The following is a 143,081-nucleotide window of genomic DNA, read 5'->3' on the forward strand; positions in this document are numbered from 1 at the left end:
GGCGCGGGTCGAATATACCCGTTCCATTTATCATTTGGCTGATCCGACCGGCACCTTGCGGGTCAGCCATTTTCTGATCCTTATCCGCCCTGCATATCAGCGGGTACTCTATAATCGGGTACCCGCTGAGATAGGGTCGGGTCAACGGGTACCCGTCTCGCCCCATTTATCATTTAATTTTTTTTTAAAAAATGATTTATACCAATTTAATTTTATATTTTACACATTCATCTAAGATTTAATAAATTTTTTTTTCTAAAAAAAGGTTTCCCACCAAGAAACAAGCATGTGAAGAGAATATAAGATAAAAGAAAAAAATTAAAAGAATTCAAAATCAATAAAAGTTTGAAATAAGTAGTACAATTTTTAATATATATGTTCCGCATTAATTAAACTTTTTTCTATAAAATATAAGATCATAGCCTATACAAATGAATCTTGTAAATAAACTATAGTCTCTCATATTTGTAATGCAATTTGTTCAATAAAATTACTTATTTAGTTCTAATTTATTATTTTATAGTGTGTGTATAAAAATAAAAATATATATATGCGGGGCGAATCGGGTACCCGTGGATTTTTAATTATGCGATCCTAACCCACACCGTATCTTAGCGGATACCCGACCCTCTTTTGACCCGATCAAATAATAAAAATCGGATATCCTAATTTTCGGATCGAATCGGATCAGATATGACGGGTTTTCTGGTTAGCGGATAATTTTGCCCACCCCTAACTTTGACACCAGAATCAAGCAACAAGTGTAACTCAGCACAGCAGAACTAAATTGATCAATGCAAACCAACAAATAACAGCAGAGGCGAAGTTTAACCTTTTTTTTTCTGTTCTTTGTCTCTTGGCCCCAACTAAGCCATACTTCAGTCTTTTTTTCATTTCTAGATGGAATCACTTACACCTTAACTACACCAATAATTATTTAGTCATTTATTTATAATTCAAATTAAGAGAACCATTATTCATTTTTTTTATATTAGTCTGATTGATACAGTTTATGGTTTTCATTTATCATGTTAGTCTGATTGATCTAAAAAATTTCGTAATCATGTATACGTTGCTTTTTGTATAGAAATTTGCACTAGTTTCAATATTTCTATTGTTACTAGTAAAAGTACTCCTAATTAAAACACAATAAAATCAAGTTTATTTTTTGTCTTTTTGATGTAATAGTTATGCTTACTGGAAATTTAGTAATCCACTCTTACGATGCCTAGTTTCTTCTAAAAGTACTAAAATTTGTGTAAATAAATTGGAATAATTTGGTAAAAGATTTTATACTTTTTCACTAAAATAATCAAGAGAATTTTGCACCTTTAAAACATAAATAGAAAGAAAGGACAATGGCATGAGTATAAAGGTGACCAAATGCAATACATATTACATCATGAGTTTAGGTATGATTTATTTACCTAATCAATAATTTAGTTCGAGTCAATATAATTTAATAATGATGCATTAATAGAACTCGTAGTTTGAACACAATCAATTGAGCATCTATTTCCATTTTTTAAGTAACTATTATTTATTTTGTTACTTAGGTTAAATATTTACATATAAAATAATAGCAATAGAATGCCAATTCTCAAACGAATGGAACTTCAATTATTGTTAATAAAACTAATTTTACATTGAAAAAAAGTAGTCTAGAAAATGAAAAGTCAAAACCCCTTCCATAAACCCTCCTCATCAATACCTTTCATCCCGACCTATTCCCAAAACCCCTTCCATAAACACCTCCTCATCAAATCCACTTTTCAAACCTCATAAAATATTAACTAAATTTCATAAAGATCTCCAAATCAAACCATTAACCCAATTAGAAAAATGAATAGCCAAAATAGAATAATCCTTTTCTACCCCAATATCCAAACAAGGATCAAACAACCAAGGATCCGCAAGTGTTATCCAATCAGCCTGCACAATAACCAAAGAAGAATTCCAAGAATCTTTGACTATAAACAAACTACATCAACCCTCTTCTTCACAAAATCAAATTACCAATTGAAAAAATTTACAAAAATTATACTATTCCAGAGTTACCTATCTAGATGTCCTTCTAGAAGAGAAACCCAACATCTTGCAAAATTCATATAATGCAAACAACATATATGAATGGAGCATGGATAGAGTTTTCGAATACAATATTCTTACAATCCTTCAACAAATGATAATGATGCCAACAGCCTATCGAACATCACACGACTTTACTGGGCAACTTAAAGGTTGGTGGGATGAATACCTCACCACAGAAGACGAAGACAACATTCTCAATGCAGTCAAAATTGATGTCAATGGTGAACCAATTCTTCAAGATGGAGACACCATCTCAGATGTAGTGGCAATATTAATATTCACGATTGCAAAGACGTTAGTTGGTGATCTAGGAATATTCAGAGAAAAATCATCAGAACTATTAAACAATCTCAAATGCAAAAGCCGCTCAGACTTCAGAAGGTACAAAGACATATTCTTAACCAAATTATATGCAAGATCAGACGGCAACAAAGCTTATTGGAAAAAATCCTTGATAGCCTTTCCAAATCACTACGAGACCTAGTTCGAGGAAAATTCAGGACTCAATATAACGAGACTGTACCATGGGAAACAATAACCTATGGATAGTTAACCAGTCAAATTCAACAAATCGCACTCAAAGTATGCAGACAAGACAAGATGCTCAGACAACTTGCAAAGGATTGAGCCCAAAAGAGAAAAGACCTTGGATCCTTCTGTGAACAGTTTGGGTTACCTAACTGTTACAAAAAACCTCATAAACGGTCCAAACTCACAAAACATCTCGAAAAATCCTCCTACTACAAAAAGAGATAACAGGCCAATAAACAACGACCTCAAATCACCGGACCAACTCCATCTCCAATCATTTGTCACAAATGCCACAAACTTGGACATATAGTCCGATATTATAAATTCAACCAAAAAAATCAATACCTTAAGTCTAGAAGACCAAATCAAAACGCAAACATCAAATCTTCTAATTGAATCAAATACTGATGATTCTGAACGAGAAGAAAATTATATCAATCAATTAGTGGATGATATTTCAACATCTTCTTCTCTGGGTATTATTGGGTAATCCATTTATACTCATATAAAAACTTAACATACCCATATCCATCTATTTATGGGCAGATATGGATAAATTTAATTAAATAGATTTATTTGCCACTTATATTTAAGAGTAACCATGAAAATCACGACGCTAGTATTATATTATCCCAGATCTGATTCTTCTTAACTTCTTTAACTTTTTCTTCTCCTATTGCTACTATTATAACATGGGAAAACCAAAAGCCAATAAATTGAAAAACTAAGAAACGGCAAAAGAGATGAGAAAGTCTATGATGATACTGTTTCTTTTGCTCCTTACTTTTAAAAGAGGAATAATTGATAACGGGAGGGGCTAAATTCATATCCTCCCATCCTAAATTCATATCTTAACTACCAATATGACAATAAAGTTCCTATCACTTAATGACTTTCACTTACAATTTTTTACAATTCTAAAATTATCATTTCATACAATAACAATTTGCCATAACAATATTCTTTCAATTATTTCCTCATTTTCTTTTAATTCATTGATTGTTCTTTTTAATAATTTACATTGCATTAAGTGTCTTTAACTAATTATAAACTCATGAAACCAATCAAACTACATAATAGAATTAGAGACTGCAGGTACTATGAAAGTGCGACGGCACAAATAATTTCATCATTTCAATGTAATAGATATGCATCCTGCAAACGAAATTAAAAAAAAAAAGAACATCAAATGCTTCGTGAATTTGGTACAATGTTTGATAAATAACCAAAACCTTTAGTGGGGTTATACATAAATGTCAAAAGATTAGAAATTTTTATAAGAAACATTAAAAGTATGATAATTTTAATTGTTATATATTGAGAAAAACAAATTAAGAATACGCATTACACATCTTATAAGCTCAAAATTTATCTAAAGTCGTGAAAATTTTATTGAAAACATTTAAAAGATAAACTAACAGAATTTTTTTTAAAATAAATCATGCTAAGCAAATTAATTGTAGTGTGTAAAAAAAGGCATAAAATTAGAATTGCAAAACATTAGATCAAAATCATCATATTAGTCTTTAGAGTATGGATATTGAAGATAGAGGTGTGGATTTACGCCCTCCCATTGATCATTCTTTCACTGGCACCGACCTTCTTGTCTTTTCCTTTTTCTAGTGGGAGTAAGAAATTTCTCTGATATTATGTATTTTCCCCTTTCTTTCGTGGATAGTGAGAATGTTAATTGTGTTTGTTGTTCACATGGATACGAATAACCTAAGTCCTAATCCAAAGTGTTAATGATGAGAATGTTAATTGTCTTTGTTATTCACTTGGATACGAATAACCTAAGTCCTAATCCAAAGTGGATTAGTCCCCTCTCTTCTCTCAAATTCCGTTAATAGACCCTAGATTAGGATTTAGCCACATGCAATTGCTGGATATAAAGGTCCGGACTGCTTTATTTTATTTCCTAGCCTTAATTAAATCAATCAAATGATTCATCGAATAAATCTTGTTAATTAAATCAATCAAATGATTCATCTAACCTGCATTGTGTATTGAAGCGTTATGCATAACTTGTAATAGTAGTTTCCGAATGTTTAAATCATATCTCACACAAATTGTACTTAAGAAATTTTTTTTGACAATTCTTGAATTTTACGAGGTAAAGCATTGACGACCATATTACTTCAAATTTGACAAATAAGTATGAGCTTTATAATCTCAAAAAACTTACTAGAGATCCTAACAAAAATATTTTGCATTATTGAACTCTTAATTCTAACAGCAGCTTTGATCCTTGACTACCACCTAGCCAAAAAAAAAATTCATTTGCCTTTTTTTTTAACTTCATCCCAAAAAATAAAGGTCTCATTTTGATTTTGGAAGTTTCTTGTAAAACGATGGAAGATGTGTTAAGGGAATATCCTAAACATGCGAGAAATTTGACCCTAAAGGAGTAACATTCCAAAGTTTCATACTCTATCTTGCATGGACCGGAGAGATTAGTGTCAGGATGAAGGATATAAACCTAGAAATGTAACATAACTATAACATGCAACGGTGATGTTTTAAGCAAACACAATCAGTAGTCGTTTGAGAGAGGAATTAACAGAATTGGTTAGAGTCGGTTACAAATCCTATATGTAAAAAGATGATTGGTGAAAAAGGAATCTAAGGAATAACATATTCCAATTCTCTATTTCTGCTTTCCCTCATTTTTCTCTCTCTTCTTCTTACCTCCCCTTTTCTTCCTTCCCCTTCTTTCCTTGCCATTTGTTCTCTAAATCCAAATTAGTCCTTCATAACCCCAAGTTCCTAATCAAGATCCTGACAATTAGTGACAATTTTGGTCTCGCAATCTACTATTTGTCTCTTTTGACCCTTTGCAACTCCTTAATTAAACACCAAATAATAGAAGTGGCAATATGGACAGTAGTGTCCAAGGCATCAAACAAGATACAAGAAGTGAAAAGTAACCTTGCAAAAGTACATTAATGGTAGTAAAAAAAAGAAAAGGGAACTAATTATTCTGACGGACTTCATGAATGGTCTATTCCATCTTTGATGTTTAAGGTTCATGAATTCCTAGAAAAGATTGACATTCAAAGAGCTTATAATTGAAAGAAAATCAAATGTTGCTATGGAAATAGTTGCATTACCATGTAAAACAAAGACGTAGAAGGGGCAACAATTTTCTTGTTGTGATATGCTAACATTGATGATACAATTTGATTTTGATGATAGATAATAAAGAAAATCACGTTCCACAAGAGGGAGATCATGAAAAAGGCGGCAGGCTGGCAACTGGGATAATACCAGTGGCTGTTTCTTAAAATCCTTTCTAGTGTTCACTTTGTCTAAGCAAACCTGTTCGTTTCACTAATACTTATGGAGTTATGGATGGTTTTATATATGGGTAAATTACTAGAAATCCCATGGTGATTACTCATATTATATTATAACATGACCCACCTAACGTTTCAAAATATCTACACAAACTCCTTTTGTTTTTTTTTTTGTGTAAAGAAGATAATAAGGGTCTTAACAATTTTCAATTTGCATAAAATCATTAGGAATTTTGTGTATATATGCAAGACTATTAGGGAGTCAAATGGGTATTTATACAAAATTAAAGGGATTAAGTAGATATTGTAATTTCATCACACACAATATTTTTTATTTTTTATTTTTTGGATTAATCTTTCCTACACTGTCGCACTGACAGTGTATACACTGTCAATCTTAGATGATTGACAACTATACAAAATTTGAATTTAAAATCTAACTTTTGTATATGTGTCATGAATCTAACGTTGATAGTGTATATACACTGTCAGTGTATAAAATTTATCCCTTTTTTGGAGCTCATCAAAGACTATTTTTATTTTTATTTTTATTTTTTGGAGACTATTTTTTATTTTTATTTTTATTTTTGTTTTGTTTGGAGCGTGTCAAAGGTAGACCACTGGCTATAGCCAGAGTTACTCTCCATCTATTTATTGCATTTTACATAAAAAATTTAAAAAAGTTATATGTACATTTTAAAACATTAGGATAGTTATGTGATAAATGTGTAAAATTAGAAAGGGGTAATCAATAATTTACACTTTATATATCCTTAACCGGACAAAACTGTACTTTACGATAAATTTGATAGTGTAATACCAACAATTTCAACCATTTTAACAATAAGTGGCAAGACTATCCTTTGAGTTAGGTATATGACTAAGAGATAACCGCATAAACACAAACACAAGACTATCCTTAACCTTTGACTTAGGTACATGACTAAGAGATAACACGACTGAGACTTGAGTACATGACTAAGAGATAACTACATAAACATTAAAAATACAAGAGTCTTACACAATTCCAGAGCATAAACACAAACACATAAGTCTTTCCACAGCATAAACACAAATACAATACAAGAGTCTTAAACAATTCCACAAACCACAAATACAATGCAAAAGTCCTATCACATCTATCACATGCCAAGTGGGGATATCACACATCCGTACCTCTCCCTCAATCTACACCTGTCCACCACCACCTCCTTACCACTTTGGCAATGACAAGCTTCAGACATTTGTAGAAGAAACCGCAGGTGTTGATGCCAAGACAGAAATGATGGACTCTAGGCTTCAATTTAAGTGGACGCCATAGAGAAATAGAATTGCCAAATAAAAATATACTCCCTCCTGTTAAAGCAATTTCACCCATTGCAAGTAGAGGAACATATGTCTTTTCTGCTTTATACCACCACTTGTTCTCCCACTTCACACCATGACATTTGGCCTCCGCATAAGCCCCGTCAACAACATACTCAACATAGCTACAACAAATTCGAGTATATTCAGAGCATGTCTAATTGTAGAATTTTACTCAAATTCAACTAGGCTCCCTCTAGGTCCACACATTCTGACTTCTTCACCCAAAGCAATAAGACCACAGTCTATTGCAAATGCCATGAATGCAAAAATAGCATCAAACTAACAATAACGAAAACATAATTAGTTTAATTGCAAATGCCATGAATGCAAAAACAGCAGCATAGTTTGTTCAATTGTAATCTTTGGATTGACATGACACTAAACATAGTTAGTTAAATTGTAGCCTTTGGATCGACATGACACCTTTGGATGACATGACATTTAGTAGTCTATCCAAATACTAACTTAAGTCGTTATTTTTATCAGTACTCACACATAGGATAAAAATAAGATTGTAAAATAACACTTATATCTTTGTCACATACTCATATCTTTGTCTACTATTTTTGCGTTTCCGCATTATAATAGCGCATTGTGTGTTAAGGCTAAACTAACCAAGTGTTCATACCTTAAATCTTGAACGTACACTAGTGTTGCACGGGGAGTTGGCTTGTAGGAAAACAAGCAACCTGTGACACTAGGATATTGGTAATAAGTCTTTTATTCCAAAGACTTGTAATCGTCTCCCTCACCCAAAGATATGAGGCAACATTCTATTCCAAAAGCCAAAAAAGCAACACCAGCATCAAACTGTAAATTAAGATTAGGTGGTGAAATAAGATTAGGTTGTTATCTACAACTAAAGTTTGGTTCGTATCTAAACTCTATAAGTGCTGATCTAAATCTAATGTAACTTACATAGCTTACAAATTTTGGGATCAAACATCCAAAAAGCAACTGGATGTTTGTCTCCTCCTCCTCAATGATATCAACAGCCCCTTTTTGCTCCTCCAGAGAGTGCTTCAATTCATCGGAATCTCTTTCAAGCTCGTCACAGTGGAGTTGAAGCTTGTTATGGATGATCTTGTATTTTCCCATGAGATCTTCCTACATCAAATCTATGGGTTGCTCAGACGTTTGACATTTTTTCTTGGATTTTGCTTTTGAACCACCTACACAGTTAAACACCAATTTGTCTAACTCTGTACAAGAAATATTCCGTCACTAATTTCTTTTAATCCCTTTAAAGTAATTTGAATTTCAAGACCACTTTAATACATATTTTGTATGCATGTATATTTTTTAACCATGATGTAGAATTTTCTGTTGAAAATAATTGCATATTTGCATATTGATATAGCATGTCCAACTTCATTTGCATATTCAATGGGTACCAAATACAGGGCATACAAAACAAATTACGGATTTGCCATTATTAGTGTTCCTTTTTTAAAAAAAATATAAAAGAATACTTCAGAGGACTAGTTACATTTTGGACTCCAAGTGTTTATTGATTCTCGCTGTTAAAAAAAATACATATGTAGCAAGTCACTTTGTAGACATAGTACCTAATTTGTGTTTGAACGAGAAAAGGAAATAATTGTATACAAGCATAGGCAATAGAGAAATACACCAATGTCCAGGTGAGAAATCTCTTCCTCTGCTTTTTCCATTAGTTTCTCCCGCTCTAGTTTCTCTATCTCCTCCTTGATTGCTTTAGTCAATCGCCACAAAACACAGAAAACAACTTTAGTTCCTCCTTTATTAAAAAAAATAAACTACAGAAAACAACTTTTTAAGTTCTTGAGATAGAAGCCAAAAAATAATAAAAATGCAAAATCTCTAAGATGATAGGATTACATTGAGATGGTCATTTTCCCTTTGCAACTCATCATTTAATCTCTTATTCTCAGTCTTCGAGTCAGCAACCTCATCATTCAATCTCTTCATCTTACTGCTCAAACTTCCATTTTCTTTGCTTAGAATGTCAACTTGTGAAGCCAAACTGTTGTTTTGAGATTCCAAACCAGCATTCTCCCTCATACAAGCTTCAAGTTCATAAATTTTCTCTGTTAACTCCTCTTCCAATTCACTTATCCTCAAATCTTTATGCCTCCTTAATTCCTCCTTCTCATCTGTGATGATCATCAAGTTGTTACTCATTGTTTCTAACTCAACATTAAGATGATTCATTGCATGTGTGAGCTCTATATTGCTTTTTTTTTTCAACTCTTCAATCTCTCTAAAACAAGGTTCACTTGTCATTTTGTCGGCAAAGATGAAGAAACTAGTAAGAATGCTAAGAAGAAGTAGTGAAAATAGTTTCAAGTTGGGAATGGGTGTGAGAACCTAGAAATTTTGCTAATTTATTTAGTTTAACTATATGATACTTTATTTATTAAGTCATCTATTTGGTTATTTATTGATTTGATGATGATTTTGCCTTAATATTTTTATTAAATTTTACATGTGAAAGTTAATGTGTGAGGTAAAATAAAAATTTTCTTTTTAGTGGGGTGCAAAAGGAACTTTTAAAAAAAAAGGAGGACTTTAGTGCAATAAGAGAGAGAATTGGGACAATTAGAGCTAGAGAGTTCTAGAAGGTGACAAGTGTTGGGACATTTGGAGTTAAAAAACTCTAGAAAGTGACAAGTGTCACCATAGGAACCAAGTAAGACTTTTGACCAATCTTTCTTATCATTTAATCTTTCCTTTTTTAACTTAAAAAAAATTAAAACAACCAAAATCAAGAGGAAAGGAGAGAGAGAGAAGGCCGAGAGCTAGGAAAAAAAAAGAAAAGAAAAACTCAACTTTTTTCCTCCATTTTTGCTTCAAATCTTCCCAAACTTTGGTTGATTTTTGGAATCTTACTTGAATTTGGAAGAAAGTCTTGCTTGGGGGCAACTCTTGGAGGAAAATTGAACTTGTTGCAAACCAACAAATAACAGCAAAGACAAAGTTTAAAGTTTTTTTTTTCTATTCTTTGTCTCTTGGCCCCAACTAATCCATACTTCAGTCTTTCTTTCATTTCTAGATGGGATCACTTACACCTTAATCGCACCAATAATTATTTAGTCATTTATTTATAATTCAATTTAGGAGAACCATTATTCATTTTTTTATATTAGTCTGATTGGCCCAGTTTATGGCTTTCATTTATAGGGATAACTTCATAAACCTCCCTTGAAGTTTCTTACTATTTCACTTAGTTCTCTTGATGTTTTAAAAATTACACTTACCTCCCTTGATTTGACACTTTGATAACCAAACTTTAAAATAGAGTAAAAAAATTAATAAATACCCTAAAATGCCCTTATCTTGCAAAGTTCAATTTGTTCTTCTAAATAAAAAGAGAGTAAATCTTTCCTACACTGACGGTGTATACACTATCATCGTTGGATTCATGACATGTATGCAACAGTTGAATTTCAAATTCAAATTTTGCATAGTTGTCAATCATCCAACGCTGATAGTGTATACACTGTCAGTGTAGGAAAGATTAATCCATAAAAAGAGTATCAAGTTTTTCATACTAATGTTTATTATTTAATAATCAACTATAACAATAAATCTTTTGCTATAATAGAGTATTTTTCATAGTATTTTATTGGGAATGGAACTTGAATTATTGTTAAAAAAACCAATTTTACATTGATAAAAATTAGTCTAGAAAATGAAAAGTCGATGGCAACAATTGCTAAAATATAGCAATTTTTAATTATGGAAATATAAAAAAACTAAGTTCCCAAAATATTTCACTTTTATTGTTTAAAAAAATCTCAACTTGTTAACTATTTTTTTAAAATAAGAAATAATTGTTTTATATAAATGTATCATTTAATCGAATAAAAGCTGCACTCCTCTATGATACGAGTACTCTCAAGGTCACCAGTCTACTCCTGGTGCACTGGATTTAAATCAGATCCCCCATGTCCAGGCTCCTCCTGCTGCACTGTCCTAACATCAACAACATATTGAGATGTGTGCTCAAAAGTTCGACCTGGAGGGTGTTGGAAATAGTTAGTGATGAATCCTACATTGAAAGTATGTGAAAAATGAAAGAGGTTTATAATCAAATACACACCTATTCAAATCGATTTGGATGGTGGGAAATTTTGGAGGAAAACTTCAAAATTGCACATGCATTTGTCATGTTGACTATTGAATTAAAATATAAATTTAATGATTAAAATATTAGCACTTGCGCACTTGGGTCCTAAGAACCGAAATTAATTAAAATTAATTTCATTTTAATATTTATTCTTAACTAAACGGTTTCTTTTTAGGGGTGGTATCTAATAATACAATACATACAACTGTTAAATGTCCATTCATTCTAAAAAGGTGCTTATTCATAAAAAATATGTTTTCAAAAGACATGACATTTCTTTGGGGGTATCTGAACATTATAAATAAGAGTGTCCAGATATCAGAAAAAACTTACTTTTTCTTCTATTTTTTTCTATTCTTCTATTTCGTTCAAAACAATATTCTCTAAACTATTTTTGGGAGAATTTCTGCATACTACTATGTGAAAATTTTGGTTAGCTTTGTTATTTCTAGAAGGAATTGCTGCAAACCCGGTAGTAGAATAGTGGAGGCAAATTTTCTTAAAAAAAGTGAATTTTCACGTCAAAATCGTTTTCTATTGTTGTAGCTATTACTGTGTTCTAACAATCTTAAGGAAATTTCTCAACATGGAGGGCACTAGTTCAGATAATGTTCTGAACAAATTTTTCAAGTCTGATATGATCAAGTTGGATCATTTTGACGGCACCAATTTCACCCGCTGGAAAGATAAGTTGATATTTCTTCTCATAGAATTGGGCGTTGCATACCTGTTGGCTGATAATCTGCCAAAGATCCCTGAACCATCTGATGGCGAGTCTGATGAGATCAAGGCAAGCCGCAAGAAACGTGAGGAAGATGAAGTTCGCTGTAGGGGTTTCATCTTAAACGCCTTGTCAAACCATCTATATGATCTATTTCGTTCTCTTAAATCACCGTAAGAAATCTGGAAGGTTTTGGAGAACAAATACATATCTGAAAAACAAGGTACGGACAGATTTTTGACTATGAAGTTCTTTGAGTTTCAAATGTTTGACAACAAGTCTATGATGAATCAAGTGGATGAATTACTTCTATTAGTGTCTAGACTAAAGGATTTAAGTATTGAAGTGTCGGATCAACTTCAAATGGGTGTTGTGATTGCAAAATTACCATCCACTTCAAATAATTATAGAAAGAAACTAATGCACACTCCTGAAACTTTCACCATAGACCAACTTACAAAGTATATTCAAATTGAAGAGGAAACTCGTATATGTGAGAATAAATTTATTTTGGAATCTGGTACTAAGGTGAATAATATTGAGTCTAGCGCTAATAAAAAAATATGAAAAAGGTGGAAACAAGTCCGGCAATAAGAGAAAACATGAAGATATGTCTTCTGGAAATTCTACGAATAATAAGAAAGACAAGTCATGTTTTTTCTATAGAAAGAAAGGACATTTTAAGAAAGAATGCAGGTTCTACAAGAAATTGAAGACAGAGGTAAATGCTGGACAAAAGAAGGCAAATGTTATTAAAGATTCTCTTCCCAACTATGCTGAAATTGTTGCTACGGTTGGTGGACTTTCCATCAATATGGCAACTGAATGCAACTTGACAAATTGCTGGTGGTATGATTCGAGTGCTACTGTTCATGTATGCAATGACAAGAATTTATTCAAAGATTATCAAGTTGCTGCCCCAAATGAAATTGTGTTAATGGGAAATCATAACACATCTAATATGCTTGGAAAGGGGATGATTGAATTGGAGTTTACCTCTAGCAAAACCTTGGTTTTGATCAATGTTTATCGTGTTCTTGACATAAGGAATAATTTGATTTTCGCAAGTGTACTATGCAACAAGGGATTGAAGGCTGTCATAGAGGCAGAAAAAGTAATTCTATTCAAAAATAATGTATTTGTTGACCAAGGATATTCATTTAATGGCATGTTCAAACTAAATATCAATAAAATTAATATTTATGCTTATTTGATTAAGTCTTCTATTAATTTATGACATACTTGTTTATCACATGTTAATTTTAGATCAATCAAATTCATGGCAAAACATGGATTAATATCTTGCACAAATGACAATTTTAAAAAATGTGAAACATGTCTACAATCAAAGATGACTAAGAAACCTTTTTCAAAGAATGAAATAACTTCTAAATTGCTTGAAATTATACATTCTGATATATGTGAATTGAATGGTCATTTAACAAGGGGTGGAAATAGATATTTCATAACTTTTATAGATGTTCATTATAAATTTACATATGTTTATTTACTGAGAACAAAAGATCAAACATTTGATATATTTAAATTGTTTAAGATCTTCGTTGAAAATCAGTTGGAAAGAAAAATAATTCTATTCAAAAATAATGTATTTGTTGACCAAGGATATTCATTTAATGGCATGTTCAAACTAAATATCAATAAAATTAATATTTATGCTTATTTGATTAAGTCTTCTATTAATTTATGACATACTTGTTTATCACATGTTAATTTTAGATCAATCAAATTCATGGCAAAACATGGATTAATATCTTGCACAAATGACAATTTTAAAAAATGTGAAACATGTCTACAATCAAAGATGACTAAGAAACCTTTTTCAAAGAATGAAATAACTTCTAAATTGCTTGAAATTATACATTCTGATATATGTGAATTGAATGGTCATTTAACAAGGGGTGGAAATAGATATTTCATAACTTTTATAGATGTTCATTATAAATTTACATATGTTTATTTACTGAGAACAAAAGATCAAACATTTGATATATTTAAATTGTTTAAGATCTTCGTTGAAAATCAGTTGGAAAGAAAAATTAAAATCCTACGAAGTGATCGAGGAGGTAAATATTTTCCAAATGAATTTTTTGATTTTTGTGAAGAAAATGATTTAATCCATCAAACAAGTGCGCCATACACCCCTCAACAAAATCGTTTAGCCGAAAAAAAAAATAGAACATTGATTGATATGGTAAATGTTATACTTATGCATGCTAGATTACTATTTAACCTTTGGGGAGAGACTTTATTAACCGCTTGTCATATACATAATCGAATACCTTCAAAGAAGGCAAAGGATTCGCCATATGAATTATGGAAAGAAAGAAAGGCTAAATTAAATTATTTGAGGGTATGGGGTTGTATAGTCTATTATAAGGTTTCTAATTCTAAGAGAACAAAATTAGGACCAAAACCTTAAAGAATATATTTGTGGGATATGCTGAAAATTCTAAAACATATAGATTATTAGATTTGGACTCAAACACAATAGTGGAGTCTAGAGATGTTGAGTTTTTAGAAACAAGCTTTCTAAATAATTCAACATCTAAATCGGATTCTATATTACCACAAAACACAACTATGGATCCTAATACTTCTACAAATGATAATAAAAGGAAAATAGTTGAAACTCCTGGTGAACCTAGGAGGAGTAAGAGAGCACGAAAAGAGAAGAATTTGGATTCAAATTATATTTATTCACAATCTTTAGTCTTTTTAGTTGAAGGTAGTAGGAATGGTGTATTTAATTAAACACCTATTCTTTTACATTTGGAAGAGAATCCCAAAACTTATAAAGAAGCGTTAGTTCCAAGGGACTCAACTTTTTGGAAAGAAGCAATTAATGATGAGATGGATTCTCTTGTGTCAAATGGTACATGGGTGTTATGTGATTTATCTCCTAGTTGTAAACCTATAGGATGTAAGTGGATATTTAAAAGAAAATGTAACACTGATGGTTCGTTACTAACCTTCAAAGGAAGACTTGTAGCAAAAGACTTTAAACAAAAAGAAGGAATTGATTACTTTGACACGTATGCTCCTGTTGCAAGAATTACTTCTATAAGAGTGTTGTTTGCTTTAGCATCCATATATGATTTATACATTCATCAAATGGATGTTGAAACATCATTCTTAAATGGAGATCTAGACAAGAAAGTGTATATGGAGCAACCCGAAAGGTTTGTACTTCCTGGAAATGGAAAGAAAGTTTGCAAATTAGTTAAATCCTTGTATGATTTAAAACAAACTCCAAAACAGTGGCATGAAAAAATTGATAAAGTAATTTTGTCAAATGATTTTAAACACAATGAAATAGATAAATGTATTTATTTTAAATTTACCACAGACTATAGTGTAATAATATGTCTCTATGTAGATGATATGTTAATCATGGGGACTAAAATGCAAGGAGTAAGTGCAACTAGGAAGTACTTAACCTCCCAATTTAAAATGAAAGATATGGGAGAAGTTAATACCATCTTAGGAATCAAAATTAAGAAACATAGTGGGAGTTATGCTCTATGTCAATCTCATTATATTGACAAGATTCTATCCAAATTTAATCATTTGGAAATAAAAGAAGCTAATACCCCATTTGATGTTTCTAATAAGCTAATAGAAAATTCGGGAAGATGTATTAGTCAATTAGACTATGCTAGTGCAATTGATAGTTTGATGTATACTATGCATTGTACTAGACCTGATGTTGCACTCACTATTTACAAACTTTCTAGATTTACTCATAATCCTAGTCCTAACCATTAGAGAGCAATTGGACGAGTATTAGGTTGCCTTAAAAAGACAAAATCTTTTGGATTATATTATAACAAGTTTCCTTTGGTACTTAAAAGTTACTATGATGCTAGTTGGATAACTAGTATAAATGATAATAAATCAACGTCTGGTTGAATTTTTAAAATAGGCGAAGGAGTTATCTCGTGGGATTCTATGAAACAGACGTGTATTACTCATTCGACTATGGAGTCTAAGTTTGTTGCATTAGCAGCAGCAGGTAAAGAGGCAGAATAGTTAAGGAATTTATTGTTCGATATAGAGTTATTGCTACAACCGATGTCAGCCATCTCTTTGTACTGCGACAGTGAAGCAACTATGTCTAGGGCATTTAGCAAGATTTATAATGATAAATCTAGACATATTACTTTAAGACAAGAATATGTAAGACAATTATTTTCTGATGGAATTATAACAGTTGTCTATGTCAAGTCTGGTAATAATCTTTCTGATCCTTTAACTAAAGGACTCTCAAGAGATATGATCAAAAGCACAAGTAGTGCTATGGGTCTGAAACCATTCTAAAATTGTCAGCAATAATAGTAACCTAACCTTTCTTTTTGCTAAGTAATTCTAAAGGTTTAATAGGTAATAACAAACTATTGTTTGACAGTTAGCAAGTACCGATAACTAGATGAGTACTTAAGAGAATGGGAGGTTGAATAATAATTATTGTTCTTAATGAAGTACATATGTTCGGTAGAAGAACAAAGAAGTATAATCAAGACTTCAAAGTAGATTTCACCTATATGAACTCAAGAGGTGGTGCTGCTTCTATTAAAATTTAGACTAAACTTTTTGTAAGAGTTCATGAATTAGGAAGTAACACAAGGCCATAATACGGTGCTAAAACTCACGGTGAACATTTTACGAGAAATAAGTAAGATTTATGTGTATAGTTATTTCCAATCTTATTATATAGGAATTGTGATTTAAAATTTATAATTACCATCAACTTTAACAAGGTTTTGAAATAATTATACTAATAATAGATTTAAGTCGAAAGACACCTATTTTATTCCTAAATCTTAAAATGTTTTGACTTTGATTCATCACTAACTAAGTGGGGGATTGTTAGAAATAGTTAGTGATGAATCTCACATTGAAAGTGTGCGAAGAATGAAAGAGATTTATAATCAAGTACACACATATTCAAATCGATTTGGATGGTGGAAAATTTGGGAGAGAAATTTCAAAATTGCATATGCATTTGTCATGTTGACTATTGAATTAAAATATAAATTTAATGGTCAAAAGATTGGCACTTGGGTCCTAAGAACCGAAATTAATTAAATTAACTTCATTTTAATATTTCTTCTTAACTAAACGGTTTCCTTTTAGGGGTGGTATCTAATGATACAACATATACAACCGTTAAATATCTATTCATTCTAAAAAGGTGCCTATTCACAAAGAAATATGTTTCCAAAAGGCATAACATTTTTTTGGGGATATCTGAACGTTATAAATAAGAGGGTCCAGATATAAAAAAAACTCACTTTTACTTCTGATTTTTTCTATTCTTCTATTTCGTTCAAAATAATATTCTCTAAATCGTTTTTGGGAGAATTTTTGCATACTACTGTGTGAAAATTCTGGTTGATTTTATTATTCTTAGAGGGAATTGCTACAAACCCGATAATAGAATAGTAGGGGCAAATTTCCTTAAGGAAAGTCAATTTTCACAACAAATCTATTTTCTATTGCTGTAGTTATTACTGTTTCCTAACGGAGGGTGCTTGTGTTGCCCTATTTCAAAAAGATCACTCCCACACTACAACAAAAATGACCTTTAGCGGCATTTAAAGGTGTCAGTATAGATAATCTAATCTGACACTTTACCTTTCCTCACACCTCGGACGAGTGTCGTCCCTTCAATGTGGGGATAGCCTCGTAGCATTCAAATGTGTTAGAAAAACTATACTGTTATAGCATCCCATCTGCCAACAAAGATCCCTTTTCTTGATAATCGAAAGTGTCAGGATAGTTACAGTACCACATTAGGATATTGCTTTAGAAACTGAGCTATGCTGACACTTTTAATTGCCAGGAATACATAGGTAAAGAGAAATTAATCACACCCTACAATAAGACCAAGATCCAATGTGGAACAACAGATAATCCTTCACCTCATTCCTGCCACAATTATGTCAGATATACAAGTCCTTGAACTTTCCATTGAAACTATAAGTTTTTTCAGAAGAAAAGAAACTATACTAATGTACTGGCTTTGCTATAGATGCCGTTCCGTACCTATAAAAAAATCAAACAAATAAAAGAAGGAGGACCACCATTGCCTGAATTCAATGACATAACAATTAAAAAAAGGGAAAAAAAAGTTGATATTTAACTCCATGGGTCATCCCATCCCTTGGATCCCTCTCTTTTGAAAAAGTTTATTATTGCCTGGACAACTTCCTGAACTCGATTGGATAGGGCATGGTTTCCCTATTCAATTTCAACCTTTTTTGCACCACCCATTGCTCTGCATAATCTGAAGATGTACAAGAAAATATAGACAAAAATAACGGTCAAAATAATGACACAGGTCAGGTGAAACAAGTTAAAGCATGTTTATCATATCTAACAAATATTAGACACACGATTAAAAACTTTGATCAGATTACAAGTCTTACTTCTCACCAAGCGCTTTCTTGTCAACATACTCTGGTACATATTCATCAGCCATGGAAAATATGATCTGCAAAACACGAATATTAGAATGGCACTCTAGACCATTACAAAGCATCTTGTATAATCACATCACAACCAATAAATGGTGATCACAGGCACAGAGTAGCCGTGTAAATGAAATTTGCAGGTGTAAATTCAGTTTGCGTTCAAGCAATTCAACCTACTGGAAATCATGTCATGCTAGAAATATAGCCTTTGGTCTATCAAATGCGATGGAAAAAATTACAGATATTGGACATAACTATGTACTGCAATTTCCTACCTGACAAGGTGTGTGGGACATGTGTCCAAGTCTCTGCCTCAGCTGGTCCTCACTTAAGTCAGAGCTAAACAAGTCATCATCACAATTATATGCACAAAGCGAATGATATCTACAAGACATGTTGCCATTTGGTGTCATTTAGGTAAAGATGACCCTATTCAAACATATCTTTATTGGTAACCATAAGCCAATAACAGTTTTATCGATAACCATAGGCCAATAACGAGTTAACATATGTATTTAGTCACCTATAGGCGGTCATAGGGACATTTGGATTTGCTTCCCTGGGCATTAGCTCTGACCCTCGGCCTTCACTTATCATTTTTGAAGCCAACATGTATCCTTCATGAGGCGCTTTCTGTAAAGACAACAGTGCTCAATTCGAGTACTAGTTAGCAAAGATTCTTCAGTTAAATCAAGTGAATTAATTCAAATTGAATAAACTAGGCTTCTCTCTTTCACTGGCCTGTCAACATGTATCCTTTTAAGACTCTTAAACACGAAGTATCTGGTCACATGAGATTTATTTGTAATCACTTTTCTAAGATTCACCAGTTTCTCGGTTATCTACTTGACATTTTATCGAATAGGTTATGAGCAACAAATTCATAACAAAATAGTCACGCGAATCCTTCTTTGTCACTACTTTATCCTTTTTCGTCTTCCTTCCTTGGTACAACCAATTTTTAATATTTTATTAACATTAATGCACTCATTGTCATTTTCTTGTTTGATATGTAATTAAAAAAATGTGTAAGTGAAATATTTTTACTAAAGTTTTAATATATATTTCATGCAAAATTAACACATAATAATGGGTTGTTAATAAAAGTAGGAGTTACCTTTCAAAAGAAAATGAGAGTATATATATCATGAAAAGAAATTTTTATTAGGATGAAGAAGAAAGAAAGAAAAAATATGAAAAAAGTGCAAGTATTGCAAGTATTTAACAACACAAGAGTAGGAAAAGAATTAACAATTTGAGGGCATAATTATCTTTTTATAGCCTTTATACGTTGAAAGTTGACCAATGTTTTTGAATGTTGGCCATTAGAGAGACATGCATGTATTTCTTGATACATGGAATAGATTGCTACCAAACTCTAATTTAAGGGGGTAATTTGTAATTAAGTCAAAGATAATAGTTTAAGAAAATTAACGATGCTAGAAGTTTTAAAATCTATTTTCTATCCTAAAACTGATATTTTATTTTCACTTTTTCTGATTTGGACTGACATATTACAAAAATTTATGAATTAGGAGACGTTTGTGATATTTTTAAAATTTAAAAGAAGGCCAATGAAATTGTCAAAAATCTCAGGATAGGTTTTTGAAATTATCCCTAAATTAAGATAACGGAAAAGAGTTCGTGGAAAGCAAATGCTTTTTTGAGGAAAGGGCATAACCATCTAGTCACCAAAATGTTGAAGAGTGAGAGTCCAAGATTTTCAAGATCATTGAATTTAAACTAGATAAGAATAATAATAGTGAGCTTTGCAAGATTAACTTTCACTTCTACCTTTGCAATTTAATGCAAGTGCTAAATAACAGCAAATCCATGATAAAAACTACCTCAACGGTAAATTTTCATGGGTTTTTCTAGCGAGCTTTCCTAGTCAATGTTTTAAAGTGTTAATTTTTTTTTTACAAGAATGAAACTAATTCAAAAAAAAATTAAGTGCAAGGGGCAATTAATTACAAGTATGTGCATACACATGGTAAATTAAGTATAATTTAAATGTTTTAATGAGTGCTCCGGGGGCACTCTAGTAGAAAAATCAAAATCTTCATTTACCAAATTAAATCATAGTCTTATTTCATCAAAAATTTTCCAATATGTGAAGCTAAATCATAGTCTTATTTCATCACCAACTCTCCAAATTGTCGAGTTAAATCACAAAATAGGATTATGAACTAGAAATATCAGTAATAATAATCAATCAAAGTATTAGTAAGAGACTCTCTATACAGAAGCGAGGAGCAGATTTCCTAAAGAAAATCATCAACAAAAGAAATAATTTAAAGAGAATCATTGGAAATAGCTCGTGTTACTTGGAGACAGACTTCTACTACACCCTACTTTGGCAAACGTTATAAGAGTTAAGATTTGATTGAGTGAGAAGAATAGAAAAGTAGAAAAAAAATACAGAGAGACAATTTGCAACCAGGCAAGTGCAGTAGCAGTTGGCCAAAATTGGAGGTGCATGTAGCCTGCACAGTGAACATTTTCAGGACCAGCAAATCCACGATAAATTTAATGAAATTTAAGGTACAAAGTAAAAAGGTGTTACAAGTTTAAGGTACAAAGTGGAGTTGGTCTTAAGGTTTTTGTGAAAAAGAAAATGAGGGCATTCATCAACTGAGCTGGGCTTGGAAAAACTAGGCGGTTAATGTCCTCCATCCATCTTCAAAAATAGTAGTAATTCGGCTATAGTTAACTGTAATAATATTACAATTTTTACACGGTGATATTGCAAATTTTTGTACAATTTGAATTTATTAGCAATGGTCGTAAAGGAATTTTTTTTCTCTACTCATCTTTCAAAAACAGAAAATGATTGCCCTGATGGCATATGTTAGGTTTCGGGACTGCCAGATAAAAGTTCTTATCCCTGACTTTCTGTTTTATTAAAATTTAGATATATAGTAGGGCATAATATGTCATAATCATTACAAAGACCTCTCAAATCTAATAAACTTTTTATCTACTCATCCCCCGAAACTACGCTGATAAAGAAATGGTCGCCTAATGGCTAATGTCATTTAAGAAGAAAATCAAAATCTATATAAGATTGAGTCCTGTACTAGCGTTGCGTTTCTTACAAACCTAGTTAGTTTTGACTATTTTCGTGGTGATTTCAAAAACTCACAAATTATGAAAGACTAGATTATAGGTTTCCAAATTTTACGAAGTAAATTTAACATTTTCTACACCACAAGAAATTTTTTGATATTTAATTTATTACATTTCACTTGCCGATGTTAGTTTTGACGATTTTCATCTGATATTTCAAAAAATTTACAAACTAGGAGGTGCTAAATTGTAGGTTCTCAAATTATTTTTTAAAAAAAAAGTAAACTATTTGCTAAACCGTGTAGGTGTTCTTGGTATTTAAAGCAAAAAAGGCAAAAAAAAAATAGAGTAAAATAAAAGGTTTACCTGTCTAACTAAATCAACCTATCCAAAACCGAATCAAAATATTAGAGACTAGCAAGCACAAATGCAAGAGGCTGCGCCAATCCGACTCTTTGTAAGTTGTAATGTCCTCGTAAAAGTGTGGCCACATCACATTTTAAAATAGAAAAATTTCCCCTGCTGCTATTGACAAGCAAGATGACAAATAAAAGCCCAAAGAAAAAAAAAGTCTCAATAAAAATGTATTAGTAGGAACTAAAATGTTGCTATTTCCAGTTACCAAGCTCAAGGTGCAAATTTTAAATCCCCTGACCTGAGATATTGGTTGAGCAAAAGAACATAAAATGAAAAATCTTGGAACATACTACCTGCTTGTTTGGCTGTGAGGAATCTGAATCTCTTCTGTTTTGCTGCTAATTTGATGAACTCGAACATTGAAGAAAATCTATGATGAAGCAATTATTGGATGGAAGGCTAGAGAATTGTCGTTTCGTTTTTGTACCAGGCCTAGTATCATTTGTTACCTTTCATCTTGTTCATAATAATCAAAGAGTTTTTTTTAGTACTTAACTTTATTTATTAATAAGGACTACCTAAATCTTTCCTCAATGAAACTGTCACATATAACCACCTTATTTTAATTACATACATATACATATATATATATATATATATATATATACACATATACTATCTCCTCCCAAATTCCTAAAGCCAAAAGTTCTGTTGTAGCGTTCATGGTAGTTCTTTTGGCTGTTGCGTCTCTATACCTTGCTGGAGTATGTGTCCACCACTTGATTCAAATCACTTCCACTGAGAAGTAAGTTTGTAATAATCGTTCTTGAATCCTCATTTGATGTTCCTATGGTATTAGAGGATTGTAAGAATGATGTGTAATGTTCCTATTCAAACTTTTGTTCTGATTGTTCCATTCTTTTTTACTTCTCTTTTTTCTTTCTTTTTTTCCTTTTCCTATCATGCAATCGAGGTTCACCCTTTTTCTTTTTCTTGTTTAGCAAATTAGGAAAATAATATTAGCACTTTTAAAATATCCTCTCTTTATGCTTATAAAGACATGATAGAATACTAAATGTTATTTTAGAAGTGCCAATAACGTTTCCCCAGCAAATTATTAGTTACTGTTGTTGCAAATTTCTGGGATTAAGCAAGCAGTTATAAGGGTTGGGATCCTGATTGTTCTATTCTTTAATCAAAAACATAGTTAAAAAGAATAACTAACAATAATAAAATACAAGAAATCCAAACATACGAATACTAATATTACGCCTTGTATGACAACAAATGGTGCCAAAACGATCCATTTACCCTTATTCTAAACCCATTGCAACAAATGGTGATATATATATATGTGTGTGTGTGTAATGCTTTGGGGGTGTCAAAATACTAAATCCGTTACATTAAGGGGTCAAGGCATGTATTCTTTTTCTTCATGGGACAAAGTGTCATTAACTCTTATTGTTTTCCTCTCAAATTTTTGTCTTTGAATTTGTTTACATGCCAAAAGTAAGTGATTGGATAACAAAAAAATTGGTGCATAAAGGATTTATGCAATCTTGTCCAAGTGAAATAGCATCAACCTGCATAAAGGAAGAAATCAAGAAGGAAATGTAATTGAGAAATTTTGTAATACCTGTAGTAAGTAAATGCCTCTTGATAAGAATACAGTGACATGCTTGCTCTTTTTCTCCCCCTTCTTTTTTTCGAATGAAATATTTCTCTTTCAAATGTCAAAGTTTCCTAAGTTCTACCTATTAATGTGCCAAAATAAATTCAAATATGCCAAAATAAATTCATGGCACCCTATACCTGTGCATTTTTTGCCGTAAACTGATAAATAAAAAACAAAATGAGGATCAGAAGAAAAGGGGGATTGGGAATTAATAACATGAGGCAAAAGACATTATTAGTAGAAAACAAGTTATGTATTATAAAAGATTGTTTCATTGACCTAGTCCCCGAATTGAATCAGGTGACACTATTATACATGACTTTCTTTAATTAGTTCAAATTATGTTGGGATTGTCCCCGAAGAGAAGTGATACTAATTTTTTGCAACCCGAAAATGGTAAAACTTTTAGATTATTTACTGCAAAAAGTCTACTTCTGGATTAAGGTGGTGCAACTTCTGGATTGGTTCCTGATCATATTATTGAATATATTGGTGAAAACTACCCGTCTTGTTCTCTGGCAATGAATGTAGATATTCTGACTTTCCTTATTCATCAGACAACCATGGCTGATATGACAAAACAGACTTTCCTTTGTCATTAGGCCCCTTTCTTGCTCTGTTCTTTTAGCAAATTCACTTCCTTCGTCAACAATCTTGGGGAAATCGCCATGGCCATGAGCTCTTGAATTAGAAGCTTACAGGCGTAAGGTAAATACACCTGAATGGACGAGGTAATGAATTAACAAAAAAACTTTTCAAGGAAAAAGTCTGATTGTATGCGAGAATGATTGTGTGCTGTACGCTCTTGTTAATAGTAAAAGATTCAGAAAGAAAATATTTTTTACCTGAACAATATCAGTTTTATTCTTGCAACTTCTGCACTCGAATGAACTCTTCTTGAAACAAGCAAGTGCAATCAAACCACAGTACTCACAGACATGAACCCTGTATGCATCGCTCTGGTCAAATAACCTCTCTTTAAGGAAGTGTGCAGCGCCATGAGCTATCATGCAGTCACGTTCCATCTCCCCAAATCTTAAACCTCCATCGCGCGATCTACCCTCAGCTGGCTGCCTTGTAAGAATTTGAACAGGACCTCGACCACGAGAGTGGATTTTATCATCCACCATGTGCTTCAATCTCTGGTAGTAAGTTGGTCCCAGGAATATCAGATCACCCATTATGCGACCTGTGTGCCCGTTGTATACTCGCTCAAAGCCCCGCATTTGATATCCACATTTATGAAGAGCTTTGCTGATATTATCCACCTGAAAATGTGGCATATATATAAGATTTACAGTTTAAGAAACTATTGAATAGAGACCTATCAAAGCATCTGTATGATTACCGTGACATCAGTAAATGGAGTAGCATCCCCTTCCTTTCCCATATGAGCAGCCACTTTGCCCATAATGCATTCAATCAGCTGACCAATGGTCATGCGAGAGGGAATGGCATGCGGGTTCACAATGATATCTGGGCAAATGCCTTCAATTGTCCATGGCATATCTTCTTGTGTATAAGTCATTCCTACTGTACCCTTTTGTCCATGCCTACTACTGAATTTGTCTCCAATTTGAGGTATTCGAACTGATCTCATCCGAATTTTAACAAACCTCAATCCATCAGCATTCGTGGTTAAGAGCACCTATTAGAAATTAACAAAAAAGAACTAAGGAAATATATAACAATGAAATACTCGAGCAAGCAGCAAAGAAAACCAAACAGCTTCACCTGATCCACAATCCCGCTCTCACTATGGCGCAGACTTGTACTATGATCACGTCGGGTATACCTCAAGGCGAGCCCTTGGGCTTCTTCTTGAGAAACAGATGTAGTCTTTCCAATAATTACATCATCACCTGAGACTCTTGTGCCCTGGGATAAGTATGAAGCAGATGAAGATCACAACACACATTCGCAATGTTCCAACCTGTAGCAGTATATAGTTCTGTAATGTCAAATCATACTTACAGGAGGTGCAAAGCCATCATCATCTAGTTTATCATAAGATCCATGACGCATCCCCTGAAGAAAGAAGGGAGAATGACTAAAATAAAAGACCGTGTTAATGAAAAGGCAAAAATAAGCAGCATTTGGAAAAAGTTTCAACCATCGTATTTTCCCTGTTTGGACATCCAAACTCCTCCTTCACGAGTGTTCCCATCTTTTTCTCCTCATCCCTATTGAGAGGGAATGGATAGATTAACGTTATTTAGAGGAATTACAAAAAGATTCAGAGATGAATTCACTATGAAATTACCTATATGAACGGAAGGAAAGAGAGCGAAAAAATCCACGGTCAATTGAGGATTGATTCATAATTACGGAGTCCTCTTGATTGTATCCAGAATAACAAGCAATGGCAACAATGGCATTCTTCAAAATCAACAGAAAGGAAAGAGTTTAAGTAATTAGAACCAAATCCATTAAAAAAGAAAAGGCATAAAAGCAATAATTCATGTACAATTCCAGCAGGCAGTTGCCTAAAATGCAAATGCTCCATTGCTCGAGTGGTAACCAGAGGCTTCTGAGGGTAATAAAGAACATACCCCAGTGTATCCTGTATATGAGAAAGCAAGACGAAAAAATTGAATAAAAAATACAGTCTGCAAACAAAATTGTCAAGTTCATAGATACTTAAACGAAAAAATTATCCAATAGAAGAGGTTAAAAGAAGCCAAAAAGAGTAATGTTACCATTCTTAACTGGTAATTTGTAACATATATGCCCATTGCTTGCTTTCCCATTGCTGATTGGTAAGTATTACGAGGGGACTGCATCATATAATTACTATGAGAGACAACAAAAGTGGAAAAAGTAAAGAAAAAAGAAATATTACTTTGCATCAACAAAGTTAATGAAGCAACTCAAGGGATGAAAAAAGTAACCTGGTTATGATCTGGAAAGGGAATGATTGAAGCACAAACTCCCAATATGAGTGAAGGATGAATTTCGCAGTGCGTGTAGGTTTCAGAATAAGCCTCATCTGGGTGGAGTCTTGAATTCATGAGATCCTAAGCATGATAGTGGGCAAGTCAACAAATTGTGGAATTGCACTAATCATGTTGCCAACCAGGAAAAGAAAACTTATAGATGTATAGATTTTAGATGAAGAAACTCGTTGAATATTTACATTTATTGTCATTGAAATCATTGTGGTCTCCTCTTCTTCTGTATCAACATACTCAATGTATCCTTTTGCAATGAGATCATGCCAACCAAATTCCTCGGTGTATTCCTGACAGAAGAATTAGCAAGCCAGAGAGCATCTAGGAATTGGGATTTGGGTTAAACCCATCATGCTACTTACTCTTTGCTGCAAGGCTAGGATATCCTTTTTCTTTATGAGTAATCTTTGTTTCTCCACAATGAACAATGGCCGACTACAGCGACCATAGTCTGTATACAGTCGAAGTTCTTTTAAGTGTATATCACGGATAACTCCAACTTCAGTGTTAACATCAACCTGTAAATGAAAGGACAGTTTCCAGTGAACTTATCTACATCTACTTAAGCAGATCTCACCACACTTGTATACAAGTTGAAGATAACATCGAAGTAGTAAGGATGTCAGACCTGTCTTCTCAATTGTCTTAAAGTCCTTACTAACAGCTCAGGATTCCGGTGAATGCCAACCCAACAACCATTTACAAAAATTTTGGTGGCTTGAGGAATAACCGCTGGAGAAATTTCCTACACATTATGCAATTCTCAATGAGCTTGACTACAAAAGCATGGTAGCAAATGATTTTGGCTCCGCAACTTTTGAAGCATTTCCCACCTCAAAATTCTCTGTGCTCCATTCCTCCAAAAACTCTAGAATAGGATTTGCTGCTGATCCTACTGTTATGTATACCATGAGTGCAAGGTTCTTTACTAGTCCACAGGCCTAATACGACAGAAATAAGTTCTTAACTGCTATGATTCCAAAATGTTAGATAAAGCATCTTAAGTTGACAAAAAATTACTTGTCCTTCAGGTGTTTCTGCAGGACACATCATTCCCCAGTGAGAGTTATGCAACTGTCTGGGTTTTGCCAATTTTCCTATACACATCAATATGAAAGTAGAAATATGTCTTATCACATAAGACGATTATGAAACATACTAAGGACCAAAAAGTTTTGAAGAATAACATGCTATAAAAACTTGTACCCTCTCTTCCAATTGGTGAGTTCAGTCTCCTCAAATGGGATAGAGTTGATGCGTATGTCAAGCGATTTAATACCTATGCCATGATACACATTATTTTCTCAAAGAACAATCAGAAAAATAGAAGTAGGTGCAACATCATGTGTAAAATTTCCACCTGAGAAACTCCTGCTCTTGTACCAGCTGCATTTGCTTGCCCCCAGTTCCCAGTAGCAAGAGAGTACTTGAGTCCACTTGTGATTGTTTTTGCTTTGATTGCAAATTGAAGATTTACATCCTTTCCATTATCAACACACTGGTTCATAGATGCAAAGATATTCATTCACATTACGAGCAATGCTATAGAGTGGAGAAAAGTAGAAGCAACAGAACCTTTTGAATATAGGATCTGACATCCCTTGTTAACTTTCTGAAGAGCTGCACCATTTTCACATAAGTTACAGACCAAAAATTCTTGCAACTTGCCAATAATTTGAAAAGTTTAGGCAGCAGACCATTCGAAATAAGCCTCCAAGTAAAGGACCAGCAAGGTCCAGCCTCTTGTTAGCATAGTGATCCCTATCATCTTCAGGTCTTCGGCCAAGGACACAAAGTAAAAGCCGATGGATGATGTATCTAGTATTATGACAAAGGAACATGTATTGGTACCCAATCATAGGCATATATATTAGTGTGCCCTCCTTGGATATCACAACTTACCCAAAATAATAAGCTTTCTTAGTTTCACAGAACTCCCCAGTACCAACATGTGGAAGCATTTCCCTCTGGAGGATTTCTTTGGCATACCTACAAAGCGAATGGAATAGTTTATCTTAGTTAACAGGAAGTAGTAACTCTATAAAGCAATAACAAGATTCGCACTTAATTCTTTTATCTCGCGTGACTCCCACCGTGGAACCTCTTTTGCCAATGTAGTCAAGTGCAACCTAATACCACAATAAGTCGACAGATATATGAATGGCATATTTAAGAGCATAAACAATAGAAGTAAACTGCACAAGTCGCTCTAGCCAGCACAGCTAGATGAGAGCACTTCAATGATAAAATAAACCAAAAACTATGGCAAAATGACAAAGTACTTGTTGATTTTGAATCACAAATGCCTCTTCTAAGGAAGGCCGAAGTAGTTCCATCATTTGCATGTCAGAAAAATCATAACAAATGTGCTCTAGTATGTCTTTGTCAGCAACAAAACCTAATGCTCGAAAGACGATTATTATGGGAATTTCTGTTCTTATGTATGGGAGGGTAGCACGTATATACTGCCCTGACGAACCCTGCATTGCAATTATGCCCCTTTCAATAAAGAATCAAAGCAAAACAAGGTGATCAAACTATGATAGATTAAAATGATATGTAAGAAATTATGGTTACCCCTCTGGCACTGGTCCTAGAAAGCATCCTGACAAACATGCTACTAGGTGACTTGTTTTGTGATTCAGCTATAGACCGAACTTCAGCTACATAAGCATATTTATTTGGCTGCCTTTTCTTAAATACATAAACATGGTTAGTGCTCATCTTTTCTTGTGCAATCAGGACCTTTTCACTCCCATTAATTATGAAGTATCCTCCTTGATCAAATGGACACTCTCCAAGCTCATTTAAATCTTTCTCCGGTTTCTGAAACAAGCTACAATAACTTGACCGTAGCATGATTGGAACCTGAGATGTAGATAAACCCATTAAACACATGGTCAATGTATAATCCTCTATTTATCAAGCATTTTATACCTTCCCAATAAAAACTTTGGTAAACTCCTGAGCCTCAGTAACTTCTTCACAGTCATGCCCTTTTCTTATGACTCTTTTAGTAACATCCACATATAGTGGTGAAGAGTATGTCAAGTTCCTCAGTCTTGCAGCCTTAGGAAATAAGGTAGCAGTCTCACCATCTGATTCTGTCATCATCGGCTTACTCAGGTATATTTGGCCAAAGCTTATCCTATAAACAGTCTGCCAAAAGCACAAAAGTTTGTGATCAATCATAGGATCAAGGACCATATTGTTTGCATTGTATAACTTTGACATTTGATTTCTATAATCATGATCTAGTGACAATTACTACCCCTTGGAACTCACTGTAGATGCACACATATGCATGAACAACAGAAAGGGGAGAGATCGAGGCAAGCATTCTAAATAATGAAACTGCTGCGAAAAGCATCTGCTACAAGCAATGCTCATAGCGTTTCTTCTACAAATATTACTGTAAGCTTTGATGTTCCTGTTATCGACACAAGAAAGGGGAAAATTTTTGTTTCTACGACATCCTATAGTTTGGCTAATCATATCCTTAAAAGGGAAATGGAAATTAAATTTCAAATCAAAGATGGAAAACCACAAATTATAATACCATCCATTACAACAGCTTTCATACATTATCATCCTTAATTATTTCAAAAAAAATGGTATAGTTCATAGATGTGACCGGAAGAAAGGATTTAGATTTTTCTGTATTCAAAGATGCAATATAACATGAGATTAAACTAGTTACTATGATCATTTTTCCATCAACAAAATACAATTACATATTCCAAGTAAACCTATTTTTTATATTTTGAGTGTAGCTCTAGATAGTCAAAAAAACACCAAATATCTACATTTAAGTCTTCTAATCGCTCAAAACAACGTAGATGCCAACATAACAGACGCTAGACACTAACACAATAATTATGCAAGCATGTACTTTTCCCCGGCCAATCCTACAAAACTTATAGATTTTTCTTCTTTTTTTTTATTTTTAGTTTCATACTCTACCAAACAAAATTCCAATGGAGAAATCATGTCCTCCAACTGTCTCATGTTGCCTATAACAAATGTCAACCCATCACACCATTATTAATGTTCCAACCTAAGCCATCTCAGTATACTTACTTTTCAATGATAAATGCTTGCTTGCTCCCACTATAAAATCATACAAAACGTCAACCAAAAAAAACTAAACACTTAAATGAGAGTGATATTACAAATTGTAGAAAAAGAAAGAAAGGGAAAAAATACACCTCAACAAAATCAGATTGTCTGCCGGGGTTATGCTGACTCTCAGGTCGGATTTCGATATCAGCAGATTCATCAACAATTTCTTGCATGGTGTTTTGTATGAACTCGTCGAATGAATCCAGCTGTTGTCTAACCAAACCCTTGTCTTCAAAATATGCACTGATCACTGCCCATGCATCTTCTTGAGTTATCTCATCTGAGTCATCAATATCATATTCTTCTTTTCCATCATTACTATTCACATTTTGATCAATAAATTCATCGTTTCCACCAAACATCTTTTCTTTCAACAAGAAAAATTAGTCAACATGCAGATGTTTTTATGAGTGTTTTCTTTTTCTTTTGTGTTTTTTAGATTGTGTTTTCCATTGGTGAAATAATCTTATTAGTGTCATTCTCAATGATTTATGTTCAAAGTTATTACGGATTTGATTGTTCCCAAGGAATAGGGTTCAGTTTTGAACCCGAGATGGAATGAGTTACAGTTAGCAAAAGAGAGAGGAAGCCTTTAGATCCGGGAAACACTATTTATGGAAAAGGAAAAAGTTCAGGAATTGCTAGATTTATTAAAGGCCTATTTTTTGTTTTTTTTCAACTTTTCCCCTCTTATTCTTTATTTTTTTATTTTCTGAGAAGGAGTTTTGATTTAATTGAATATCAAATTAATATGAATGAAGTTATTTGATGCTCTAAAAAATTTTTGTCAAATTTGATTTGCCAACTAACTAAAGTTAACTTTTAAAGTTGACTTGGAACCAACTCTTTTATTTGATCTTGAAAATTATGTTTGAATTAAAGAACGACCTCAATTTGGACTAATTCAATAAAAGCTGACATGATTTCGACTCAAAAAACAATTTAAAGTTTAGAAGTAATATTAAGTTTGTTAACAGGAAAAAAAAGAAGAAAAAGAGAGGGATAATAATAAGGAAAAAATCGGTCGAAATAGAAAGGAAAGAAGGATTAATGGCCAAAAGAGCGGTAAAGCATTTTTCTAATAGAACAAACAAATATCATCAACAAGGTTGCTGAAAATTCTGTAGCACGATTTGCTTCATATATAGAAATTCTAGCCTTTTTTGAGACATAGCATTAATATGAAATAATAAATCATACAAAAAGTTTAAGCGACACAAAAGCAATTACTGATAAAATCTCAAAACGGTAATTGACATAGTATTAGTGGTACATAAGAGTCAATTGCACGATTAAAAATGGCACAATGATAACAGAAATTGAGGTTTTAGAATTTAGCTTAAGCATTAAAAAGTGAACAATTAATGCGAATTTAAATAAACAATTAATGCAAATTTAAAGGTTAAGGAATACAGAGATAATGGCCCAAGCATTAATGCATTATGAACAAAATTTGTAATTGTGTTCAGTTTTGTGAAAGTGGCCTTCTTCATTAGCAACTGGAGAAATTCAGTTAATTATCCAACAATTAAAATTATGACAAATTCTTAAGTATCAAAGAAATAGTCTTCTGCATGCCCAAAACTAATGCAATTTGTGGAATGAGTGATCAAAGCAGTAAATCTGATGTTCTCTAACAGAGATATTGCTTACATGCATGGTCAATTCAATTGATTTTAAGCCATGCCAAATTAGGCACTATTTACAAAACTCTAAAACTGTAAATTGTGGAAGTAATTTCATTTCAAAGAAACATAAGAAACCACAAATTGCTAAAATTGTATCTCTCCCAATTAAACGACAACCAAAACCAATAGCAAAATTCAATGTTGTGCTCTATAAGATCATAACCTAACCAAAAGTTTTCAAATTTTCACCTCCATTATAACTGCAAGCAAATCAACTTACTCGCATATAATTAGGTCAAAAAGTTCTTCAACTCTTGCCAAAATTGTTAAAAGAGTATCCTATGCTCCGAAAGTTATCAGGCTTAATCGAGTTTTAAATATATACATATCTTTTATTATTTATAATAATTATTGATGAAAAACCTTTTTTTAAAAAAAATTTCTAAATGTCATTACTTTGTATTAGTCGAGCTCAATTAAAGTGAAATCTAAGCTCGATAGTGCTCAAACTAAGATCACCCACTCTTTCACTAACCATTTCCACTAGAACAACCAGAGAGATTAAATAAAGGAAGAAGAGAAGAAAAGAAAGGGAAAAATAAAATTGTAACCAAAAGGCCATTGCTACATCTGTTTTTGAAACCTAAAAGCTACTCTCCAAGATTTAGTTCCAAACAAATTGACACTTTAATTTTATAAAAGGTTCATAGTTTAGAGGCATGATTATTTTTTTTAATCAAAGTTATCACTTAATTAATAGGACTGTCAATGAGGCTGGGCCAGACCGAGCTCTGCTCGTTCGGCCCAACAAAAAGCCCGATGAGCCCGACATTTTAGTGAGCCGGTCTGAACTTGAGCCTAAAAATTAAACCCGAATTAAATATGAGCCGAGCGTGGGCCCTATTAGGCTCAAACCCGATATAGATCCGGCCTTTAATTATATATATAATATTTATATTTTGATATTATGTATAATTATATACCCAAATATATTATTATTAAATACTAAATATATATATTACAAAATATAAAAATACATCTAAAGACTCTTCCATGAGATTTCTTGAGAGCCAATATTAGTTATGCATAACTGAATCTGTAACTTTTCTTATTGGTTGAATAAATTTTTGTATTGGCATAATGTTGGTTGATTTCTTTTTGATCTACAAACACAAATCATCAAGTATGTTTGGATTCAAATCACAAGATTATAAAAAAAAAGTTTAACTTTTAAAGATGTATTGGCTTATGATCGCATGTTTTATTATTATTTTTCATGTATTTTGAACGAATTAAATATAAATATTATTGAAAAAGTTTTGGTTTATATACTTTTTAAGAACTATTATTTGTTCATGTTTAGTTTTAATATTATAGTCTTGTAAATGTTAAATTAGTTTCACAACTTAATAGTTATAGTAATTATATTAAGAAAATTAAGGAGTAATAAGTGAGTTTGGGCTAAACCCGATTAAGGCTCACAACTCGAACATTATGTGAGTTGAGTATGACCTTCACATTTATAAACCCGAAACTCATAGCCCGAAACCAAAAAATGTTCCAAATTAAATGAGTTGAGTTTGAACTTATGAAAGCCCGGCTCATTAGCCCCGATTGACAGGCCTGTTATTTAACCCTTAAAAATTCAATCCTCCCCTCATCCTCAGTCAGCAAATTATCATGTACAATCATCAAAAGTCGGTGGCTTCCCATTCTTTTCCTTATCCTTTCACCCACGATTCTCACTTTAAAAACGTTTTCACGCACTAAACGCCTCCATCCACACGCACATTCACACACACAAAGAAAAGGAGAAAGACCAAACGGTCCCAAACTTTTAATATTTTTCTTCGACTACTCTGCTACTTTGCGAACAAGCTAAGCAACCCCCATCCAAAGCTTATCTATTTATATCGAAAAATACCCGACAACTCGAGAAATCGATTTAATTTGTGATTGCTGAAATTCGACTATGGCATCTGGATCGGCGGGTCGGCCTAGCAACTCGGGCTCCAAGGCGTACAATTTTGCGTCGGATGATATCTTGTGCGGCCCGTATGAAGATTATGGCAATCAGGATGGTTCGAATGGGACTAGCCACTCCGACCCGGCTATCGGAGCTACTTCGGCTAAGGTTGATTCTGATTTTGTTTTGGGTTTGGATTTAGTTTTGGTTTTAGGGTTTTGGACTGGGTGTTAAGTCTTTGTGTGAGTTTTGGGGTTTTTTGGTATTTTATGATGGATTCTGTTGTTAGGGTTTGGGGATTTTTGTGTTTTGATTGATAATCGATGGTTTAATTGGCGGAAAATGGAATTTTTTTTTCTTCTTTGTTTTGGAATCAAGACCTAGACTTTTTGGTTTATCAGTTCGATGGTCGTTGTGATTGAGCATTTCACGGATAAATGGATGAGAATTGATAATTTGACGTCTGAAACCCGGCTGCTATGAAATTCATAGCTTTCTAGTTATTTGCTTAAAGAGATGAGTGTAAACTATGTCAACAAAATATTCGTTTTGCTAAATGGTAGAACTTTGGTCCATTGGACAAGCTCTAGTAAAGTTTCTATTAAGTTCATCAACTTAGAATTTAGCAATCCCTCTTTGGTCCTGCTGCAATTCTCGGTTAAATGGTTGGAATTGCTGGAAATTTAAGATAGCGTCCATTTGATGTTAGTAAAAGTATTGACTGATGGAGCTAATACTTAAAATAAATTAGAATTGTTTGTTCAGTATTTTTGCTCTTGGTTGTTGCAGAATATGGAGTCGCACAATATTCATAATTTTGTTTTTATTCGTTTATTTGTGTTATGAGATGCAAAAAAAAAGTCCTCTCATGTTTTAACACTGTAGTCTTTGTTTTGAGGATTGTTAGTCTTTAGTGTTAGCTCTTAATTGGTCCTGCTTTTTGTTGCCATTGTATATCCTTCCAAGTTTTCGTTTTTTACCTGACCAGTGACCTCAGGTGAATTCAGTGGGTACCATCACATTTTTCATTGATGTAATTTCACTGAAATCTAGCAGCTTAATAATAGGGATTTTGCTTTTTGTTGAGCAGGAGTTCCACAAAAATAGAATGGCAAGATCATCAGTTTTTCCTGCTGCATCTTACAGTCCACCAGAAGAATCTTCGTTTAATCAAGATGTGATTGCGACTGTCGAGAGGACCATGAAGAAATATGCAGACAATCTCATGCGTTTTCTTGAGGGTATTAGTTCACGTCTGTCCCAGCTGGAGTTGTATTGCTATAACTTGGATAAAACCATTGCAGAGATGCGTTCTGAATTAGGTGGTGATCACACAGAAGCAGAGACAAAGCTCAAATCACTTGAGAAACATCTCCAAGAGGTGTGTTTCCTAGTTTTATTGCATATACTTAGCGTTATTGAGTGCAGTAAACAGTGCTGTGCTTAAGTTGGTTATATGCAGAATTTGTTGAGATTGCAGGAGGGAAGAAATATTTTGACTGGGTTATATATTATCTATCATAGTTTGTTTTTAGCGGAAGGGGAGATAGACAGGAGAAAGAGAAATATTTAAAAATTAGATAACGCAAATATTTGTTGGTCTCTGCTAACTTTTTTGCTACAATTCAAAGCTTAAGCTAAAGGACATTGAGAGATTTATTTTTACCTCCTCTGTCTATGCACTGTTGAGTGGACAAAAAGTGAATTCAAACAAGAGGAAATGTGGTACTAATAAGAATCAGTGAACCTTCCAATAGGTTTGTGTATGTATAGTATTCGAGACATAGTGCAAAAGTTAATGGTTAAATGGGTAATCAAATGGAATATATATATTTTTTGGGTGGGGAAGTGTTTTTTTTTTTGGGAGGGGGGGGGGGGAAGAGCTATGGGTTGGGGTAGGCAGTGTAAGTGAGGGATCCCCCGCTCAAGCCCTCCAACTTGCCCTAAAAAATAAAATAAAAGGAATATGTTGGCTTTTCTTAGGAAATGCATCAATATATGCAACATGAAAAGCAGCTTTACCACAGACATCCATGTAATAGGGATAATTGATTTCCAGCCCTCTTAATGCCTGAAACTACTGACCGAGTACTTGTGGTGCTGTTATGTACCTAAACTCTTTTAGTGATTCTTAAGCACTTGTTCTAGCCTAATGTATCTGCTTTCTATTTCCTCAGGACAAGGTTAAGTTATTTCCTGCAATTGTAGAATACCAAATAACTGATCTTTGATTTAGATTTTTATTCTGCTACTTTCTTTGGATTCCTGCTTTTGGCCTGATTTCCTGGTTGTTTTAGCATCCCAAATGAAACAATGGCTTGATTTGACCCATCCTTCTGTATTCTTGGGGCAGGTACATAGGTCAGTTCAAATCCTAAGAGATAAACAGGAGCTTGCTGAAGCTCAGAAGGAACTAGCCAAGCTTCACCTTGCTCAGAAAGAATCTTCGTCAGCAAGCAATTTGCCACAGAAGGAGGAGAGAGTTAGTGCGCCAGCTTCTGATGCTAAAAAGAGTGAGAATTCATCAGATTCGCATGGCCAGCAATTAGCACTTGCACTTCCCCATCAGTTCCCACAGCCACAGCAGCAGCAGCCGCCTCCAGTGGCACCCCCACCTCCAATGCCGTCTCAAAGCGTGCCACAGGCACAGGCTTATTATTTACCACCACATCAGCTGCCAAATGTCCCTGCTGCAGCCTCCCAACCATCTCAGGGTCAATATCTCCCACCTGATTCACATTATAGAGCTCCCCAATTGCAAGATGTTTCTAGGGTGGCACCACAGCCAGCCCAGTCTCAAGTAAATCAGACACCACAGGTACAGCCTATACCTTCATACCAGCCCCAGTGGCCCCAGCAGTTGCCTCAGCAGGTTCAGCCACTGCCACAGCAATCTGTACAGCCTCAGATTAGACCTTCATCTCCTCCTGTTTACTCCTCTTATTTACCTAATCAAGCAAATCCTCCTCCTCCAGAGACATTGCCTAACAGCATGCCAATGCAAGTACCGTTTTCTGGAATTTCACAACCAGGTCCTGTCCGTGCAGAAACAGTTCCTTATGGGTATGGTGGGGCTGCAAGGCCGGTTCAACCACAACCTCAACCCCAGCATCTCAAGGCTACTTATGCCTCTCCAGCTGATGGGTATGCAGCTAGCGGGCCACATCCAACACTTTCACCTGGTAACACGTATGTAATGTATGATGAAGCAGGAAGACCACATCATCCAGCTCAACAGCCTCACTTTCCACAGAGTCCTTATCCTCCTACTACAATGCCTCCCCAGAACTTACAGCCTAACACAGGCTCAAATCTAGTTGTTCGTCCCCCACAGTTTGTTCGCAACCATCCTTACGGTGATTTGATTGAGAAAGTGGTGAGCATGGGTTACAGGGGGGATCATGTTGTGAGTGCCATACAAAGGCTAGAGGAGAGCGGCCAGCCTGTTGATTTTAATGCCGTGCTGGACAGATTGAATGGACACTCTGCTGGGGGTCCTCAGAGGGGATGGTCTGGGTAAGCACGTAACCCAACCCCTCCAGTTGCAGCTATGCTGACAACTGAGTAGCTTCCATCTTGCTTTTAATAAAGGATCATGTCATTCCGACAATGCTACAAGTATGTATAGGGATCGAAGAGGTGCGTTGTATTTGTTTGTCATCTCTTTACTGACCTTTTTGTTTTATTTGGTGGTAATGTATCACGCTTGCAGTATTATTGCAATGGGAAACACTCGTTTGGAAACTCCCTGTTTTAGATCCCTTTTTAATGTTTTTTTTTTTTTTGGTGCCCGCTTCGTTCCTTCTCTTTATCCTGGGTTTACGGAAACTGAAGGCCCAAAACAAGTTGTCACAGTAATGGATTCGAGGGAATGTTCCCAAATAAATTACATTATTAATAATTCTTCTCCGTCTCAATATGATTACTCCAATGTTGAATCTTGTGGCGCTGGAAACATAATTATGCTTACTGTTTCTCATGATGATTTTGTTCGGCATCCTTCTTTGTGTCGATTTCTCCTCCTGCTATGCTATCTCGAAGGCTTCTTTAGCGTTTATTTCTTCTGTTCCAGAATGGGCCTCATGAGCAATTGAATGTGCAACTTCGCTGTCAATTCTCCGTACCAATTTTTCTTTAGCTTCTACGATCAAGTCATAACTTGCAAGTAGTTAATGAGGCTCGGATGCTTCTAATTAACGGTAAAATGATCGTTTGTCTTTTAAAATGGCGAATCCCTCAAAGTCTACGAAGTTAGGAAGCTGATTAGGACGTGGACTTCTACTGCATCAGTTGTACAGTTCTTTGTCTATTCGCAGAGCTAAAGTCAAAAACGCTTGCAACTTGATATACCAATCATCAACCGAACAGGGCATTGTAGATGATACTCCTAGATGTTTTTCACACCCCATCATCCTGATATACCGATTATCAACTAAAGAAACTTGTATCAAGCTTTTTCTTAATCTTAATTAGCAAGTTAATTGAGGATGCATTTGATGACCACTTGCCTCATCTTTATTGAACAAGTCCATCGGAAAAACCTTCCCTTTAAGTAAAACTGAATCCCGGTGTAAATGGAAGAATGAAACGCGCATTTGATCAAAGCATATGTGTAACGTAAGAGGAATGATTTGGTCTGATCTGAAATTGTCGGATCACACGGTTTGCATGACTTCTTCGTGTCTGCCCCCTTTGACTTAACAATTTTTTCAGTCATTTTGGTTTTATACGTATGTGACGAAACTCTATTATGTTATCTGCAAATGTTACAATTTGAACTTTTACAAACCTTTTTTTTTAAAAAAAATTTTACAAAGTATCTTCTCTTTAAATGCAAAATCAACTAATATGATATGATATGTGCCCATCTCATCTGTCGCATTCCTATCCTGGCTGGTTAAACGGCTAAATGATGCCTGTAGCATGTTGTTGGCCCAGGCATCAATTCTGGAGTCTCCCCACTAGTATGTCCTTTTCAACAATTTCTTGGATTCCATGAAAATTAACAAATGAAATTTCATAGTCATTATCCTTTGATTTTGCATCAAATTTGAAATTAACGCATTTGACAAATTGTTACTAAAATAACCGTAATGAGTAAATGTCCAAAAATGCACATGTGAGGAGGAGGTTCTTTTCAAGTTTTTCTGTGCAGGAATCTTTAATATTCCATTTGGGGGAAGTTTTAGGGATCCTAATAAGTTAACGAAGATTTTGGACCTGTTTGGCAAATAAATTTTTGGTCAAATTTCTTTTCTACAAGTTTTTTTAACAACTTTTAGTTATAGTAACTTCAAAAAATTCTTCAAAATTTTTAAACTATACATTTTAAAATATCCAATAACTTACACACTTCAAAAAAATTTTCTATAACTTTTACAGTAAGTTGCAACAAAGTTTTAGACAAATATTCAAAAAACTTATTTATCGAACGAGCCTTTGTTGTAAATATGAAAAATCTTACAGGTCTATTCCTCTTCATGTATGTGTGCGTAACAACCAATGGCTCAACTTGGCTCTGCAGCCAACAGATCGCCTCTATTTTTTATTTTTTTTTTTGCCTCAACAGATCCCCTCTAATTAACTCATATTGTTCCTTTTGAAGTGAAGCCTTCCAAAATCTGTCCTGAAAAGATGACGATTGAGTCGAAAATTTACGCTTTACTATGTTGAATGACTAGTCAGTCACAGCCCTAGGTAGGCAACCTCCCAAAAGAAAATGTACTAACTTTGGCAACCTAACTAGTTGTGGGGGATTTAGGACTGTTCAGGCTGTTACTTTGATTGACTAAGCAGTCTTAGCAATCTAGGTTGGCAACCTCCCAAGTACAATGCACTTGCTAATGCCGGCCACCTAACTAGAGTATTGAGGCATTTGGAATTCTTCATAGCAATTTAATTGAACCCTGTCCAAGTATAATTAACTTTCTCTTGATGTTTGATGGAATTTATAGAGTTATCCTACAATTTGGATAAAGGTCAACATCGAGCAGACTTTAGAAGTTTAGCTCCCATTTGAATTGCTGAATTGCTATTTTTTGAAGTTTTTTTTCTAAAAAAATATATTATAGCGATTTAATGTATATGAAATTTGAAATGCTGAATCGTCATTTTTTGAAGTTTTCGTAGAAAAAATATTTTGTAACGATTTAATGTGTATAAAATAAAAAAGTAATTAAGAAATGCATACACAAAAAATCTAAAAATCTTTAGATAAAAAATTGCAAATCCACACACAAATCTATATAGGAAACTCATGATATGAGACTAACAACTTTGTTGAAGTCTCCGTGTCTCGAGAGACTAGCAACCTTGTTGGAAGACATTTATCAATTAAAATTACTTTTCAAATGTGTTCCTTTTTGTCTAGTTACTAAGGAGTATAATCAATTTTTTTTCTAAAATATCATAATTTCAATAAAATCTGCACTAATGGTAAAAATTACACAGATATTAAAGAACAGATCTGAAGAAAAGATACTCCAAATCTGAAAAATAATAAAAATTACATTATAAAGCTCCAAATTTAAAAAATGAGATAAAATAATTGTAACTCCATGCCATCTGTGCGTGGTGTCAATCGTCAGATCTACTAATTAATTGCTTTAAATTCAGATATTATGGTGAGATCTATCGAATAGATCCAAAAAATTTCCAGATTTGATGGTCAAAATCTAAAAAAAAACTCAGATCTAATAAAAAAATAAAAAAAATATCAAAACTCAAATCTAAGGAATATAATCAAATTTGTAATAGAATTAGCTCATATGCCCTGGACATAATCCAAGATGAAGAACTTTCGATTTCTCTTGGACACTGATTATATAGTTCTATCAAGCATTTGCTCATAACTGTTCAGTTTTGGCGATCTATAAAAATCACTTACCCTTTTTGGAAAAAAAAAAAAAGACAACGTAGCGTAGGCGTTACTGGGTAAGGGCATGGTCCGGACAGGCAATTCAATGCAAGTCGCTGTGCATGGACACGACATTAGGAATATGGTGAAGAAAACAGAAGGGTCTCCATCCATATCGAAGTACAATATTAACTGTTGGAAATTGACATGCAGCAGCAGAGGAAAGGCATGTACAACAGGAGGCAAGAAAGTGGCCATCCGCAATAGCCATAACATTCATTCCACTATTTGTAATTTGTATAAAGATTTTTTGATTGTTATTATAAAATATGTTTTTAATTTTTTTTATCTCACATACATATCATGCCATAAAAAGTGCTATATTGTTATTTTAATTTTTTTAAAATAATCTTCTATCCAAGCGCATCATTGTGATCCATTTATACTTTGTTGTTGCTTTTTTAGGCTTTTAGCTTTTGTTTTCTGGATTTTTTTTTTGGGGGGGTTTCTTGCTCTTTCAACGTAGTCTTCTTGATATCAATCTTAAACTTTGTCTTTGATCTTTCAATCCAACGGTGGTTTATTTATTATACTGTGGCATTGGTGCTTTCAATTTTTTTCCTTTACAAAAAATTTGCTCTTTTGTATAGTTTTTTTTTTCCTTTTATTCATAACTATGTTAACTTGGTGGTAGTTCAGTCATTTTGATTTTCTTTTAATTGGGTTTGGATGCAATTAGTGACAGGGATTTAATGGTTGTTTGGCAAAAAAACACAAAACCACAAGGGAAGGATATAAAATTAATTGGTAGTGCATTAATTTTAATGTTATTTGAAAAAACGATCTGGTTAAAGAATTTTAGTATTTAACAGATGATGTCTTTAATTTTGGAAAATATCTGATAAGGAAATAAATTTTCAAATAACAAAAAAGACCATTTCAAATAAACCAACAAAGGTAGAGTGAATGTTTGGCCTAGCTGTTTGTAAATCAACTTCATCTTTTTTTCTTTCTTTTTTATTTAGTTATCTTTTTTTTTTTTTTTGTCTAACATGAGTTTAGAAATCTAATAATTCTTTTTCATAAATCTAGGAACAAAAGGTATGGCTAACTTTGTGCTATTATTTTATTTTTTTTTTGTTTAAAAGATGCATAATACTGTCAAGATTCCTCAACTTTCTTATTGTTATACTTATATATATATATATATATATATATTTAACAACAAAGGGATAGGAGGTTCCCAAATTCTAAACCAAACCCAACCAAAACAAGACCATTGCAGCTTACCCAAAAGAAAAGGACCTTTATCTATCCACCATAAATAACAAATTGAAAGGAAAAGCACAATTCAATTTGGGAGAAGACATAGACTAATAAATTTTCAAGATTTGTAAAAAAATAACTAATAAATTCAATAAAAATCGATAAAACTAGCAAATCACATATGATTTTCTAATTCACTTAATTAAACAAAATTGTATACACTTTCTTTACTAGGTTTATTTTCAGGAAAAAGGTTAGGTGTGTCATTCACGTTGCGAATCCCTTAAATATAGCTTTCCAAAATATAAAATAATTAACGCATTCATTAAGCATGTTACTTCTTGTCCATATTAACCAGTGCCCGTTGGGCACCAATGGACAACATTTAGAAAATCAATAAAAAAAAAATAAGAAAAGGAAAAGATGACTTTGATAAAGCCATTCTTATTTATTAAGCAAATAAGAAAGTGCATGGAATGGGGTGACACCGGTGCTTTCTAATCTATAACTTTACACTATTTAGAAGTTGACAAAGTGTACTAGTGGTTTAAATTAGAATCGGAGTACTATTAGGTCCATTGCATCGATCTAAACTCAAATCTTTGATTAATTTAAGCTCCGATTTGAACACGCCACCTTATAAAAACCATTTGGCAAAGTGTGCTTGACACGGGGCAGCGGAATCTACGCGTTGGCTTGGCCCCAACCATTAACCAAGGGCAAAAGCATCAAAATGTCCTTAAAAGAATAGCCTACTTGTCAATTCTTTTCTAAATGGACAAGTGCTTTTTGTCTGAAAAGAAGGATTTTGACCCTCATCTTGTTTCTTTTTCTCCATTTTCTGGTGGTGTCACAACAAATATATATATATATATATATTTATACATGTATATATTTATACATGTATATATATATATCTTCTTTTGACATCTGATTGGGACTATTATATGAACAGGTTAAGTGCATGTGAACAAAGATGTCAAGTGCAGCTCCATTTTTAGCAGCTTACATATGTTCCTAAAGCAGAAGACTCAGGGCAAAAAAAAAGTAGAAGGGAATAAAATTGGAAGAGAAGGAATTATGGCAATTTTTGGATATCAAATTTTTCTAAATAATATTTTGTTTACATCATAAATACATTTCTCAATCCACCTTTTTATATTATCAACACCTTGTTATCTCACATATATCACATCACAAAAAATACTACAGTAATTATTTCAAATAATGCTATATCCAAACAAACATTGATTTCACTTTTCCTGTCATTTGGTGGAGTTTTCGAAGTTCAAATTTTTCTTGGCTTTTTTTTTTTGGGTTTCTAATTGTTATTTTACTACTTTTGTTTTTCTCATTGTCTTGAAAATTAACATTTATCATTACGTAATCATAAAAAGAAAAAACCCTTCTTTAAACACAATAAGTACTTCTAGAGTTTTTGGTAACTAATTTCTCTTAACTTAAAAAATCCAACTTTTGGTAATTTAAAAAAAAAACTTATATTAAAAGTATTGTATCAGAAGTGTTTCTTTATAAACCACAACAATCCCAAACAAAGTCTAAGGCAGAAAATGACTAACATATAATTGTCATTTAAATCAAATTGAGTTATGCATAGCATAGGTCTGATTTTCTGTAACATGATATAATTCCTTTGAACATCTAACTACTTAAAAGCTGCGAAACTAGTCTTAGAATAATTGAAGAAATGAGTTGATTATGTATTTGTCTGAAACAGTGTAGTTAATGAGCAGATTTACCTTCATTGAATATGCATAAGCAGAGTTTGATCCCATATCTACAACTGCAAACAAATACAGAGCATTTTAAGCTAACAATAATGCTTATAATCATATCATAAAATCTAAAATGTAGAAATTCTGGGTTCTAATTTCTCGGCCCTCTTTTGTTTCTTAAATTTCATCCCTCTCTCACTAAAAGAAAATAAAAAAAAAAATCGCATATCGTAAAAGTATCTATACTCCTTGTCAATTTCTTGATTCCAACTTCTCTCTCTTTGTTTTTTTTTTTTTGGGGTTTAATTTTTGTTCTTGACAATTTGAATTCCAACTTGGCACCTTTTATAATGAAATTAATTAAGTTAAATTACTACACCTTGTGGTCCAATAATGGGTACATACCATTACTTTGTCAAACAAAAGTGTTACAGAATTGATATTGTCAGAATGAGTAAAATCAATACCTAATACTACTAAAGAAGCCTTTGGTCTGTAACTAATATTCGTAAAACAACTACTTGGGCACTTCTCCTTCCACAAGAAAACGAGTGGAAAGTTCCAAATGAAAGCAGGACTAGAAAGAAACTAAAAATTTTCCGTAAAATCTTGTTTTGGTAATTTTTCCTGTTTCATTCATAGTGGATAGTGCCCCTTACGAATAGGAAACTAAAATAAAGGGGAAGATCCCAATTGCTTCCCTCAAAACTATGATCTTGGATTGAAAGTTTTAAAGATTTACGAATTCCCTACATAAAAATCATCATCAAAAAGATGAAAATTAAAATTCCCTTTATAGTTTGACAATGGTAAAATCCTATTCATGAACGAAACCTTAGTCTAATGACTAAAATTAAAGACTTTAAAATATAGAAATCATGAATTATAATTCCCTCTTCCTGTTTCGTAAATCTCACACTTTCTATACTAGAAAAAATATATAAACAATCTTACCTTCCCAAAATTCAACAGAAAAACACAACCGTGCAGTAGGCACTTTTTTTTTCAAAAAAAAAAAAAAACTGTCATTAGCTTAATGAAAAAGATAAGAAGAAAACACGCACCACCCAAAAAAAAAAAAAAAAAAAACTTCTGTTGTCTGAATTGAGAAGTTGTCCAAGCTGACCGTAAGACAATCCACATGCCAAATGCGCAGAGATTGCCTCATTGCCAGCGTTTGCCCATATCCATGTTCCCACCAAATATTTTTTTCATTTTGCACTAATGCCAAGTCTTTGTACAACTCTTGCAACACAAAGTACAACAAATCTTTCACAATCCCTACTTATCACATGGAATATAAAATAAATTACCATCTTAATCAATCACAAATCTTCATTTCTATAAGTATTCAAAAATTTCAAAATCCAAATCTAAAACTAAACGTATAAAAACCCCAAATGGGTCCCACTCCTCGCCCCGTACAAAATCCCCACGCGCTCACGCGCCCCCATACATCCCTCTGTCACTATCCACCCCACAACATCTCTCTCCAGTCTCCCCTGTTCATTTTTCGCCATCTTTTCTTCTCTTTCCCTGCCCCCATAAACCCCTCCAATTTTCTAATCCCCCAAAAAAGATTTAAAAAAAAAAAAAAGAGCCCATCTGAAATCTGAGATCTCCGGCCACCCATGATATAATGGGCCACCGTCAACGGCAGCCACCACCGCTTCAAACGGGTCCGCCACCACCTTACCGGCAAAACCCAGGTCCTCAATATCCAACCCGTCAACCCCAGAGCAACCCTCCATCCTCATCACAACAACACAGAGCTGAAGAGGACGATGTTTATAATATAATCCCCGTCCATAATCTTCTCGCGGACCACCCATCTCTCCGGTATCCGGAAGTTCGCGCTGCTGCAGCTGCTTTACGAGCCGTTGGTGACCTCCGGCGACCCCCGTTTTCGCCGTGGCTTCCTCACTACGATTTGTTGGATTGGTTGGCTTTGTTTTTCGGGTTTCAAGCTTCAAATGTGAAGAACCAGAGAGAGCACCTCGTTCTGCATTTGTCCAATGCTCAGATGCGGCTTACTCCGCCGCCGGATAATATTGATTCGCTTGACCCTTCAGTTCTCCGGCGGTTCCGGAAGCAACTCTTGAAGAATTACTCCAGCTGGTGCTCCTTTCTCCGGTTGAAGTCTAATGTGTGGATTTCTGATTCGACTCGTCACGCCTCTGATCCCCGGCGGGAGCTGCTGTATGTCTCGCTTTACTTGCTCATATGGGGTGAGTCTGCGAATTTACGGTTTGCTCCTGAGTGTTTGTGTTTTATATTTCATAATATGGCTATGGAATTGAATAAAATTTTGGAAGGTTATACTGATGAGAATACTGGGAGTCCCTTTTTGCCTTCGATTTCGGGGGAAAATGCATTTTTGAATCGGATTGTTAAGCCCATTTATGAGGCGATTAAGGCTGAGGTCGAGAATAGTAGGAATGGGACGGCCCCACATTCTGCTTGGAGGAATTACGACGATATTAATGAGTATTTCTGGAGTAGGAGGTGTTTAGAGAAGTTGAAATGGCCTATGGATACTGGGAGTACATTTTTCGTGACCACAAATAAGGGGAAGAAGGTGGGGAAGACGGGCTTTGTGGAGCAGAGGTCGTTCTGGAACCTGTTTAGGAGCTTTGACAAGCTTTGGATCATGTTGATTTTGTTCCTTCAGGCGGCCATAATTGTGGCTTGGGAGCAGAGGCAGTATCCATGGCAGGCACTAGAAAGGCGGCCAGTGCAAGTCAAAGTGTTGACCGTGTTCTTTACTTGGAGTGGTCTGAGATTCTTGCAGTCTTTGCTCGATTTCGGAATGCAGTATGGTCTGGTTTCGAGGGAGACTAAGATGCTTGGCGTTAGGATGGTGCTGAAGAGCGTGGTGTCAGCTGGGTGGATTGTGGTTTTTGGGGCATTCTATGCAAGAATTTGGTCACAAAGGAATGCTGATCGGGGGTGGTCTGCAGCAACAAATAGGAGGATTGTGAATTTCCTTGAGGTCGCTTTGGTGTTTATTGTTCCAGAGATTTTGGCTTTGGCTCTGTTCATATTGCCCTGGATCCGAAATTTCCTCGAGAATACTAATTGGAGGATATTTTATATGCTGTCCTGGTGGTTCCAGAGTCGGACATTTGTGGGTAGGGGTCTGAGGGAAGGGCTGGTTGACAATATAAAGTATACTTTCTTCTGGGTTGTGGTACTTGCCACAAAGTTTGCCTTCAGTTACTTCATGCAGATCAAACCTATGATTGTTCCGACGAAGGCTTTGTTGGACCTAAAAAATGTTAACTATGAGTGGCACGAGTTTTTCAGCAGAAGCAACAGGTTTGCAGTTGGCCTGATTTGGCTTCCTGTGGTTGTGATTTACTTCATGGATATTCAGATCTGGTATTCAATCTACTCTGCAATTGTTGGTGTGGGAGTTGGCTTATTTGAGCACTTGGGTGAGATTCGGAATATGCAACAGTTACGTTTGAGGTTTCAGTTCTTTGCTAGTGCAATTCAATTCAATTTGATGCCTGAAGAGCAGCTACTGCATGCTAGGGGTTCATTGAAAAGTAAGTTCAGGGATGCCATCAATCGATTGAAGCTGCGCTATGGTTTTGGCCGGCCCTTTAAGAAGCTTGAGTCCAATCAGGTGGAGGCAAATAAGTTTGCCTTAATATGGAATGAGATTATCTTGATATTCAGGGAGGAAGACATCATTAGTGATCATGAGGTTGAGTTGTTGGAACTGCCACAGAATACCTGGAATGTCCGGGTGATCCGTTGGCCATGTTTACTTCTTTGTAATGAGCTGCTTCTTGCTCTTAGCCAGGCTAAGGAACTGGTGGATGCCCCTGACAAATGGCTTTGGTTCAAGGTATCCAAGAATGAGTACAGGCGTTGTGCCGTCATTGAATCTTATGACAGTGTCAGGCACTTCCTCTTGGAGATTGTCAAACGCAACACTGAGGAGCATTCCATCATCAGGACCTTCTTCCAAGAAATTGATGAGTGGATTCAGATGGAGAAGTTCACAAAACAGTACAAGATGACTGCACTGCCGCAGATTCATGATAAGCTTGTCAAACTTCTTGATTTAGTGCTCAAGCCAAAGACAGATGTTAATAAAGTTGTCAATGCTTTACAAGCTCTCTATGAGACTGCTATTCGAGATTTTCTCAAAGAGCAGAGGAGTCCTGATCAACTGAGGGAAGATGGTTTGGCTCCACAGAGGCCAGCTTCCAGTTCTGGACTGCTTTTTGAGAATTCAGTTGAGTTACCTGGTCAAGATAATGAGATATTCTATCGCCAGGCTCGTCGCTTGTACAAGATTCTCACATCTCATGATTCAATGCTCAAAGTTCCAGCAAATCTTGAGGCAAGACGTCGAATTGCATTCTTTAGCAACTCATTATTTATGAATATGCCCCACGCTCCCCAGGTTGAGAAAATGATGGCTTTCAGTGTTTTGACTCCCTACTACAACGAAGAAGTGCTATACAGCAAGGAACAACTTCGTACTGAGAATGAAGATGGGATCTCTACGCTCTATTATCTGCAGACAATTTATTCTGATGATTGGAAGAATTTCTTGGAGAGGATGAAGCGAGAAGGAATGGTGGATGAGAAAGAACTATGGACAATGAAGATAAGAGATCTTCGCCTTTGGGCATCGTACAGAGGCCAGACGCTTGCCCGTACTGTGAGAGGAATGATGTATTATTATCGGGCACTTAAAATGCTGGCCTTTCTAGATTCTGCCTCAGAGATGGACATCAGGGAAGGAGCCCGTGAACTTGGTTCCATGAGACGTAATGATAGCATGGATCATTACAGCTCTGAAATGTCGCCCTCTGGGAGAAGCTTGAGCAGAACAAGTAGCTCAGTGAGTTTATTATTCAAAGGCCACGAGTATGGGACTGCTTTGATGAAGTTCACTTATGTTGTAGCGTGTCAGATATATGGGTCTCAGAAGGCCAAAAAAGATCCCCATGCAGATGATATCCTGTACTTGATGCAAAATAATGAAGCACTTCGGGTTGCTTATGTGGATGAGGTAACTGTTGGGAGGGATGAGAAGGCGTATTACTCAGTTCTTGTGAAGTATGACCCGCAGTTGCAAAAAGAAGTTGAGATCTATCGAGTCCAGTTGCCTGGTCCCTTGAAGCTTGGAGAGGGAAAGCCAGAGAACCAGAACCATGCCTTCATCTTCACTAGGGGAGATGCCGTTCAAACTATAGACATGAACCAAGATAACTATTTTGAGGAGGCACTTAAAATGCGGAACCTATTGGAGGAATTCAGACGCCGCTATGGTATTAGAAAGCCTACTATTCTTGGAGTTCGTGAACATATTTTCACTGGCTCTGTCTCATCACTTGCATGGTTTATGTCCGCCCAGGAGATGAGTTTTGTAACATTGGGCCAGCGTGTGTTGGCTAATCCTTTGAAAATCCGAATGCATTACGGCCACCCTGATGTGTTTGATAGGTTTTGGTTTTTAACACGAGGTGGCATAAGCAAAGCTTCAAGAGTTATCAACATCAGTGAGGATATCTTTGCTGGCTTCAACTGCACTTTGCGAGGTGGTAATGTCACTCACCATGAGTACATTCAAGTTGGCAAGGGAAGAGATGTTGGTTTAAATCAAGTCTCAATGTTTGAAGCCAAGGTTGCTAGTGGGAATGGCGAGCAAGTTCTGAGCAGAGATGTGTATAGATTGGGTCATAGGCTGGATTTCTTCAGGATGCTTTCATTCTTCTATTCTACTGTTGGATTCTTTTTCAATACAATGATGATTGTCCTAACCGTTTATGCATTTTTGTGGGGCCGGCTGTATTTGGCACTTGGTGGAGTAGAGGGTTCTGCTAATAGTAAAACCAACAATAATAGAGCACTTGCTACAATCTTGAACCAACAGTTCATCATCCAACTTGGTATCTTCACCGCCTTACCAATGATTGTGGAGAATTCTCTTGAGCATGGTTTCCTTAACGCTGTTTGGGAATTCATAACAATGCAGCTTCAGCTTTCATCTGTATTCTACACATTTTCCATGGGAACTCGTGCCCATTACTTTGGACGAACTATTCTCCATGGTGGCGCAAAATACCGGGCAACAGGGCGTGGTTTTGTGGTTCAGCATAAGAGCTTTGCTGAAAACTATAGATTGTATGCACGTAGCCACTTTGTGAAGGCAATTGAGCTGGGACTAATACTCACTGTTTATGCTTCATACAGCCCTATAGCCAAGGGAACTCTTGTTTATATATTACTGACTATCTCAAGTTGGTTCCTGGTGGTGTCCTGGTTATTGGCACCGTTTGTGTTCAATCCTTTGGGATTTGATTGGTTAAAGACCGTTTATGATTTTGATGATTTTATGAATTGGATTTGGTACAGAGGTGGTGTGTTTGCAAAAGCCGAACAAAGCTGGGAACAGTGGTGGTACGAGGAACAGGATCATTTGAGGACGACTGGTCTTTGGGGGAAAGTACTGGAAATAATTTTGGACCTGCGCTTCTTCTTTTTCCAGTATGGCATTGTATATCAGCTGGGTATTGCTGCTGGAAGTAAGAGCATTCTGGTTTACTTGCTTTCCTGGATCTTTGTGGTGGTGGCTCTTGGACTTTATCTGATTGTAGCATATGCTCGGGACAAATACTCTGCCAAGGAGCATATCTACTATCGTCTGGTTCAGTTCCTTGTTGTTATTCTGGTCATTGTTGTGATCATTGCATTGCTGGAATTTACACATTTCAAATTTGGTGATCTGTTCATAAGCTTGTTGGCTTTTGTTCCTACTGGTTGGGGATTCATTTTGATCGCCCAAGTTCTAAGACCCTTCTTGCAAAAAACCATGATCTGGGACATAGTTGTATCTGTTGCCCGCTTGTATGACATCATGTTTGCTGTGATTGTCTTGGCTCCAGTAGCAGTTTTGTCATGGTTGCCTGGTTTCCAGTCAATGCAGACAAGGATTCTGTTCAATGAAGCATTTAGTAGGGGTCTGCAGATATTCCAGATCATAACAGGGAAAAAACCAAAGGGTGACGTGTAATTTGAGGTAATGTTTCCCTTTAATATTGTTGTCTTCAAATGTCTTGTCTCTTTTCGTTGTCGTGTGGCCCATATCAATGTCATTCTTTGGGTTTACACAACTTGATTGCTTACCCTAGTCTCAAAGTCTGTCCTTCCTGATTATATTACTAGCATAGTATGATTTCTGTTCTTTGGCATTGCGAGTTTCAACTGACTTCAGATATTTATTCTTTTGCAGATGTTGGCATTAGGCCATGTGTTACGACCATATGGTGGCTTTGCTGTTGTCTTGGAGTTTCTGCACAAAATGTGACATTGTGTGTCAAATTGCTTCTCACTATGGTATATTTAATCTTACTTGTTTTGTCTTTGCCCTATTTGTTTTGCCCAATATTGTATCCTAGCTCCCATCGTAGGATTTAGTTGCTAGTAGCTTTTTTGGAGAAATATGACATAATTGTATCCTAGCGGGAAGTTCAATCTGTCCTACTTTGTTTAGTTCTCATAATTTCTCCAATAGTCTTTGTAAATAGTCATGCTGTTCAATAAAATTGGATTTTTGCTATTTTTTTTTAGCTTATTTTGAATTTTGGGATCCTCCGCATGCATGCCCACCTCGCTGGTTTAATACAACTAGACTTGGTCCTCCTCTACGTGATGATGGCTAGAAAAAGAGATTTATAAAACATAATAACAGTTTTTCTGGATAGCGCCCTGTCTTTTGTCACAATTGCTGTGGTCAAACTAGGGAGATGCGGCTGAGTGATTTATTTGGTTTTGTCAGTTGTCTCTCCAGACTTTGAGGGCAGAGAACTGGGCTACACTTTCTGTAGCATCATTACAAAAGAAGCCTGCTGCAGTAGGCAGTAGACAGTTGTCTAACTGGATCACCTGAGCTCTGGGTTTGTTCGGGGGCTCTGCATATGGGGCATAATTTACTTAGAATTTGTGAAACCTTAACATGGATGCTCTATTCTTTCTGCATTACTTACTTTAGTAGAAGTTATCATGTTTCCCAAAAGCTACTCTGACCTTCGGGATTATGGATATTATAGTTTATTCTCAGTAATAAACATGTTTGTTCTGCATAATAATCCATTTGGTGTTCTCCCTGTGGTTTGCTCATCCAGTTCATATGTAATGTTCTTACAGCATCTCTACAGCTTATAGTAATACTTGTCTGTCATACAAGATCTTCAGATGTTTATTGTAGTCTCTCTGAAACAAATAATATGCCGCACCTTTGGCTGTTTTGCCATGGTTTGTATATTTGGTCTTTGGTAATGAGTTGCTTCTTCCTTGATCCGTTGAAAGATCAAGTTAAGTCCTCCTTAAACCGACCACGTTTCAGAAACACATCCACATCCACGGGTTAAATATAGATGATCTATCCTTTTGACTTGCTACCTTGCATAATCGATTGTCTTCTTAATCATAATCCAGCTATAACGCTTCCTATCTGTCTCCCAAACCTTTTAAGATTTCATTCGTCTAATCCAGAGGCAGGTTAGAACTTATTCTTTTTTCCAAAAGAAGGAACAAGCATATATCACTCTGTGTGCCTGGAGTGCGTCTTACAAACATGGAATAAACTTGAGGGACCACGTAGAGAGATGGATTATGAGGTTTCTGAATCTAGAGTTGTGATAGAAGTGATAATTTGGTTCTTCCTACCTAATTTCTCTTTTGAAACTCTCCTTGTCTCCCTGCAATCAATATATGATGTTATTGGTTGTTTTTGTGCAGGTTTAGAGTTGGACTGAAGATTAGGTACCGTACAGGACTTGACACCCTAGCTTTGTTTTCTATTTGTAGAGCTTCTTGTGTGCATTGTAGCAGCAGCTTTACTATAATGTGTCTGTTGATTCCGGTGTTGGAGGGGCAGAGGCACTAACTGGTTTTTCATCAATGCTAGATTTCATCTACTGTTGTAATTACGCTTGTTTTTTCCACGCAAATTTCTAGTGCCCAGATGGGGAACTTGTCATTCATTTTTAATACCCCAGGATTCATAGTGTGCAGAGCTTACTTAAGCATATAATTTGGTTGTTACACAAATAGTTTGTCAAACAACATAGAAATTAGCATTTGAATTCATGAGTTGTTGCAGTATAAACATCGTTTAAATTGACTTCCATTCAATTGAATACACCCAATTTTCATCACTTCTACAGAAAACTTTCATGATCTTATCTTTCGGCCCCATATTTTACACTTCCCCAATGCCTATTGTTGCTTCTCATTAAGACCCAAACCTGCGAGTGGACTAATAACATCCACATGGCATATTTTTGGGCCCCTAGAGACGGCTCTAGCTGAAGACCAAAGGTCTGGACCAGGAAAGTTCTATTCATGCAGACTCCGGATTGTTCATGGGCACCTGATATTTGGCACCAATTTCTTGCATTACACTTTTGGGGCCAATTGTGTTCGCTACTTCTTAAAAATGATACATTTTATTTGAACCAATAACTTAATATGGATTTTAAGAAACATAATTCCAACAAGTAAATATGAATGTAGGCTTACTTTTATGGTACATTTTATTTGAACCAATAACAAATCTCCCCCCTGCGTTTCTTTTTCTCTTTCATTTTCTTTTTTTAAGGCCATTTCATTAAAAATATATTTGCATGGGTGCCTCTAAATTATCTGCTTGGACATATTAAGTCGGAATAGCAAGATCCAACCCAATATATTTCCTCTAATAAGAAATTTTTATGTACCCAACCAATTGCTAGGAATCCGATGGAAAGTATCTTGCCAAATTTCTTCTTTAGGCTCAATTTTGGTTTAGGTTCTTGTGGTTTAATAACCACTAAAGTTGATCCAGTTGCAAAAAAAGGGCTCCTAGAATTCAAATCTTAAATCTTGAATCTAATAGTTTGGGGGTGAAAAAGTTATGAGGAGGGAAGAGAGAGTAAAAGACAAAAATTTTAAAAAATGTCACGGTCAAATTTAATTAGCATACTTGAAATGATATTTACTTTAGATTGTTAAAATCGGGGGAATTGTCAGCTGGCAATCCACATTTTATTAATGATACTTTTACTATCATTTTTATTATATAATTTTCATTTATTAGATCATATGACAAATTGTGAAAATATCATTAAAAAAATGGAATGCCATTAACATTTCTCAAAATCAATACTTAATTTCAGCCGAAGCGCGTAATATTTCAAACCCCTCCATCAAGAGTCAAGATCTTTGACATCACTTTTCTAAAATTGTTTCCAAATAATATTTTTACGTATATTGCCTTATTCAATATTTGCATTTCCAATTTACTCTTTTTAATTTTTTATGCTTATTTCTTTATTTTCCTTTATCACGAGGCAAAACTATAGCTTCTATAAACTGAAGAAGTAGCTACCTTATTCCTTTTTTTTTTTTTGCAATAAAATCCTTTTATCGATGGGCGGATTAATCCACTTATAAATTAAAACAATTTATGGAAGTTACTAAGTTATAAATATTCGGTTAAAGGGCTCAACTAACAATGTTGATTTCTCAAGTTTTTTGTGGGAGGAGCTAATTACTGATATATTTTGGAAGGTCTACTTAGAACTAACACTACAAAAGAAAAAATTGTCATGATTAACCAAAATTATTGTCCTTCTGCATTTGCTATTCATCTTTTTCTTTTTCTTTTGGCAGGAAATCAAGAAAAGAAGATGACTCCAAATAAGATAAAGCACGTGAAAGCAAAATTGCCTTTTTTGCAAGTCAAGCATATACACTTCATTTTCAGCACTTGCCTTTGAAAATTTCCAATGTTCCATCACCATCAATGATCACAACTCATAAGGGGCCAAATTTAAGACTCCACCGCTGCCCATGGCCCAATACCGGTCATTGTTCACTCCAAGTTCGTCCAGTACCATCCACGTGGGCTGAAATAATCCGTATAACCAATTCTTTGGGCCCACGTGAACTTGATGTGATATTCCATTTCTTTTCGGATTTAGATCAGATCCTACAGCTGGCGCTAGATTTCGGCTCCTTTGTTTCGAATCAGTTGTTTGAAAGTTTCTGCACGTTCACATTTTCTTTCTTTTTTTTTTTAAGTCCAATTTGTTCACTAATTAAAGTCATCAATTTAATAATAATTGTTTCATTGACCTTCTGGCACCCAATAATTGTTTTTATCTTGTAATTTATTTTCATAACTAAACTCGAATTGTGGGAGATCATATGGGTTGTGGAACTTCAAGATTGGTTCTATTATGAATTTAAATCTAATTTTTATAGAAGGATTTAAATATGCAATTCTCTCTTTTGATTTGGATCTTTTGATGCATTGATGACTTACATTATTAGTATTTAGGACTCTAGAGTTGTAATCGAGTCGAGTCGAGCTCGTCATACAAGAGCTCAACTCAACATGCAAGAAGGATATTTGAGTTCGAGCGAGTAGTATTATTAGAATTTAAATTCAAGTACGATGCATTGCTCACAGAACTCGAGCTCGATTCACATGGGCTTGCGTCAATGCAAGTTTTATCGAACTCTAGTTAGAAAATTTCTCATTTTCTTGACAAATTTTGAGCGAAAAGACATTAATGCCCTTTATAAAAAATTTCATACGACCTAAAATATTTTATAAATTCAACCACTCATTTGGACATAACGATAATTTCATCATAATAATAATAATATATTAAAGAATTAAAATTAAAAAGCTCGATAAGTCTCGACGAACCTTCGAGCATTGTTTCTGTGATTTGCTTGACTTATTGAAGTATTCAAACTCGATTCGAATTCGGTTAGCTCAAGTTAAAGTAAAGTTTTTAACCGAGCTGCTCGCAAGCAGTTTAGTTCGATTACAGTCTTATACGACTCAAGTATTAATGACGATTGGATATAATAAACAGGGTCATACTAAGAATTGAATTTAAGAAGAAACAGTGTTGAATTTGTATAAACTAAAATCTCCTTTAAAAAGAGAATATGTATAAACTCCTGAATAGCTTCTCTTATGGATTCTATGATAGCTCGTAAAATATTAAGAAGAAACAGTACTAGTAGAGTATTGAATTTAAGAAGACATTAGCACAATAACTGAAACATCAAATCGTGTTGAATCATTTTCAGTTAGTTTATTAATAATTGGTCTTTGTTTTGTTAAAACAAAAAACTGAAACATCAAGAATAATTCGAGAACATTTGCTAGATAGTTGTTTAAATTGATAAAACTTGTAGCCACCATTTTATTAATCACTACTTAAATTTAGAAATTACTCATTAGAAAATTGCTACTTATAAAATAATAAAGATTAAAATTTTTTGTATTGATATCTTCTGTATAAAAAATATTATAGCAATTTGACGTAAAAAAGTGATTGAAAAAAAACATAAAATTTTCGAGAGAAAATGGCAATAGGACTTTGCCCCTGGACAAGGGACGAGGCCCCTGGACGGTTGCTAGAGACAGCCGTTCTAGGCAGTTCACGACCTGGATGAGGTCTCAAAAATTTATGCGGCTCAGATCACGTCTTGTAACTCGATTTTCACGCCGCGTGAGACCCACAAAAATGTTGTTCTAGTGTTATTCACTGTTGTTCTATTGTTACACCTTGTACAGATGATATTATATTATATATAAATGGTGTTATACCTTCCGGAGCGGTTGTCAACCGCTCCAGCCCCGCGTCCCTGGACAAGAGATGGGTGCAGATTGGCGGAACGTCAGAGTGTCCCAGCATTAATGAATATGCATCTATAACCATTTCTACCATGCCAACCCCACAAGGACCCATTGCCGACAGAATCTTAATTACCCCACATGGAACTCGAAGAATTTATCAAATCAAATCCATTTTGAAAAACCTCCAGAAGGACCAGGACCCTGAACTAATCCACGTCAACTGCTTCAAAATTTTCCCACGTATTCTGCACTTCCCATTTTGACACTGACTTGATTTATGCCACTTTATACCAGACCCTACTACTAACAAAGACACAGTTACACTTTCTATCGTAGTAATTATTGCCTTCTTCTGCAAATGCATAACGACCCTTCTCATATTTCGGTTATCAAATGAGGAAAGAGTATATTTCACAGTTAAAGGTTGCCTTTTTGAGCTACTAGTTCGTAAAAATCAAGACCAGAAAACAACGAAAGGGACAAAAAAAAGGGGCGACCCTTTTCTCAGTTTGCTGAGAAAATGGAGGAAGCTTTGTTGGGAGGAGAAAGTAGTGGAACCCACTCAAGTGCTTGGGGGAGAATTCGAAAAGGGGGTTTTAGTAGGAGATCGGATGCAATTGCTTATGGATCAACTTATCAGAAAGCTGCTGCTTTGGTTGATCTTGTGTGTTTTCCTCACTTTTTATTACACTTACCGTGTTTTATCTGTTTATTTGGGAATTCTTGGCTTGGATTTTGTGTAGAGAGTCTGTTATGGTAAAAGATTTGTGGTAGTTTGTTATATTGGTGCAAGTAAATGTTCTATAAAACTTCTCAGAAAAAGGACCTGCATGAGCTGAATGGGTCCTTACTTCTTATAGTGAAGTGGTATTTTCGGTTGTATGTGAAAAGAACATGACTTTTCCATGTGAAAAACTGAAGGAATTGTTGAAAAGGATTAATTAGGATAAGACTACAGTTAGTTAGACCTCATGAAAATTCTAAAGATTCTGAGGTCTATGATTATTCCCTATGAGAAGTACCTATCTCCCTTTCTCGTTGGTTTTGAGTATCATGATTTGTTGTAAAGCTACGATCTTTTCAGTCATTTACTGAATTTGGTCGTGTAGACAGACGAATAGAATTACAAATTCATTATCATCAAGCACTGGAGTTAGCTAGCCTAGTAATGGAACATTCACTTTTTTCCTCTTGTTGATAGGAAGGGCGCAATTCAGCATGCTTTTGTTGGTTTGGAATTTGGTGAATAAGAAACTAAAGCTTTGTACCCTATCTCTTGTTTCTAGATTGATACACCAACAGAGAAGCAAGGGAGTCTGTACACTCTTAAGATTTTAAATGCAAAAGAAAACATGGATGGAGAAAGAAACATGGTCCACATCTCTTTTAGGATTTGGAAAATGAGAATTTGACTACAAATAGGATAAAGTATGATCAGTGTTCTTGTTTTCAATCTCCGATGTGACGAATGAAGCCGTAGTCCTATCAATACTCAACTAGAAGTGGTCTGCAAATGTGAACAAAATTTTTCCTTGAGTTAAAAAGAGGCCTGGTACTTATTACACTCACATTTCCACTGTGTTGTTCATGCATTAGCGTTGCATGTGGAAGATGGATGTTGACTTTTGGTTACCCTCCCTGTGCTTGTTGAAAACTTGAGGATTGGAGTCATTTCTTCTTTATCTTCTTTGTGCAGTTTCTCTTGGTAATACTAGAACTAAAAAACTAGCCAAATGTGTTAATGTAGAGAGCTGACATGTCACTGTTGGATTGCTTTCTAGATAATTAGATCTGTAATTGAATTCTCTTCTTTGATCTTGGTCCTTCCCCAGCCTTAAAAGTTCTGTAGAACTAAACTGGTATGCTTCTGGGACTTCTTGTGGAACAGACGAGGGGAAATTTAAACAATCAGTTTCTTTGTCATTATCTTGCTTCTTTCCAATATTTGTTATGGTATAGTTGTATAAATGTGTAAGACCAGTCCACACTAGTATCTCTAGTAATCGTTTTTATAGACTTCTAATTTATTATCAGACGGTTTTCTCAATCTTTTGTTTCAACTTTCAATTGGTACCTTTAAACTTATTTGCAGTTCGAATTAATTGCATTTGCAGGCTGAGGACGGCATTGGACTACCTGAGGAAATTCTTGATGAATCAAGCTTTGCAATTGCTGCAAAATATTACTTCACATTCATTAAATTTGATTTCCTTTGGACCCTTAACTATTTTGCTTTGATTATATTAAACTTTCTTGAGGTAGGTAGTCCTCACCTAGCTTCTTGTTTGACCCAACCTGTGCAGATGCTCCTTTAGTGTATTATAGAAATTCTAATTATGCTCTGTTCATTTGCTGAACCACAGTTTTTCTGGCTGGTGTTTAACTTGTTTCAGAAACCATTGTGGTGTTCCAAGTATTCTGCACATACTTGCAGTGACAGAGAGTACTTCTTCCTAGGACAACTACCATTCTTAACTACTACTGAGTCTCTTATATATGAGGTAATGTCCATATCTGTGGCTGAGTTTTTTTCAGTTTTTTTGTTTGCTTGATTATTTTCCTCGGGAAACTTTGATTCCTTTACTTGTTGCTGCTTCAGAGATAGCTTGATGTTTAACTTCTCCTGCATTTTTGAATGTTTATCACTCTTGAATTTTCTTTTTAGAATTTGTATCTTCTGTCATTATTCTGATAATTAGCCTTTTGTTATCCCTCCCTTGACAGGGTGTTACTTTACTAATTCTGGTTGTGCATATCTTGTTCCCCCTATCATATGAAGGATTTGCTATTTACTGGAAAAGTCTGCTTAACCGACTGAAGGTACTTGGTCTCTGAATTTGGTTTATTAAGTCCCTATTTCAAAACTCTATTGATTTCCTTTGTTTCTTTGGATCCCAAATATTCTTCATTGCGATGTGAAAAGGGACAGAATAAGGGGATCAAGGAAGTTTTAAGATGCAAAATAAGTTTTGGTCCGACAGCAGTACATCACTTCTCAGATTGAGGCCTTAGTTAACCTTCGAGATTGGGCAACAAATAAGTCATTAACACTCAAAGTAATAATCATTAGTTCTTCTTATTAAATAAGTCCAAACTGTAATTATTCTTCAAAGAAAAAATTTAGGGTTTTTATGTGAAAGTGACAAGTCCTTTAAGTACAAAACTTCGGTAATGGAGATTTGATGATGACAGCCAGAACATGATTGCTTATACATTAGGCCATACGAGTTGGTTATGTAGCATCAGCATGCGCTAGTCTGGTCTTTTTGTTAAAGGGGCAAACCCGCTTAGACGTCCTATGTTATCTGGGTAACATGAACCGAGTTAAATTGTATATGGTTGCAGATCCACATTGTTTAAGTTAGGCCTTGAACTGTAGACCTGGGCATATCTAGGTTTATCTTGACTCTTTTCAACCAGCTACCTGAGTGGCTTTCAACCCACCATGACGTGGCTTCCCTACTTGACCTCCTTGTAGCTTGGCAGCGTCTTCTTTCTGTATGTCAAGGCGAGTCTGATGAACTTCAAAGGCTAGAAAAGGCGTGAACTCAACTCCATTGATACTGGTTTTCTGCATCATGAATTGCAGTTAGTGATGTCGTTGCCAATTCTTTAGAACTTGTATAAATGTTCCTGCTTTCTTGATTTTTCATATGAATAGGTGACACTATATGATAAATCAACCATATAGGCAGAATTGCATAGGCTGTTGGGCCATTTTTATACAGAATAATTTGGGGATGGTTCTGAAATTGATTTTTTAATGGAATCAATGAAATACTATACATGTTAGGATATGATGCAACTGCAAAATTTTCAATGGCATTGACTAATAGTCATTTCTTTCTCACTGATTTTTCAGGTTCTTTTGCTGCTCATTATGGTTGCTGATATCTTAGTCTATGTTCTATATCTCTCTCCAGTGGCCTTCAACTCTCTTCCATTCAGGATTGCACCCTATGTCAGGGTTGTGTTTTTCATTCTAAGCATTAGGTATGAAAAGTTCATTTTTACCTAATTCCCCAATTATAAGTATCACCTCCTGTCTTGCTATTGTTCTTGCCAAGAGATCAAGTATAAAGGTTTCATCTTGCTATGGAGATCTAAATATTTCTTGAGTCTTGTAGAAATGTAATTCTAGACAGATATAGGACACTTAAAATAGCAATTATGAAGAACAGGTCTTAGGTTCTAAATTCTTTTCAAGAAACTTACTTAAGAAGGAAAAAGAAAAAGGACTTAAAAGTAATGTCCATGTCATCTGCTGGTAAAACAGACCTGAAAAATCAGAGCAGATTGCTGGTTCTTTGGCATTTGAAAGTTTTTTGGTGAATGACTATCAAGGTTGAAATCCAAGTATAATAGTAGCCATGTGATTTTATCGCAGAATCATTTGTTTGATTTTTCGTGTTCCACAAATATGTTGTAAATGCACATAATTAGTTTTTTTCCCCCATTTTGTATATTTCTTGAGTCAGATAAATGAATTCTGATCTACCAAATTGGACGGTTTCTTTTCAATTCAAGGGACTTGTGCAACAGCATCGTTATACTAGCTGGAATGCTGGGCACGTATCTCAATGTTCTGGTGTGTTTTCCTCTCTATCATTTGTTAATCTTGTTTTTGTATGTTTTTGGAGACAACTTAAAAAATATTTCAAGTTGTTACATGACTGTCTTAGTAATGAAACTCTTCTGTTATCCAACATTATCTAATGCTTGTTCTTTTCCTTTTCTCCTCTTTCATCAAACAATGTCTATTTTCAGGCTTTATCACTTTTATTTCTGCTATTCTCTAGCTGGATAGCATTTGTCATCTTTGAAGACACCGAACAGGGGAACACTGTATTTACCTCCTATGGCATGACGCTCTACCAAATGTTTGTTTTATTTACCACATCCAACAATCCAGATGTCTGGATTCCTGCATACAAGTAAGTTACATAAAAAATTGTACTTTGATGTCTACTTTATCATTCATTACAATTGGAAGTTAACTGTGCAATTATTTTACATCTGGTGGAGTTCTGTTGTCCACCTCTTGTGGTTTTGATAAATGCATTGAATGATTGATAATATTCTAATTTCATCATCCTAGTCCCCAGTATGTCTCTGTATACATAAACATACAGATCAAGGAAAGGAGATTAAGCTTGCAGGAAATGACACTCTATATACAACAGATTTCTGAACTTGTTACAATAATTGATCTTTCATGGTTATTAATCCTTTCATTTTATTAATGTTAACATAGCGCTAACGAGACTTCTCTGTCTTATAATTTCTTTAGGGCCTCCCGTTGGTATTGCCTTTTTTTTGTTCTTTTTGTGCTTCTCGGTGTTTACTTCGTCACCAATTTGATCCTTGCCGTTGTTTACGATAGCTTTAAAAATGAGGTATAGGTTTCTTTTTTTACTTTATTCTTTCCATTTTTTTTTTAATGAATGGTTATATGGCTCTTTGTCTGAGTTATTCCTTGTGAATTCTAAACTTTGTGTGGCATCTCATTCCATCCTCACGAAATATAGTATTTGGGAATCTTTCTTTGAGATGTGACTATTTTTACAACATTTAGTGCTACATCTATCTGGTTCTTAGCATAAATAATTTGCGTTTTTCAACTTTTAAATAAGTTCAAATAAAAGATAGCCATCAAAACAGTAATTTTGTTTATTTTATTGTTTCTATTGCTAGTTACAGTTTCTTGTCCCACTATTTGAGGGTTAATACTCATTCTTATGTGTTTCCTTCTTTTCTTTCACCATCTCATGGTACATAGCTTGTAAAACAAGTGGCTGAGAAGGATCGTTTGAGGATAAGAACACTGAGCAAAGCTTTTAATCTGGCTGATACCTATGTGAGTATGATTCCTGCTTTTGTCTTGTGAGTCATTGCTGCATAACTGTATGCCTACTGCTCCTGTGCTACATCTTTCCATCTGCTTCGCTTTTTCCAATTACAAAATGATAGAGCCGTCATGTCCTCACAAAACATGCATGTATGATATTCTGCCCAATCTTTGAATTTGGACAAACCATCTGCTATGTTCTAAAGTAACTTAGCAGTTTTTGCAATTTGCAGTAAACTTTGAGGTCTCTAATACCTTGTTTTTAAAGTCAAAGACTTTTAGGTAGATTATGCAGAGCAAAAAAATGAAATCTTATTAAAGCAATAGGCAAGGGCTTCTATCAGCAATATCTGCTATCTTTGCCCTGTCAATTCTCAAAATTGGGGCTTTGACAAGCATTAAGTACTCCCGCGTGGACTGCGATCATGTCGCTGACAGTTTACAATGTACTAATCTCTAGTTTCATATTTCTCTGACTGCATGATGCTGTGGTCTGCTCTCCCTCTTTATGGTGTTCTCAGTGGAACGTGAAGCTGTGGACGTTGTTGTGTTGGAAAAGATATGTGGGTTTTGGACACGATCTGGGGGGTATAAGAAATGACATATTAGTTGTCAGCTTAGGACAATATTCAAGAATAAACAGTAAAATAAGGATGCAATAGCAAGATGAAATGGATTTAAGAAATAAAACAATAAACACTGCCAACATGGCAAGTTGCAGCCAGACAGGAGCCACAAGCATTTGTTTTCTCTGTTCATAATATTGTCTGTGACTCTTTTCTAGTATTTTTTCCTTTTTGGCATGTTACTATTTTAACATTTTCTTTTATTGTGCACAGAATCTTGGATTCCTTAACAAAGATCAGTGCATCCGACTGTTTGAAGAGCTGAACAAATACAGGTGTATTTTTCCCACCATCTTCAACTCATCATATATAAAAAACTTTCCCACTTTGAGACGGAATGATTATTGAGATTGAGATCAAGCTAGGCTTGTTTAATACAAATTAACCATGCTTGGACATGCTGATTTATCTGTTTAAAGATCAATCAGGAGCTGATCAGCCAAGCAACTAAAAACACATCCTTAAACAAAACATCAATTGGGATTTAGTTCAAAGTTAATTAAACACCAACTGAGTCACGGCAGCAGTGAATAGGGTAGTGAAGTCAGGAAGAAAAATTACCAGAGGCTACCATGTGCAGACCGCTAGTCGGCCTGTGGTGGGTGTGTTTGGCTGCCGGCTGGTTGTTGGAAGAGTCTTAGTGGTGATAGGTGGGGTCATATGGAATGGTGGCAGTGGTGGTGACTGGAGAGAAATGGCAGTCTTTTGAAATAATCAGCAAAGTGGGGAAATGAGGGAAGTAGTAGTTACTCTCTGTATGGTGAAAAGATTTTTATGCCTATGTTTGTGACAGAAGCTATGTTTGCAAACTAGGCTCATGTTTGTACTTTTATTCAGTGTTCGTTCGTTGACTTGAACATACAAGCCAAGCCAAGCTTTGTTCACAAAGTGATTGGATCCTTAGCAGCTACAACCACACATATAATACTGATCTATTGCTGAAATTTTAGAACTTGATGTGTAATTTTTTGTTCAAAAAATGCTTAACTGTGAAGATTAAAAAAGATATCTTAATTTTCATCTTAATTTAAGTGAGGCATGGTTCATCTTAATTTTTTGATGAACTTTGTGTTATACTGATTTTATAGCGACGAATGCTTGTCTGAAATTTAGTTAGTCACATAAACTAGCTGATAAACCAGAATTCCAGAAAAATAGTGCATGTGAGATGCAGTTACAAAGATTGTTTAAAGAGTGATGTGATGGGGAGCTTCAATGAGAAGCATAAAAGGTAGGCTGTGTCATTCTATTCCAAAAAAGTGGCTCAAGCATGAGATGGTGCTCTTCTTTAGGCGGCAATTGGAACTAGGAAGCAGATTGTGTACTACTAACAACCAGAACACAGCTATAAATTTAGTTGGAAATGTATTTAATTCAGATTTTGTGCATGGCTCTATATCAAGGATGAAGTATAAAGCTTTTATACATGTCATGTTTATGTAAAATCTCTTTCATGCATTCTTGTCCTAACCACCCACAAGCCCTCTCCTACACCCCCCACCTGAAAAAAAAAAAAAAGAAAAAGGAATCCTGCTTTTTAAAAAATCTCATATTTTCTCTAAAGATTGGACATTAACTACTGTCTATCATATGATTTTTCCTTAAAATATTTTGTGGGATTATATGTTTTGTAACTTACTATTGGTTTATTGTTTCCATAATCATTTCTTTGTCTTGATTATATTGACGATGCATATACTAATCCTTTTGGCATTAATTTAGTTTCATACCATTCTTGATTTTCATGTGTTCAGAACATTACCAAAGATATCCAAGGAAGATTTTGAACTAATATTTGATGAGTTGGATGATAGTCATGACTTCAAGGTATTTTGTATTTTCTTGAATTGTTTGTTGGAGTAAGTTGTTGTTGTTGTTGACATGCCTATTATCTAATGGTTTTAATAATCATAAATCTATCAATTAGAAGAAATATTCAAAATTTTCTGATCATCTTATCTTTGACGCTTTTACAATTTTCCAAGTTTCTGACAATATATGTAATTGTTTTTGTGGGGGGGGGGGGGGGGGGTTAGAGCACAAGAGTTGCTGTCAGTGCTTCTTTTTGCACCAATCAGTAAAACTTTTGTCATCAATTGACACCATCATTTTGTTATTCATCATTGGACATGTATATGATAGTACTCTTCATTCCCATATCCATTGCTCCTTCTGGATGTGTCCAGAGGCTAGGGTTTTGCTTTCAAGGATTTATGGCCTTCATACCTGTGTGTGAAAGTGACAAACAGTGTTTTGATAGTGATACTGAATGTAAATGTTGTCTGGTGCACTCTTTCTTCCTCGTGCAGATTAATTTGGGCGAATTTGCCGATCTTTGCAATGCCATAGCACTGAGATTTCAAAAGGAGAATTCAGTTAGTTCACTTTCTTTGAACTAGGCTATAACTGTCTCTTCCTGCTTCCCATTGCTTTACCCTGATTCTTTTACTCCTTGCTTTCTCTTCACAGGAACCGATCTTTGAAAAATGTCCATCAATCTATCATTCACCAGTTTCTGAGAAATTGAAGAACTTTGTTCGAAGCCCTACATTTGGATATATCATAGCATTCATTCTTGTCTTGAATCTTGTTGCTGTCATTATTGAGACAACGGTAAAGCTCAAAGATGCAGTTTGGATTGTGTTTCCCATACGTAATTGTTATGCATGATTAAATTAAGTCATTGTCAACAGATCCCCGTCATTGTTGTATGCTCGAAGCAAAACCTTAAAGCTGAATAACTTCGTGCCATTTTAATGCTAGAATATCATATAAATATCCAGAATATTTAGGGACTTTTGATTCATTTCAGGGTAGGTAATTTAGGGAGTTCACATTTGTTGCAAGTGGGTTCAATTTCAATTCTAATATACTGATCTGAGGAAAAATTAGAAAAAGAAAAGAGCTTAGGGTTTGTAGCTGAAGCATTGTTGTTTCCTTTTATGTTCCTGGTATTTGAAGATTCTTCTTCGAATTGTTGCAGTCAAACTTTCTAGGTTAAGCAGACTTTTTGGCTTAGGGCTGTATCTGATTTTGTTTTGTATGGTTGGAGAAAAGAAGATAAAGAATCATAAAGTTCACTGATATGCAAAGGTTTCTTTATTTCACAGAGGGAGGGATATTGTAGAACTTTGAAGCATGAATATGGAAAACAAACAGTATATTTAATATGATTTGATAGGAGACAGTTTATAGTGGTCTCAAAGTGAGGAAGCGGCAAGAAGTATCTTAATGTTTGTTTAAACTATCCCAGCTCCTATTCCGGTAGTTACAATTGGGTAGCATCAGCTTGACAAAGTCCTATTTGCTGGGTTGAAGTGGTTTTTGTTGCAGTATTTGTCATAACATCCCATTAACTACAATTTTTTTCTGTCATTGTGCGTATGTATTCCTTATCCGCTCATTTCCTGTCAATTTTATGAAGTTAAGGAGAATTAGGATACACGATCTTTCAAGTAGAGAAATTTCATTTATTTTCTTTTGAGGCTTTGTCCCTTTACTGGTGAAAGTTGTTATAAGTGTTACTCTCAATCTCACTTTATAATCCAATGGGAATGAGTGCTTGTACCTGATCACTTACCTAGGATTGAGCATTGAAGGGACCTTTTCACCATCCACCTCTATTAATCGTCCCAGCACTTGGCACATCTCAAAGCTGCGATGTGAACAAGTTTGGAATGCTGGAAAAGTGGGACTAATTCAACCTTAAAACTGATTGCTGATGAGTGAAGGTTTCACGGGTGCCATGTACTTGTGACAAGTTAGAAGCTTATGACATGCATGGTCCACCTTGAGGGGGAGTGTTCAGAGAAGTAACATTATTCTTGACAATATTAGTTATGCACTACTTTTATAAATGGCAGTACGTCACCCACATTTGGTTGGCCAAGTTTCATCTACTTTTTTGTCAAATAAGTGAAGTTGATTGAAGTATGTCCTCCTTGAATTAGTAGTCACTGTGATATAGGTATAATTATGACATTTGACAGAATCAATCTTATGTGTACCTTTTATGCATATAAACATGCTTTCTCGACACTAAGGACCAGGGATTTGCATGTACTGTTTTACATAATTGCTTTTTAATGTTGCTCATTGTATAACCTGATTGGTTTCAGCTTGATATAGAGGACAATTCTGCTCAACAGGCTTGGCAGAAGGTTGAATTCGTCTTTGGTAAGCCATCAATCAACTATAATACAATGTCTATTCAAAGCATATTTGCTATTTGACGTACCAGCAGCAGTGTTGTGTGTACTTGTTTGTTGGGGTGGGGAGAAATCTTGTACTGACTTTGTAAAAGAGTCTGAAACCATGATAAAGACAAGGTATATAATTCTTCTTAGGCATAAACTTCTTATTTATCAGTCTAAATATTTGTCAAAATTTGGCTTGAGGTTTAGTATTTTGCTTAGCTTTACCTCTACCAAATACATGATCATGCCAATAAAGCAGGTAGATGAGCTTAGAGCTTCCTTTTTCTACCTCATAAGCTACATGTTTACATTTATGCATATGTATGAATTTGTTTCTCTCTCAGTTCCTGCAGAACATGCATACTACATTTGCTGCAATATGTAATGCAATTAACTCCTCTCTTAAAGATGTCGCATTATTGGTCATATGTCTTCACGTGTTAGTGTTCAAGAAGCTGCATTTGTGTCTACAGGTTGGATTTATGTCCTGGAGATGCTGTTGAAAATTTATGCTTATGGTTTTGAAAACTATTGGAGGGATGGTCAAAATCGCTTTGATTTTATTGTCACCTTGGTGATAGGTAGGTTATATTCATTATTTCTACTGCCACTTTTTACCATCCAATCTTCAGTTCCCTGTGTTTCAATATCTGATGCTCCCATATAAGTTTCTTCTTGTTGTGAACCTTGGGAACTTCTATACTGGCTATCATGGGTGAAATGGTCTGGGCTTTAGTTCTTCGAAATATCGCCATCTTTGACAACCTTAATTCTTGTAAGATTTGACTTGATCAGTAACACAAGTCCCAGGAATCCTGTGAATATCATGGATCAATGACCAGACGAAGGATGCCCTGTCTTCTTGGGATATGTTAAGAGAATAGAAGTATTTTTGTAGACAATAAATTAGTAAGGGTATTCTTGTAAATAGTTTGTTAGGTTTGTCCTCCCAAAATACCTGTTGACATGGTATCAGAGCAAAAGTCCTAGGGTTAGGGTTAAACATCTAGTCAAAAGTACTGTTCAGCCGCACTGTTCATCGCGGCACTGTTCACGTGCATACTGTTCACGCGTCACTGTTCACGCGTCACTGTCATCTCGAGTTTTGACCCTTTCTTTGGTTTGACGTGCTATTCGCCATGGTTGAAAGGTTTGTTAATGCGGTTACCACTGATCAAATTGAATCGAGTTTTTCAGCACATGGGTCCCAGAAGACTGTTACTATATCTGAGGAAGATTATATTAAATTCCTACAGTACCAAGCTACAAATCACGCATCTCTTCCCTCTGTTTCTTTAGCATAAAAAGGTAATGACTCATGGATTATTGACTCCGGGGCTACTGATCATATGTCAGGTACCTCTAAAATTTTTTCTAATTTTCAAGAGTCTACTCCCTTTCCTCATGTTACTTTAGCTGATGGATCTACCACTAAAGTTAAAGAACTAGGCACTGTAGAAATTAATCCATCACTTCCGCTGTCTTCTGTTCTTTACGTACCCAATTTACCCTTTAATCTAATGTCTGTTAGTAAGCTTACTAAATTTCTACAGTGTACAGTTACTTTTTCTCCTGATTCTGTTGTCATTCAGGATTTGAAGACAAAGAGGACGATTGGTGGAGGGCATGAGTATAATGGTCTTTACTTTCTCAACTTCAATGGTCCGATAGCATGTCCTGCTACTGTTTCTCCTCTTGAAATTCACTGTCGTTTAGGTCATCCGTCTTTACAAAATTTGAAAAAGTTGATTCCTACTTTGAGTCAATTATCTTCGTTAGAATGTGAGTCTTGTCAGTTAGGAAAGCATCATCGTGTTTCTTTTGCTCCTAGAATCAATAAACGGGTTTCTGAACCCTTTTTGTTAGTTCATTCTGATGTTTGGGGTCCTAGTCGAGTCACTTCAAAGTTAGGTTTTAAATATTTTGTAATCTTTGTTGATGATTTTTCAAGAGTTACATGGCTTTATTTAATGAAAGATCGTTCAGAACTATATTCCATTTTTTGTGCATTTGTTGCAGAAATAAAGAATCAATTTGGTGTGCCGGTACGTATACTTCGCAGTGATAATACGAAAGAATATTTTTTCACTCCTTTTAATACCTTTATGAGTAAGTCTGGTATTATTCATCAGTTCTCTTGTCCTCACACTCCACAACAGAATGGAGTTGCTGAAAGAAAAATTGGACATTTAATTGAAATTGCTCGAACACTGTTGTTGCACATGAATGTGCCCAAACAATTTTGGAGTGATGCAGTTCTAACTGCATGTTATTTAATTAATCGCATGCCATCTAATATTCTTGGAGGTCAATTACCTCACTCCATTCTTTTTCCTCATGAACTTGTGTTTAAATTACCTCATCGTATTTTTGGATGTGTGTGCTTTGTTCATCAGCTTACTCCCCGGGTGGATAAATTAGATTCTCGTGCTATTAAGTGTATTTTCTTAGGATACGCACGAGCGCAAAAAGGGTATAGATGTTACAGTCCAGTTTTAAATCGATTTTTTACTTGTGCTGATGTTACTTTCTTTGAATCCACTCCATATTTTATCAAACACAATATGCCTTGTGAGTTAGACCAGTGTCCCTCTTTTTCTTTTCCTGTTTTATCAGTCCCTTCCCCTTTATTACTTGAGTTATCTAGTCCACCAGATTCCATAGCTCGATTAACTCGTCCTCATCTTCAAGTTTACTCTCGTCGTTCCATGGTTGAGAAAGTTCCTGATATGCCACGCACTTCACCAATTAACTCTCAATCTTAAAATCCAGGTATGACGCCCTCCTCTGAGTTAGATCTTCCTATTGCTTTACGCAAAGGTAAGAGACATTGTACTTCCCATCCTATTTCTAATTTTGTTTCTTATTCTCGTCTCTCTATGTCATATTCTTCTTTTGTTGCTTCCCTTGATTCTATCTCCATTCCTAAGTCTATTACCTATGCTCTTAATCATCCTGGTTGGAGATTAGCTATGCAAGAAGAGATGTCTGCTTTGGAACAAAATGGACTTGGGATCTTGTCCCTCGTCCTTCAGGTAAGCCTGTTGTTGGTTGTAAATGGGTGTACACTATAAAAGTGCAGCCTAATGGTTCTATTGATAGATTGAAGGCTCGTTTGGTAGCTAGAGGATTTACTCAGGTGTATGGAGTAGACTACTTAGAAACATTTTCTCCTGTTGCAAAGATTACCTCGGTTCGTCTTCTTATCTCTTTGGCAGCAACTTACAATTGGCCATTGCATCAGTTGGATATGAAAAATGCATTTCTGCATGGAGATTTGAAAGAAGAGGTATATATGGAACAACCTCCTGGATTTGTTATTCAGGGGAAGAATTCGCGGTTGGTTTGTTGTTTGAAAAAATCCTTATATGGATTGAAACAGTCTCCGAGGGCCTGGTTTGGCCGGTTTAGTAGTGTTGTCATGGAATTCGGTTTGACAAGATGTGGAGTAGATCATTCTGTATTTTATCGGCATTCTAATGCTGGTAAAATTTTATTAGTTTTTTATGTGGATGATATTGTGATTATAGGTGATGATGTTGTGGGGATCCAGAAACTTAAATCCAATTTGCAGGCAAACTTTCAGGCAAAGGATTTAGGTCATCTACAGTATTTTCTGGGTATTGAGATAGCTCGATCTAAATATGGGATTTATTTATGTTAAAGAAAATATGTACTCGATATGCTGAGTGAAGGTGGGATGTTAGGTTACTGACCTGTGGATACTCCTATGGATCCTAATGTGAAATTAGTAGGAGATCAAGGTACATTACTAGATGATCTTAGGCAATATCGAAGATTTGTGGGTAAATTAAATTATCTCACTGTAACGAGGCCTGACATTTCGTTTGCAGTGAGTGTTGCGAGTCAATTTCTTGATATCCCTCGTACTAGTCATTGGGATGCTGTTATACGGATTCTCAGGTATCTTAGGAGTGCACCTGGAAAAGGATTGCTGTATCAAAATCATGGACACACTGATATTGAAGGATATAGTGATGCAGATTGGGCTGGTTCTGCCTCAGATCGAAGATCGACCACAGGATATTGTGTATTTGTTGGTGGTAATTTAGTGTCGTAGAAGAGTAAGAAGCAAACAGTTGTCTCCAGATCAAGTGCAGAATCTGAATACCGCGTTATGGCTCACATTGTGTGTGAGTTGGTTTGGTTGAAGAGCATGTTACTTGAAATTGGGTTTGAGCATAAACAGCCTATGAATTTAGTGTGTGATAATCAGGCAGCTGTTCATATTGCGTCTAATCCAGTATTTTATGAAAGGACAAAACATATTGAAGTTGATTGTCATTTCATTCGAGAGAAATTGCTTGACGGAGTCATCAAGACATCTCATGTACTGTCTGTAGATCAATTGGCTGATGTGTTTACTAAGAGTTTAGGGGGCTCTAGGGTGAAATACATTTGTAACAAGTTGGGTACTTATGATATATATGCTCCAACTCGAGGGGGAGTGTTAAGAAAATAGAAGTATTCTTGTAGATAATAAGTTAGTAAGGGTATTCTTGTAAATAGTTTGTTAGGTTTGTCCTCCCAAAATACCCGTTGACAGGATAAATGTGTTATTATCTTTGGTAAAAGCACTAAAAGGTGCTTAAAAGCTTTTCCATTAGGAAAATCTGTTTCTACCAGCAATTTAAAGACTATTTCTGCACAGAAAACAAACAAGCAATAAAAGGTTGGATTTATCTGAATCCACCCAAAAGATCAACCACAAAAATTATGCTATCTGTTGGGTCAAGCTGATCAATAAATGGAACTCAGTTGATTTTTCTATTTACAAATAAGAACTCTTTTGTCATAATGCGAATCATAACTTCAACATCAACTGCAGTTGGAGAAGTCACTAGATAATGGAAACATCCACCATAAGAATATTGCATTACTTAACTTGCCATTTTGTCTCTGATGTGGTAGATGACTTCTGTTTTTGCAGTTGTTGGAGAAACAGCCACTTTTGTGGCTCCCAACAGGCTGACTTTTCTTTCAAATGGGGAGTGGTAAGAATGTTTAATCTTCTTAGTTTTCCTATTGTAGTGCTCAGATCAAAGTTTTGATTGACTTGGAGCTAAGAGCTGCATATGGGTGTTTCAAAATTGGTCTATCTATATGCTGTCATTGTATCATTGTAATTCCCTGATGCATTTGGTGATATGTCCAAGCAAATAAAAGAGGAGGGCTGAATACTGCCATGGTCATGCATGGTCCTATATGAATATTGAATACTATTGCTGCAGCTACTTTTTTTTTCCTTTGATTTTTTGTGCGCATACGGCTACTTTATGATTTTGGCAAGCTAATTTAGGTTCACTGAGTACTTAGTTTGCCAGTGGGAGTCAAATTTCACGTAAACCAGATTTTTTTGCTTGTTAACCGAGTTTTTGTTATGTTATGGGAGTATGCTTGATGGGTTTTTGGATATTTTTGTGGCCATAATAAGGTTTCTGCTTAACTCCAAGCTCTAGGTGTGATGCCTAATTTTGTTCTCCTTTCGGTTGAAAGAAGAACAAATTAGTTTCTGCTTGCTGATTGACCTTTTCCGTTGAAAGGTTTAAATCATTGGAGACCAAATTAGTTTCTTCTTCTTTGTTTTTTTTCCTCCATTTGCATAAATGTTATCAGATTTAGCTAGATTTAGTTCCTAGTACAAGACTTGCTTGATCTAATGAACATGATCTTAGCCTCATCTGGTACTACTGCACATTCCCACCTAATCAAAGGTTGAAGTTGATAGATATAAGACTGACTGTATTCATTATACGTTTGAATTGGTTTTGTTCTTCTCCCCTCTGATATTTATTACTTCAAATTGTAGTTAGGTCTAGAACTTTTATTACTTTTTGTAATGCCTATTTGAAATTCTCAGCAATAAGTTGATGAAATAATTGTATCCTTCATTTGTGAAGCAGCTTAAGCACCCTGTGTAATGTTCTAGACAATTTTAGCCACTCAAACTGAACTTTCAGTGTAGGCCCGAAATTTTTGAATATGCCACTGTTACCAAAGTTGGTTCTCAATTTTGGGATCCAGGGCTCATCGCCTTGTCTTTCTTGATGAGTAATTACAATTTAGGACTATGATAAATGGAATCCAACTAATATCTTTCCTTATTTGGTTGTAATCGAGAATAATCAGCATTTGCATACATTCTCAATGCCTATTGATCTTTTCAGGATCCGCTATCTTCTCATATTGAGAATGCTAAGATTGATAAGGCTTCTCATGAATGTTCCACAATACCGAGCTTTTGTTGCCACCTTCTTGACCCTCATACCAAGTCTGATGCCATACTTGGGAACCATATTTTGTGTCATGTGCATTTACTGCTCAATTGGCGTACAGGTAAATCAAGTATCCTTTTCTGACTGGATTTATAATGTTTGATTTAGCTGATTTCTTGCTTTTAGACGAAATATATGTGACAAATTCTGTCTAATATTGCTTAATCCATCAAATTCAGCATTAGGCCCAATTAACTTTTATAATCCTCCAATTTAATTATTTTCAGTGCTTTGAGTCCATTAGCCAACTATAATTGTATTATGTGACATCGGCTCTTGTGTATTCTTATAGATACTATTACTGCACATCTTCTCCTTGCAGGTATTTGGCGGGATTGTGAATGCTGGCAACCCCAAGTTGGAGAGCACTGATCTTGCTGATAACGAGTATCCACTGATGTTTCTGGAAATGCATGTATGCATTTATATATCTGTATATATGTAAATGGAGATGTGGTGATATGTACTTGTTTGAGTGCATGCCTAATAATTACACACACACATTGTTCTTTGACAAATTATTGTACCTTTTCCTTCTACAAAGCGAATTGTGTGAATCAGCTTTCCCCCTCTGTATTTTCTTGACAAGTTAGCTATTTACTTTTTAACTTCAACGACTACCCGAATGGAATGGTCACACTCTTCAATTTACTGGTGATGGGGAACTGGCAAGTGTGGATGCAGGTATTATAATTTCCATAATTTTGAGCATTTTTTCATGGTTACCAAAACGTATGCTTTTGTCAAAAAGCTACTTAGCTGTTTTTTTTTTTTTTTTTTTTTTTTTTGTGATATTTGTCTTTTCAGCAAGCTGCTTATCGAGGTTTTATAAACTGTAATTTATACTGCCTGAGCATTCTTTCTCTATGCCTACCCTTTTGCTGTAAGACCATTAGACTAACCTCATTTGGTTAATGCATGAAGGTTAGTAGGCCTGGCTTTTGCTAGGGATAGGTTTTCAGTAAGGTTTGTCTGGTCCAGATCTTAGTTATTTCAGATTTAGGTTAAGGTGTTAGGTAGTATTATAATAAGCTATTATGTCAGTTTCTTGTTTTTATTAGGAGGGACAAACAGACAGCAATGTTTAGCGTTAAAATTCACCCTCACTTCATTTTCTCAGTTGACCTTGCGGGTTGATTCTAGCCCTTCTAAGATTAAAGTGTAAAATGCTATTAGTCCTAAGTCCTAACTAATCAAGGAGGTATAAGATCGTGGAGATACCATTGAGGCTCACCCTTAAGCATTACAACTTTCTATCTGAAGTTGCATTTCCTTTGCAATCTGAGGAAGTTCCGTTGCTCATTTATCACATTCAGCTCCATACAGATTCATCAGAGAAGAAAGGATACTTGCAGGAGTTATGAGAAGTTCTCAGTTTCTTGGTAGCAAGTGAGACTTCTTAAGAATTATCAACCATTGTATTTTCGTAAATTTGCTTAGCTTCAGAGGATGGTTGTCCTTTGCCAGTTTACATCACAATTACTGCTTGATTATCTCCCCATATGTTCACAATTCTATGAACTGTTAGAACAATAAATAATTTGCTTGAGAAACTCACCTGAATTGCAAGTTTGTCCATTGACAGATATTATGTACTTGTCCAGAGATTGAATATGTCTACATATTATCTAAATGGCGGGATATTATTAATTGTGCATTCAACTTTGCCTTATATTAACAGATGCTGAAATTTCTATTTTTATGGCTTTGTCTTGCAGCCATTTACATACCATGACTTAGAAATAATGAGAATTTCTTCGTTAGGGCTATTTAGTTGCCATACTGGATTCTCTGATACTTTCATGATAAAATTTCAGAGCTACAGGGATTTGACTGGAACTTCCTGGGCTTATACATACTTTGTCAGCTTCTACCTTATCACTGTTTTGCTGCTTTTAAATTTGGTAAGCTTCTGTTGCAATTTAAAATCCTTACTAGATAATTGAGTGGTCATATTTTACAGTTGTGTGTGGTGTGTCAACCCCTCTACTTGCAAAAGAACTTGATAACAGTAAATGAATGCCTTCCAATTTTCATGGAACTTTTACTGCATGGGTAAGTATCATCTTTCATATTTGAAAGCAGTTATAAAGTTTGGATACATACATGGCCTATTATCTTGCTTTATTGTGCTTACATTTGTTTTCTTTGTTGATATAAAAATATAGTGTTCTTGCTTTTGAACAGCGTTCTATCCTGTGAGAAAATTAGCAAGTTGGATTCTTTTATTTGATATAACATTTTGGTTGATTCCTGATGTCAAAAGCTAAGACTTTATGCTCTTCATTTTCATTTCAGGTTGTGGCTTTTGTCTTGGAGGCTTTCTTTGCGGAGATGGAGCTTGAAACTTCAGAGAAATGTGAAGACACAGAAACCCAGGTTAGTCTATTTAGTTCATTTGAGCTGCTCTATCAGAGTAGAAATTTTAGGTACCATAAGATTGTGTTCATCAGTAAATCATTTGCTAAAAGGTACTTAATCAAACTGTCATTTTAGGAATTTTTGTTGAATATCTTAGAAATTCTTCGTAGTTCCATTTCTTTCTTATTGTTATTTAATTATAGAGGTCTTCAAGGCTGGCTCTCTATGAAGTGCTTTACAGTTCTGCTCTGCAAGTTTAAATTAGCCACTGGAGGAAATACTTGTGGCCTAGTTCTTGTTGCAAATTAATCTTTTAAGCGGCAAATGTCATATTCAAGCATTAGATCATGTTTCTTCTGGATAAGTGAAACTAATGCAATTCTGTATGCTAGATTGGAAATCGTCAGAGCAGAAAACTAAGAAAAATGAGAACCTTGATGTCTTTACGATGAGGAATTTTTATATGTATGATGATGTCCCAAATGAATTAACATCTGCTAGACTGAGAGCACTAGCCTGTCAATCGCTTGGCAATTTCAGTTGACTTTTTTTTGTTGACTTGATTGGTTTCTTGCAAAATTAAGTCAAGCTTCAGGCTTAAAGGTTTTTAGAGGTATAAACTTTAGTGCCTTATGCCTAGACTCCAACCCTTTTATTTAGTGTGTATATGGAATTAAATGTACATGCCTTGAAGATGTCAAGTTTAGATGTACATAGAAATGAGCATGTAAAATTTTTAAGTTATATATGGTAGCTGGAGTTCTAGCTTAAGCTCAAGCTTAATTCCAAATCAAGTTTGTTTTTACTTCATGAAGACACTAAGCTGGAGCTGAAGAATGAGATTTTGAGCTGTGCATATTGAAATCTCAAAGAAATCCTGTTTAAGCATCGTTTAAAGCTAAGCTGGCATGAAAAAGATTCGCCATCAAGCAACATGCTTACGGGAAGAGGATTTTCACCAGACAACTAATGAACTTTTGCAAACCGGCTTACTTTTAAGGTCTAAACATCCTAGTAGGGTTGTTTGCCAAAACTGATTTTTTTTTATTGGAAATAAGAAATATTGTTGGTTTTATTGAGGTTCCAGAAATAGAGAAATCAACTTCTAAGCTTCTCCTTCTTTACCATTTCCTTCTACTTCTTGTGCTACTATTATTTCTGTTCTTCTCAAATTCTTCACTCTCCTCCCCCTCCCCCTCCCTGTCCCTGTCCCTCTCCCTTTCCTCCTCTTGTCCATAAATTCTTTATGCACATACAAGAAGAGAATAAAGTGGAAGAGCAGCCACAAAAGCACACCATGTGATCCCTGCCTCATCCAGCATCTTTCACTCCCAACCATTTCTCCCATGACCACTGCTGCCACCATCATTGATATCAAACTATCACCACAGGGGTGCCTTCTTTCATTTGGCGTATTAGCCAATTCCTGGTGCCCAAAATATCACGATCATAAGGATGTTAAAGTAGATCACATCCAAAATATTGCTGGTGTTGTGGGTCAGGCGTTCCTGACTGCCTTCAAATCCTGAGGCTAGCAGCTACAGAAATAAAGCCATTCTCGTCCTCATCAAAATCAGGAGTAAGAGAAAGCCAAGAAACATCATCAGTAGCAGAAGAAGAAAAGGGACAATTCAAATCAACAAGAAGAGTTGTGCCTCGGTGGTTTTGCAGGGTTATCTGCTTGGAAGAAAGAAATCGACTTTAAATTCGATTTCTATAAGGTCGATGTTAAAGTCGATTTCTCTATTTTGGGAACCTCATTGAGACCCACAATATTTCTTTAGTTTCCAATAAAAATAGGAATATTGTGGTAAACATCACCAACCTAGTATCATTAGTCCTTTGACAGAATGTGTAGCAGCTTTCTTTCCTAGATGCTTAAGTTCTGGGGTTAGCCATTCCATGGACCCCATCTGATGCTTGTGGTATTTTCATTTGCTCTCATTATCTATGTGGAAACATCCATTTAAGGTCCTCAGTCCCGTATAATTCTTGATTGTCCACCAGTGACAAGGTGAATGATACATAATGCAGTGTGTCATTCTCAGAGCATATCTTCAATCACAATTTTCAGAGCAGTTAGCCACCTTAGAAAATGATCAATTATAACCAGTCAGCTCAACAAGCTACTAAGATGATTTTCTTGATCTTAGAAATTCTTTCTCCCTCCTGTTTCATCCTATTGATATGACTTGGCTTTGGTGCATATTTTTTCACCAAGTAATAACCTTTTATTTGTACCACCTTATTCTACAATCAGGAAGGAAGCCGGAAGGAACGCAGACGTAATATTGGGTATGTCTTGTCATTCTATTTAATATGTAATTTTCTTTTTAGATCTGGATTATATGAGATACGTTCAATTGACAAGTCATTGACTCTGCAGCATGAAATCACGAAGTCAGAGAGTTGATATGCTTCTCCACCATATGCTAAGTGCTGAGCTGGACAAGACACAATGTTCAACCGAACCAACCCCTTAAACCGTTCGATCCTGGTATTTTCAACACAATTCACTAGTTTGTTCCACTGTATTTTATATGCCAAGCATTACTATTGGTATACCTTACCATGTTACTGATAGATGAAGCATTAATTTGTTTCACGATGATACATTGTTTATGAAGTTGAGCACGCCTTAGTGGTTGCATTACTGTAAAACGGTAAAATATTACTATCAAAGATTAGAATTTTACTGAACTTACCGTATATGAAGTTGAGCACGCCTTATTGGTTGCATTATTGTAAAATGGTAAAATATAACTATCAAAGATTAAAATTTTACTGAACTTAATGTTTAGAGAGTCTTACCTCATGGTGAAAATTTCAACTGACCAAGGGACTGAAAATTTTCACCTTTTTCCATTTACTTGCGGCATATATATGCATAGAGAGACAGAGAGAGAGAGAGAGAGATCAGTATGCTAGTTACTACATGCTGGTAGAACATATCATCATCCTGAAGGATGTCCAAACTCCAAAATTTTCTAAATTTTGGGAGAAATTTTCTGTTTAGCAGATTTGAACCAATAAAACTCTTTACTGCTTTCCTTGGAAAAGAAAAGAAAACAGCAATTATATTTTATCAGGCATAGTTTTGTAAGCATCACCGTATGTCTTCAGATGAGCAAGATTTTGTTACTAAATTGCTGATGTTCGTTCATCTTATTTCCCTCCTCTTTAACAGGGTCTACTAAACAATGGGGAGCACAAACAATCACTCATGAGGTGGTTACTCCCATTCTAGGCCAACAGCTCGTGTTAGAGCTTAAGCCATGTAAAGAATTGATGTTTGAGTTGCCTATAGCATGGTAGAGGAAATGGGATGATGCCGTACTGGTTTTTATTTCTTCAGATCAGTTCTTTGTTTTTGGCTGGCTCCTTTTGCTTTCGTTTTGTGCCCTCCTCTCTCTGCATCTTGATGTAAGGTCGTTGTCATTCTCATCTCTTCGTAATAGCTTGTTCCACAGCTTTCTGCAAGTGCCTGTTTAAGATTCCCTTGTGTTTGCCATGGCTATGCGCGCATTCTTTCCTTCATCAATAAAAATTTGGTATAAAATGAATGGCGCCTACTACACTAATGAAATATAAAATGTCTAGGTGCTTTTTTTTTCCCCGAGAATCCACATTATTTCTTTTTTTTTTTTGGGATTTTCTTTATTTGGATGGGAGTATTTTTCAAAAACTAATTTTTCAAATATAATAAAAATTTTTAAAAAGTATTCTAAAAGGTAATCTAAAAATTAGTTTAAAATTTTTTAAAATATCTTAAAATATATTCTAGAAATTCTTCTATTCTTAAATATTTTAAATATTTTCTGAAAATATTCTAAAATATAATTTAAAAACTCTACTATAGCATAATTTTTTAAAAATACCCCGAAAAACAGTTAATCCAAACGGTTTTTTAAATTGGACAATTGAGTTACAATACCTTAACGTAGTAGCTAGCTTATATGCATCTACTAATCTACTACTTGGCCACGACCTACTTCTACAATCGAAACTTTATAGTAAAAAGAAAGATGCAGTTGCAAGGATTATTCAAAAGCAATGGCTTGACACAAGGGGAAGCTCTATCGAGACCCTCTTAAAGCGTCTAGGTACTTTATATTAGTCGATCTAATCACCGAATACAAAAAAGAGTTTGTAATGCATAATCTTTTACTCTTGAATTGGGTAATACTAGCAGCTTTTCTACCTGATTGTCTAAAGGCAAAATTTTAGGACTAATTTTCCACCACCAAGTCGAAGTCCAGATCTTGTCAACATTTCAAAGATAAAGGGACGGTGACAAAGTTAGCACATTTTTCAGAAAAAAAAATGAACATCAAATAAAAGGGCATAAACAGTATAAGAAGCGCAAATTGATTGGACGATCCTGTTCAAAGATCGACTTTTAAATCACCTGCAATTTGATAAATACTAAGGCAATAACTAACTGACTTTAAGATCATCTACAATTTGATAAAAATACTAAGTTGATAACTAACTAAAAAACCTGAATATCACAGACGATTACCATTCACCACATCAATTCCTTCTTATTGATTCCAAATAACAGGACCACCCTAAAATGCCACACTCAAACCTGTTCACCAAAACACGAAAGCAAGAAGCTACCTTAGGTGTTTAAAGCCCGAAGGAAAATTTTCAGCAACACTAGAGACAAGTATTAAATTCTGCATATGATGTTTGTCAGGACGGAGCAGCGGCTTATTCCAATAAGTACTTCATCTCGGTGATAGGTCCATACGCCAAATTTACACGTCTATTTGAACACCACGCACAAAATTAGAGATTTATGATATATTCCCTTTTAGCCCCTTGGTTAATCCGAGCTCAGGCCAAGATAGTTTCCAAGGTGCAAGCTCGGCATCTAAGAATGCAGATCAGCCAAAAATTCAAGCCCGATGGAACGAAAAAATAAAGCCACGGATGCACACCCAAACACACTATCAGCAGGCACTAAATAAAAACTTCCATGAAATAGGAGGCATGTTCAGAGATTTGCCAAGATAGTTTCCAAGGTGCAAGCTCGGCATCTAAGAATGCAGATCAGCCAAAAATTCAAGCCCGATGGAACGAAAAAATAAAGCCACGGACGCACACCCAAACACACTATCAGCAGGCACTAAATAAAAACTTCCATCAAATAGGAGGCATGTTCAGAGATTTGCAAGAAGCATATCAACAATAAAGGCATCCCCTAATCTCTAATATACCTAGCTTATCTACAACTTAATCAAAGTCTGAAAAAGAGTTCTATATATGTAGTAGTGCTGTGCAGTGGTGTGAAAAGCCTGGAGTACCATGCCCGGACTCAGAGCTTCAAAAACAGCCGCATCTTCCATACTCTGTGATCCTACCACCAACACGATCAGCGAGGAGGACGGAACTGTTCGCAGTCCTTTGCACCGTACTTGGTAAAGTTGGAAACGAGTCCATTCATCATTTTAGCAACTGCTTCCTTAAAGTCTTTTGACACACTCTTGTCAGCAGCTTCAACATCAGGTGCTTTTCCTTTGACCAGAGAGCCTACTGGAGCACCCTCCATATAAGCTTTACAGGCTGTGAGAATATCACATGCATGAATACGGAAATGACCAGCAACCAAGTCCTCAAAATGCTGTAAGAATAGGTAAACTTTCAAACCAATGAATAGTAAAATAAAGATTAAATCATCATATCAAGATCTTTCACATCATAAAAGGCCACAACTATTGACAGTATTATCACATCATGTACTTTACAAAGTGACGACACAACGGAGAATTTCAAGGGAGCTATCCGGAGTCATAATACACAGCAACAAGATAAAAATAAACCACATCTATAGCAACTGGATGAAGCAGAGCATTAGTGTATTTGTACTGAGACTCTTTCAAATAAAAATATTTAGCAACTGACCTCTAAGCTATAACTAGAAGGGCTCAATTAATACAAATACAACTCTTTAACAGATATTGAATTTAAGACAACCGAAGTTAGTTGTCACGGTCAGCTCAAATCAAATTGCCAAAGAAAAACAAAAGAAAAACAGACTTAATCCATCTAAAAGCAAAGGAAAAAATGGATGTTCAGAATTAACAAATATTCATGTTGGCAAATGTAAGGATTGGTCAAAAAGGCAGTATAAAGCATACCCTGGGAGGCCTCCTAAGTGTGTACATCATTGTCTTCAACGACAAGATAAATACATTCTCATTGTACTCCTTAGAACGCCTCTCCCCCTCAGCTCCAACATAATGAGTGTCATAACCGGGCTCATTGAAGAAGGGTTTGGCATTCAAAATTAAAGCTTGAATAGATACTAGAACTTGCAGCATGGTTGATGTCTGAGGCATCCACTTCTCATTTCCCTTACCACTCCATGTGTTAAGAAGGCTGAGGCAGACTTTTCCGCAATCATACAAGTTAGGGTTTAGGCGCAAGCCACCAGAATAGTAGTAAACCATCTAAAAGGAAAATAAAAACACACAAGTTTCAAATACGAGGGTGAAAGAGATAAAAGTGAGGTAAAGAGCAAGGGTAAAACAACAGCACGCATACCGGGGGTACATCTGGGTAGTTAGACGGAAAGTGAACATCAAAGACAAAAAGACCATCATGGTATGGAGTTCCCTGTGGTCCTACAATAACGGCCCTTAAGAGATCCATCCTTGCTTCATACACTCTCACAAAAATTGTGTCTGAGAGAAAACAGAATAACAATATATCCTTAAGACTTACTAGTATTACACAATCCAGACCACCTATATATCCTTACCACTACTTACCAGGTAAATCCTTCTCCAAAATTTTCCACTCATCGTGTATTTCTTTGTCCATGCCCTTGGTGGCTACAAGGACAAGAAACATGACGAAATTAAACATCAATACTTGATCAACAAGCAAGAGCTTAAACATTAAGGAATTCCACCAATTCATAAACTGGAAAAAAGATGGAAATGGAAACTTTCTTCATCCTGAAATTACCTGTTGACCTTTAAAGCCCATGTTAGTATAATGATGGTCAGAAAAATCTTCAACGGTATCAAACGATTTGAAAGCTTCATACTTTCTCATAATTTCATCTTCACTCTCCTCTTTCTCTTTGCCATTTGAACTTGACTCTACGGTCACAGCTGAACTGCTTGAAGCAGAAATTTCATTTTTATGGGGACACAGATTCACAAAGGAAGAGCTCCCTCCATCTGCAGAAGGAGCTGCAGTATGAAATTGGGTTGTCACTGCTGGAGGAGTTGGTATACTGGCACTCATGGAAGATGCCTGCAGCCAAGAAACCGAGGCCTCCACACCTGGAGGCAAATCCACATTATCAAACTGTGCTTGCATACTCAAGTAATCACCATCATCATCGTCATCATCGAACATGTAATCATCATTATCATCATAGTCAGAAGCATCATCATCAACTGCATCTTGTTTGTCATTTCCATCATCATGATATGACAAGTCCGAATTTGAACTATTTACATTTTCCACACTAAGAGATCCAGAGCCCGACCCGGCAATACTAGTAAAATTATTAAGATCCTTAGTAACAGCCTCCTGGAGAAAAAACACAAAAACATCATCTTTATCTTGAGTCAGGCAAGCATAGCCTTTATCAGGGCAGGCCGCAATCCAATGATCCAGCCATAAACAAGGACAGAGAGAAAATACAGGAGGAAAAGCAAAACAAAAGGGAATATGTTTAGCAATAGCTGCACATGTAACAGAAACCTATCATCAATCAGAAAAAAAATCCTCCCAGGAATTCAATCAGACCTCATGACCCCCAATGGGGTAAATATTCCAATTGTTCCTTAATCTCCCACAAACAACCTCTAACCAACTTGAAACATCAACTTCTATTATGCAAGATCAGCTCACCCCAAAAGATAATCTCAGAGAGGATTACCTTCTTCAACTATAATCCCCTTGGTCAAACAATCTCAACTCTTACTCTCTAATAACCAATTGCTCCCCGACCCACCAGCTTTTGCACCATTCTTCCTCAGTACATCTTCTCACTTTCTAGTGAAGGATATGCACCAAAACACTACAACAGCTCCAATTGTTTTCCACAGCCGGCCTACCTGACTAGCTAAAAACCACTAGTCCCAGTTCAAAAATCATTGCGATCATACAAATTGAATAAACATCCACAATGTGCTACTTGTGTAACAACAGTCATTAAAATTAAAATTACTCTTCAATATCACAATTTTCACACCTTCATCACAATGATAAAAACAAAAAAGAAAAACAATCAACAGACCTACTAAATTCCAAACGAAGAAACCCTAAAAGACCCAATCTTACAGAAAATTCGACCCTACAATTAGTCAAACACGACGATCATCGAATGAACTCACACAAACTAAAATCCCACAATTAAAACCTCCAATAAAAGCAAAATTCCACACAACATCACCAAAACTCCTCCCAAAACACTAAAACACCAAAAAAAATCCACTTAATTCGAAGAAGTCAGTTACCTCATTTTCTTTAAGCTTCTTCGCGACGTTATCTTCAGACTGATCGATTTCCATCGCCATGATTGTTAGTTTATTTATTCCCAATTATTGACGCCGAAATCGATGAATAAATATATTTGTATCAAAAAAACCCTCGCGAATTTTTCTTTCCCTCGAGCCGGCGAGGAGGTAGGAGTGTAATTATAGAAAGAGTTATCTGCATCAGTTGTACGTATAGGTAGAGAGAGAGAAAGTGGCCGAGTGGCCTTAGAGAGAGAGCAAAAGAGACCCGTTCCGAGAGGGCTTTACATATATACTGGGTTGGGTTAACGAGTTGAGCGAGTTATTCGCGCGTTATTAGGTAGCCGAGGCTTCGCTCTCGTGTTACGGGCGGACTGTCTTTTCTAGGCCACATTCTGGTGTACTGGGAATGACACGTTTTGATGGATGATTTGTTCGAAAAGGATACCACCAATGGAAATACGAGTCATTAGGGGAGTATGGGAGATGGGGAGTATGGGAATATTTGTTGGAGGATCGTCGATTAGAGAATAGATGCATGACTTGGATGACTTCTGAAGTTCCAGATATGCCCCTAGTCTTTGTCGCTGTGTCACACTTTGTAAAAGATCTTTTCAATGGGATTGATTGACAGAATGACAATAATTTAATTGTACGACTCTTTATTTTAGTAACGTTTTTTACTCCATATTTGTTTGTCTTTTATTTCAAAAGCTAAAAAGTTTACTAGAAGAAGCGATTACCATTTTTTATTTTTGGGGCATCGGTAACGTATAATAGTTATTAAACTCGGCCCGATTTGGTGGTTCAAATGGTTAGTTCCGTAAATACAAATGTCAGTCGAAACTTGAACCTTATATAGGCATGCAATTTCAAAAAACACGACAATTGATTTAATTGGTAGAGTCCAAAAAAATTATCATATCGAACCATTAATTCAATGATTAATAATTTAAGTGCTTTATTTTATTATATTATAAATCACCGATTAAACCAGCACATTCATAATAAAACTACTAACATTATTGAGTTGATGTCGAGCACGAGTTTAACAACTATCTCGAGTAGGTAGGACAGAAAACTTTCCTTGGGGTGAATGAAGTCAGCCCTAGTTAGCATCTTGTTACTCATGATATTTATTTGCCTTTATCACTCCAAAAATTTATTAGAAACAAGAAAACCAATAATAGAACAAAAATTAGATAAATCCCTTGAACAGTACAAGTCTTTTCATTCTCTTGTAACGAACTTCAGAAAAGGGGAAAAATCAATAGTTTAGTTGTCAAATACATAATCTTCGTCTATGAAAAGCACTGGTGATTTCTATGAAATTTTCCCTAAAACTACCAAAAACCCTATCCACACGTAATAATCACATCAAGAATCTTGATACAAATGGGTGAGTTTTGAAGTTTAGCGGTAGTGGGCAACAAAAAGTTGATAAAGAAAACACCGGGTAGTGTGTAGTTGGGCGGTTGGAAAGTAGGAACTCTTCATTGTATTCAATAGAGGAATTAGAGTCAAGCTGCACATTCTTGGACGACAAGGCCGAAAGTAAAGATATGACCAAGACTAATAAGAGACTTCTGCAGCAAGGATTCGACCCAAGTAATTCGCAGTTCTAGCTTCATGACTCTTTCCTCGATCCTTCTCATCAGCAGATACTACTATTCTGAGTAAAATTTACTAAGGTTTACTGATATAATCATTCCTAGGTGAAAAGTTACTCGTATTGGACTATATGATCAGTGCTACATATTTCAAGAACCAGCAAAAAAGTTCGAAACCTAACAACCCTCCGCCCATTAATTTTAAATGATGGGTTGGGTCAATTGGGTTATGGGTTTTGTTGGGTTTGGTAAGAATAATTCAATTTATTTATTGGACGGGTTGGGTTTTTTATTTGGGTACCCAATACCTAACTTGTTTAAAAGTAATTCAAAATAAAAAATACAAGATTCAATACACATATGTCCAAATATTTGCATTTGGACATGTGTTAATAATTCATTGATTAATTTGTATTCAAAATTCTCATATATATATATATATATATATATATATTTTTTTTTTCAATCAATTTTTTAAATTTTTATTTAAAAGAAAAAAGAAACTTGAAATAAAACTCATGCTTATATTACTTTTTTATAACAGTAGTTAAACTTGCTCAACTTTTATAATAATTTATTATGCCTTTTAAGAGTATGTTGTTTTCCTCCCCCTTTTTTTCTTTTTTTTTTGTGGTTGTTCCCAAGTTGCAACTTGCTTTTGTTTGTTAATATTTCGTGTACGTATAATATTATACAAATTTCTTTTTTAACCTTTTAGCATTATATAATTTCGGATTCTTCAAATTTACAAACAAAAGCTTACTTTGTATCAGCCTAATTTTTCGACAATTCAAAATAATGCGATCCCGATGTGGTAAAAATGTCATAATAGTTCATGAATTCTCCTCTCATTTATTTCTTAAAAAGTTTGGGATTTTCCTTAATAATTTTTTGGGGACCAATACCAGTTTTAAAGCATATAATATTTTCTACTTTATATAAGAGCTGTGGTAATTCTAAAAGATTAATATGACCATAGCATCAAGTATGATCCTAGATGATTCTAATTAATCAGGTGATGAATTATCTAACTATATCAAATCAATAAAAAAAAATACCTTCTAGTATACATTATATGTATATGGATCATGATATTAACTTCGAATCAATATAGTTGACTTGCGGATTCTATTTTGTTTTGATTAATTATGACAACTTGGGCATGACTAGTCCAACGATTTCATTTCGTCTGAACCAAATACCTCCCATCTTCAACTTCACGAGAAACTTGGAATCAGCAAGACAATTAACTTTCCCTCTTAATTACCGAGTCCAAAAACCAAAATGCAGTAATGTCTCCAGTCATTTAATAAGTTTCAATCAATTAGTAGTATTAAAAAGTATAAAGTAAACAATTTTTTTTAGCTAATCTATTTAAATGTACAATTTATTATCTAAAATTCACAATACAAGTAATATAAAATATTATTCTATTTATGATGTGTTTTCAAGGAACTTAAGAAGTGAGTGTGTGTGAAAATACATTTATGTATGTGAAATGTGTTTATATGTGTGAAAAAAATCTTTTTTTTGTATGTTAAAATGTATGTGAAAAAAGTTTATGTATTAAAATGTATTAATTAATATGTTAGGTCATATTTGAGTCATGGGTTTGAGATAACCCAATATGACCCAACCCAAAATCAACCCAATCTAAAGTTGGGTGGGTTGGGTATAACCCATTTAAGTGAGAACCCAATATTAATCCGCCCAACCTGCCCAATTGCCAGGTATACATATTTCTTATACTTTCAGTGGAGATTTAAGATGGAGGCACTGGGGGCACGGGCCCCACTATCCCTTTAAACTTCTATAGTATCCATAAAATTTTGATATAATTTCAAGTATGTCTTCAAAATTTTCTTATGAAAGGAGTGAAAGAATTAAGTAATCCTCTAAGTTGGTTCATGAACTAATATTCTAAAAGAATATGCGGGCCACAAAATTTCATTTGAAATAAACTAAAAAAAGATTTTTCATTTCAACTTGTTGGTGAATATTTTTTTTGCTTAAAAAACTAAAAAGAGAGTAGGTAAAAAATTTTAATGTTGTTTTTGCCCCCACTGAGAATTTTTTCTGGCTCCACCGCTGTATACTTTGCACAACTTCAAACATGTTTGTATAGGCATGCCTAGATTAATATTAGTTTTTGTAATGTGTACAGGGCATCGATCTCAAATCATCCCACAAGGGGATTCATTATTAAGTCCATAGTTACTTGGCACAAATCTTGACATGTTCTGTCATTGAGCAAATGTGCAAGGCTGAATCCATCAAAGTAGTAGAACTTATGATGTTAAAAGAACTGACGATTGTCAGATCATAAGTATCACCATCAGGAATAAATGATAATCAAAAACCATCATGACAATGATATATTGGACCTCTCAAGTTGCAGAAGCTTTGAACTTCAAAACATGCAATTCCTATACAATCAAGCTTTCCTTGTAGATTAGGTTGGTGCTAAATCAGCAAGAACAGAATAATTTGCAGATTGTACGCAACATGACACATGATACAAGTTCATAATTCACGGTCAGTATTGATGGTTTCCATTCAAAGAAGTACAACGTTTTGTTTTTCTTCCAAAAAGACGAAGCCATGCAAAAAGTAGAACAAATAGGTTTTAGGTCAGTAAAACGTGCGACCATGCACAAGACATTATTCATGGATATCTGCTTTGTTAATTAGGTAAGGATTATTCCAATTGTTAGTTGGTCAAAAGGGATTGTATGAATTTGGAAGTTGGAACTCCTTTGCCTGATTAGCATGCTGTTTCTTTGACCACAAACTTGAGGCTCAAGAGAACATCTTGTAACAAAGAGACTGTTGTCTTGGTTCACTACTGCTTGATTTTTAGGCTAAATTGAGTCCTGAAGTTCTTAAATACACAGTAATATATTTATATATATAACAGTAATATATATAATTAATTTCTTTCCCATGCAAAAAGTTCGTATTGCATTCAATAGTATAATTAGAAATTACAACACAAATTTTAAAAATCTAAATATTCAGTTGACAGATAAACTTTTTTTTTTTTTACTCGGGATGCAAAAAGAGTTTGGGAATGAAAAAAATAAACTTTTTCATCGCGCTAAGCTAATGAAATTGAATTAGTGGCATTAGGTAATAGGCTAAAATTAAGATATTAATTAATGAAAAAAAGAGTGAAATTTCAAAGCGTTAAGAAAAAAAAACATGTGACCAAACTCAATAATGGGAGCAAGGAAAAAAGAGAAATAGTTGTAGAAAAATAGAAAAAAAATGTGACTAATTATAAATTTCCCTAATCACGGATAAAAAGACAATCTTATGATTGAAAAAGAGAATTAAAACCACGGGTTGATTGATTGATTGATTGACTAATTGATTAAATAAGACGAAAGGTATAATTAGCACAAACATATAAATAGTAAAATGACTATAAATTAAGGTAAGTAATTGATACAAATACATATAAGGTAGGTAATTGATAATTGATTGAAATTTACTATGAATAATGGAGTGAAAAAGAACTGTAAATTAATTGTTACAACAAAAAAAAAGAATGAAATCCATCAAAAAAATACATAAACAAAAACAAATTTTTTTTATCACATGACAAAAAGATAGGACCTCCACTTGATATGATATAGATAAGTACAACTTGACAACCTAACATACAAGAAATTGAACATTATATGTGTGTGCCGGCACGTGCACGCTAGAAACTTACACAAACAATTGAACATAAATTATGGCTGTATTGGTCCTTAATCTTTTCGTAATCCGATCAGATACTCTTTCGGTTTGCAATTGAGATTGCTAGTGGTGTCCAATCTCTCATATTTCAGTGGGAGTGCTTCCAGGGATCGACAATGACCTTCAGCATTATCCCAAATGGTAAATGCAGAAGAAGTTTATATATTTGTTGAAATGTCCGAGGACACTGCGCTTTCTCTTGTCCTATGATTCATGAATGATGTCCACAACTTTGTCATAGTGACTGGCCTCCGTCCTGTTCATTTCTAGTACGACATTGATTTGAGTCCATGTGTTTCCCGATTTCAACAAGACATCCCAACGAACGTGATATCAGTCAACTTTACTCTCGCTAAGGTCAAGAATTACCCAGCTTACCTGTTGCATGGTGTGTGAAAATGAACATTCAGTTGATTTGGTATGGCATCCAACTTGTACAGAAGAAGTGAACAAAAGTAGGTTCACAAGTTGTCTAGATTGGTAATGACAAGTCATTCCTCAGTTGATTAGGTATGGTATCTAACTTATATAGAAGTTATCAACACAAGTTAGGTCATAAGTTAGTTTAATTGATAAGAACGGGTAATGTGTTCGAATTTCGTTATCGATATGTTTCAAACCTTGCTATCAATGTAAAAATTATATTAGTGGATAATTTGCAGAAGTTTTTATAAGCAACTTAATGTTTGCAGGATTATGTTAACAGGCGATAGTAAGAATTCCTAAATGATTGTGATTTGGAGGACATTTCTTGATCTGCGGTGATGACCAGAGTTCCATTGGTCGTCATTTCTGGGTCGAATTCAAGTCATTCGATCTCATATTGGGTGATGAAACTAGAGATGGAGAGAGCACCAAGAATTTGACGATGAATTGACATATAACGTCTTCAAAACTGGTACCAAAATGCAATCATTTTGTAATCGGATAAAATATGGAAAATTTGTATTACAAGATATCATCATCTTTGATGATGTGTGAACAACCAATTGGTACAATTCCTTCATATAATAGACTCCTTCGCACCAATTGAGGAACAGCCAATTACTACGCTGCGACATACCATAAGCGCGCCTATGTTGTTGAAATTCCTTTCTTTCTTTCTTTTTTTGGAGGGAGATGTTGTTTAAATTCTTAAGCAGCATTTTCAAGAAAAGCACGTTTTTTTTCTTCTTATAATAGCACCAAAATGAGAGAACAAATGTAAAGTATAAACGGTACCTATGTATTAACTGTTAAGCAGAAACAAGTAAACGCTTTCGGCCTTTGCCATCCAATTTAGCACTTGCCACAAATATAAGAGGCATTAATTTGCTTTTGAGCTGATTATTCCATAACTAAACACAACTACGCACATAATTAGAGTATAATTGTGTTGTGCTTACGCCAAGCAAACAGAGACATGGTGGTATGATAAGCAAACTCTTATGCAATCTCAAACATTGGCAAAGAAATTAATAGTATCCCATGAAATCTTTAACAAAATTGACACCTTAGTTAATATTTATGACTGGCTTATGAGTCGCAACAAAATCTTCCGTCTCATTTCTTATTCCACTTTGTGTCTCACATTTTATTATATTGCTATTATTGTTTCATAAACATCCTATTTGAATTCCTTTTTGTTTACTTAAATTAATAACTATAAACAATATAAAAAATTACAATAGTCTAAAATATATATATATAATAGGAAATTAATTCCTCATACTGCTTCGTACCCAAAAACGAAAAAGAGTAATCCTGCTAATTAGTCGACGCCCTTATTTTCTTTCTTTTTCTCTCCTTCGAAAACATTTTTTTTCCTCAATTTTTTTTCTCCTTTCCCATCACAAATAAGAAGCCAAAAAAAGAAAATACCTAAAGAAAAAGTCTTTTATCTCAGGTATGCTCAATTTTATTTTAACGTGTTACGTGAAAAGCCGTCAACGTGGTAATGAATTAACAGTAACGGCGTTTAGATCTCAGCGCGGTAAAAAGTTCTGGCGCTAAGACTTGGCGCCAAAATCTTCCGCCATTACTCAAAAAACGTATTTTCCAGTGCTATAATACAACCGAGCCCCAACAAAACACGCACCAATTCACATAACGTTTCCTAGATCTCGCAATGGTGGTGGCTCTTGGTCCCGGAAAATTCTACGGCAGCAGCCTCCCAAGGCCAAGGTTCTACACAGACGTGAAACTGAACGACGAGAGGGTAGATCCACCGGTTCCAGTCATGGATCCGCTAATGTCGTGGGCTCAGGAGGCTCATTGGTCGATGGGTGGTCTGAGTTTCACGCGCCACCGCCTCCAAGGCAGGATTGAAGGGAACGTTAAGAAGCTCCGGGCTGAGAGAGAGAAGCTTTTTAAGAAAGCCCAGAAGGAGAAGGGGAGCGGTAGTCCGGTGACGCCGCCGGCTCCGGTGGCGGTGAAGCGGAGGAGGAGGATGTTGGTGGATGAGGAGGAGGAAGAGGAGGAGGAGGTGGTGGTGGAGGAGAAGAGGAGGGAACTTAGGAAGACGGCTAGGAAGTTGGGGGATGATTTTGACAGGGTGGCTAATGAGAAAAAGAGGAGTCCGGCTAGGGCTGGTGGTGGTGGGGCGGCAGGGAGAAAGAGAGGCCGGGTTGGTGAGGAGGAAGAAGGGGGTCAGGATGAAATTAAAGGAAAGTTGAAGGGTAAGAAGGAAATTGGAAAAAAGAAGGGAGAGAAGAACGGGGCTGTGGCTGCTAAAGGGACTAGAACTTCCCCTAGATTGGCAAAGAGAGGATGAATTTGACAATCAATGGCGTATTCTGCTGTTAATTTTAGGCTTATAGCTACCTATATACTTAAGAAGAGAGTTATGGTTTAATCTTGCACTAATCTTTTTCTGCTTTTAATTTTTCTTCTTTTTTGGCCTTCTAAGTTTTGTGTATATTCTTCTTGATTTATTAGAAAGTGAAGAATCAGGGATTTTGGCTGTTCTAAAACCTCTTCGCATTTTCGTGAAAATTTGCTTATGAATGTACTTTTGATGAATGTACTTTTGGGGGCAGAAACCAGATTTCAAGCAACGCTGTAAATATACCCAAACCCTTGTTTACAGAGCTTTGCCAAAGATCAATTTCATTTTCTCAGGTAACAAAGCATCCATTTGACAAGTGACTTGATTGATGACTTGAGACTGCAATGACACTAAGGATAAAAAGACTAGTAATTTCTAAACTCAACCGAACATAATACTACCATGGATTGGTAAAAATGCCAATTAATTTGAGGTTATTAAACATGATACTATATATTGCTAGTGTTAATAAGCTAATTAATTTGAGATTAAACGTACGCGATTAGCAACTCTTACCAACCCCCCCCCCCCCTCTCTCCCACCACATAAAAAAATAGTACATGAGATCAAAGTCATAACGCAAATAATTGAGGAAAATAAAAGGAGTCTTGGGCTTCTTTTTAGACTGGATTTGGTGGGTGCGCCAGGCCGAAGGCAATAAGGCGATAAGCTGCTGAAATGGGTTCTTTCCCCTAGAAATATCGTAACAGACACTACACTTGATCTTAGCCGAAAACCAGAGAGGTACGCTCTTCAAGGCCCCAAAAAGATCCTTTTATAATAAGGCACGCACTTGGATAAATCTAAGATCCTTTTATGATAAGATAAACATTAAGGTAGACTCGCTCTATGTAAATGGGATATGGGGCAGGGACGACATAAATTTAGACGACATGGTTACAAAATCAGATTTACCCAAACTTTTGCTTTATAGTATGTTTCTGCAGTCCATAAGAGGAACCATGTGGGAAAAAGCACGAGGCAGCATGCCAACTCCATAACCCTCCTAGCATAGGGAGGTTTGTGATTCGGGTTCTTTGCATTCATCTTTGAGTGTCATGTTCAGACCATAAAACCAATTAACAACTTAGGCCCGTATGGATTAGGTATTTTTGAAAGTGTTGTTTAAAAATTTTATTATAACGATATATGTAAAAAAAATTACGATAGATGATTAAACATTTTTAGGGTATTTCTTAGAATGTATTTTGAGATATTTTTAAAATTTAAGAAGGAGAGATTGCACAAGAGGAGGGGAGAGAAAGAGGAAGGAGGAGGAAGGGAAAGGAAATGGAGGAGAGAAGAGGAGGGAGAGGGTGGGGGTGGCGGTGGAGGTGGAGGATGGAAGCGGTCGTGGTGCTAGGTGGTGGCGTGCGGTGATGATAGATAGTGGATCGAAGAAGATGGATGTGGTTGATTTATTTTATTTTTTAGTTATATTTGAGATTTGTATGAATTATGTGCTTTTAGAAGTGTTTTTGAGAGTTTGTTACTTTAACATTGTATTTGAAAAATTTTTCGGTGAAAAAATGGTAAATCCATGCAACCATTAATTACAGCTTAAAAAAGTGCAAACCACTTGTTAAGGAGGATTGGATTTTCATTTGGTTTGATATAAACCATGACTAGGTTTTCCTAACCTATCTCACTATGTGAACCTTGAATTTGGACAGTTTCCTAAAATTATACTTTTGTAAAAAAATGAACACCTAAGACCCTCTTAACAATTGCATCGGATGATAATGATACATCAATATGAAGAAAAATCAATAGAAGCTTATATTTTGTTTCCTTTTTCACTTTTATACTAAAGGACAAATTTCATTCAAATACCATAAAATTTACATCACTTATTCACTGTAACAAAGATCCAGCTTTGGTATCTAGATTTTGTTCACCCGAAACAAGCTGCATATTGCTTTAGCAAAAGCAATTACAACAGCAAGGAAATAACTTTATCATAATGTCATGTCTCATGAAGCACTGGCCTAACAGCAGACTGGCTATTGGATTCTAAGACACCTGTAAGTTCTGCATGTCTGCTAGCAATTGGGTTCAGTTTATTGCAAATAATTCCTTGTGAATTGTGCCCATCTTTTGGAATATAAGCAAAGCACTGCCAAAGAACATGCTTTTGATGTAAGAATGAGTGATGCTGAGTTCTAGTTGGTCCAAGATTCCTACTTGTTAGTCTTTTCCTTTTTTTTTCCCTAATGCAGGGGGTATCCATTTCCTGCGATAATGCAGAGCCCGTCCCAAAGATGCATTACACCATAATAGGAATTGAAACGTGACCTCTGGATAAGGACCCAATAATACTAACGGCCTGGGGGCTTCTACATGTTAATCATGAAAGCAAATGTTCTTGGTCAAGAATTGAAACATTTTTTTGACTTTTTCTGTCAATTTTCGTTTATATTTCTTCATAAGATAGATTAGAAAATGGTTTGTAAAGTTCAAAATATTGAGTAACATAAAAAAAAAAAAAAAACCATTTGATTGATAAAATAAAGACAAAATTGTCCTTATTAAGATACAGTGAGTCTTCAAGAAAGAGAGCAAGCTAATTCTCAAAACCAGTCAAATCACTGCCCAAACTAAAAAGGGAGAATTTTTTCTTCTTCTTTTTTCCCAAAAACTGATTCATAATTTTCCCAACCAAAAAGAAACAGCTAAAGAAACCTCAATTTTATCTGTCAAAAAAGGGGAAAAAAAAAAAGAACGAGTAGTTTACAATGACCATTGACCAATAGTGCAACCGACAATAAACCCGCCAATGTGAATGCACACTTACCAATGACAAATCGCCATCTGTCAGGCTGTCACCATTCTTCATCCTTCTCCGCCAGCACTATGATCCTTGGGTTAGGGTTTCCACAATGGTACCATTCCTCAATGATTTTGTCTCTCCTTTAACATCGAAATTCTCAATAGATTTGGGGTTTATCTCAAATTGCAGATATCCCCAAATGGGTCTCTTTTAAAATCCCCAATTTCGGTGCCATTGTCTGGGAATTAGCAACAAACCTCAAAACCATGACCTAGGGTTTTGTATTCCAGTTCCCAGTTGTGGATCATCTTGCACACATTGATATCTTATTTTCTTCAATTCCTCCTTTTATTTAATAATTGTTGTATAAATAGCCATATTTTCTTCGTTTTACGTATCAAATTCTCAAACATTCAGGTAGGCTGGTAATAATATATGATCCTGAACCCCCATTTGCATTCTCCTTAATTGGAGTTTTACCAAGATTGATTTTTGGGCTTCACTTTTTTCTTTTTCTTTTGTAGAATATTACAGCTTTAACTTGATTGAAGACTTGAGGTTTGAGCTGGAAATATAGTGGAAACTTGGGTTGAAAGATCGTGGGGTGGTAATTTGGCAAATGGCATCATCCGGATTCTTTATTATATGCACTTTACATTCAGTAATTGCTATAACTTGCGGTGCATTGATAATGTTCTATCTCAATGAAATATCTGCTTTTGGGCACGGTATTGAGACAGCTAAAAAGATGCTGGGATCAACTCCACATGATCAGTTGTTAATACAGATATCCAATTCATTTGCCGGGTTGCTTTTGTTTGTGATTGGATTTTTATTGTTAATGGTGGCTTTTGTCAAGGACAGGGACTTTCAGAGCTTTTTCGCTAAGGGGCTTATTCTCATTCATGTCTTGGTAGCACTCTGGAGAGTTTATTTTGAGAGAAAGCTTGAGGATTTAGCTCATGATTGGCCAAGGCAGCTGGTTGGTGACTTTGCTCTGGCACTCTCGTGGGTGTTCTTTCTTGTATACTCATGGAGAGAAAAGTATGATTAGACGAGTTGAGATGAACAATTATGTTCCTGATTGGCCGAATCACAAGATTTGCTTGGTAGCAGGTCAACCATTCTGAAAAGATATCTATTGCGTTGCAGAGTAGCATTATGGTGCTTAATGGATCACAGCATACCACCTTTCTTAAAATGCCTGTTTTATTTGCTAAATAAAATGGTGGTTGAATTTTGAAGGGGAGTTTGTTGTCAGCATGAACCTTTGGTTAGCCTGTAATTTATCTCTGATGGAACCGATGTTGCTAGTTTGATTTTCTTTACTGTGTCTGATTTTTCAGAAATGTACTTAACCATAGCATTTGGAATAAATAGAATAGAAATTGATATATGAAGCTTTTATGTTATTTTATGACTTCCAAAAACTATTCTGGTTTTCAATATTGATATATCGGACTGTTAGAAATCATAAAATCCAGGGAAAATTAGTTTGGTCTTGGTAAAGAGATAGAAATATTTTTCTGGATGGTTTGATTTGTCCCTACCATTTGATAATCTGGATACTATTTTGTGATCTGGTCGTCATTCAAACTAATATTGCTATTTTAAGGAGTTGAATTCTGGTCATGGTGATTGAAACATCTGATTGAACAAATTCATGTCATGTTGATTGAAATATCTGATTGAAAGAATTACTTTGCAACAAACAAGGATGTATCACAAAGCTATCCTGACAGTGCAATTTTCTGCCTAGAAAGCAGATTATGTAGCTACTCTGTCCACTATGAGCCTCTCTATCATCAACTTGATTTTCACTAGATCTCAACTGCTGTGCCTCTATAGCTGCATAACTTTGTAGCGACCATCATGTGTGCAGCAGTGCACGCTAGAAGCTAGGACTTGGTTGAGCTTCAGTAGTAAGGGATGGAGACCATGCTATATATGGTTGCTGGCTTTCTCAAACATAATCTTAGTTGTCTGCTCCTGTCAAGACATTGAGATGTTTGGCAGTAGCAAGCATGATAAACCAAATCTCTTTGCCAGAAGCGCTGTCCATTTTGATGTCTGACTTCTGCTTGGATCCGAATCTGAAATCCAATCAAGTTCAGAAAGCAATTTGATTTGGGAATAATTGGAAATATGAATCTGAAATCCACGTCTGTTTAGTGGAATTGCTATGGTGAACATGGATTCTCTGTGTTGTGCCTAGATGATTGCTTAGTGCTCCACAGAGAGGAGGAATAGTCATTAGTAGTTACTAGTGTATTCATCTAAACGGATGAGAAAGTTGAACTGTGTGACAAGCCTATCATATTTTCAGAAAAGTCTTGGCTCTAATTGCATGCTTTGAGTATGTATAAGAACTCCTGCCTTAGAATATAGTTTGATGTGCCACCTTTATGCAAAATCTCGTCCAATAATTGCTGCTAATTCTTCAAACTTCTGTTCTTGAGGATGTTAGCAAGTTAGCATTGTTGTCAAATGGTAACACCTTTTTGGCTCTCATTCTCAAGGATAAATTTGAATATACACCGCCACAGGTGTGAATTGAGGTCAGTTCTTGAGGCAGATTGGGGGGATGATGATATGCTAAACATTGTGCATTAATAACTTCCTCTTCGTTGTGGTATCTATGTGTGTCAGAAGTAGCCTGATGTTGTGTTCATTTCTGTTTTCGCTTTTGAGTTCTTTGCTCTTCATAACAATGACAATTCATTCTAGAATCTATAGATGAAGTTTCAGCGAGCATTATTATTAGCACATTATTTGGCAGTCTTGTTTTGCCTGAAATGAACTTAGAAGTCAAAAATATTGGGGCCACTGATTTGTTGTAGAGCCCAAAAGTCTCCGCTGATTGCAGAGTCTTGATTTCGGGTGGACAAAACAACCAAGTTTTCTTGTGTGATTTGGTAAATTGGTAAAGGGGTGCAGATCAAATTGTGGGTCATGATTGATGGTTAGAACCAGCTCTTGCCTCAGGAGTCACTAAGGCAACTCCCCATATTCGTTCTATGTAAGATGAGACTACAAAAAGGGTTATCAATTATATGAAGCGGTAGAGCCACAGGATTACTAGTAAAGATCAATAATTCTAATTGTTGACATTTATTGGGCTCTACTTAATCTTTCAACTACAACAGTACATCAAGCCCTGATTTCTTCCATAGAAAAGAAAAGAAAAGAAAAGAAAAGAAAAGAAAAGGCACCTTTTCAGCTTTATCCATGGATTTCATTAGTGGTTCTGCATATGATATGCATTTGACCGAAGAGATCATGGAACCATAATTTGCTTACCCCAAGTTTGTGACCAAAAAATCTCTCGAATGTGAGGCCTATACATGTAGAGGAAGATCAAAAGCTGTTGAATGTTTGGCTAAATTTGAAGTTGTTTTCTTCTTTTAAGAGAAGCATTTACCACTTCTTTGAATACATTTGTGCCCTGTTTCAGTAATTTTACTGACTTCCACTACATTTTGTCTATCACCAATCAATCATTTACCAGTTCTTTGAAGGACAGCATTAATGCCGCTCGGCGTGGACCACCAAGAGTAGCTATCCCTCTTTCTTTTCAGAAGGACACGAGTAGCAATACTAAGTCCCAGCACCAAGGAAAAAGAGAATACATTTCCTAGAAAGAGTAAAAGTCACACCAGATTCCATGACCATTCCAGTCCAGAACTTGCGTGTTAGATGGATCATACATGTGGCTTCTTCGCATTCCTAACCTAAGCAGGACGGCAACAATATACTCTTGACAGAACTTCGCTGAAGAAAAAAATTTCAAGTCTCCAACTGTCGATCCTGAGAAAAGAAGAAATGAATTTTCAATGACATGAATTTATTGATAGGACCCTTTCAGTGAAGTAACACTTCTATATATTTTCAAAAGAGGAAACTTTCCAACAGGCTCCTGAACTATTCAATTTGCGCGGTTTGGTCTCTCAACTATAAATTGTCGCAAATAAGCCCCTGAACAAAAGAAAAACTTAATTTAAGGATTTTCGTCAATTTTGGATGTCAAATGTAATGGAATTAGGGGCAAAACCGACCAAACAGAAAAACCAACGTATTATTTAATTAAAAACCAATTATGTTAAGTCAACTAATAACACCGTGTTTAATTTTCTTTCTTTTTTTTTTCATCTTCCATCTTCTCTAACCCTAATTTGATGAAAAAATCAGTCAACGGGGTCTTTTGGACTGTTTTCATGGGTTGATTTTTTTTGCTTGTTGGTTTTGTCCCTAATTCAGTCACCTTTAAAGACAAAAATTGACGAAAGTTCTTAAACTAAATTTTTTTGTTCAAGGATTTTTTTGTGATAATTTATAATTGAGGGTTAAAACCGTATAAAGGCAATAATTCAGAGGCTGTCCGGAAAGTTTCCTCTTTCCATAATAATTTAGCAAATGCACATTTCCTACTTTGCCACACAAGTGATCGGTTCTATAAGGTCACTAGGCATGTAGGCAATTCTAAGTTTGGTCAATTTTAATGGCACTTTCTTTGGCCTTTTAAATTTTATCATGTTAATTATACAAAAAATATTCTACCTTCAATTGAATTTACAATCACCCATCATTATTGTTTTTTTTTTCCTTTTACATGAGTACAAAAGTCAAAAATAAAGTGTCTTCAACAAATAAAGAAGAGTCTCTAACATTGCTCTTCTAGTATAACAATTTAAGTGACATTATGGGTTCTTGTAAAAACATTTGATTACAGTCATACTAACAAACAAGCTAGATAAAAATCAGATGGAGGGTTGGGTTGGGTAATAAAAGGGGAGAGAAATTGTAAGTTGGATTAGATCACATCGAGGAGGGGAGAAAAAGTGTAAATGAGACGGATTCGAAACCTCCTGCTTACAAAAAAAACAAAAAGATGAAAATCAATGCAAGAGCCAATCCAAACTTATTCGAGATTGGATAAATTAAGAATAGATCAATGTTAGACATGAAAGTTTTAAAGTCAAAAAAAACCTAGACTGATTGAAGACATCAATTGTTTAATGTTTTTCTATCACTATTTGATCAAACCGGCCAAATGGAGCACCGACCAGAAAAATACATTTGATCTTTTTGGTCCCATGGATAAACACTTACCTGAACCAAGGCCCGTGAACCTAATTTGGGTTTATCTCACTATTACTCCTTAATTTCCTTAATATAATTATTATAACTATTAATTTCTAAAACTAATTTAATATCTATAGAACCACAATATTAAGACTATACATGACCCAATAACAATTCATTAAAAAGTATATAAACCAAGAATTTTTCAATAATAATAATGTATTCCAATTAATTCAAAGTACATAAAAAATATTAATAAAAATATTGTCAAAAGTCAATACATTTTCAAATGTTCTCAATTTACTCGTACGATTTGTCATTCTGAATCTTTTGATATAATTTTGTATATTTAATATTTCTTATATACATATGCAGACTAAATGGTCGGGTTAATATTAGGTTTGAGTTTAATAGGTCCAAACTCAACTTACATTTAATTTGAACTTAATATTTAAATCCAAATTCAACTTAGTCCATGAAAGGCTAGACTACTTTTCAAACTTTTTCCTCAGCCAAATGGGTTGAACTTGAATTTCTGAAAAAACTTGAATTTCTTTCTTAAAAAAAAAAAGCTTGAATTTATCCGACCCTAATGACAGTTCTACTTCGTCAAAAATCAAGACATTTACTAGTTTCCAAGTAGTTCACCCAAATTCTTCTTCTAATATACTACTTGCTTTTTTTCTTTGAATTCGAATATTGAACCGTCCCCAACAACTCATATCATATTAGTATTTGAGGTTGGAATGTTAGATTCCATTCTTGCCAGTAAGTTTGACCGCCCGAAAAGGGCAACTCACAAACTTTAAAGCAAAGAAGCAAAGAATTACTACTAAAATCTTTCTTTAGCTCGTGGGGTTATTGCACTTTACTCTGTTGTAATATTCTCAATTTGCTCCTTATTTCAAGTTTGACACGTTTGATCCATTAGACTTCTATACTTTTAAATCTAGTATTGCATGATATTAATTTTATTCAAATCTCAAAGATTTTATTCTCAGGATCGATTCTGTCAATCTTGAAATTTAATGTAAAAAAAAAAAGAAGCAGAAGCACTATGTATATAGGAAACTAAATATGCTAGAGAAAAATATATAGCAAAACATAGGCCGCGTTTGATAAGTGAATTTTTTGGGTGTTTGTCTAAAACTTTACTGTAGTTTACTGTAAAAGTTTTTTAAAAAATTTTTGAAATGTGTAAATTTTTTAATATTTTGAAATGTATAGTTTATAATTTTTAAGAAGTTTTTTGAGGTTACTGTAGCTAAAGTTTTTTAAAAATTTGTAGCAGGCAAACTTGGCAAAAAATTTAAATGCCAAACAGAGCCATAATCAATCAAACCGAGATTATAATGAACTTATGTGATTATAACGAGGTATTTCCAAATATACAAAATTAGTAACGAAGTATTTCCAAATATTACAAATATATAGATTGTTTTTCTTTTTTTAAAATCCAAATAAATAGTAAATAAATTGAGCCCCATTCCCTTTTTTTGGAAACTTAGCCCCATGTCCAAAGTTTACCATAGCACACTACCATAGTCAAAACAGCCTGCTCCTCCGCGAATCTCTTTTTAGTGGTACATAACATTACCACGCGCCAATAGGCCTGTGAAATCACCCCTTCAACCTTTACCTATCTATAGTACAATCTGCTTGCTGTACATCAAGAAAACCAGCCCCTTTTCTCTAAAGGTACTGTTCCTTCCTGCAAGAAGAGGAAAGAGAGCAGAAACACAACTGAAATTACCCAAAACAAAACAACAGTAAACAAAAGAAAAAATCATTAGCCATCAAAATTGAACCTTTGAAGGCCTCAGTCTTTAAGTTTTAACCATCCAAAGCATCCAATCAACCATGGCAGAACAGATTATAGAAGAAGAACCCACAACTTTCCCACCTTCAACTTCACCTCCCTCGCAAAATCAAGCCCAACAAGAGTTACCAACTCCATCGAACACCTCCATGCTTCTCTTAAGGATTATGAGCAAAAGAAGAACATGGGTCTGCCTGTTTTTTGGTGTTTACACGGTTTTGTTATCGCTTTCTTGGAATTTCCTTAAATCAGTTCTTGCTTGGTATGAAACAACTTTGATGAACTCTTCATCAAGTTCAGCATCATCATCAGTTTATTCAGGTTGGCCAGCTTTGTATGCATCAGCTCTTTTAGGTGTGGCTTTTGGAGTGCTCTCCATGGTGACAGCCTTGGCTGTGGCTGTTCCTGCTACTTTGGTTACTTGGATTACTGTGCTGGTTTTGCTGACTTTTTGTGGGAAGCCCAGAAGGACTTTGGTGATGGAAGGCAAGAAATTGACTGCTGATATTACTGGATTTGTAGTGAAGGTTTTGCTCAAAGAAGGGAATATTGTGGCCGCACTTTGTGCTGTTCTTGGATATTTTGCATTTGTTAGGAGAGGCAAAGAAAATGCTACTGCTGGTGACTATTAGATCTGACTCTAAACAATAATTTTTGTGCATGTTTCCTTGACGAAATTCAGATGGTGGTCTTAGACTATTAGGCTGGATTCTGCAGAATTAATATTTGTGGATTTCTGTTGCTTGTTGGGTGAAATTTTGCAGAAAAGCAACACTTTTTCCCTTTTTTTTGTGGTTTGGGGGGGGGGGGGGATTTCTGCTGATGTTTTATGCTTTGTGCTACAGAGAATGGAAAAAAGAAGGCAGATATGCCATGTAAATTCTTCATTGCACTTAATTTCTTTCTTCATCTGGTTACAGTAGTTCTTTTTAACTACATTAGTATTTAGAACTGGACAGATGTCTCTTTCTGGAAGTTATGGTAGGAGCAAGTGATTAGGTAGTGACATGACCATTCAGCCTTATCTAATTTCTTTGACAAATTCATATGATGTTCAGTGATTGTTGTTTAGAATAGATAAATTTGGGAATTCTTGCTCCCTTCCCCACCACACCCCACAAGCCAAAGTTTATGAGTAAGAGAAAGCTTATCCTAACGATCAAAATTGGCTCTGGAAGATTGACTAGCTCTACAAAATTCAATCCTCTGAAACTCTGTAGGGTTGGGACATGAACTAGTTTGAAGGGGTTTACACATATCCGTTGCTAAATACAGGCCTAATTTGATTGAGCTGTACTGGATCAGAAAAGAGATCACAAAAGCCCTCAGGACTTATTTGGATTTTTTTTTTTTTTTGTTCTTTTCAAAACGCTCTAATTGTTTACATTACTTAAGAGGCATTTGAATCTGTAATTTACCGATTATCAAAATATATTTTAAATATTACAAAATAATTGATGGTTTACAAATTCAAATCCATCTTAAGTCATTTAAGTAATTGGAGGAATCAGAAAGGATTTCAAATCCTTCAATCCAAACGCAAAGTAAAATTAGTAGGAGTGTATCTTTTCACTGGTCAAAATTTTAAGCAGGCCTTTTGTCTCCGGGCCCTTAATGGACGAAGTCTTGTAGTATTTCTTTGTTAGATCAACTATCCTTCTTAAAGATGATTCCCTTGGCCCATTAAGCGAGCTTTCAGACTAGATATACACATCACATGGCTCTTTTAGCCGAAGTGCTAATTTGGAAGGGAGGCTACCTGACTTTGAGCCCAATGGGCTAGATTTGGATAGTAAACTAAGCAAGTTAAGAAATTGAATCAAGTCCAGTCCATTTTTTTTTTCATTTTTAGGAAGTCAAACTCAACTCTAATTAATTTTTTCCTAACAAATATCGGACAACCCGTGATGTCTAGTCTAGTATTTTAAAGGGTTAAGATGTTGGGAATATTTGATATTCCCTCCGTTCCATTAAAATTGTTATTTTTTTTAATTTTGAAATGCCTTAAAATGTTGTCATGTTGAGAAAGTGATACCATTTTTTGTCTCTTTTTCCAGTATAGTCCGTTTCTTTAATTATATGCATATTATCATTTAAATTTAAAATTTGAATTTTTGGAGATAAGATTGAAAAGAGAAGTACAAACATCACAATAAAATTACTATTCTTAAAAGTTGCATTGCCGATGCATGACAAAATAATTGAGATGGTAGGAATATATGTCAATGATAATTTAGGGTCTGTTATAGGAGATAACACAGAGTCATTTGAAGGTCAACAAGGATTTAAAACATAAGCAAGAATAGAAAATGAGAGATTTACAAGACATGAGCAAGAATAGAATATGAGATAAGCTAGACATGACACATTTATACTGGATTTTATAATAACTCCTTAATCTGCAATGAAAGATGAATTTTGGTCCATCCCTTATCATTTTGGACCCTGATTGACACCCAAAAAAAAAATTCAATTTATAAAAAATAAAGGGGGGGAGTGTAACTAGTTCTACAAAAATCATATTGAGATTCCATGATTAGTAATTTCCGGATAAAAGATACTATGCCTGTGCTTTAATAATTTTACTAAGAGATATATAGGCATCCCAACCCAGAAAAGAGGGACAAAATATGAAAAAAAAAAGAAAAGAAAAGCTAAATATGGCCAAATTTTGTCTATTTCTTAAAGAGAAGTGTTCAAATACGCAAAATCTTTCAAATCTAATCTCGCCTGACATTCAAGGCGGCATAGATTGAGGAGTCATCATATTTTATTCCCTCTTCACTTTCGTACACGTGCAGGAGCATGAGCTAGACAAGCATGAAACATGGACCTTGACTTGCATTTAGTCCCGATAGAAAGGGAATTGATTGCTCAACATTGGTCATTGAATTAATTAAGTCAATATTTTGACAGGGACTAGATTTAAAAATTTTTAAAAGGACCTAGCACGTATAAATCTTCTACAATGTGCTTAACGCTAACAGTTACTAGACCATTTGAAAATGTTAAAATCTTAACAATTTCTATATGGGTTTAGCGCTCTCAAAAGAGGTTCTCATGTGTTAATATCCTGCAAAATTGTGTTTGGATAGACGTTTATTTGAAATAATTATGTATTACTTTTTGAGATGTGATCTATGTTAGATAAAAAAGTGGTTCAGAAGATAAAAAAAAAAAATGTATTGGAAAATATGTTTGTGATTCAAGTAAGTAATTTTTGTACGAGTATTTAACTATAAGGAGCACAATGAATATGAATATGTGCATTCATATGATAAATCAAGTATATTTTAGACGTACTAATGAGTACCTTCAGATTACTTGTTAGAAAAAAAAAATCATTTTTATATATTTTTTGTCGATATCCATAGTTTTAGGCTTAATAGTCTAATATCCGTACTAACTAGTGATTTTATAGCAAAGTATTTAATTAGGGATTAATAAAGGATTTGGCTAATGAATGCTCCGGAGCACTCATTAAGATAGTTTCAACTGCTAATTTTTTTTTTGGGTAAAAGTGAAACTAATTAAGAATAATATATAAATGTAGGGGGGGTGCGATAAATGTAAGTATGCCTATTCACACAGTAGGTTAAATATAATTTATATTTTGACAAGTATTCCACGAGCGCTCATTCAAAAAATCTATTAATAAAAGTAATGCTCCCGGCCGCTACTCGTCACCAAAATATATATTAGTAAAAATAATGCTCGCAGATTCTGATCTGCGGCGGTACCCAGGTCCAAGCTGCCCAGATTTCACCGTGCACGAAACAAAGCTGGTTCATCTCTACTAAACAAAATGAATAGGAAAGGGGAGCAAGGGATATAAAAAATGAAACATAAGGTTCAAAGTTCCTGATTTGTAGGTGATGCATTAATGGATCATCTAACGATGTTGAGTAACGCCAAAAAATATAATAGATGTTACTTCTGACTAGTACTAGTTTTTTTTTTTATTACGTTCAAAATCTACTCTTGGAATTTTGGATTGTTTTCAGCCTAATTACATTTTCAGCTTTGTTGAGAAAATGCTAATTACTGTTAATCTCTTCTTTAGTAGTGACATATATGTAGTCTCAATTGTTGACATGACCAAGAGCCCAAGATCGTGGACTTCAAAATATTAAGTGACTTCTCATCAAGTTATCCTATATCAAAAGAAAAGAAAAAGTGGGATCCTGCATCAGGGCCAGATGAAGTATTTTAGTTGGAGAATCTTGAATTTTTTAAGTCCGTACCAAACTTGGATTCAGGTAAAGGATAAGCAAATTAATATGCCATCATTAAGGGAGATTGAAGAAATAAAAAATTCTTCAAAAATGGAGAAAGGGCAAAACCCATTCTTCATTTGCCTGGTGCAAGTTAAGGACTAACCACCCAATCCAAAATGAGCAAGCAAGAACCAGAACCCTTCTAGTTTCTTTATCGTTATAGACTTTTAATGGAGAGAACACAACTCTTGGAACCTTGGGCTGTGTAGTTTTCTTTCCCCATTAATGAGTTTATCACATACTAAATAATGTATGGTTTGTTTGACGAGTGGCCATAGGGCATTCGTTAATATATATTTCAGGTGTTATATTTCCTTATACTATATAAGATTGAGTTTTGGTCAAAAAATAGGTTGAATTTCAACTCCATAGGTGGGGGCTTTCTGTGAATGTGAAATATTGTGTATTAGTTTAAAAGCTTTAGGTACGAGTTAAGGAAGCATGTATTTGGATATGTTTACTGAAATGACCCCATTTTAATACATTTAAAATTGTCATTGATGAGCCATCTGAATATTGATGGAATGTGTAATTAGTGTGCATCCGTTTTTGCATTTTGTACAACCCATATATGCTTGTGTGTTGGTGTAATTACCGGAATATCCCTCAGCTACCAATAATTCCCCTTTCAACCACAGATAACCGTTTGAGATGTTGCTTTGTCTGAAACGTTTGAATGGCAATCGGATTTAGGAAATGAGCCAACGATTTCTCTATCAATGGTAGAAACCTATTTCTCTATCATTTATAATTTGCATTTATCAGTTACAAACGTTGGTCAGTTTATCCCCTTTCAGGTTCAGGAGTTAAGTTTTCCCTTTTTGCCTTTGTCTACAACGATTTGCCTTATCGTTTTCTCTTCCATCCGAGTTCAATTCTGAAATTACCTATTATTTCATCATTAATTACACCCAATTCAATTGCTGAACTGTTGGTATGTTAATGCCTAGCGGTTGATTATCAGTTTCTCTCTGTTCGCATTCTAGGATTGGGATAATTCTACCTGGCGTCATACTAATCAGTTCAGAATGCTCTTCAGTCCCAGCTACTCCTGGTGGTTCAACATGAGGTTAGATTTAACCCCCCCCCCCCCCCCACAATTTTTCAGTTCCTCCCTTAATTTTGTCGGTGTGTTCTTAGTACCTACAATTAGCGACTCTTATCATGTTGCCTAACCCCAATTGGTCTAGATTGGTTATACTCTTATAGGTTTGGAGCAACAACAAGTAAGAGCTCTCGGTGGGGATTCTGGAATAAGATTAGCTTTCTGTGTTGCTTTGCCTTTCTGCATTATCAACGACCTTCAATTTGACACAGTTTTATTGTAACGTTGTGTGAATTGATTGATTATATCGTTTATCTTTTCATACTAAGTTTTATTTCTTCTCATAATGTACTATTGTTTGTTCAACAAAAAAACCTCCTTCCCCACAGGCATCAAACACCCGCACTCCCCCTAGTTTAAAAATATAATATTAAGTAGGGAAAGTTGATAAATACAAGGCAGGGTAAGTAAAATTAAATAAAAAAAATATATAAATATAAGAGAGGATAATAATTATCAGTATGTATATATGTACAATAGATTAGGTGATACTAGGTATATTAACAAATGTCCTAAGGATTCAGATAGAAAAACCCAATAACTTATTGAAAAGTAAAAGCATCATCAAATTCTTAATCTTAAGGCTTCATAGGTCTTATCAATGTTGGTGTTAAATAATGCTAAGTTACCAAAGTTGTAATCATATTATTGTGTGTCCTACCTTTACCCCTAATAATACTAACTTTAGAAGGATATCAACACGTTCCTTTGTAGGAGGTGCAAACTATTCGGACAAGTTTCTTTTAATTTGAGAAACTTCAACAAGATGGTAAACTCATATGCAGTCTAAAAAGGTTAATTAAGTTAGAAAATGATCGTGTCTGCGTTGTGGTGATCAAGAAACATAATTAAAAGGGACAATTAATATTCTATCCCACTCACAGGACGATGATATGCACTATAATGGTACCTCAGCAGGTTTTTGACTGATTTGCCTTTCTTTCGGAGTATTTGGTGTCATAATTACACCTTAATTGCTCTCATCATCTTTGATGATTTGGAGCAGCTAACTGAGAAAACGAATGATGGTCTACTTTTAGTTGGTTATTTCCGTAATCAATTTGCCAAGTCATCAGTTTCAATTTTGGTTGAATGCACATTGCTGTAATAAATCTGAATTTTACATTTTATTGAAATGCATGACACACTTTCGAACTCAATAATTTCTATTGTTATTGAACTTTTTCAGTTTTTGGAGACCTGAAAACTTTGGAACTTACAAACTTGAAATGGTTGGTGGAGTTCTGCTTAGACGTCAAAGGAGAAACTAATTGCATTTGGTAAGGTGAAGAAAGTACCATATTTTACCCCTGCAGGATTTGACTGTAGAAAAATTCTTTAGGGGTTGAAATGAGGTTTCAGTTAGTATTTTAACAAGAAATACACACACACACATATATACATATATATGTATATGTATCTTAATTTACACCAAAAATAGAGATATATAATTGTCTTTCCTCTTCCGGAAGCTGAAGAAACTAAGGGAAAATTATTCCACAACACACACACAAATATACACACACATTCATAGGTTATAAAGGAAAGAAACTGTAGACAGGATACCTTACTATATATAAAGCAACATGGAGAGTTTGGCGTAAACAAATTGAGTCATTTAATATATTACCTAATTTATTTTATTTTTAAAAATAATTATATCATTTCAACTACTCATTTCCAAACAACCACTCCACATCCACTAAAATTAACTATCATTTTTCTAACAAAAAACTACAACTTCACTATAATACAAAAATAGCTTAACTCCTTTAAACTACTATTTTACAACAAAAAACAAATCAAATATTTTTAATATATTTTTTGTTAATTGCATACGTATTAGGTGTGCCTCAAGCATTAATAGTTTATAAAGTAGCTAACTAATTAAGCATCACTATTCTTTTTTTTTTTTTTTTTTTTTGTCACACAGGGGTGTCCGGGTCAATCCTTACGGGGCCCGACTAATCCCCTGCGGCCTGGGCCTTGGCGCCCCAACCCGACCCAAGCACGGTAAGCATCACTATTCTATTCCAAATAAATATAGATACTTCTTTTTTCTTTTAACAAATATATATATATACTTCAAGATATATCATTGTCAGCCAGAGTTGATTAACTGATTTTTCATTGTTATATGGTTGATAATGCCATTGAATACGGAGCATAGACCCTTTTACATTATGATGCTGATAGAAATGGTTTTATGCTGGACATGTAGCGGATCATACGGCAGTTAAGTCCGGTCTATCAAATTACGATGAAAAGAATATTAAACAAGTCAAAGGAGAGAAAGGAAAAGAACTGAGAAAGTGATGGAAACCATAAAGAGGCGCACCAATTAAGCCCAGAATCCAGATCTCACATGGGGATCAAGACTTGGGTCATCTTTGAAACCCTGCTTTGAAGGCAAGTCCTTTGAAGTTTCAGGTACATCTGGGGGAGAATTGGTGCAATGGCCCCTAGAAGTTCTACAAAATCTCATTTTAGTTCTCAGAAGAGCAAAATTAGAATTAGAGTTACCAATTTCTTTCCAAAAATCATATGCAAATTAGAAAAAGCAATAGGTGTCAAATGTGTCGTCATATATCGACCACAACCAAAACAATTCGACCGACTCTGTCAAGCATAACTTATTTAGAGTTTATATTTGTTTATCAAAATGAGCATCCACATAGTCTATTACTCGATCGTTCTTGCTAGTAATTTAGCATCAATTATCACATCATGCATCACAAATAGGCAAACATTTGCATTTTGCAAATATTTCCCAAGTTGGTGCAATCTGGGACAACCGTGATGCACTTTGATCTAAAATTTAAGGGCCAAAATAAAATGCTCTCGAAACTATAAGGTCAGTTATGACGATAATTTAGCATGTCGGTTAACTATGTTGACGGTGCAACAACTGTTCTGCAACTAAAGCTTAAAAAGTCCTTCCAAAGACAGTATATGTTCTTTTGCCCAACTAACAAGTAGAGTATCAAATGGGCACAAGCAAATAAATGACAATCCGTAAGTCCTCTGATAATAAATATGGAGATATTCTTGACAATTATAATCTAATAGTACTAAATTAAGATGCGAGGCACGTATCACCGTTGGCCCATCACTGTTTCTATAAACCTATGATTTATTTCATAGTAAATTAATCTCAATATAAAGCCTGAGTGTTCAAGGAGCAAGGGATCTAATCTAACTAGGTGAAATTTGACACTACATTGCACCTCATGTCCAACACCAACAGATGCTTGTCCTTAATTTTTGACCGGACTTGGGATAATGGGGAACATGTTAGGTATGCTTTCCCTACCTCTCTCCTATATAGTCTAAAGTTTCATTTTCCCAACCATCTCTTTTAACCTTCCAATGGTTTATTCCCCCTACTAGTAACAGGGAACCGAGGCCGAACCGCCAAAGTGATCAATTAGTCATTTCTTCAACCCAACTTTCCCAGGATACAAGTCACAGAGGGGAAAAGAAAAACCATGATTCAGTCTCATGTGAGCTTCTGAAATTTAAAGCCCCATTTATGATTCTTGGACTTCGGTTATCTTCCAAGTGAGTTTTGAGGCACCCTTTTTGGGAAAGAGATCTGGGATTTCTTCAAAATCTTGTCTTTTTCCGTGGAGTGTAAATATTGTGGAAGTTGAAGAGGCTTCAGGGATCAAAGAGTCATATAGGCCGGTGGGATTTCCATAATTTGTTCATTGGAGCTAAGAAAGTTTCCATTTTGGCATTTATTACGCCAAGATTTAGTTGATATTGAGGTGGAAAGCTGTTCAAGAATCAGTTTTTACAACTAGAGGTGCTGTGGTGGTTCTGTTTTTGATTCTTTTATGTCATGGTTAAATCATTTATGAGCAGAATGCTAGCAGGAAATGGCCTGCTATATCCAATTCTTGGCTTTGCATCGTGTATTGCTTTCATATATTTGTCATTTGGGGACCTTTGGATTAATTTCAATACAGAAACAAAGCTGAGTTTTGTGGAGAGGAATGGGACTCACTTCTTTCTGGATGGTAGAGTTTTTCACATTAATGGTTGGAATTCTTACTGGATGATGGACCATGCTGTGGATGAACATAAAAGACCTAGGGTGAAAGCAATGCTGCAAGTTGGAGCGAAGATGGGATTCACTGTTTGTCGGACTTGGGCCTTCAATGATGGTGATTACAATGCTCTCCAGATTTCTCCTGGTCGATTTGATGAAAAAGTTTTCAGAGTAAGCGAGTTTTGTTTCATTTATTGAATTTTTGCATTTGTTTGATTTAGTCACATAGTGTAGCCTTTTCAGGATTTGAGCGTCATAATAATTGCTTACCATTGATCTGTGCCTTTTTGCAGATACTTTTTATCAATCAAATCATTTTACTAATTTATTGGAGCTATGACTAGCTTGAGAATTTTTCTTAATTAACTGCGTAGACGTGAAATCTAAATTTCTAAGCTTTTATTTGAACTATGAAAAGAAATGTGTAAACTTTGTAGGATTAATTTGACGACCCCAAATTTCAGCTGATTCTGGTTCACTGAACAATTTTGTCTGCTCATTTTACTCTTTCGCACTCTTGAAAGCCAAAACGTCTAACCTAGTGAACTGCAATCTGTTATCGCCTTTTCAAACTACTGAAAACTTGAGAAAACACTGAAGTTGATGTCATGATTTTTTTCCCCTTCTGATTAAGCTTTTGATAATTTCCATGGCTTCTGGGATATAAGCATTTATATTTGAATTAAATAACCATTATTTTTTATTTCTTTGGTATTAATTTCTTGACAAATGTAGCGTCATATTTTTCACTTTCGCGTTTACAACTTCATTGACTGCATGAGCTGTGTTATTGTAGGCCTTGGATCATGTAATAGCAGAAGCCAGACGACAAGGAATCAGGCTTATCCTTTGCTTAGTCAACAACTTGAAAGCATATGGTGGAAAGACTCAATACGTCAAATGGGCGTGGGATGAGGGTGTTGGTATAAGCTCTTCTAACGATTCTTTCTTCTACGATCCATCCATCCGTCATTACTTCAAAAACTATGCCAAGGTAACTTGTCAGTATTCCTGTGTCATGTTTGAGTCAATTCTGTTCAGAAAGCTTGAATTTCTTGTCTTATTAGACGGCAGCTGAAAATTACATCACCTATTAGGACTGTTTTAGTTTGAGTTTCCGGTCCAGTTTGTCTTGAATTTCTTGTCTTATTAGACAGCAGCTGAAAATTACATCACCTATTAGGACTATTTTAGCTTGAGTTTCCAGTCCAGTTTTCTTCTGTACATCAAAAAGGTGCTCTTGTTCGGTGCCAAAGTTCATATGACAGTACTCAGACATCATTATTTTGTTGTTTTTAGATCAATCCATTTCCCAGAACCAACAAAAATTTGACAGCACTCCTGAGAAATGGCAAAAAAGATTGTTTTTTTGACTCACTGTCTTTTCAAACGCAAAAACTTATTTGATTTCTTCTGATCTGGGGCGTGGCCAAGCGGCTGCCGAAGATGCAAGAAGAAACGATGAGACATCATGAGTTTCTGCCTAGTGCCTGTGGTGACAGTTAGTGAACGTAGCATTATTTAGTTTTGTGGGACACCTTTACAATGTTATAGGTATTTTATGAGACAATTTAGATCTGAAAAATAAAAATCAAAACTTGTACGAATCCTTAATGTGTTTCTGAATCATTGATGCTGTAATAATAATCACACAATCATATGACAGTAATTTAAGTATTTTAAGTCAATATATTGACAGTTTTGCAATTTTGTAATGAGAGTCCTTCAATTTTTCTTTATTTCTCCGATAATAGCCTATAATAGCACAAATTTTCTGATTACAGCTCCAACAATGTCCCAGAATCTTGTCAGAAACTGGAGTTTTAATCAGTAAATATCAGCTAATTGGGTAAAACGATAAAAAATTTTCTTTTAACACAGTTGGCCAGCGACAAGTATTTGTATTTTTTGTGCAGGAATACGACGATGTAACTAGTTTAACTCGTCTTTACTAGTAAAGATACTAACTTAAATGTTTATTGCAATCTCTTTGCACTGGCTTAAATGATAGACTACATATATGCGTATCAATCTATTAAATAATGCATAGTTTTGTGAGTTGGTCCTTGTTCTTGCTTGAATATTTGCAGCTGCTCAATAATGGTCATGCTTCTTTGTCAGCAATATAAATTATGAAATAATGTTGTTACTGTAAATTCTATCATGTCTCGTAATTTCTATAAATCTTTCTCTTTCCAGACAGTTCTTACAAGAAAGAACACAATCACTGGAATTGAGTACAGGGATGACCCTACTATACTTGCATGGGAATTAATTAATGAACCCCGCTGCATAACTGACCCTTCAGGTGACACTCTCCAAGTAAGTCTTTAGTCGCATCCGCTGCTTTGAATTTGTGTGTTGATGATGGTGTAGTCCAAAAACTATACCAAGTGAATTACAAGCATCCTGTCTTTATTAGCTTCAATTGATTTCCTGAACTCTTCTGGTCTGGAATTCTGCAGTTTGATGTATATATTATTTTGGCCAGTAGTTATAGTGTTTGACACATTGTAGTGACTCCTGGCATTATTTTTGTATGCTTGTGATGATCAAACTAATAAAAGACATTACTATTTTGTTGCTAACTTGCTATTACTGTGATCATTTTAGTAACTCCTATCCCTTATAGCTTAAATTGATTACCTTAATTCTTCTGGCCTGGAATTCTGCAGTTTGATTTATATATTAGTTTGGCCAGAATTTATGGAATTAGACCCATTTTAGTGACTCTGCACGTTAATCAATGTATGCTTGTGATGTTCAAACTAATTACTACAAGCTATTACCATGTTGTTACCACGACCATGATACATTAACTTATCTTGCTTGCTCAATGTGTGGCACATGCTAGTTTTTCTGCTTATTTACGCTACAACTGGTTTGTGACTACATAAGCAGTTTTAACTTCTGATTATTTCTTTAGATACCTAAATCATCAGATTCTGTGGAACATGGTGCTGAGAACTAGTTGTTGCCTGCAAGGCAAGTTTATGTATCCATAGTCTGTAAATTTTCTAGACTTGGATACAATTTTTCTACTATCTTTCCAGAATGCCACTAAAAAATTTACAAAATATCCATCCGCTCGGTCAAAGTTTCAGATAGCTTTTATTTTATTTTCCAAAGTCATTTGGATGAAGGAGGCATTTTCTTCACTGATGTTTCTGCTAGTTATGACTTATTGGCCCATGGGGGAAGTTCTCTTAGTCCAGATGTTGATCTTTTCTCTTCATAATGATTACTTTTATGTCATAAAAATGCAGGACTGGATTGAAGAAATGTCAACTTATGTAAAATCAATTGACGGGAATCATCTCATAACTGTGGGTCTTGAAGGATTCTATGGTCCTAAAAGTCCAAAAAGGTTGACTGTCAATCCAGAATTTTGGGCTGCTGATCTGGGATCTGATTTCATTCGCAATTCCAAGATCTCAACCGTTGATTTTGCCTCTGTCCATATTTATCCTGACCACTGGTAAGCTCCTACTGGTATTGCATTTTAAGCTCTTTTCAAAAATCTCTTGATTTCCATTTCCCTACTGAAGTCACCTTGAGGCAGAAGCTGTGAACCTTGGTTGTTTTCTGGGTAAAAATTTGAGAATAAGTGAATGGAGAAAGCTTTGAAACTGCAATTGGAGTCATATGGCCTGGGACATATCCGGTTCTTTCCCGTCTGTACAGAGATTCAATGCCATTTTGGGTTCTTGTTAGCCGCATGTGCTATATTTAACTTGATATTTTCAGACAGCTACATTTTTTTTATTGGTTAGCTTCATTTTCTTCTCATGGAACAAATGATTTAAAACCATGCTATGGGTTACTTATTTGTAGGTTCCACGATCAAGCCTTTGAAGAAAAACTCAAATTTGTTTCTAAATGGATGCTTTCTCACATTGAAGATGGTGACGGAGAGCTGAAAAAGCCTGTACTTTTTACTGAATTTGGACTGTCAGACGAAAACAAGAATTTTACGCCGTCTCAAAGAGATAAATTCATGAAACTTATTCTTGATATCATCTACAAGTCTGCAAAAAAAGACAAGGCTGGGGCAGGATCCTTCGTATGGCAATTCTTTGTTGGAGGGATGGAAAAGTACTATGACGATTTTGCAATTGTTCCGTGGGAGAGGCCATCAACATATCAGTTATTTACACGACAATCATGTAAGTTAGCTGCAATTCAAGGAGTTTTACCTTCACAGAAGCAACACTTGAAAGATTTCTGTTCGCATAAACAATGATCTAAACATTCGCTTCTTAAGGAATATAGAAGATAAAAAATACGTCTGAATTTCATTTGGTAACTTCACAAATGAATGCCACAGGAGAAATGTGGTCTTTCTTTTGTCACTTCTCCTTAGTCTATATGTAGTAGGCGAGCTACAGGCATTTAGTAGTTGTGCACTTTACTCGCACTCCATTTCTGTATAATTTTGGAGTGTAATACTTTCTGATTCTTTTATGCATTGTTGATAATTTGATATTCAGCTGACTAAGAAATGTGGCCAAGTGAGAAACTAACAATCAACGAGCAGTATACCTTCTAACGAGCAAAATACTTGTTGTATACATACATCTGTCGGTTGTTTGTTTGATATAACATCGTATCTGATCCGCGGTGGTGACTAGAATCAAAATCATTCAAACTTTTTTGTTACAAAAAAGAAAAAACAAAAGGCGTTGTACTGTTTTTTGTACGCGCTTTCTTGTGTAAATTATATCTGTACTTAAAAAACCAGTTCTGACAATAGTGTCAGAATATTTGGATACCACACCAGTACAGCAAGTTTGACAGAGCAGAAATTACACCCTTTTTCCTTCGAATTTTGTCTCTAAATTTGCCTCAACAGTGGAGGCTTGCCAGTTATTTTGCTCATTGCTAAGTTGGCCTTGGATAGTTAGGGTACCATAACTGCAACAAGAAAGCAACTTCTTCTTGTTGTATGGATGAATGGCCAATATTGTTATACCGACAAAATCATGAAAAGGGGTCTCATGGATCATCAGATATATTTGTGTTGTGTGGAAGAAAAGCAGATAAAGTGAGAACCACACATTTTGATATAATAGTGCTGCAACTGCAGCTCTCCAGCCCGGATTCGCTGAAACTTTTGGGGTCTTAATCTACAAACTCATGCCAAAATGTGAGCCACAAGGCTCACTTTATTTGTGCTTCTCAAGATAATCATATAGTAATTGATTACCTTTGCAAATGCGCCAAAAAAAAAAAGTCTGTTCTACATCGGAAATTCCAAATCCACTAAGGCCTAAATCATTATTGTAATCCTTTGTGGTCCATCCATTCCTACAACAATCGAAATTTTATACTGTCATCTTTGAATGTTTACTCTTTTTTTTTAACTTTTTTTTTTTTTTATCAAATGAGGAGGGGAGTTTAAGAAGGAAGGAAGGAAGGGGAAGCAGAAGTTGAACTTAAAATTTCTAATTTTTGAAATTTCTACCTTCGTTATCTATGAATATTTGCTAATTAACCAAACACAACAATATTTTAAAACATTAATTAGAGGTTTTTTTTCTCTTCAGTTGACTCATATAATATAGCAGTCAAAACAAACGGGCTTGAAACTGAATTCAGGATCAATCAGAATTGTATTAAGCCCACAGCATTTGATAAACTCTACCTTGAATTTCTGAGGAATTCATCCATGTTACAAAACCTTGGATAAGGCATGGATTAGGAGCAAATTTTCTTCCATACAATAGGACTTTATGCGTTGGAAATAAGTAAAAGATGGTCCATCTCATAAGTTTTAGTATTTGGTAGAAATAAGCTCTGAGAATTTTCTTCCAAATTCAACTCTATTGATACAGATACTAACTACATAAGCATGAAATCTTTGTTTCTATTCTATTCTTTAGTTCTTATTTTTTTTCTAGAGGTTTAAAGTCTTCTTTAAATGTAAAAGAGAGGAAACAAAACTCTTCGATTTTCCAAAGACATCTAGACTTCAAGTCTTCTTATTACAGTTAGAAGTTGGTGGCATGTTTACATCCTCAGGAAAATCATCATTCCTGGAAAGATTCTAATGTTAATATTCAATGTAGGACAGATGTAGAGTATCTGACTTGTGGTCTCATTTTCCTGATAGAAACCCAAAGCTGAAAACGATTTAGAAAATAAAAACCTATGGCCGAAATTGGAAACAGCTAAAGAATAAATAGCTTTAGAACCTAGTTATATATATAAAAAAAAATGAAATTTGAGTATAAATCTTAGAAATCTATACCAGTTGGCTTCTTCTAGATTCAAAATGTGAATCAGTCCCCGGTCCAAAATGACTTCATATTATGAGTTTGTAGGACAACTTTGCAAGAAACCTCTAATCTAGAAGTGGTACTCTGATTTCATATTTGCATTATTGTTAGTCCAAGTTTGATGGGTCAGTATTTATGTCTTTCTTCACTAATCTGCAGATTTCAAACGAGTATGATGATGCTGATGGTGATGGGCCTTAATAATAATGCTTGTTGACGGCAAAATAAGTATGAGAAGAAGAAAAAATGAATTGATGATATTGTTTTAAATAATTGGGGTTTTGGTGTAAGTTAGAAAGCGTAAATATTTGTAGTACTGCAAGAAACATTTGATATAGTCATCTGTCAAACTTGTCAGGCTTCAAGAAGTTTTAATTAATCTGTCCATGACTGATAATTTAGTATATAGTCTTATGTGGAAATTATCCCACTTTCACAGGAACATACGTGTTCTTTTGATTCAGAATAAAATAAAACCTGTGTCCTCTTTTTTTTTAAGGTAAAAATTTGAATGGGCTCGACTCTGATCATCACCACGAATCGAAACATGATTTCGAAACAGTAAATCGTTTACTGAGATTCTTATAAATCATTCACCAACACAGTTGTCAGAGTTGGCTTACACATATCCCCTCTATGTTAATGTATCTTTAGTATTATTTTGTGCATGACTGCAACTATGGACACACATTGGACCGGAACCCAGCCTTAGGCAGCTTATGACCACAAAACAGGATTCTATGTATTCTGTTATGAATAAATTTGGTACCACAAATGAAATCCTCCTTGCACAACTACTGATGGACACCTCTAAAGCTAGGTTGTTGCAACCACAAGAAACTGACGCAAGTTCTTGAATCATTCACTCCTACTATTACAATTCCTCCAGGAATTGGTAAACTTTTTTCAACTTTTCTCGCTTTCCTATTACAACAACTGCAGGCCATATATGCTGACAAATTATAAAGAAAATGATTTTTTTTTGGTGACGCAGGGATATCTCAGCATTTTTGCTGGACTAATCCCCTGCGGCTGTACAGAGCCCCGTCCAAGGATGCACAGTAATATTAGCATAACAGGATTCGAACTGGTGACTTACGGGATGCTATCGCATGTGATCACTAGCTGAGCTCCTGATGGGAGCATAGAGAAAATGATTGAGTACTAGTTTAGATTTGTGTAAACTGTAATCATGGCATTCTTGAAACATCACCCAAGTTCAATCATTATTTTGTTTTCATTGAATCAATATGTGTTGCTACAAAAAAGAAAAAAAAAACACTGATATAGTACTGGAAAAAAGATAAACATTTCACATATTAGTGGTAACAAAATTAGATAATCTAAATTGAATTGAAGCTGCTGCAAAGATATATTTATATTTCTTCTCATCTTAAAGCAAATTTGGATTCACAATTCATATCCTTAATTACTCATTTGAGCTATCCTCTTGTCTGTTACTAGAAAAATTCAAAAATTGATTTAAATTTTAGTGGAAGTCAATGAATTATGATCGGTTAGAGTGTTAATGGGAATTTGTCCTAATCGTGCCTTAAGTAAGATGTTGGATGCCATGATTAGGATGCACTTGGCTTAGAGAATTGCTAACCTAAAACTTAGAAGGCAGAAAAAAAATAAAAGAAGCTTCCTCTTTTAGTCAAATGAAGAAGCAAAAAATCTAATAAGAAACAATTACGACTTAGTGTTCAAAGTTGAGGACCTCGTCAAAGTATACGTACGTCACCTATCACAGCTGTTCCTTCAACCTTATGTTCCCATCATCAAATAAATTTTTTCAACAGTCAAACTGATTTGTCATTAGAAGAAAACGAAGGTTTTATCATTAGAAAACGTTATTTTTGTTTTTAGTTCTATCTAAGGGTTTATACCAACGTTTTACAAAGCGACTTAGGAGTTGAAGGGTTGGAAGACGGTGGAAATTGTATTCCACAAGTTGAGTACGTGGATCAAGTGGACAACATAAAAATCCCACCTCACATTTGAAGTCAAACCACAGAGCTCAATTGCTGTTTGAAAATGGAAATTGGTGTTGGCATTTTCTCATTGAAATATCAACCCACTTTAGCAATCCCACTCCAAAATTTTCTTCAATTTTTTGTCCACATTAGACCCCATTATATTTTCAAGGGCAAAATATATGGTGGATTCTCGACCTATTAACGTTGTACACTTTTAGCCATTCAATTATTATTCATATATTTTTAGCCCTCTTATTTTAAAAAATGTAAATTTCTAGCCCTTTTGTCGATTTTAACATTTAGTCCTAACGAAATCTATCTCAAATTGATATAATTTTGTTTATCTTCAATCTTCCAATTGCATCTAATCACCATTGCAACTACTACATGCAATGAACAACCATAGATTGTTATTGACTAATAATTGACAACTATTATAGTGTTGTTAATATTAGATGAAATTACATTTTTAGAATCTGTTTTTTAATTAGATTCCAATTCTAAACTTCTATGAATCTTGCTAGTTATGAGTAAATTTTTGCTTGTGTATTGTGCATGACGTAGTTTGTGTTGGTTTTAACATTTCGAATGAACAAAAGGGTTAGAAAGATACGCTTTTATGAGTTAGTGGGCTAAAAATATACAAATAATAGTTAGAGGGTTAAAAATATACTGACTTAATAATTTGAGAGCCAACCAGACAATTTGTCCTATTTTCCAATAAAGTAGTGTATCATATATGCCCACCCTATTTGGTTCTAAGGACCAAAACAAGATTCATCTATCTATGGTATACCAATAAACTAGAAACAGAAAAAAAAAATGTTTTTTTGGGGTTCTGGTTACAGTTGATCGACTAGGTACTGAAGTCCAAAAATGACCAATTGAATGATAGGACTGACCTTTCCAAGTGTGGGACGCTTAGTCTTAGGATTGAACTACCAACAGTTGAAATTGCCGATGAATGGTTGCTCAACTAATATATGGTGTACCAATTGGTCGCTTTGCTGTTCTGATTGGAAATGTCAAAGAATTAGAAAACAGCAGGTAAAGATAAATAAAATCTAATAATAAGAATTTGATTTACATCAACGTCAAAAGTGTGTAATATCAAAAGTTGACGTGGAATTGGTGCAGACACAAAAAAAAAACCATCATGTTTTTTGGTTTCGATATTACAAAATGATGTTTCTTGCATCAATTGATGATGGGTTTTTGTAACTATTTCAGCCAAAATACTAGGGTTTAAGTCTTGAATCTTCATGCATCGATTATCATACCTTGAACCATTTTTCTTTAATTTTTTGGTGATATCTAGGTAATTGTTTCATTAGTAATCACCACAAGATTATTACCCCCTTCATAGGTAAAACTTGAAAGCGAAGCTATACTATAGAAAAGAGACGCAGAAAGCGAATGATGCTTCATGCCGACTTTAAAACTAATCATACTATCACTGTTTATCTCGTTGTCAGGTTTCCATTGGCATTGATTCGACTGTATAACAGAAACGAACAAGCTTGACTCATCAGCTTAGCCATATGCATTCCTTCAAAAAGAATTAGTTATATACATTATCAATCAAACAGAAAAAGAAAAGAAAGATACTTGATCTCTGTACTGAAATTCTGTATGATTGTAAACCCTAAGGAGGTAATTCAGGAAAACCTCCTTACCATGGGCACAGGAAATGAAACCTTTTGAAAAAATAACTTAAATCTTTGTAGAAGAGGTAACCTCTTTCTACTGTTCATTTAATTCCATAAACCATGCATGATTAAATAACTGTTTATTATGTTTCTAGGTTTTTGTATGTTTTGAGATGATTTAGTCTGGATATATAACCAAGACAGTTCGTGTCAACATCTAAACCCATAAAACTACATATAATTGATGGAAATAACAGGATTTATTGAATTATTGATTTGGAATATGCGTGAAAATGTTTGTTGTTTTGGGACAACGAATATGTGTAATTATTAATTTACAAGTATCATAGGAAAAAGAAAATACACAATCTATGAAGACATTAAAGGTTACTCCAAGACAATACATAAGGTTAATATTACATATACTGACAGTGTATACAGTTTCCAAAATTTAAATTTAAAATTAGATTAGTTGTCATACATCAAACAGTAATAGTGTATATGCTGTCAGTGTATAAAAGATTAATTCTAATACTAATTCAACAAAGTTTATTCTATATTCTATTTAATCCCACGTATCACATCTAACATTTCATTTAAACATGTTGATACTACGCCAAGAAAAAAAATAGAGGATCTATCAGAAAATATCAAATGCACAACTTTCTTTCTACCAATTCAGAAAAATAAATAAAAACAGTTTTTTTGCCCAAAAAAACTTAATTTTCCATTTCGCTTTATACTTACTTTTTAAATTAAAAAACGTATAATCCAATATCATTAGACTCCTAAAGCAACCCAATATTGTGAACTCATATCCCAATTTAATGACATTACTGAGAGTGCCTAATCGTGGCATTTTATTTCGTACATAACTTCATTTAGTGAACCGTGTCTTCTGCTTTTTTATTATTATCTATACGTAGCTATGCTTCTTTCCAAACTAGTTGCTATTCTCCTCTTAGAAAAGGAAATAGCACAACTTCTTTGACCTTTGAAAATAGACTATCTTTTTTTTTTTTTTCGATTGTCATCTCTACTCCTACTCTATCTACGGGGAGGCTCAACTGAGCCTATGAGGACCGATGGGGACAGAACCACCACCGAACCAGACGGGTGCGTAGTGCACCCGTCTGGATTTGAAGCAGAGCCACAAGAGTGGCATTTTTTGGTGGGAACCTTGCCTCCCACCCCACCAAAGCCTTAAGGGCTTGGTGGTGGCCACCAGCCCAAGAGCTGGTGGTTTAAAATAGACTATCTCACCCAAATGCAATTTGAGAAACCAAAAGTCAAAAGAATCATACGCGATACTTTTATTTTTAGCCCCTCCAAAATAGCATAACTAATCATAGACATGGCGACGATTCCAAAATTGTCGGTTTAGGTTTAAAAAAGTGATGGTTCCAGTTCCTTTGGAAGGTGGAATTGAACCAACGTTATAGCGGTGGTTACAATTACGATTTTTTAACTTTCGGTTTCGATTCAATTTTAATTTTAAATTTATTTTGGTTATGGTTATGGTTTTTTCTGGTTACGATTCCGGTTCTTTTAGTTATATTTAAACACTTGTTGTTATAAAATTAATTTTAAAATAAAATATGACAATAAATGCAGAAAAAATAAGTACTTTATTATATTATAATATGTGAGGAAAAAGAAAAAATGATGTGAATTTTATTAAAAAAAAAAATCTGTTGTTGATTATATTGGATTGCTTTTGAATTTCGATTAGTTATGGAATTTAGACTTATATCAATGAAATGGGACAATGGGCTGTTAGGCTAAAATTGAGGCTGCTGGTGTTTGATATTGAACTTTAAACTTTTAGGCAATTTAAACAAGTTCTAAACTGTTGATTTTGATTTCGGTTCAAGTTTTTGGTTAACCTGAACCTGAATATTTAGTCACAGTCATAGTTCAGGTTCTGATTTTGATAATTCGATTCCAATTTGTTTCCCAATTCTGGTCCGATTCGGATTCAAGTATGTAACTTGGTCCCCCCTAACTAATCACATACCACATATTACCCCAGTAGCATAACGAATCCACCTGGGGTGATTTAACTTGTCAGCATGGCCAATCCACCAACACTTCACCTGACCTGAGATGCTAGTGGTACTAAAAAAGAATAGAAAAATACTATTCACTGAGGAAGAATATAAAAAAAAAAAAATCATAGTGGTCAAAGCAGTAGAAATACTTAACACCAAGAATTGCATAGATTTCAGCACCTAGCAACATTCCAAAAGCCAATCACAAATTCGACACCTAAATTTCATCACCCCATGAAAATCCAATCACTTTAAAAGTCAAGACCAGACCACTATATCAATTGCTACGCCATGTAACACTAGATTCCACCATTAATAAACATTCTTAAAGTTGTTTGGTTCAAACAGTTATTAGAAGACCGTGTCAAAGCACAACATTCATACCCTCCCCAGACATTCCAAACAACTTCTTTTACATTTTCTTGTGTTGAAAAAAACAAAGAGAGTCCCACGAATGAGGAAAGTCCCATCCTTTGCCTTTGCCGTAATTTGACTGGTTTGCAAGCTAAATGCAAGCCTAAAGCGTTGCCGGCACCTTGCATTTTCGGATTTCCCCAACCATTATGTGTTAATTGCAATGTGTCCATGAATTATCATTAGTCTGCATTTCACCCCTTAAACTATCAAGTCAATAATAAAAAGGTATTTGCCACATCTTGACATAATAAAGTGCTAAAATAGTATATGTGATTAGTTTAGATACAAACCATAAATTAGTGACAGTTCAGGGGTGCATATTGCAATCGAATCTTTAGCCTTCAACTTCCTCAAAAAAAAAAAAAAAAAAAAACCTTTAACTTTTAACTGAATAAAAGGAAAGTAAAAGTATATGTATATAATATAGTATTATATATTGTGTATGCCTGGGATTATCGTATAACCGTGTTGAACAGTCAAAAGGGAACAAAGCAAATCATTCTTTCTTCAGAACCAAGTTGTGTTTTTTATTTCGTTCTGGCATTAGTGTACGTGGGGTTAAAAGGCTTTCCCAATCCCAATGAAGAAGTGGTGAAGATCAATTCTTTTAAATATTTTTTTTATGTTATCTCATGTGGGTTGTTCTTGTTTCGATTCAAGGTGGTTGAATTGAGGAGTAATTCTATTGAATTTTGTGGAAAGTTTGAGTCTTTTTGGATTGTGAGGTGTTTTGTGGAGAATTGGGCTTCTGGGAATCTTTATTGAAGGCGGTTTCTGCAAGTTTTTGTGCTTGCATGATCGTACGGTGAATTGGGTTTTTGGTAGTTTGATGACTTGTTGAATGGTTTCTGAAACAGAGGGATATCTATGTGGTTAATAATGGTTTGCTGATTTTTCAAGTATAAGGGAAGATTGTTTATTGCTATTGATATTGGTGAATTATGGGAAATCTTTGTGGAAAGCCTTCTTCAACTATCAAGGATGGTGGGGAGAGTCCAAATGGAAGGAAATTAGCGAAAGCTTCGTCGCAAACGGATTTGACCAGAGCAGTTTCATCAAGGAGAGATGAAAGTTTTAGATTGAAGAAGAAATTCAATAGTGGTGAGATAAAAATTCATATGATTGATAGGAAACTGAGTGGTTCAAGAAGGGTTAGAGATGATTACTATGATAAAAATAAAGAGAATTCTGGAGCTCTTGGCAATTATTATCCAGGGCCTGGAAGTGTTCCTAAAGGTTTAGAAGGGGAACAGGTTGCTGCAGGATGGCCTTCTTGGCTTGCTTCTGCAGCTGGTGAGGCTATCAAGGGATGGCTCCCAAGAAAAGCTGATACTTTTGAGAAATTAGATAAGGTATTTTTCTGGTTTTGCATTTGATCACAGCAAGTCTGCAAATAATAAGTTCTTTGTCTGCCTTTTATATTTATTGGTTTTACTTACCTATTGGTTGAGAGATCAGAGACTATGTCTTTTCTTCTTTCTGTTTTTGGATAAAATTGCTTATTTTTGATATTGTTCTTGTTATTTCTGCTGAAATTGATTAAGCTTCGTTTTAACTGATCATTACTCACGTCTTGGTATAAGTTCTCTAGCATTATAATTCGATCTTGGCTTAAAAGTACAATATGTCAGAGGGCTATGCTGTGATCAGTCCGTTTGTCCTCAAAATTTTTGTTTTTTTTTTTTTTGACTCGTTAGTTTTCTACCATGATGAAAGTTAATTTTCTGGCTTTGTTGCCTGGCTCGGGCTGGAAGCTTGATGCTTATCCCCTTCTTAGTCACTAGGCAGAGTACTGGTTGCATAGAGTAGCCTTATTCTCTGAAGTGAAAGGGAGTAATTTTGTTAGTGTTTTACTTGCTGTTAAGCAGTTTATGACAGCTCAGAAATTAACTATTAATATCGATACTATGTGAGTTGAATTATAGGTTGTTGCGCTTTCTTTATAAAGAAGAATGTGGAGTGTATTTTAGTTTTGGTCCATTGTAATTTCAGGAAGATATAAATGTTTAAAAATGAATGTAAAGTAATCTTTCCTTCTTTGTTACCATTTCATTCTGCACATTAAGATTTTACCTAAAGTTTTATTTGGTTCAATTCCAAGATAAAAGAAAGAAATCTGCATTTCTTGCATCAGTCTTTAAGTAAACAATGTCAATATGACGTTGGTCCTTACTTTTGAAACATTTTTGCTATATTTACCTTTGACCAAGTCAATTGTCAACCTTTCTTTCTTATGGTTTAAGTCTTCCTTTCTGTCATTCATTTTGTAATCTTTTTAATGCCCTAGGTTTGTTCCTTAATCCTTCATTTACCTTTAATTTCAGTTTAAGAAGGTCGTCCGGGTCTTGTAGGTGGTTTACACCTGTAGGAAACAGTATGACTGTCAGTATTGTATTTTTGATATATTAAGTGGGATTAGTTATTTACATGTTTAAAGTTCATAATTCTTGATGGTGAAGTGCTTGTAACTTCTTTCTTTATTCTCTCTGTTGATATTGTTCAATGATTGGATTTGGATCTTGCGTGATAGCATTTATTTCTTGCAGATTGGTCAAGGAACTTATAGTAGTGTATACAAGGCTCGTGACCTGACACGTAATAAACTTGTTGCCCTTAAGAGAGTTCGGTTTGACAATATGGACACCGAAAGTGTGAAATTTATGGCCAGAGAGATCCTCATTTTGCGAAGGCTTGATCATCCAAATGTAATTAAGCTGGAAGGCTTGGTTGCCTCAAGGACATCTTCTAGTTTATATCTTGTTTTCGAGTACATGGAGCACGATCTAACTGGTCTGGCATCACTTCCTGGTGTTCGGTTTAGTGAACCACAGGTATTTGAACTTTTGTTTTCATGTAATTTAGATGGATTGATTTTTCATTTTGGGTTGAATTGTAAAGGCACCCATCACAGCTCATTGAAGTCTTGGTTTCATTTCATTTATTTGTTCATTCACATAGTGCAATGTTGGCCATGCTGTCAGCCAGTTGTGACTTCCTTAAGCCTTCTTCTTTCAGTCGGATGACATTAACTAACGCCTCCACATTATCTAGGTCAAATGTTACATGCAGCAGCTGCTAAGTGGACTTGATCATTGCCATACTCATAGTGTTCTTCATCGAGATATAAAGGGTTCAAATCTTCTACTTGACAACCATGGCTGCTTGAAGATTGCAGATTTTGGCTTGGCCACCTCTTATGATCGTAATCAAAAAATTCCATTGACAAGTCGTGTTGTGACTCTGTGGTACCGACCACCAGAACTATTACTTGGAGCAAGTCATTATGGAGCTGCAGTGGATCTATGGAGTGCTGGTTGCATTCTTGGAGAACTCTATGCTGGCAAGCCTATTATGCCTGGTAGAACAGAGGTATAGTAAGCACAAACTTCTCCCTCTTATCATAATGGGTTATCACACTATTGCTTGTTCTTCCTAACTTCTGGTACTTATTTTTGGCTTAAATGTTGTGTGATGCATTCATGTATTTGGTTTATAGGTTGAACAACTTCATAAAATTTTTAAAGTTTGTGGCTCACCATCAGAAGAGTATTGGAGGAAAGCAAAATTACCGCATTCAACGGTATTTAGGCCTCAGCAAACTTATAAGCGGCGTCTTACAGAAACATTTAAGGATTTTCCTCCTGCAGCTATGGGGCTAATGGAGACTTTACTTTCCATAGATCCTGCAGAACGAGGAAGTGCAGCTGTTGCCCTCAAGAGTGAGGTATTCATTCCCTCGCCTGTGTACATACATATACAAGAAGGGGAACTATCATTATTTGCTGAAGCTCGTTTCAGATAATTATTTAGTTCCCTTCCCTTCTAAGAAAACTCTCCTCACGTTATAAAGGAGCTTTTTTTGTTTAATTTTGCAAGTTTCAGAAAGAAAGAGTTAATTTGGTGGTACTATGTAGGTATCCTACTGTCTGATGATGCATATTATGGTGCCATAAGACTAATATTTCATTGATAACACCTTTTTGAGCTTTTTTAACTTCTATCTCAATTTCCAAACTTTTAACAATCTAGAATTGCTAGCATGACTGATGGTTTGCATCTCTACTAGTTCTTCAAGACGGAGCCATTTGCATGTGATCCTTCAACTTTGCCCAAGTACCCACCCAGTAAGGAGATTGATGCAAAATTACGGGAAGAGGAAGCTAAAAGGTATAGACTTATAAGCTATTCATCTTCCAGGTGGAAATTAGCTTTAAGATTCATTGACTTACTCTTTAGGCAAGCATTTTTTGGGGTAGCATTATTTAAATTTTGGGGGATGTTGTCTTCTCATGTTAAATATTTCTACAATAATTACAAAAAGTTAACATTTTCAGGATATCCAAGTGTCATTTTCTGGCTGTCTTAGTGTTTACTGTCTGAAGTTCTCAGTTAGCTGCATTATTTGTTTTCAAGCTTCTGTACCTACCTTTCTTTTTGTGGAAATAAGTCTATTGTTAACATGCATACCTGTTTGAGATTATGCTCATATTGTTTATTGCAATATGCCTTGCAGACAAGGTGCTCAGGGAGTTAAGGGATCTAAAGATTTGCGAGCTGTTCCAGTATCTGATGCTAATGCTGAATTAGTTTCATCAATGAAGGTGATTGGATGATGTTCTAATTTATATATAGTTGGATAGAATTTTCTTTTTCTATAGAGTGATACCATTACGTATTGATGAAAATATGGTTGTGACGTCTCTTCCATATGGGACAACATTACATATATCGTGTTTTGAAGTTTCCTTAGAATGACACAATAAATTAGTAAGATAAAAAATATTTTGTAGTTACTTAATCATGTAGTTGGGAGGCTTCCATTTTTCTCCATTGTTACAGCTTATCTTCAATTCCATTTCCCAAAGCAAGATATCCTAGATTGGAGATTTCAGGTCAAACAGCCAGGTCTATGCTATGGCACAATTTTCTGTACCTGAATCTCCAAGTGCTTTATGCTTAAATAAAGGAAACAGAACTCAAAAATCTGTATCATGTTCTAAATGAATGGGTTTACATTGTCTTTTACATAGTTAAGTCAGAAATTGGATGTCAGAAATGCATTTAGCTCTCCTCTTTTTCTATAGATAAAATGCTGCATCTTTGAAAACCTTCAGATATTCTGAGAGTTGGGCCATCTTGTAGAACTTTCTGCTTGATTGGAAAATGTCGTAAAGTTAGAAAATTTTTTTTTTTTGGGTGTAGTAAAGAAAGACAAAGGAATTAGTTTTGCTTCTGAGAAAATGACTTATTGTATGTTGATAAGACTAATCATTATGGTTGTACTGATTTATAATCTTTTCCCTCACATACAATAACACACATAAGAAGGATAGGTAGTTAAATTGGTTAATATTTTGCCACTGTACTAACGTATTGGTTGACTATCTTTCTTAGTCATAACTCTAAACGCGGAGATAAAATCCTTTCCTGTCATACAGAAATGGGCCACTTATCTGCTTATTTCAGCTTTAGTGTTCCTCTCAAAGAAGATTATGACGAGGGTGCTGTTTTTGCACTTATACTACTTTAGTTTTGCTTGTTTCCTGTTTTTTGTCGTTTAGACTGATGTTCGAATTTGGATATTGGGAGAAGGTCTTCTAATTTACCGGGCCTAAATATGTATACTTGAGATGAAAAAGATGAAGTAAAAATTGGTTTTGGTTTTTGAATTCTGCTAAAGGACTAAGTAAATGTGAGAATACATAGTGTAATCTTTGAAAGTTCAATTTTAGTGTTAATCTACTGTGTATTTTAGACGCGAAAGAAGTGAGAATGCTAATGATTCTAGTTAGTAGTTAGTTAAGTTGTCCTCAACAATTTTTTCTTACAACTGTTCATCTTCTGTTTAGAGAAATGCCCATTCAAAGAATCGCAGTGAGCTGTTCAACCCCCATAAAGAAGAAACTTCCCGTGGTTTTCCTGCTGGTCCACCTAGACTATCAAAGGGCGTTATAGAGACAAGGAAAGCAACCTTGGAACATCCACCACAGAGAATCTCTTATTCTGGTCCTCTTGGTCCTGGATCTGGATGGGCAATGTCTGGAAAGAAATATGATGATATTTCATTTGTTTCAAATAAAGCTGATTTGTCGACTTTGTCTGGATTAGTTGCATCTCGGACTTTGCCATCTGAAGATTCACGGGAAAAGTATGGCTCCCAGCAGGTAGAGATAGCAAATCAAGTAAAAGAATCTTTGAATTTATCTGGGGAGCCTATGAAAAAGCATGATCAGAAATGTCGCATGGAGAATTTAGCTAGTTCTCGTCATCTAGAAACTGGAAGAGCCACAAAAGGACCAGTGCTGGTAAGTTTCATATTGACTTTAAGCCTGTGGGAGTGCTGTGAAATGGTTACTTTTTTATCTTTGATTCCTTTTAAGGTCCAATAATACATTGAATTGATTATGTGAACTCTTCATACTTTATTGCAGTTTGTTTTGAGTTATGCTCTAGTGATAGGATGGATTTTGTTTGACCAAGAACTGGTGTTTTGATAACTTCATTTTTTTTAAACTTTTCACTGCTTACAATAATTAAAGTTTGTCAGTGTCACAATGTTTTCTGGACGGATGTCTACATCTGATCCCAGCATGGTTACTTTTTGTTGGCGAACGAACATTCTATCTTTCCATTCAAGACCTGTATTAGAACACAAACCAAATATGATTCCCGGTATCAGTCTAACTTGGTTCCGTCTTCTCTTTTTTGTTTATCCATGTCTGCTTTAGCAGGGTCATCCTAGCAAGGCAACCAAGATCCATTTCTCAGGTCCATTGGGCGTCCCTCCAAATAAAGTGGATCAGATGCTAAAGGAGCACGATCGGCAGCTCCAAGAAGCTGTTCGACGGACTAGGATTGAGAGGACAAGAGTAGGTAAAGTAGAGGGCCAAGAGATGCAAATGACAGCAAATCCCGTCTATGCATCCACTCAAGGCGTGAGGTAGATCAGCTTTTACACAACATATTTAGAGAGAGAGAGAGAGAGGAGTTCCCGGTGTAAAAATTATTAGTTCTTGTATAGCTGTGAAATGATTTTGCTTGATTTCCTTCTAGTTCAGTTATTCCTTGCATAAATTGCATCATAATGAAGAAAATGTAAAGTAGCATCAAAATTTTGAGTTTGCTGCAGAATATGGCTTTTAATTTGGTTTGTGTTGGACTGATGCTCCAATATATCAGGCTACGACAGACTCATAGCCAAGGTAGAGACCATTTTTCGCACCGCAGCTGTCATATCATGTTTCAGGGTATATCAAATTCATAGGAGTTTCACACCATTTTATATGCTACAAAATCTTGTACATCTTTACTTTATAGTAAACAAAAAAAAAAAATCCGAGGCTGAAATGGTCCATTTAGATGTATCTGTTCGTTCTAGGACCAGAGAGGGTACACTCAACTTTGAGTTATAGATTTGATATTTCTGGGCTGAGATACGAGCAGCTTTGGACTATAAAACTGCAGCACATGGAACCTGTTCAGATTCGAGGACCTTCTTTGCTGCTTCTTTGATCACTTGTCCGCTAACATAATGTTTTCGACAAACGGGCATATATACTTCAGCGCCAGCAATTAGTTCTGTTTCAGTCTCCTCTGTCTTTCTCAATGTAAAGAAAGCACGTTTACCACAGAGCTCACACCGAGCAGTTAACTTGGTTACAGAGTCAGCAAGGGGTATAACTTCAAGAACGGACCCAAAACTTCTCCTAAAATCATGAGGAGTAAGGTCAGCAAAACATGAAACTTTCCCAGAATCAGAGAAATACAAACTTGAGTTGGTTCAATTTTTTGCCTCACAATTTTATAATGTTCAGAAAAAACATAGACAGAAACAGTACTACCTTAAATAGTCCCCATCCAGCCCAGCAACTATTACAGTCTTGCCATCATGGTCAGCAGCTTTCCGACAGAAATCATGAAGGTCTTCGAAAAACTGTGCTTCGTCTATACCAATTACTTCTAGCTGTATTCATGTTAAAAGTTGGTACTGAGGATACCCTTATGATGGATATGAGAAAATCATGAAAACTTGTTTGCTCCTTTTGAAATATCTTATGTGCATATAAAAAAGAAAGGCCATGCTATTGACGCTGCATTATTTCTTTACTACACGGTTAATTTCAACAGGCCATACCTTATCATATGCCTCAGGACCAAGTTTCTGTCTGAATGATGAAAGATCCGCCATTGGCCAGCATGGTAATTTTTCTCCATCATGCGTCACAATTGAATCCAATGCATATCTAGTATCCTTGTTTGATTTTATTACTGCAACACTTCTGTATTACGGCGTTAAGTAGAAAATCAATGTATAAAGAAGTCATGTTTACATCCACCAAAAATGCGACATTCCGTTCAGACTGTACAATTTCAAACAGGAAGACAGGTATATCATATTTTCGCTAAACCAGCGTCAAGTAATCAAGTTCCAACAAAAGATGTGCACGAAGAGAACAGGAAGATTTTGGGAGATATAATTCACCATAGTGATTGAAAACTTGATGCCTCTGCATTCTTTGGTTCTAACTCAAAGTTCTTAGCCACAAGGTTTACCAAGCCAGTGTCTCCATGAGCCTTACAAACCCCAATTGAAACGCCCTACACAAAAGGGTGGGTGATCCTTACAAGGTGAAATTTTGACAAAATCTAACATATCCACCATAGCTGCATAATGCTTCCCATTTGGCAGAACTCCACATTCTCTCCTCATATACTCATTCACCAACCCTCCATGGCTACAAGCAGCCAAAATTGCAAAAAATCCCACATGATTTGGTCTGAAAACTTCATCTATGGCAGAATAAAATACCAGAAACTCTGCCATTATTGCATGGTGTCCAAATCCAGATATAAAGGGAGTCCCAGGGTACAACTTTTCAGTTAAAACACATAATATCCTCACAGGTGGTCATTCCTCAATCCTAGTACCATCTCACCAAGCACGCTTAACAATGAACACACATCCTAGTGCTTCTCTACAGAACCCGACATCTATTCGTACAATCAACACCTAAATTAAAACAGACTGTAAAATTCTTCAAAGATCAAGTTTTTAATACTGCTTGATAGCATCCAATTACCACCAACAAAGTAAAAATTCAACGGGAAAACAAAATGAAAAATCAAATAGCTTAAAAATAAATCCTACAAGCAATTATACGATATGCAACAATCAAGAATACAAGCAGGATAACAATAATATTATCATCACCTTCCATTCGTGCTCTCAGTCTGAATCCTCCTTAGAAGGGTGGTAGTTTTACCAGCAAACATGGGACCCACAATTACGTGAATTTCACCCACCGGAGCAGCGGGTTCCATAATATTCACGTTTTTATGATTATGCTGTTGATGATGATGAGTAGGGCGGTTTTGCAAGGGGGTTTTACCTTGAACAGAAGCAGAAAAAAACCGGAAATTTGTTGTTGGGTTGGGGTGCCGATGGTGGGAAAAGATGGGATTTTGATTTTGGAGGGAATGATTTACAGGGATGATGGTCATAGTTGTAGTGGGTTTGGAGAAACATGGGTAGCTGAGAACCCTTGAATATTTCATCATCATTCTTGAAATCAATAGCCTAGAATTCATGATTCCTAGGTTTGGAGAATAATTGCGAACATTTTTGCTGGAGACTCGGGGCTTTTGGGACTTTTGGAGGGAATTTTCCAGGTGGAGAAAGTGCACGGTGTTTTTTTTTTTCTTGGTCTTTTTCATATTGATTAGTGGTAAATGGTACACTCAATGGGTGTAATTTAGAAATAAATTATTTTTTATGTGGACTTATTTTGCATATATTTCTTTATTACTGAACATGACTTTGCTTTTTTAAGATTTTTTTTCCTTTAAGACTATAATTATGTTGTATGTTTATGGGTAGTTATATTGGAAAGATATGTAATTACAATGAAAATAAATTATGATTAAAGTAAAATTTAGGCCGTGTAATTGTGAGAATAAAAATGAAAGTTCAAAAAATGATAAAAAAACGTTTATATCAAAACTCAATGCTCTCACTTTATATATAGTATAGATTCTATTGAAAATCTAAATAATAATAAGTAAGATTTAAAGGAAAATAATAATCTAAACACTTGGGAAAAAAGAAAATTGAAATTTTCAACTCTGTGAAATGTGTAGCTATTTTATTTCATCTTAAATTCCTTCGTTTTTTTTTTGTTTTGGTTTCCTTCTTTTTGTGCGCGTGTTTTGATCATGATGCCATTATCTATCAATCTGGCAATAAAAAAATGTATTTGTTGGGAGACCGACTAACTTAAACTAATTTGGAAGGCAAAAAGTATTGTCATAGCTAAAATTTTAAGGCTACATGTAAAATAATAAAATTACCGTCTCAAATAAATTTGTGATAATATTTGTATATAATATGATTCTAAGAAAAGACAATTTTGAAAATTTACCACAAATTCTTCAATTTGATTCAACACTCAAATACTCACAAGTTGTAAACATTCGCAATCAAAAACGAAATTTTGGGTGTTCTTGTCGATCACGGGCGCATACATAAATAAAAATCCATATGTTTTTACCCGTACTCTCATGATGATGATTCGAGTCATACTCATTTAAATCATTTTATCTATAAAATCACAGAAGAAAAATGCACAAGGAGTGGGCCTGAAAAAAGAAAAGGTAGAATTCAGGCTTGAGTTTTTTTTTTAAAAGGGGTAAATTCAGGCTTGAGTGTGGTTCTCATGGATCCTGATCCGTCATACAATGTTTTGTTCTCTTAGGCCCATTAACTTCAAAAGTTTTAGATTAGTTCTTCCCAAGGAGGCCATAAAGTTTGGTGCAAGGCTTCACTCCATCTAGAGCTCCTGTATGTCGAGTTATCGACTCTATTTGTGTTCCGGTACATTAGAGAACAAAGAGAGAAAGAAAGACCAAAACAAAGGAGGCCCAAGAAATCAAAAAATAACGCTTTTAGAGATAATTTTAATGGAGCCTGGGTCCAGATGATGCTGCAAGTGTATCAAAAGAAAGATAAGATCAGCTCTATCCAGATGAGCCTGTTTTGCTTTAAAAGTCGTACATAGAGCCTTATTTTAAATTTTTTTCCCTTCTTTTTTACTGAATTCTGTTAGCTAAAATGGTTCTATTACCAAAAGTTTTTACTTCAAATCCAAGCTCATGTTTGTAGTGCAGAATTTGCCCAAAGAATATATTGGTTTATAGGATCAGAAGGTGACTTCTAAAGGGTAAAAATTAAGGCATCTTGTACCTCTTATTAGGTTCCATTTGCCTTGTATGTCTCCATCATGTACAACTATTTTTTGACCTTTTCTTGATTCAATGCAGATTTTTCACTAAGGTAGTTCACTAACGATTAGCAGCAAAGCAGTATTAAACCAGGTAATTTGTCCACTTCAATTAGTAATTCTACAGAAGATGGTCATCATCAAACAATTTTTCAGCAAGATGGTTCACTTATTACGGTTGACTGGACTCAAAAACGAGTAGTAATTAAAGCAGAAATAAACCAGGTAATTTCTCCAATTCCATTACTAATTTCAGAAGATCATCAATATCCCCAAACAAATCTTCATCTAGATTATATGGTATGGTTTGATTGGACTCGAATGATTAGCAAAGCAGAACTTAACCACAAAACTTCTCCACTACCATTAATAAGTCTAAAGAAGATAAAGAATCATCCATGCAACAACACAGTTTCATGAAGTGACATGAAATCATACACGAATAGTCCATTATCTTTGATTCTTCGGATAAGTAAATCATTTTCAGAAGGCGTGCTGTAGGTTAGTCGAGATTAATAGTTAGACGTTTCAAGAACTTTGCTTAAACAAAAAGAAAACATTGGACAAGACTCCTGCACCAATTGTGATACGTTTTGGATTATTGATGGGCAGAAGATCCCACAATTCGTATTAATACAAATCGTTACACTATAATGCTTTGGATTATAGCCATGGATACTTTTTTTTTTTTTTTTCCGTTTTAGTAAGCGAGCGAGGAATAGAATTAAAAAGCGAGAGATTCGAAGTTTGAACCTAGAACCTTAAATTCTCGAGATTTCAAGCTTATTCGTCCATTAGTCCAAGGCCTCGTTAGCATACTTGACCGTTTAAAAGATTAATCAACCTAAAAGTTGATGTCCAACTAGCCCAATTCTCGTGTGACTTCTCTTTTTCTCTTTTCTTGTGAATTACTTTTTGTTTTTAGAGTACACATCAGAATCTGATGAGTCAGAAAGATCTTGTTTCCCATGATTATTATTCTGATATATATATATATATATATATAAACCGACCAGAATTAAAATACAAGCATTGATGGAAATGCTTCTCAATGTTGAACCCAGGAAGTTATCTCCTGCATGCATGATAACAGCTGGAAATGGATAGTTGTCAGCAGAGTGGCAAACCTTAAAAAAACAGAAGCCGCTCGCAGATTTGGCTGCTGCTTAGAATCAAGATTCTATCCTATACCCATGCATTATCCCCTAGATAACAAATTATGCCCGGTCATTGATAATTTTTTGTTTCATTTTTTATTTACACAAAAGAATTTTGGCCTTATTACTTCATCGATCACGGATTAAGAAAATCTAACCTTAAAAATTAAGTACCACGTACCTCGTACACCTTATCAATTGGTATTAATTAAGCAAATTCTGAAACATTATCTGCACGTACTAAAATTTCAACAAATTAATCAATTGGTATTAATTAAGATGGAATCACAATTTCATAGTCAAATATTGGAATCAATTGAAGCATCAAATTATGTGTATGCCTTATTCAATTGTTTCGTTGTAATTAAGGGCTTAAACCCTTAGCTCGCGGGAAGCAAAGTATAATGGATGGTCCAAAAGAAATGATTGCAGAAAGAGGAATTGTTTGTAATGCAAATTATTAAACCTGAGAGCAGTTTTTAAAGCTGAGTGGATTGGGCCAACGCATCAACATCAGAAGATAAGCCCACGTGTACTCCGTACAATGATATCAACTCTCCACCTATGGGATTTCGATTTTATCCATGTGGCTATTATTTAACTCTTCAGATTAGGATAAACATCAAGAGCTTAACATTAATTATTAGTATTAGTACTTTGAGCTTTAATAATTGATAGATTCATTAAGAAATTGTTACTTCTAAGGTAAGGGATCCCAGCCAAAAAATATTGAATCAAATGGGCTGGTGTTCTACATGACTTTGAACTATCTAGCGTCTTTTGCTGATAATAAATTTATATGTAGCCCTGTTTGGAGTTGACGTACTTAGCACTTTTGGGTGTTAAAAGTACTTTTGAGATATTTGATGAATATCATTCCACAAAATTAGGAGTGGATTTTTTAGTGTTAAAAACACTTTTAGTAAAAATTAAAATTTGGTACTTTTAGAATAGTTTTTATGTTTTAAAAAATAAAAACGTTGAATTTAATTATTTTATCCTATATTGTTAACTAAATAAAGAGATAAACACATTTAAAAATTTTAAAATGACACATTATCCAATAAAAAAAAGTACTTATTGAATTATATATCTTACTAATATATTTAAAAGTACTTGAATACTTAATAAATGCATTTATTAAAAATTTTATTAGGTGAAATACTTTTCAATAAGATACCATAACCACAAATAGGCGTTTTTCTCTTTTTTAAAGGGATCAATAGGAATTCTTACTTATCCCTTTAATGAGTCAAATCCGTAACCTCTCGCTTATGATTGAGGCGTTTTACTAATTAAGTCGCTCTTCATTGTCCACATATGAACTCGTTAATTCATCTTTATTTAGAACAAAGTATCTGAAAATAACAATGAATCCAATTAACTTCTATCCGCAAAAAAGGTAAATACATAAAGACAATCGTAGGTTTCCCAGACTTCTTTAAAATGTGGTTCTGATATGATATTGGCTCGCGATTTTTATGAAAATTTCACCCAATTGAAAAACGTGCTGTTTGCATCCAAGTCGAAAATCGACAAAATGGGATTTGTTGTAGAATGTATGACTCGGTTCATACAAATGTCTTTTTCTACGTAAAAATCATGATAGACTTTGAAAGGTTTTTATTTCTACCCGTTGGCTCAGCTGATACGAAACTTCCAGCTCTGTCCCCCACTTTCTATTTCCTCCTGGAAAGTGGAAATATATTACACGTTTTTCCTTTTTCTCTTTTCTTTTCTAGTTTCAAAAAAAAAAAAAAAAAGATTAGCCAACTAAGCTCAAAAACAGATAGACATGACCGCGGCGTCCAGTTCATTTCGTCCAACTAGGACAAAAGGGGTCCCCATTCTTCTACTATAAAAATGGCATCATTTTAGGCTAATTCGATCATAGCCAACCACGGTCAGTCAGTTAAGCTGCTTGTATCTTTTTCAGAATTTTGTAAACATGGCTGGAGCAACGGCTAAATTTCACCAAAATTTTGCCCAGAACAAGATGGACAAGTTTTATGGTGATCAAGAAAGTTTTACCGAATTAATTTTTGGGTTCATTGAGGAATTTTCTGAGGATTCATCTGAGAGTTCCTGCAGCTCTACCTTTGAGTTTGACGATAGAGCTATAATTGACGAAGGTGTTGATGAGGATGAGAATTTTTCCATCGTCGAGGAGTCCAAAGCTTTCTGGGAATCCCAGGAAGATCTTCTCCAGGTAAAGTTTGTGGTATTTTTATGTTGTATTAACAATTAAGAAGCTTTAGTATTGAGTTGTACTTAAGCTTTCCTTTCTTTTCTATAATTATTGCAGACAGCTCTGTGTAGGACTACTTCTATTGAAAAGAAAATCAGGCAGGCAACAAAGGAAGCTGTGAGGGATATAAGTTCAGTTGGTTTGGATTGTGCTTGTGAGAAAATGGTTGGCAATAGTTGTGAGATTTGTTTGAAGAAGGAAATCTGCAATCGCCTTCGAAATGCTGGATATAATTGTGTTGTTTGCAAGTCCAAGTGGAGAAAGTCGCCAGAAATTCCATCAGGTAAATGAAGTTAAATGAATTTAATCAACCAAGTTACTGTTAATTTTGATCAAGAAAGAATGAAATGAAGAATTACATTTTGGTCCTCAATATATAGTGTAATTCAATTTGAGCACTTTCATGTTTTGAGTCCCTTTTGTTTTAGCAATGACAATATGTTGTTTCATTACATGTAGACGCAACATTATATACTGTAATTTGCACTAATGTCAGCTCATTTCTTGTCTGAACGTAGAACGATGGTAGTAACATAGCATGTTGGATAGTTCGCATTAAGATGTCGAGAGATTTAACATACACGTGTGTTAAAGTGAAACCAGATTAAAATTATCTAATTTACAGTGTCGAAATATGAACATGAAAATAAAAGTGATAAATCTGAGACATGAATCACTCGAGTGTTAATGTAATGGAGTTGTTTGTTGTTAATTTCAGGGGAGCACACCTATTTGGAAGTGGTGCAAAACTCAAAAGGTGCTAAAGGAGAAGTGAAGATAATTGTTGAGCTGAATTTTAGAGCTCAATTTGAGATGGCTAGAGCAAGCGAAGAATACAACCGGTTAATCAACCAATTACCCGAAATTTTTGTTGGGAAATTTCTAAGACTACAAAATCTAGTAAAGATCTTATGTGCTGCATCCAAGAAATGCATGAGGGAGAGAAAAATGCACATTGCTCCATGGAGGAAGTATAAGTATATGCTAGCTAAATGGCACGGCTCACCGGATCAACAAAAAGTGGCTCCAATTTTGTCGCCCGTTAGTTACTTGGGTCGGGCAACGAGGCCAAGAACCTCGATGCTTACTTTTGATTTGGTTGGTAGTTTACAGGGAATACAATGTACCACAATGATCAAAGTAGTATGATAAAAGAGAGTTGCTTTTTTTTTTTTGTGGCCGCTACAGGTTTTTATTTAGATGCTAATTTTTGGTCTTTCCAAATAATACAAATAAAAAATAGCAAAAAAATTGACACAAGATATATCTGTTGTTACGTGTCCAGTGGATTGATTCATTGGCGGGACAAAACCCGATAATATTTTGTATTCAAGCCTCAAAATGTGGTCCTACTAGTTGCTGATCAGGAAGTTATCACTTGTTAGGGGATCAGGCCAATTATTTGAAAAAGAAAATACCAACAATTTAATAGAAAATAATATCTAGCATGAACGATGAACAACACACAAGAATTAACGTGGTTCGGCTTAATCACCAAGCCTACATCCACGGAGAGAAAAACTTGTTCTTACTATGAGAAAAACACCACAAGATTACAACTTGATTCCCAAGCCCCAACTCTTGTATAACCCTCTCACCCACTAAGAACTCTCTCACTCCTTTCTTATGTGTCTTTGTAGTATACCAACCCACCTATTTATAGAGAATATTACTGCCAAAAAACTAAATAACAATTGGAAACAAATACTATTTCCTAAATTCATATAGAGTAGGAAATAGTATCTCGCTAAATAGGGTTTTACTTGACTACTACTTCAAGTAACTAAAACCAATTAGGAATCTAGTTACGCCCACACAAAATAAGAAATTTACCTAAAAGAAATTAAGCCAATTTCCTAACAAATCTCCACCTTGGCGAAAATTTCTTTTAGCAACACAGCAAACTATCCCAAAAACTCCATTTGCCTTTTTTTTTTCCACCAAGTATCTTGGTGCCTAACTACACACCCGAATCAATATGGTCTTGTTTTCACTTGATTCAATCGGCAAATGAATGTGTGTAGCTAACCGAGTCCAACATCTAGTTGACTCGCGAGAGGGGCCTCAATTCACCTTCTCCCATAGCAGGACTTTTCCTCTCACCACCATTTGTAATTTGAGAGCATTCCTAGATCCCCTTCCGCTCCCAATCCATTGAGGTATTCAAATGGTACAAATTACCATACTTCTTCCCCATCAACAAGACCGTCTCGCCATGTGTGATTTTCAAGACTCCACCTGCAGCGGAAAAATGGTAAACCCTCGAAGTCTAACTGGCTCAGAGAAATTAGATTCCTTCGTAACTTTAGGACATAAGCCACACCACCCAAAGAACGAATCTCTCCATTCAACATTTTGATTTTCACCACTCCAACACCTTTGACTTGACAAATAGATCCATCACCCAAGGACATAAAACCTGTCTTCTTTCTTTGGACTGTATCAAAATAATCTAATCTGGAGCAAACATGTGAAACACATCCAGAATCTAAAATCCAACCATCACGAGAAGAAGTATTATTACCTTTGGAGATTGTGAGAATATCTCCACCCGATGCATATCCAGCAACATTATCATAGTCATTCTCATCATTTTTCTTTCGATGAGGGCAATATCTTTTGATATGACCAAACTCATGACAACCAAAACACTGGATTCCACCCTTTCTCTTGGCCTTTGAACCACCTGCCTTAGATTCATCGCCAAATTGTTTTCCTCTTTTATTCTCACCTCGAGCAATTAAAGCAGCTTCTTGTGTCACATTTTGGTTTGCCTTCCTTTGTTTTTCATGATCCAACAAAGAAGACTGCACATTCTCGAACTCCAAAGTGCTCGGTCCAGATATATATATATATATATATCTGTTGTTACGTGTCCAGTGGATTGATTCATTGGCGGGACAAAACCCGATAATATTTTGTATTCAAGCCTCAAAATGTGGTCCTACTAGTTGCTGATCAGGAAGTTATGTTCATCTATCAAGACTTGAAGAAGACAACAGAACTGCTTATGTGATGTTTGGTGGCAGATAAAAGGGTTCTTGGTTGTGACTTGTGAGGATTGCTACTTGAAGAGTAGTCCCCACTTTGGTATAAAAATCATCATTTCCGTAAGGAAATTTGGGCTTTGAAGATAACTTTTTTTTAATAACAAAAAAGCTTTTTTTATTGTAATTCAAACGAGTGCTAATACAGAAACGATGTTCTTGGTTTACTACTATAGACATTTTCAATTTAAAAAAAAATCCCAATGGTAAAAGTCAAAAGTGCTATTATCGTGTACCGTACGTGATGAATAAATTGCAGTTTTAGTCCTTGATTTATGGAGGACATCCGAATTTAGTTCTCTCAAGCCCTTACTTGGCTTGTTAGCCCGTTTCTTTTTCGCCGACTTAGGTTAATTGAGATTTGGGGAATATTCTGGCTGATTAATGTACTTGATACTCGTTTGGTGTCAACAACGATATGTTGGAAAGGTTAAAGATCTCACTTGCATAGCATAATTTTTTCTTATAGACTCCACCCTTTTGAGGCTCTCTTCATAGCATTTTTGAAAAGTAAGGTACTAAATTTGCCAAAGTTAGAATTTCATGGACTAAATTGAACAGCATCCCAATGTCAAGATTTCCCCTTTTTTTTTATTTTAACTTTTATTTTTGTTTTGGTGCAAGCAAGGACCAGAGTCTAGATCCTTGCGTGCATATCTTTCCTTGGATCTGATTAGTTCCATTTTGGTCAATTCTCTGTAGATTCAAGTTTTGTGGGCATTTTTTTAATAACACAGTTAAATCATTTGACTCCTAAGGAACCCACAACTTGTCATTTCTTGCGAGGATAATGAAAGTAATATTAGGGAATAAAGATAAGGATAAACAATTTTAGGGTTTCCTAGTTTGATTTTCAATCCCTCCCTCTTCCTTTTTCTTTGTGAGGCTGAAATTCTCCCTTAATTTTAAAAAATTAAAAGTAAGGTATAAATTAAAGAGGATCCATAAGTTGAATATAAGAAATCGAACATTGTTTAGTGGATCATATGAA

General features: G+C 35.0%; 12 protein-coding genes, 1 non-coding gene and 1 pseudogene across 18 annotated transcripts; 10 read left to right on the forward strand and 4 right to left on the reverse strand.

Annotated features, from left to right (window-relative positions):
* Positions 1-18,379: 18,379 nt before the first annotated feature.
* LOC113771767 (UPF0613 protein PB24D3.06c-like) lies at positions 18,380-19,215 on the reverse strand. The gene is made up of 4 exons (XM_027316329.1): positions 19,136-19,215; positions 18,888-18,996; positions 18,568-18,632; positions 18,380-18,425 (listed from the first exon to the last, which is right to left on the reverse strand). The coding sequence occupies exons 1-4, from the start codon at positions 19,207-19,209 to the stop codon at positions 18,380-18,382; spliced, it is 294 nt and encodes a 97-aa protein (XP_027172130.1). The 5' UTR covers positions 19,210-19,215.
* Positions 19,216-24,311: 5,096 nt separating this feature from the next.
* On the reverse strand, positions 24,312-31,148 carry LOC113772229 (DNA-directed RNA polymerase II subunit RPB2-like). Its single transcript, XM_027316819.1, has 25 exons — positions 30,873-31,148; positions 29,602-29,823; positions 29,242-29,532; positions 28,947-29,144; positions 28,729-28,793; positions 28,567-28,653; positions 28,362-28,482; positions 28,240-28,284; positions 28,025-28,162; positions 27,871-27,943; positions 27,685-27,761; positions 27,498-27,605; positions 27,293-27,409; positions 27,027-27,182; positions 26,850-26,954; positions 26,605-26,730; positions 26,413-26,490; positions 26,181-26,276; positions 25,977-26,092; positions 25,827-25,896; positions 25,688-25,741; positions 25,448-25,591; positions 25,062-25,361; positions 24,559-24,981; positions 24,312-24,431 (listed from the first exon to the last, which is right to left on the reverse strand). Exons 1-25 carry the CDS (start codon positions 31,146-31,148, stop codon positions 24,312-24,314), a joined length of 3,606 nt encoding a protein of 1,201 aa, XP_027172620.1.
* A 3,077-nt stretch (positions 31,149-34,225) lies between these two features.
* LOC113770152 (integrator complex subunit 3 homolog) lies at positions 34,226-38,162 on the forward strand. Its single transcript, XM_027314539.1, has 3 exons — positions 34,226-34,548; positions 35,471-35,761; positions 36,734-38,162. Exons 1-3 carry the CDS (start codon positions 34,387-34,389, stop codon positions 37,898-37,900), a joined length of 1,620 nt encoding a protein of 539 aa, XP_027170340.1. The 5' UTR covers positions 34,226-34,386; the 3' UTR covers positions 37,901-38,162.
* A 7,687-nt stretch (positions 38,163-45,849) lies between these two features.
* On the forward strand, positions 45,850-53,423 carry LOC113770679 (callose synthase 12). 3 transcript variants are annotated; one of them, XR_003468418.1, is made up of 3 exons: positions 45,850-51,283; positions 51,497-51,600; positions 53,005-53,423. XR_003468418.1 is itself a non-coding variant. In XM_027315218.1 (2 exons), exon 1 carries the CDS (start codon positions 45,878-45,880, stop codon positions 51,275-51,277), a length of 5,400 nt encoding a protein of 1,799 aa, XP_027171019.1. In that variant the 5' UTR covers positions 45,850-45,877; the 3' UTR covers positions 51,278-51,283; positions 51,497-51,823. The 3 variants fall into 3 exon arrangements, 1 of the variants encoding a protein (XP_027171019.1); XR_003468419.1 differs by having other exon boundaries at positions 51,497-51,575; XM_027315218.1 differs by lacking the exon at positions 53,005-53,423 and having other exon boundaries at positions 51,497-51,823.
* On the forward strand, positions 48,918-48,998 carry LOC113772692. Its single transcript, XR_003468652.1, has one exon. It is a non-coding gene; the product is annotated as a small nucleolar RNA J33 (small nucleolar RNA).
* Positions 53,424-57,221: 3,798 nt separating the features above from the next.
* LOC113770545 (two pore calcium channel protein 1B) lies at positions 57,222-79,791 on the forward strand. The gene is made up of 24 exons (XM_027315027.1): positions 57,222-57,572; positions 59,023-59,166; positions 59,302-59,409; positions 59,633-59,728; positions 60,771-60,901; positions 61,436-61,496; positions 61,676-61,842; positions 62,199-62,304; positions 62,688-62,765; positions 63,596-63,657; positions 65,137-65,209; positions 65,692-65,757; positions 65,852-65,995; positions 67,501-67,558; positions 68,052-68,159; positions 72,530-72,593; positions 73,767-73,935; positions 74,197-74,261; positions 74,468-74,558; positions 75,692-75,778; positions 76,173-76,253; positions 78,496-78,530; positions 78,622-78,732; positions 79,423-79,791. Exons 1-23 carry the CDS (start codon positions 57,429-57,431, stop codon positions 78,716-78,718), a joined length of 2,235 nt encoding a protein of 744 aa, XP_027170828.1. The 5' UTR covers positions 57,222-57,428; the 3' UTR covers positions 78,719-78,732; positions 79,423-79,791.
* Positions 79,792-81,350: 1,559 nt separating this feature from the next.
* LOC113772034 lies at positions 81,351-85,026 on the reverse strand (annotated as a pseudogene).
* A 7,125-nt stretch (positions 85,027-92,151) lies between these two features.
* On the forward strand, positions 92,152-92,945 carry LOC113772290. The gene has a single exon (XM_027316875.1). The coding sequence runs from the start codon at positions 92,183-92,185 to the stop codon at positions 92,825-92,827; it is 645 nt and encodes a 214-aa protein (XP_027172676.1). The 5' UTR covers positions 92,152-92,182; the 3' UTR covers positions 92,828-92,945.
* Positions 92,946-95,639: 2,694 nt separating this feature from the next.
* On the forward strand, positions 95,640-97,063 carry LOC113770558. Of its 3 annotated transcripts, none has more exons than XM_027315055.1 (2): positions 95,640-95,763; positions 96,176-97,063. In XM_027315055.1, the coding sequence occupies exon 2, from the start codon at positions 96,271-96,273 to the stop codon at positions 96,703-96,705; it is 435 nt and encodes a 144-aa protein (XP_027170856.1). In that variant the 5' UTR covers positions 95,640-95,763; positions 96,176-96,270; the 3' UTR covers positions 96,706-97,063. The 3 variants fall into 3 exon arrangements, with proteins under 3 accessions (XP_027170856.1, XP_027170855.1, XP_027170854.1); XM_027315054.1 differs by lacking the exon at positions 95,640-95,763 and adding an exon at positions 95,770-96,076; XM_027315053.1 differs by lacking the exon at positions 95,640-95,763 and adding an exon at positions 95,770-96,068.
* Positions 97,064-102,316: 5,253 nt separating this feature from the next.
* Positions 102,317-103,261, forward strand: LOC113770435. Its single transcript, XM_027314886.1, has one exon. The coding sequence runs from the start codon at positions 102,594-102,596 to the stop codon at positions 103,182-103,184; it is 591 nt and encodes a 196-aa protein (XP_027170687.1). The 5' UTR covers positions 102,317-102,593; the 3' UTR covers positions 103,185-103,261.
* Positions 103,262-111,254: 7,993 nt separating this feature from the next.
* Positions 111,255-116,482, forward strand: LOC113770629 (mannan endo-1,4-beta-mannosidase 2-like). Its single transcript, XM_027315151.1, has 5 exons — positions 111,255-112,159; positions 112,785-112,982; positions 114,188-114,310; positions 115,255-115,466; positions 115,823-116,482. Exons 1-5 carry the CDS (start codon positions 111,779-111,781, stop codon positions 116,229-116,231), a joined length of 1,323 nt encoding a protein of 440 aa, XP_027170952.1. The 5' UTR covers positions 111,255-111,778; the 3' UTR covers positions 116,232-116,482.
* An 8,346-nt stretch (positions 116,483-124,828) lies between these two features.
* On the forward strand, positions 124,829-131,581 carry LOC113770084 (probable serine/threonine-protein kinase At1g54610). Of its 2 annotated transcripts, none has more exons than XM_027314440.1 (8): positions 124,829-125,714; positions 126,909-127,193; positions 127,414-127,731; positions 127,859-128,086; positions 128,429-128,529; positions 128,876-128,963; positions 130,212-130,667; positions 131,091-131,581. In XM_027314440.1, exons 1-8 carry the CDS (start codon positions 125,304-125,306, stop codon positions 131,304-131,306), a joined length of 2,103 nt encoding a protein of 700 aa, XP_027170241.1. In that variant the 5' UTR covers positions 124,829-125,303; the 3' UTR covers positions 131,307-131,581. The 2 variants fall into 2 exon arrangements, with proteins under 2 accessions (XP_027170241.1, XP_027170242.1); XM_027314441.1 differs by having other exon boundaries at positions 131,094-131,581.
* Positions 131,582-131,612: 31 nt separating this feature from the next.
* On the reverse strand, positions 131,613-134,035 carry LOC113770085 (thymidine kinase a-like). The gene is made up of 4 exons (XM_027314442.1): positions 133,574-134,035; positions 132,497-132,641; positions 132,204-132,325; positions 131,613-132,068 (listed from the first exon to the last, which is right to left on the reverse strand). The coding sequence occupies exons 1-4, from the start codon at positions 133,948-133,950 to the stop codon at positions 131,813-131,815; spliced, it is 900 nt and encodes a 299-aa protein (XP_027170243.1). The 5' UTR covers positions 133,951-134,035; the 3' UTR covers positions 131,613-131,812.
* Positions 134,036-138,708: 4,673 nt separating this feature from the next.
* On the forward strand, positions 138,709-140,212 carry LOC113772329. Its single transcript, XM_027316921.1, has 3 exons — positions 138,709-139,004; positions 139,101-139,326; positions 139,762-140,212. Exons 1-3 carry the CDS (start codon positions 138,744-138,746, stop codon positions 140,190-140,192), a joined length of 918 nt encoding a protein of 305 aa, XP_027172722.1. The 5' UTR covers positions 138,709-138,743; the 3' UTR covers positions 140,193-140,212.
* Positions 140,213-143,081: the final 2,869 nt, after the last annotated feature.

Source organism: Coffea eugenioides, chromosome 5, assembly GCF_003713205.1.
Source record: "Coffea eugenioides isolate CCC68of chromosome 5, Ceug_1.0, whole genome shotgun sequence".
Taxonomy (NCBI): Eukaryota; Viridiplantae; Streptophyta; class Magnoliopsida; order Gentianales; family Rubiaceae; genus Coffea; species Coffea eugenioides.

Excerpts from the sequence above, each read along its gene's own strand:
- LOC113771767 (XM_027316329.1), bottom strand. The coding sequence starts at position 19,209 with ATGATAAGTGAAGGCCGAGGGTCAGAGCTAATGCCCAGGGAAGCAAAT. Across the intron at positions 18,997-19,135 it reads GTCCCTATGACCGCCTATAG|ATATCATTCGCTTTGTGCAT; the intron begins GTGACTAAATAC and ends CATGTCTTGTAG. Across the intron at positions 18,426-18,567 it reads AAGAAAGCGCTTGGTGAGAA|ATTATGCAGAGCAATGGGTG; the intron begins GTAAGACTTGTA and ends GTACATCTTCAG.
- LOC113772229 (XM_027316819.1), bottom strand. The coding sequence starts at position 31,148 with ATGTTTGGTGGAAACGATGAATTTATTGATCAAAATGTGAATAGTAAT. Across the intron at positions 28,654-28,728 it reads ACGCGAGATAAAAGAATTAA|GTATGCCAAAGAAATCCTCC; the intron begins GTGCGAATCTTG and ends TTCGCTTTGTAG. Across the intron at positions 25,362-25,447 it reads AGAGCGGGATTGTGGATCAG|GTGCTCTTAACCACGAATGC; the intron begins GTGAAGCTGTTT and ends AATTTCTAATAG.
- LOC113770152 (XM_027314539.1), top strand. The coding sequence starts at position 34,387 with ATGGCATCTGGATCGGCGGGTCGGCCTAGCAACTCGGGCTCCAAGGCG. Across the intron at positions 34,549-35,470 it reads TCGGAGCTACTTCGGCTAAG|GAGTTCCACAAAAATAGAAT; the intron begins GTTGATTCTGAT and ends TTTGTTGAGCAG. Across the intron at positions 35,762-36,733 it reads TTGAGAAACATCTCCAAGAG|GTACATAGGTCAGTTCAAAT; the intron begins GTGTGTTTCCTA and ends TTCTTGGGGCAG.
- LOC113770679 (XM_027315218.1), top strand. The coding sequence starts at position 45,878 with ATGGGCCACCGTCAACGGCAGCCACCACCGCTTCAAACGGGTCCGCCA.
- LOC113770545 (XM_027315027.1), top strand. The coding sequence starts at position 57,429 with ATGGAGGAAGCTTTGTTGGGAGGAGAAAGTAGTGGAACCCACTCAAGT. Across the intron at positions 62,305-62,687 it reads ACGATAGCTTTAAAAATGAG|CTTGTAAAACAAGTGGCTGA; the intron begins GTATAGGTTTCT and ends CATGGTACATAG. Across the intron at positions 74,262-74,467 it reads ACTGATCTTGCTGATAACGA|CTATTTACTTTTTAACTTCA; the intron begins GTATCCACTGAT and ends TTGACAAGTTAG.
- LOC113772290 (XM_027316875.1), top strand. The coding sequence starts at position 92,183 with ATGGTGGTGGCTCTTGGTCCCGGAAAATTCTACGGCAGCAGCCTCCCA.
- LOC113770558 (XM_027315055.1), top strand. The coding sequence starts at position 96,271 with ATGGCATCATCCGGATTCTTTATTATATGCACTTTACATTCAGTAATT.
- LOC113770435 (XM_027314886.1), top strand. The coding sequence starts at position 102,594 with ATGGCAGAACAGATTATAGAAGAAGAACCCACAACTTTCCCACCTTCA.
- LOC113770629 (XM_027315151.1), top strand. The coding sequence starts at position 111,779 with ATGGTTAAATCATTTATGAGCAGAATGCTAGCAGGAAATGGCCTGCTA. Across the intron at positions 112,983-114,187 it reads ACTTCAAAAACTATGCCAAG|ACAGTTCTTACAAGAAAGAA; the intron begins GTAACTTGTCAG and ends TTCTCTTTCCAG. Across the intron at positions 114,311-115,254 it reads CTTCAGGTGACACTCTCCAA|GACTGGATTGAAGAAATGTC; the intron begins GTAAGTCTTTAG and ends ATAAAAATGCAG.
- LOC113770084 (XM_027314440.1), top strand. The coding sequence starts at position 125,304 with ATGGGAAATCTTTGTGGAAAGCCTTCTTCAACTATCAAGGATGGTGGG. Across the intron at positions 128,087-128,428 it reads CTGTTGCCCTCAAGAGTGAG|TTCTTCAAGACGGAGCCATT; the intron begins GTATTCATTCCC and ends CATCTCTACTAG. Across the intron at positions 130,668-131,090 it reads CCACAAAAGGACCAGTGCTG|CAGGGTCATCCTAGCAAGGC; the intron begins GTAAGTTTCATA and ends TGTCTGCTTTAG.
- LOC113770085 (XM_027314442.1), bottom strand. The coding sequence starts at position 133,950 with ATGAATTCTAGGCTATTGATTTCAAGAATGATGATGAAATATTCAAGG. Across the intron at positions 132,326-132,496 it reads GTCCTGAGGCATATGATAAG|CTAGAAGTAATTGGTATAGA; the intron begins GTATGGCCTGTT and ends ACATGAATACAG. Across the intron at positions 132,069-132,203 it reads CTGGATGGGGACTATTTAAG|GAGAAGTTTTGGGTCCGTTC; the intron begins GTAGTACTGTTT and ends TCATGATTTTAG.
- LOC113772329 (XM_027316921.1), top strand. The coding sequence starts at position 138,744 with ATGGCTGGAGCAACGGCTAAATTTCACCAAAATTTTGCCCAGAACAAG. Across the intron at positions 139,005-139,100 it reads CCCAGGAAGATCTTCTCCAG|ACAGCTCTGTGTAGGACTAC; the intron begins GTAAAGTTTGTG and ends TAATTATTGCAG. Across the intron at positions 139,327-139,761 it reads GTCGCCAGAAATTCCATCAG|GGGAGCACACCTATTTGGAA; the intron begins GTAAATGAAGTT and ends TGTTAATTTCAG.